The following is a 144,179-nucleotide window of genomic DNA, read 5'->3' as shown; positions in this document are numbered from 1 at the left end:
CTTTCACTGTTGTCAGAAACCTCTGGGCTTGTAGCAAGGGATTTCAAGGTGCTGAATTCCTTCTATGGAAATTCAAGCAAAGCTGAGGCATCACCCTGATCCATCCTTCTTGTGGGAATGAAAAACCCCCTTCCACTCTTCAGGGACAAGGAGATCAGATTTATGGGGTGCCCTGGTATCACAATCACATAGGCTTTGGGAAGCCCGTGAAGAATGTGGATTGGAAAGAGCACTGGATTTGAGGGGCAGGAAAGCTGAGTATCAGACTTGTGGCTCTTTCCCTTTTGAGCTCTCTCTCCTTGGCAATGGCATTGAGCCACAGTTTCTCTGTCTTTAAAAATGGGGACAATAGTTATACCTGTCTTACTTGGATTGCAAGCTTATTGTGAAGTTTAAAAAGAACAAGAGGGTATGATAGAGTCTCTGCAGATGTCCTTTATTGCTCTTAGTCTTGGGCAGGAATCTAGTCTACTTACACAAAACTAAGACAGCATAAGCAGGAGTCCTCAGAGAGAAGCAAGGAGAAGAATCTTAGTTCTGTGCACTGGAAACCACTTTCATTCTCCTGAAAGGGAGTAAACTTAACTTTATTTTGTAATATTCTCCTATTTCTTACTCTTGAGAATGGCATTATCCTAGCCAGACCTGTAGAAGCAAGTCTAGATACCCTCTAGCTCACTGTCCATACCAAATCATCAAGTCTAATGGAGTAAATAAGGATAATTAGTAATTATAGAGTATATGCAATGTACCAGGGATAGTTCTAAGTGCTTTACATGGATCATCTCATTTCATTCATAGAATAACTACTATCAGGTAGTTGCTTTTATTATCTCTCATTCACAGATGAAGAAAGTCAAGTGCAGAGAGGTTAATTAACTTGTTCAAGGTCACACAGCTGGTAAGGGATCCCAGTAGGCTTTGAACTCTGGAGGCTGACTTCAGAGCTTTTGCACATAACCACTACCCTGATCCTCTCCCACCATGCTGTCTCCAGCAGCTCTTGCTGACATTCCTATGGTATCTCCTAGCTGGCATAAGTGCCCTGGTCTTACTCTTCTATAAACCATTCCCTGCACAGCTACCAGAGAATTCTTCCTAAAAGACAACTCTGATCAAGTCACTCTCTGCTTGAAGATTTTCAAGGGCTCCCCATTTTCCACAGGATAAAGTCCAAGCTCCTCCAATCGGCTCATAAATCCCTGGGTGGTCTGGCCCCTGTAAGCCTCTCTCCAACCTGCTTCCCACTGCACTCTGTACATTTTATATTCAGGGACACTGGATTGTTCTATGCTCCTTCATTCTGCTATATTTTTGTGTCTTAATATTTAATTCCTTATCCCTCCTGATAGCCTCTTCATCAGCTGAAAACTCCTACTCATCCAAGTCAACTACAAACCCTTCCCTGCCCCACCCAGACCCTTCTCCTAGGTTCCTTAAGCATCCTGGGCTTACTCCCATTACAGTGTCTATCACTTTGGAATGCAACAATTTGTCTGCAGGTCTATCTGCCAATAGACCACAAGTTCCAGGAGGCAGAATCCTCTTTAGCTCTTGACACCTTCCATAAATCCAGTACTATAGGGCATTCATAAACACTGCCAAAAATACTTTTAGGTGTGGAAAATTATTCCTATTTGCATGATGGCACAGTACCAGGTAACAGTGCTCTTGGATCCCAACCTATCATCCTGGTTTCCTCACAAGAAGGAAGCCTCAGCAACTCTGCCTTGTCCCTGCTTTACCAAAACCCAGAAATGCACAGGTTTCAGCATCCGCACACCCTCTCCTCGCATCTCCCTCCATCATCTCTCTCTTCTCACTATCTCAGCTCCTGAGGGTCCTTTCCATCCATGCTAGAGTAGACTGCTCACTGCTTGCATCACTAGCCCAGACCATACAGGGTCTACTCCGGGTCCACTTTTCAGACCACCTACTTTCTCAGCTAGGTTTAGCTTAGACAAGGCACACATTTTTCAAGACAACATGGTGAAACTCCGTCTGTACTAAAAAATACAAAAATTAGCCTGGTGTGGGCCGGGCGCGGTGGCTCATGCCTGTAATCCCAGCACTTTGGGAGGCCAAGGCGGGCGGATCACGAGGTCAGGAGATCGAAACCATCCTGGCTAACATGGTGAAACCCTGTCTCTACTAAAAATACAAAAAAATTAGCCAGGCATGGTGGCGGGCGCCTGTAGTCCCAGCTACTCAGGAGGCTGAGGCAGGAGAATGGCGTGAACCCGGGAGGCGGAGCTTGCAATGAGCCGAGATGGTGCTACTGCACTCCAGCCTGGGCGACAGAGCAAGATTCCGTCTCAAAAAGAAAACAAAAGCAAAAACAAAAACAAAAACACAACCCCAAAATTAGCTAGGTGTGGTGGCAGGCACCTGTAAACCCAGCTACTTAGGAGGCCGAGGCAGGAGAATCACTTGTACCCGGGAGGCGGAGCTTGCAGTGAGCCGAGATGCTGCCACTGCACTCCAGCCTGGGCGACAGAGCAAGACTCCGTCTCAAAACAAACAAACAAAAACAAAAACAACCCCAAAAATTAGCTAGGTGTGGTGGCATGCACCTGTAAACCCAGCTACTTAGGAGGTTGAGGCAGGAGAATCACTTGTACCCGGGAGGCGGAGCTTGCAGTGAGCCGAGATCAGGCCACTGCACTCCGGCCTGGGCGAGAGGGAGAGACTCCGTCTCAATAAATAAATAAATAAATAAATAAATAAATAAATAAATAAATAAATAGGCACGTTTATTGAGTAACCAGGGGAAGCAACAAAGAAAGAGGTGGCTAATAAATGTTAATAAATGTGGGATTTTATGTATCCCAAGCTCCTACTTGTGTCTGCCTTTCACACTAGGCTGTGAGCCTCACAAGGGCATCTTAGGTGCAGCACAGTGCCTAGGCTGGGAGTGTCTGTGAAATGAATGAATGAATGAATGAGTGAGTGAATGAATGAATGGTGACATGACATGTCGGGAGATTATTTGGCTCAATTCTTTCAACAAGACACTGCTAAGAACACCCAGTAGGGTCACCTGTGTAAGGACTACTAGGAAACATACTTTGCACAACATTCCTGGTGGATGGTGTGAAAAAGCGTTGTTCTTTTGGGACTTCCCAGGTCACAGGATGCCTCAGGGCTGAACTCCAGTCAGGGGTAGGAGAAGCTGGAGAAGAAGCAACATTTCCCTGTGGCCCAGGACTGGAATTCCAATTCTCCACTTGAAAGGGACAACATCGTCTATCTTATCTTTGCTCCAGGATAGACCTGCAAGAGGCTGCCAGGGAATCTGCCAGGTGTTTTATTTTTCCGCATTGGTGTGTAAATGACAACTAGCTGCCTTTCCGGCCGGAGGGAGGTTTCTGTTTAATTCAGGCTCTGGAGAGATGTCGTGGCAACCCGCACCTCCAGCGGAGAGGTTTATCTAATTGCACATGCAGGCCCACCTCCCTGTTCTGCTTCAGGAGGCTTTGCTGTTTATTGCATGCCCTGCCGTGCATGAGCTGTCACCTCTTCTGTGAAGCCTTCCTAGCCACGTGGCTCACAATCCCCACCAGAGCCCCGTCTCTCCCAGACTGCATCACCCATATATAACCCAACCTGGCAGCAGTCTACTCATTTGCTTTTGCTACGTAACCACCATGCTACAACTTGTAGGCTTAAAACAATAAGCATTTACCAGCTCACAATTCAGTGGGTGGTTCTGCTGGTCTAGGCTGGGTTCCCTCTGGCAGCTTCAGTCACCTGTCAGTCAGCTAGGTTCTGCCAGCCTAGTGAGCTACACATCTCTTGTCTTCCAGGAGGTTAACCTGAGCTTGTATGCATGGCTGTGCAGGATTTCAAGGTGAGTACAGAAGCTGAGGGGGTCTCTTGAGGCCTAAACTCTGAATAGGCACAACATCCCATCTGCCCCAATCTATTGTTTAAAGCAAGTCACAAAGGCCAGCATTGATTTCAGCATCTGGAAAACAGGCTTCACTCTCCAAGGAAGGAGTTTGAACCCATGTTGCATAGAGGTATGCATGCAGGAAGAGAAAGAACTTGCAGCCATTTGACCATCTGCAGGTGGTCTGTTATACTGGTTTATTATTTAAACCTGGGCCTGATAAGGATTAGGTCTGAGGCTAAAATCCAGGAATATGAATTCCAAGTAACTGTCACAATAAAGTCTAGCATTTAGCCTATAGCTTGGGCTTTGAAGTCTACGGTCCTAGGTGTAAATTCTCTCTCTGCTGCTTATTCATTGTATGACCTTGGGTAAGTCACTTCCTTCTTTTGAGCTTCCATTTTCTCTTCTGAAAAATAGTAATATTAATAATATCAGCTTTGCAGGATATCTGTAAGGACCAAATGGCGTTTGAGCATAAAGCCCTTAGCACGGTGCTTGGCACAAGGTAAATGCTTAATTAAAGTGGCTTTTATTATTATGATTGTTCTTAAAAACAACGGATGTTTTCTCATCTACCATAAACTAAAACAATGGAATCCCCTCTCTCATATTCTTATACTGTGAGTTCCTCAAGGGCACAGTCTATATGTACAAACGTATTCACTATAGCTATGTTTATTATAGAAAAAAATTGAAAGAAGCATAAATATCCAACAGTAGGGGGTTGGTTAAATGAATTTTACTCTATCGACCCAAAGGATTGCAATGTAGTCATCAAGAATGATGTAGAGCTCTGTGTGCTGACATTGAAAGCCAAACATGATGTATTGTCAAGTGGAAAGGAAGGTTGCAAAATAGTACATACAGTACAAAGCCATCTGTGTAAAATATATTTACGTGTAGATGTACACATAGAGGTCTTGGTGGAAATATGTAAAAAATGTAAAGATGGGAAGCTGTCTAGCTTCATGTTGTAAGGTTATAGGATTCCCCCCCTTTTATCTTAGCTTTCCTAACTTCTCTTCAATGAAATGTATCAGTTAAGTAAATTTCTTTAAAAAGTTGCAATGGGAGAGCCACTTTGGGGCACCATAAAGGCAGGACTTCAGAACCACTGCTATGTGCCAGGCCTTGAAGGTGGCACTAGGAGTTTTTGAGCCTCTTAATGCCAGGCTGTGTGCTGGATGCCTCCTCCCCGAGGCTCTGGGGTGTGTTTTCACAGAAGCTACAACAGTTCACTCCTGACCCTCACTGTGGGATCGCTTTTCCCTGAGGGCACCAACAGCTGCTTCTTCCTTTCTTTGCTCTTGGAAACATTCCAATAGTTCCCAGGAAGCCAGTGTCGGAGGGAGAGGTAGGGTAACTTCTCAGGGGCTGTTCCATCCCCTTTCCAATCAGCTTGGGAGATGGAGGGACAAGGACCAGACCCAAGTGTCCAGGCTTGCAGCTCAGACCAGGGCAGTGGATGGGGGCTAGAAGACCAAGAACATTCAGGGTGTAGGACCGGGGACTCTACTACCCTCACTGGTGCAACCAGAAAGGAAGGTACAAGTCAATGGCAGCACCAGAGGTACAGAGACCTGACTTAGAGGGGCTGAGCTACTTAAAAATTAAGAATGTCCACTAGCCATGATGCAGACATCATCTCACCCAGGAGACCCCTCAGGCCCTCAGAGAAATAGATATCCCACCCCAGGCCACACTGTGTTTCCCCAACTCACCTAGATCCTCAGCTGAGTTCGCTCCGGAGACTGTGCACTTTCATGGGCCCTGAAGCATCTCTGTTAGGTACTTCCCTTACTGACTGACCTAGTTTCTCCTGTAGGAGCCTCTGGGTCAGTGTATCCTCTTAAGGGTTTGCGAAAAGCAAAATGACCAACCCCAGCCACTTAAACAAGAGGAGATTTGACGCTTCTTACCAAAAGGGCATTTGCCACATCAGGAACTAGCATATCCCAGTGAGAGTGGGTTGTGTTGATGATGCAGCTGTGGCCGGATTCTAGCAGCTGGGCAAGTTTGAGTGTGATTGTTGATACCGCACAGTGACTGGGGGCTTTTAGGGCATGGGAACCGGAAGATTAAGATAACTGACGAAAACGGTTTGGGGAACAACACAGTGATTTTTAAAATATTTGGCTGAGGCATTTCCCTAATAACACTTTGGATAGATCAATGAGGCCATCTCCCTGGTTAACCACAGAGAAGCATGGTGGATATGGCTTCCGCCCTTGTCATGCCAAAATGCAAACATTTGTGGGCGTGTGTGGATGTGATGTTGAGTCACAGTATTGTTAATTATGAGGAAGTTTAGAAATTGAGGCAAACTTTCTCCCACCCCCATTTGCCGACAAATTAAGGCAGGCTGGCTGTGAATTACCAGCCATCATTCCTCCCTTTTCCAACTCCCATAATTGGGTTAGAATACCTCTGTTAGACTATGTTGCCTCCAGAACTTGAGCTAAGTTAGAGCCTTTTATAAATTAGGCTATAAATGGGAATATGTTTTCCCATCTGGTATCTAAATTTAGAAAATCTGCCATTTTGCATGAGGCACTGAGATAAACAGCAAAGCCCAGGGTTCTGTGGTATTTGTGTGTGCTTGAGACGCAGCATGTATGCATAGTAGTGGTGGAATCCCTGGGCTTTATAGGAACTGCTGAGATGCCACTTCTGACTCTACTACTTATTACGCTGTGGCCTTGGACAAGTATCTTACTCTGTCTGTGTCTCAGTGTTTCCATCAGCAAAATGGGGAAATGAGAGCACCAGCCTCGTAAGGTTACCATGGAGTCTTTGTAAAGTGCTTAGAATGCCTTTACAAGGCACAGGCCCTGGAGCGAACTCAGCTGGGGATCTAGGTGAGTTGGGGAAACACAGTGTGGCCCAGGGTGGGATATCTATTTCTCTGAGGGCCTGAGAGGTCTCCTGGGTGAGATGAGTGTCTGCATCATGGCTAGTGGACATTCTTGATTTTTAAGTAGCTCAGCCCCTCTAAGTAGGGTCAGTCTCTATACCTCTGGTGCTGCCATTGACTCGTACCTTCCTTTCTTGCCACACCAATGAAGGTAGCACAGTCCCTGGTCCTACACCCTGAACGTTCTCAGTCCTTTAGCCCCTGTCCACTGCCCTGGCCTGAGCTGCAAGCCTGGACACCTGGGTCTAGTCCTTGTCCCTCCATCTCCCAAGCTGCTTAGAAAGGGGATGGAGCTGCCCCTGAGTTCCACATGAGAGGAACCAAGTAAACCTTAACAACCACTATTCCTAGGCTTAAACTGCACAAAATTCCAAGTGCACAAAGGCATCCTATTACAAGAGATCTTCTGGAGCGACACAAGGTGAATGTGGCATTGGTGCACTCTCTTTTCTGAGAAGGTGGCCTTCTCTGTCAGAGCTGTCTGCCTTAACCCAGCTGGAGTTACACCCAGCTCCCTGCCTGCCTTCATCCCTGCATCCTTACAGCCAGATGTGGCTGGAGGGAAACCTGTAAGGGCTCTCCTCTTCAGTGTACGTCCACCCAAGTCAAAGAGACCCTTAACACAATCTGAGAATTAGGCACTAGACCCTGACTCCTGCTCTCTCTCCATCTCCTGAATAATTATTTCACACCTCCTCTTCCTTCTCCTCCTCCTCACTCTTAGTACTAGCCTTCCTCTCTAGTTCCCTGAGAACATGGACAGGCTCAGAGGATAACTTTCACAGTTTTTCAGAGCCTCGGTATCTGCATCTTTGCCCATAGTGCTGCCTTCCCTCCTGTTGAGCTGTGCACGCTCCTGTTCTAAGCCACTCTCAACCTATGCACCGGATTTCATCCCTTCTTGTCTCAGAAGGACATCCATTGATCCTGACAATATCTCCTCTGTTTTCCTCATATCAATTCTCCTTTGTTGTGGCATCATTCCCATAATCATGCAAACATTGTTAAAACAACAACAGTCTTTATGACACCTCTCCTACCCCAGATCCTCCCAAATCTCTCCACACCTCCTTACAACACTGTTTTGGAAGCATTGCCCATATGTATGCTATCGACATCCTCTCCTCCCATTTCATCGAAGCTGTTCAACTCGCTTTTATTCCTACAGCTCTGCAAGGTCACTAGCAACTTTTTGTTGCCTAATCCAAGGTCAGCCCTCAGTGATTAACCTCCTCAGCCTCTCAGCAGCAGCTGACACAGCCACTTTCCCCCTCCTGCCTGAAACACTTTCTTCTCTTAGTTTCTTATCCACCTCTTGCCTTATAGGGCAATTTCAACCTACTTAGAGGTTGGTTCCCTCTTGTCTCTCTTGCCTTTCAATGTTGACATGCAGTTTCACTCAGTCTCAAACTTTTTCTCTTCTCTATCTGAACTAGGTTGTCCTATCTGGTCTCATGACTTTAAACTCCATGTTTAGGCAGAGGACACCCAGATGTGTAACTTCAACCCAGATATCTCCCCCGAATAGCCACATATCTGATTATTTATTGAACATCTCCACTTGAATAACTAATGGACATCTCTACCTAAAGTATCCAAAACTGAACTTCTCATAGCTATCACCACACTAGCTCCACTTGGAGTCTTTCCTATCTCAGAAAACGGCAATGTTATTCTTCCACTTGTTTAGGCCTCAAATCTTGGAATTATCTCAACTCCTCTCCTTCTTCCCCCATATCCAATCTGTCAGCAAATCCAGCTGGCTCTTCTTTCAAAATTAAGCCAGAATAAGGCTTCTTCTCACCACTGCTGATATTACCACCCTGGCCAAAGACATGATCATCTCTCACCTGGATTATTTCAGTCTTCTTCCAATTGGTTCTCCTGCACTCCTGCATCTATTCTCAGTGTAGCACCTGGGTGAGATTTTGATCCTTTAAAAATACACATCCTGTCATATCACCCCTCAGCAGCAAACCCTCCCTTAGTTTTCCTTTTCACCTCGAGAAAAAGCCAAAGGTCTTGCAGTGGTATACAAGGGCCAGAGGCCCCCACTGCCTTCTGGACCTCAGCTCCTGAGGCTCTTGCTGACACTGAACCTGCTCAAACCACACTGGCCTCCTTGTTTTTCTTTCAGTGTATCAAGCAAACACTGACCTCAGGCCATTTGTGTGGGTATTCTCTCTCTAGAAATCTCCCCTCCAGTGATCTGCATGATTCACCTAATTCAAACCTTGCTCAAGTGTCACCTCCTCAGAGAGAGCTCCAATCCCTTCACCTCTGTTGCTCTCAAACTCCTTCCTCTGCTTTATTTCCCTCCATATTTCTTCTCCAAAAGCAGAGCTCCTCATCTGTTTTGTTCACTGCTATAGGTCCAGAACTTAGCACAGTTAGTAGTTCTCAATGAACTTTTGCTTAATGAATGGATAAGCAAACCTACTCTCCCCAACTCCTTGTCATGTGAGTTGTCATGGGAATGTGGAAGGTATAGTGTTGGGATGACAGCATGATGGGGTCAGTGGGAAGGACCTGGGAGGTAGATAAAATTTCGTAACTTGTAAATTATTTAAAAGCCCTCTCTCACTGAGTAAGGTTTGGCCTGGGGCATGAAGGCAATTGGGTCTTCTAAGATTCTGCAATTCTGACATCTCTGTCTTAATTTACATAATTCCAAGGGCTACCACTGGTAAGGTACAAGGAGATCCATGAATGGTGTATGTACCATGCATTTGCCACAGATTTCCATGGGCATGTTATGTCTTCCTTAAAAACCTCTGGTGGGCAAGGAGGGGTGTTTGATGTTTTCTGTATCCTTTGGAAATCTCATGGTTGTAACATGAGTTACGTACTTACTAAAGGCTGATTGATAGATTGATTGCACAAAATGTAAGAGGAGCCATGAAGGCTGGGAGATGTTCTGCAATGAGGTTTACCATCTAACTCTGTAACTAGAGATTTAACTAATTGATTGCCCTTTGCAGTTACGGTGAGCTTGCCTACCTGTATTCTCTTCCCAGTAGAGCTATTAGACTGTTAGAGCTATTAGAGCTATTAGCTATTAGCTAGTAGAGTACAGGCAATAACCCCCAAATTCCAGCGGCTTAAAAAAATACAAGTTCATTTCTCACCCACGAAAAGCCCAGTCAGGTGTTTGGAGGGTGCTCTACCAGGAAGGAATTCTTGGGCCCAGGTTTAACCATTCTGTGGTTCCAGCACCCCTAAGGGTCTGGGAGTCCTCTGTTAGAACCCCTGCTAACAGATGTGGAAAGAGAGGAGATATCCTGAGTGGGAGGACTGTGTGGCAAACATGCCCACTCCCATTCCCTTGGTCAGAATTTAGTCACATGGTCACACCTAGCTTCAAGGGAGGTTGAGAGACATCATCTAGCCAGCCATGTGCCTGGGGGGAAAAAGAAATGGTTTTGATGGATAGCAATTGAGTCCCTACCATGACAGAGAAACTGAAGGTCAACATTAGCCTACCCCAGACCACATAATGACAAATTCTGTTTCTCAGGTAACCTTGGGTAAGTTAAAATCACCATGTCTCAGTTTTCTCTCTCCAAAAATCCTCTTCCTCAATCCCCTTTTCTCCTGATCCTATTAACTTTCTATGAGGGTGAAACATTTACGATTTATTTACCCGTGACTTAGCTACTTTTTCTAGGTTCTACTGACTGGTCTGTCTCGCAATTCATGCTGAGATCCAAGATCTACCACACTAGAAGCTTAGCGAAAGCTTCCATCTTTTTACACTGTTATTACTAGTTATTGAGAATGTCCCAGGAATAGCCAACAGCACATGCAAAGGTCTCAAGGCAGGAAGGAGTTCAAGGGGGCTGGGAAGCATCTATGGCCTGGAGGCTTGGCATGAGGTGCCTGGTATCAGGCATCTCCAATCTACACTGCCAATTGTGTGAGCTTAGACAAGTTATGTAATATCCAGGGCTGTATTCATTTCTGTTGACTAGGGATAATAGATGCATTGATCTTATAAGTATATTGTGACGATTGAATGAGATAACATATCTGGAATACTAACTATGCCTGACTTGTTAGCTGTTATTATTGTTACTATATCACCATAATTATGTTATAATGATCAGCCAACCTTTACCTGGGTCCTTGTTTCCAAAAACTTTTCCCTCTAGGCAGCCTCTGCCTTTCTAATCCAGCATCTACATGGAACAACCACGGCGTCCCAGGGCAGATCATGTGTTTGTTGTAGCTGCTATGGCCCCATTGAAATCCAGGTTCCGGCCCTGTGGCCCTGCTTCTCAGATGACTTGTGCCCTGAGCACATGAACCTCGATCAGCATCAGATCCATCTGTCCACTCTTGCCCTGCTTTTCTATAATTGCATTTGTTTTGTGCCACATAGGTCAGAGTTACATTCGTTGGATTGGTCATTCTGGAAATCCCTACTCTGCCAGGAGTTTCATATTTATCCATGCTGCAACTGTCTTTGAATTTTAGCTCAGATCCACAGCCAGAAGATTCTCTGACAACTGTCAGAATGAAACTCTTGTGAATGAGGAGACAGGTTGGCCTGGCTTTCTGACGCTCCCGGCTCCCTTTCGGACCCCTTCCCTCAGGCAGAGAGGGAGCCCTCCCTGCTCCTCAGGGTTTTGCTCCAGACATCCAGGGGTCAATGGGAGGTCCAGAAGCCTGCCAGGTGAGGCCTTCTGAAAACAAGAAATCCCTGTACAACCAAGGGAATCTCTAGTCCCTCATCTCATGGCCTTTCATTCCAAGCAACAGGCAGTGACAGGACAAAGCAACGCTGACAGCTTGGTGGAGCTCACTGTGGCGGAGGTGTGAGCTGAATGGAGCTGGCTTGCCGCTGATGTGCCCTGTGTGTTTACCTACACACCACAAAGGAAGCAGGTTTAACCCTTCACGGAGCCTGTCTCCAATCTAGCTCTGATTGTTCATTTATTCATTCGTTTGTTTAATCAAGTGCTCAAGAAGAATTTAAAAATACTTCTTATGTGGCAGGCACTAAGATTATACTGGGAACACCAGTATAAATAAGACTGCTTCTCTCCTTGAGAAACTCTTGTTCTAAATACACAACAGATTACAAAACAGGGTACAAAATGCTGCAGTAAAAGTGAGCGTTGGCCAGGCTCAGTGGTTCATACCTGTAATCCCAGCACTTTGGGAGGCCAAGGTGGGTGGATCACTTGAGCCCAGGAGTTTGAGACCAGCCCGGGCAATCCCATCTGTACAAAAAATACAAAAATTAGCTGGGCATGGTGGTGTGCACCTGTAGCCAGTCCCAGCTACCTGGGAGGCTGAGGTGGGAGGATCGCTCCAGCCCAGGAGGCAGAGGTTGCAATGAGCGAGATCGCGCCACTGCACTCCAGCCATGGCAACAGAATGAGACCTTGTCAAAAAAAAAAAAAAAAAAGAAGTGAGCATTAAGTATTATGAGAACACAGAGTAGGAAGGGGGCAATTTGCCTGATAGGGGATAGTAGGTCCGAGAAGGCTTCCCTAAAAAGGGAACATAACAACCTTGAAGAAATGGGCAGAGAATCTGGAGTGTGTTGAATAAAGTTGTTTTCGTTTCAGGTAACAGAAAGTGACTAATTGGTTAAAACAGAAGACAGTTATTGGGAGAGTCCTTGTTGTTTCAAGGAATCCAAGGAAGAGATGAGCAAGTACATCTCAAGAGCTGCAAGAAGCCAAACGCTCTATAGAGCTTGCATTGAGTTTGCATCTTCACTAACTCCTAGTCTCTGGGTCTTTTTTGGGTCCAAAATTCCAGATTTTTACAAGAACTTGATTGGCCCAGGTTGGTTCAGAGGTCCATTCTTGGCTTATTTATCTGGACCTGAAGGCACAATTCAGGTAGTTTAGACTCAACCACTGAATCCATGGCCTCTGGAGAAGAGGGCTTCAGAGAAGAGAGGTCACCATGGGCTTAGTGCTTACCCCAAGAGATGGCTTTTACAAGGAGACAAGGCATTCTGGTTGGAGAAAGTAGTGTGGGCAAACACATTGAGACATGAAGGCTGAAAGGTCCATGGTGTGATTGTGGCAATACAGCAAATTTGGGGTTACTTCCGTTGTGCAATCTCTGTAACATTGCATGTAAATGGAATATCCATTAATCATGTCATATTTTGTATGTAGCAAGGGAACCTGATATTTGCAGTCATTTTAGTGAAGCTTTCTTGACTAAATTAAGCCAAAAGGGCACTTATTGGAAACTTATGGGGGGTGGGCACAAAATTGCAAAGGAGTGAGAAAAATCATGTTTCTAATTGGCAGGATCTGGACATGTCCTGCAAATTGTGGTGGCAGACACCTCTCTGCCTTCCTCTGGTCACCACTGCTGGAATGAATAGAGTTGAGCTGTGTGCAGCAGGATGCCTCCAGAGACGTGCAAGCCAGACACGAGGTGAGGGCAGGATTCACTGGTTCTCAGGAAACTTGTCCCACAATTAAACAGCGAGAGTGCCAATAGGTGGGAGGATTCCGACTTCTTCAGGTGAACAGCTTGCCTCGTCTTGGCTTGGGCACACTTTAGAGGAACAATTGTTTTGTAGAGGGGTGGCCGTTCCGGAAACCAAGTCTAATGGCTGGTGTGGATGTGGAGAGTCAGGAATCGGCCATTGCTTCAGGGACTGTGGAAGAGGGTCCAAGATCTCTGTGGAGTCTGAAGAGTGTGCAGGTGAACTGCAGACAAGGCCAGAACTGTGCATCCCTCTTCCTTTCCTCCCCCTACATTTTACCTCCCTAGAGCATTTCCACACCTACTGATGCCTTGCACCATGGAGATTAAATCTACGGACACTGGAGTCAGACAGGCTGGGTGTGCCTTCAGCCACTGCCCCTTTCTAATTAAGTGAGCTTAGGTGAATTATCTCACCTCTCTGAACTTCAGTGTTGTCTTAAAAATCATGGATATAATTGTAATCATGTCATTGGGTGGGTGGTTGTGCAAATGAGATAATGAATATGAATCACCAAGCCTATAGTTGATGCTCAATAAATGGCAGTTGCTTTTATGGTTGTATTTTTAAATTGGTATTATTGTCATCACTCAGAAATGTACATGCTGGCTCTCAGCCTATGGGCCTAAAAACAAACACCCATAAAAGGATTTCTCTCTCTCTGTTCTTCTGGGAATCTTTCCAAGTTTTGTTTCCTAATTCTGCTGGCCCACCTTGCCTGTTCCTCATTTATGACTGATCATCATAGATTTGCATTTCTATGATCCATCAAGACGAGGAAGGAGATGGGACCAGATGGAACCAGGATTGAGCAGGAGGTTCTACTCTGGCACTGGACTCCCAGAAAGATTGCCATCCATCCTTTATGCCATGCTCATAGGGGCATGGAGAACTCAGACTGAACCCCTGTCATCTCCTGTATTGCTTAGGAAAGCATTTGGCTGCAAGTAACAGAAAACTTGGTTGAAAGTGGTTTAAACAAATAGGGGTTTATTTTTCTCACATCCGAGGTGCCTGGAGGCTGGAGGCTTCTGGAAATAGCTCAGCACCTGGATAATGTCAGGGGTGGCATCTCTGAGACTCTCCTGGCCTTTACATCTGCATTTTGCTTCATGACCGTGGTTGGTTGCTACAGCTCTGGACAGGGCACCTGTGTTCAAGGTAGGAAGAGGAGAAGGAGAAAAGAGAGAGAGACAGCTCCAGCTCTGCCTTTCACCCTTCATCATGGAGGTAGAAACCTTCCCAGAACCACTTAGAAGACTTCCAGATGCCGCTGGCAAAACAAACAAACAAACAAACAAAAAAAAAAAACAAAAAAAAACCAAGGTACAAAAGCCAACCCTACTTGCTGGGAGAGCAAAGCCTGGTCTTGTTATGTTCAGATTAGGGACAAATCTGGCTCATCTACAAGGACTGGACACATCATTGCTATGAACAAAATCAGGTTCAATGAGCAAGGAAGAAAGAGGGAATGGATATTGAGTGGGCAAGAAACAGAACCTGCATAGTTTCACCCCCAGAAATTTAATCTTTGGGAGTGTGAGACACAGCAGGAGAGCTATGGCCAATGAGGGGCTGCATCCAAAGTGGGTGTGTGAAGCACATGCCATTGGAACTCCTCCAGGGCATTGGTAGATGTGGAGATGCTCTAGGGAGGTAAAATGCAGAGAGACACAAGAAAGGGTGTGCACAGTCCTGGCCTTATCTAGAGTTCACCTGCACACTCTCCACGGAGACCTTGGACCCCCTTCCACAGGCCCTGAAGTGGTGGCTGATTTCTGATGCTCCACACCAGCATCAGTCATTCACTTTGGTTCTCAGGACAGCCACCTCGCTATAAAACAATTGTTCCTTCCAAAGTGTGCCTGAGCCAGGACTAGGCAAGCTGTTCACCTGAGGAAGGCAGGATTCTTCCACCCCACTGGCATTCTTGCTGATCCACTGTGAGGCAAGATTCCTGGGAACCAGTGAATCCTGCCTCCACCCCATGTCTGACTTGCACATCTCCGGAGGCCTCCTAATTAGATTGCTCCGAGTATCTGTTTGATCCATGTTGTAGATACTGTTTGGGCCTTTTCTAAGTCCCTTTACCTGTTCACACATTTCCCCCTGTGCTACTGTTGCTGCTGCTGCTGCTGCTGCAACTGCTGTGGCTGTTGGCCTATGACTAGTACCTCCTCTGAAAATTTGCCCTGGGAATGTAGGAAACTCCTGGCCTGGAGAAGTCTGGGAGGTTACACTTAATGGCCAGTTGGTAAGAGCAGATAAACACTTGGCCTTTTTGTCTCACCGAATCATCACGCTGTGGTGTAATTTACACTCCAAAGCATCCCCTTGGGTTGGGCAAAGCTAGACTGTCTGAGTCCATAGTCTTGCTTGGCTCTTTTTCCTTCTATTTCCTGCTTCCTTCTGCCCCTTACAGGTTTTCTTGAGGAGCTCTTCCTCAACAAATATTAAATACTTCAGGCTCTCTTTCTAAAGAATGAAACCTAAGGCAAACCCTGTGCCAACACTGTGCTTTGCAAGTGTCATCAAGCCTTGGGTACCATTCCAGGACTTTCACCTGAGATCCAGTTGACCCTAGTAGCAGGAATCCTCCAGCCTCACTCCCTTGTCATCTACCATTTTTTACCTTACATATGGAAGACCCTCCTTCACGCCCAGCTTCTATATTCTCCTGCCTTCTCATCCCCACACCGCTCTCTGCCCCCTCAGCTCTGATCCAGTCTAACACTCCCATCCCTCCAAGTCCTCTTCATCCTCTGACAAATGGACTTCCCTACAAGCTCAAACTCTTCCCAGAAAACTCCTTTCGCCTCCCACATTAACCAAGAATGAGATCTCCCCAGAGGACACCGCTGCCTCCCTGGTCTTCTCAAGCTGACGCTTCTCATTCTGCCGAGGTACAAAATCTCAGGTCAGCATTCTTCTTGCTCCTCATGACCACTTACAAGCCATTACGCCTCCGCCCTCATATTAAAACACATCTCGTTTGTTTCCCACGCCATCTGGCCATATCATTAAAATCAACCAATGGCATTTCCCTTCACACAGCAATTCCCCTTCATATAAAAATATTAGTGCAAACTGAAAGGATGTAGGTGAGAACATTTATGATAAAATTGCTTGTGACAGTAATAAAAAGAAATTGGAAATAATTAAATATCCATCAACAAGAAGTTGACAAAAAATTGTAGTGTAGCTGTACAGTGGAAGTGAAGTGGTAAGTTTTTTGTACTGACATAGGAGATGTGTGTGATACATAAAAGTGAATTGAGCAGCAAATTTGATTGTAGAGAAATGTGGTATAATCTCATTTTGTTAAAGGAAAAGAGAAAACATGTATATGTTTATAAGATTAGGAGGATTATCCCAGGCCTAGGCTGAATGTCCCTTGGTTAGCAATATCCCAGCAGATGCTGCTATAGTTTTGGCCAAGGAACTGCTCAGAAGCACCACACAATCTTCAGAGTGCATAAAATTAGAACAGAGATATCTATGTAGCTCTTGATACAGTGTACTGATGCTTGATTTGTCCTCCCGGCAGGAGTCTAATAGGTGGTACTAAGATTCAAAGGCTCTGAAAACCCCATTCATAGAGCTCTTTTAAATATACATCTCAAAATTGTGCATATGACAGAGTCCCCATCTCATCCCTCCAGATAGGAGAGATCCAAGCAGGAAGTCTGCCTGCAGTGCCAACAAGTTGTCATAAAATTCTAGCTTTATTGCCTTCTTTTCCCATATCAATCCCCCTTCCTCCTGCAAATAGCAATCAAGTCAATCTAGCATTGTCTCTTCCCTTCCTATGTCTTGTCGGCAAGGAAACTGACAAGTGTGGAAATGTGTGGGGCAGAGACATCCACAGGGCTAAATGTGAGGATAGGGATGGGGGAGGGGGGCTTTGACTTCGCATTGATTGCTTTTGTAATCTTTGAGTTTGATGCTAGAATCATACATTATCTTTGTAATTGCAAAGAAAGATTAAAAATGAATTTAAAAAAATACCACTTGACCCTTTATGACACAGTATACTTACCTGAGAAGAAAACCCTGATATAAAGGGTCCTATTGAATGTAGTGGTTAAGAACAGGAATCCTGGCCATATGTTACCTGGGTTCTAAGCCCACGTCTTATTAGCTTTGAGACATTGGTAAGTCACTTAACCTCTTTGCAGACTGACTGCACAGTTTGTGCTCTACACAACTCTAGGGGGCACCACTGACATAGACTACCCTTGGAGCTGTGTGGTGCAGTGGCACAGGGAAGCCCTGCCTCTCTGCTCTTTGTTTTCTTATTTGTAGAATCACTATAATAACAGTACCCACCTCCTAGGCCTATTCTGGGTATTCAGTAAATTAACACACATGAAATGCATAAAGCTGTACCTGGAACATAATAAGTATACAATGAATATTAGCTATCACCATTATTACTATCACCATCACTACCACCATAATCATTATCAGCAGCAGCAGCAGCATCAAGATAAGTCCAGGAAGAAGATCTGTGTCCTTAGGTCTCAATCCATCTGATCTCTTGAATACAAACTCCAAACTGATCTCCAATTCTATTCAGAGAAAAGATATTCACCTTTACTCAGAGATGAAGTTTCCATTATCTAATGAGGGTCTCCTAGAGAACTCTTCTCCAGAGATGCAGATGGCTTGAAGGCAGTGGTGCCTTCAGGAGATGGAGCAGATCTAGAAATCTCTCTGAAATTGCTATAAGCCAGGAAGGAACTCTCCATAGTCCTGGTCTTACAAAGTCCAAACTGACTTTGCACCATCTATTCTACATAGTTCTGATCATTGGCTTTGCCACAGGCAATCTCATCAAGAAGCTCCCTGTTAAGACTTTGCCTACACTCTGATAATGTTTTACCTTTCCTTGAAAGATTTACACATTAAAGGATTATGAATTCAAGTTAAGATTTTTAAAATCTCCAATAGTGGAATTTATCAGGCTGCGTCCACCCTACAAGTGCCTATCTCCAGCTAACCCTAAGGAGAATGCACCCCTGTTTTCTTGCAAAGGTCTTCATTATGGTCCCATAAATATGTTCCCTTAAGTCAAATATTTATATGCAGAGAGAATGGAGATGTGTCACTTGTAGCAGAACCTGTGCAAAGAAGCTGATGGTACCAGGGAATACTCCAGTGTATTCTGTCATTAGGGCAGGACTGGAGTGCTGTGTATGAGAGTGATAGTCAGGGTTCTAACCCTGCACCCAGGAATGATACAGAGGGCAGGAGTGGTAGGTTGTGGGAAGACTTGGAGTTGCCACACCCAAGGCTTATCTCTGGCACATTGACTTCTGGATCTGCTTGGTTGCAAAGGAAACTTAGGGGAAATACAAGAAGCCAAAGATGCGGGCAGTCCTTAGAACTGGATCTGAACTTTGGATAGTCTTGGACTTGGTTAGTGGTGGTGGAGGTATGGGACAGGGAAAGAGCTGTCCCACACTCAGACCCAGTTCTAGCCCTGTGACAGACTCAGGTGGCAGCCCTGTAGAGTCTGAGATTGACATCTCTGGGAAAAACCTCACAGGCTTCATCTCACCTTCCTCATTTCCCCATCCTCCTCCATTGCTTGTGAGTTCACTCAACACAATTCCTCTATCCCAAACTCCAGCTGTCTGACTCCTGACTCACCACCCACCCACCCGACATACATTCCCAGTACAGGCAGCAGCTAAATGGTTACATCCTGGTTGTGCTCTGGTGACTTCCCTATTATCTCCTATAACATCGCTGTGCCTAGAATAATCCCATGCCCTTTATAATCTGTCTCTAATCTTCACAACAAGTTGGTCAAACTTCTTGTTGTGCCCATTTTAAAGTGAAGGAAATTGAGGTTCAATTCCCTTCATTTATAACATGGGGGAGAATAAGACCTACCTTGTTCAACTACCTTGTTCCTCCGTGTTCAAAGCTTATCTTTGACATTTGAAGGTAATGTTTATGATAGGCACAGAAGCTTTGGAGTTAGGTCATGCCATTCTGATGGCTAATTCTGATCAAGATTAAGAGCAGAAATAATGTGTGTCACTTTGGGGAAAATGCAGTCTTCAGCTCTCAGATGACTGTCCTGTCCAGCTCTCTCCACTAATATGGGAAACCATGTGTTAAGATATCAGAGTCAAAGATGGAAGCCCACCAGACTTCTAAGGTGCTGATTAGAAGGGAACTGCCCTGGAGAGCCACTGAGCTTGCTGCAAACTTTGCATGGGTAATAAAAAAATCTTTACTGTGTTAGGCTACTGATATTTTGCGGGGTTATTTGTGTATTGAGGACAAGGCACTCAATACACATTATCATCGCTATTATATCCAACTCCATTGCTAAATGCTATGCTCCTCAAGGTCAGAAGCAATGCATTTCATAGTTTCAAACTCACACTATTTAAAGGAGGTTTTGCCCTGAAAGAGGGTTCTCTAACATGCTGATGATGTGGATCAACAATTCATAGAATAAGTATCTTTGGAGATACTTCTTTGTTATGGTCTGTGCCTTCAATGTGCTAACTTACTGGAGTAGCATAATCATAATAATAATGATCATTATTATTACTTATTAAGCATCAACTATAGGCCTGGGACTGGGCTGAGCATTATATAAGCATGGCGATATTTAATTTAAACAATGTTGGAGCCAGTCCAAGTTTCAAGTTGCAGAATTTGAAAAGGACGTTTTATCTCCATATCCCTAACCTCTTCCTTATACTCAGAGATGTATTGACCCCTACCTCCAGGCCCTATTACTCTTGAGGTACATGCCTGAAATATCCTTACCATCCTGGCTTTCTTAACAGCTTAATTGCTCAGCAACTCATTTGGAGCCTGCAGAAAACTCAGATCCCGAAGTACTTCTGTTTCCCCCTCCCTCTTCTCCTGGCATCTCAGCATTGAGATAGTAAAATACACTATCAAACCCTTGATTAGATATTGACTTCTAGAAATCTATAGTAATACTAATAGCAGCTACTGTTTATTGAGCTCTTACTAACCCATTAGCTTGTTTGACATCACAAACACCCTGAATCAGTGTTATTACAATTCCCATTTTACAGATGTGCAAATTGGAGGTTAAGTCATTTAACCAAAGTCACCCAAATAATCGTCAGAGTTGAGAGTTGAACTTATGTGAGCCTCACTTCAAAAACTAAGCTCTTAACTACCGTTAAGAGCTACTTAACGGTAGCTCAAGTTAACTACTTGAGCCATTCTACCTTTATGGTATGTCTCAACTGTGTTGTCCCAACAAGAGCAGAAATGTTTTCAGGACATGGGCTTTTCCAACGGAAGTGGTTTAACGTAGAGGAAAAGATGTGAAATTTTTAAAAAAATATACAGTCGGCCGGGCGCGGTGGCTCACGCCTGTAATCCCAGCACTTTGGGAGGCCGAGGCGGGCGGATCACAAGGTCAGGAGATCGAGACCATCCTGGCTAACACAGTGAAACCCCGTCTCTACTAAAAAATACAAAAAATTAGCCAGGCGTGGTGGCGGGCGCCTGTAGTCCCAGCTACGCGGGAGGCTGAGGCAGGAGAATGGCGTGAACCCGGGAGGCGGAGCTTGCAGTGAGCTGAGATCGTGCCACTGCACTCCAGCCTGGGCGACAGAGCGAGATTCCATCTCAAAAAAAAAAAAAAAAAAAAAAATATATATATATATATATATACAGTCATGAGCTTGAATCACAGCTTACCAGTTACTGGATGAGAAGTATGTCAGTGAGGACAGAGACATGGGCTATGAATTGATCACAGAAACAGGGATGAGAAATGAGAAGCTGGGCTATGATGAGTTGAAAGTTTGGGGCCTCCGATAAGAATGTCTGTAAAAAGGCAGAATAAATAAATAAATAAATAAACAAATAAATGTTCAGAGGCTGGACAAACCGTGATAAACATGGGTAGAACTCATAAATATCTAGTTCTTTTCTTCCTGGTCATGCCATGTGACTAATTCTGGTCAAGATTATGAGCAGAAATTATGTGTGTCACTTTTGGGAAAATGCAGTCATAAGCTCTCAGATGACTGACCTGCTCTCTCTGCTAACATGGGAAACCATGTGTTAAAATATCAGAGGCAAGGATGGAAGCCCGCCAGACCTCTAAGGTGCTTATTAGAAGGGAATTGCCCTGGAGAGCCACTGAGCTTGCTGTAAACTTTGCACGGGTAATAAAATTCTTTGCTGTGTTAAGCCACTGATACTTGGGGGAGGTTATTTGTTATTGCAGCATAACTTGTGTATCCTAACTAACGCCCTTGTATAACCTGTACACTTCACCCAGCCTGATGAATAAAGAGTTGGGGGGGTGGGGGAGAATGGCCAAGCGAAGGCTAATAACTGGCAATGGGCTAAACTGGAATGATGAAGTGTTGTCACATACCAAGAATGGAGACTGAACAGTCTCAGATGCCTCTTGAGCAAGTAGTGAACATTCAGGAGTGAATACTAAACGTGGGTGTCAGGTTTACCCAAAGGGCCAAAGCTAGAGGCAGATCACAAAGGAAAAGAGTTGATTTTGCATGCACCCTCACCACCCCCCAAAGACCTATACAAGCAGGTACAATTGTTGCAGCTTCTGGTCCCCCCATCGTTCCTGACACTGAATCTCCATGGAGTCAGATGTCATTTCAGGTGGCTAGCCCCTCCTCTAGCTTTATCCTCCATAGGGGTTTTCAAAATGCTGGGCACTGAGAAGATGCAGTAGGGCTGTCAAGGTTAGATGACATCTTCAAGACCCTACTCAAATGCTGCCTCTTTGGAGAAGTCTTCCTACATTGCACATGCCAGATTCATCTTGGCCTTCCCAATCTCTCCTAGCACTCAGACTATACTTATATGGTAACATCTACCCCTGCCTGCCTCAATCCAGAGTTCCATGTGCTTGGTTCTGTCTGTCCTCTAGGTAGTGAGCTCTTGGAAGAAAAACACCAAGTCTTGTCCAGATTGGAGGCTTACTTCCCCAGTACTTTACTCCCTTCTTTGTATACCTTCAGTTGAGTGGAACTGAAAAGAAAGCTTGCTGAGCTGACAAAGGGAAAGGTGAGGCTTGCTGCAACCAAGCCTTCTTTCCAACCTGAAATGTGAGGGTTGGTTGCAGCAAGCTTTTCCTGTGGCTCTCCACGTTGACCTAGACATTTCCATAGCACAAATTATATAACAATAAGGTTATTCGATTAATATCTGTCCACCCTACTCACACTTAACTTTGTGAAGGCAGGGTCTGTGTCCTTTTGGTTCATGATGAATATTTTTAGATCCTACCGTGGTGGAGTCTGGTCCATGGTAGATGTTCAATAAAGTTGTGGAATGAATGAATGAACTGATCTGTGAATTCAAGGTGAAATATCTCCTCTTCTTGCCAACGGACTCTGTCTCCTGAGACTTTCTTTTCCGGCTTTGTTCTTAGCCAACTTTTCAAAAGAGGTAATCAAATTCTGATGCTCTTTGTCCTCAGTCTGCTGGCCTCACTGATTTCCGAAGAGAGCTCTTCATTGGAAACTTCTTTGGCTTTTCAGGACAGGGACAGAGAGAAATGGGCCCTTCATTTAGCTGACTGAACCAACAAAAGAGAAGTTTGAGACAGAAAATGAATATAGATCCAGCTGCAGCAATTAGAGGGGAAATCGATAGAACATCATCAACAGCATCAGACCCGTGTAAGTCGGTGTCTCCAAGGATGGGTCGGCAGAGCAGTGTTCATTTCATTTTTGTTTTCCTAACTTAATCCCCAGCAAGTGAAGACGGATAGGTGTGGTGGGTGGGGAGGCGGTGATAGGAGAGTAGGGAGGAGGCAGAGGCAGGATGGGTTGGAAAGGGGAGCACAGGATCCTTTCCTACATCACCTCCCCTGCCCATGGTGGGCAAGGCCATGGAGGGGGCAAGTCACATCCCTCTCCCAGAACCAGTTTGAGAGTCACATGGGATTTGCTTGGGTTTGAATCTCTGGACCACTATGGACTAGTATGTGGTTATGGGAAGTTTACTGAGCCTCACTGAACCACACTTTTCTCATCTGTAAAATAGGGATTGTGAGGCCTGCTGCACTCACGAGGAAGAAATGAAAGAGCTTACACAAGCCTGGACAGCAGAATGCGGCTACAATACCACAGTCCCGGAGTCCAGGCTGACTTCTTTAATGCTCCCTTGCTCCGCATTTGACCCAGTGAAGGTTCTTTTCTACTTTTTAAGCTGCTTCTCTTTGTGTGAACGCTCTCAGCCTTTATTGGGTCACACATGTCTCTGAGATTTTAATAACAAAACTAGAGGTTCAAAGAATAGATGTGGGATTCACAAAGATCTGGGCTGAAATACTGGTTCTACTTTTTATTTTTATTTATTTATTTTTTATTTTGAGAAGGAGTCTCACTCTGTCGCCCAGGCTGGAGTGCAGTGGCACAATCTCAGCTCACTGCAAGCTCTGCCTCCCGGGTTCACTCCATTCTCCTGCCTCAGCCTCCAGAGTAGCTGGGACTACAGGTGCCTGCGACCATGCCTGGCTAATTTTTTCTGTATTTTTAGTAGAGACGGGGTTTCACCGTGTTAGCCAGGATGTCTCGATCTTTTGACCTCGTGATCCGCCTGCCTCAAAGTTACTGGCTGTGTGATCTTGGCCATATTACTCAATCTCCCTGTGCCTTACTTTCTTCAAGAATAAAGTGAGGATAACAATAGTCTCTATCTCATAGGGTGTGATGTGAATTAAATGAGTTACTATATGTAAATGCGTCAGTGCTTAGAGCAGTGCCTGGCACAGAGTAAGTTCTGAGTAAATGCTGTTATTAATAAAAGTGATGGAAATGCCTCTAGTAAAATGCACACAGGCACACACGTGCATACAACCTCATGAAATTGATCCCTAACTCTTGCTTAGTGATTCTTGCAGGGAAGAGTCCAGGCTCTGGCCTAGCATTTACTCCTGGGCACTGTCTGGCTCTCATCTACAGAATCAGATCTATAGGTTTATGGAGCCCCTACCTACCCTCCTGCAAAAGGCATCTCCCAACTCTCCCGCGTAACATCAATCCCACACATTTACCTCGGTCCACTTTAAGCCCAGATGAGGACTCTGTCAGGCAGTGATTTAGGGCAGAGACTCTACTTGGGCCTGAGAGATGGGCCAGCCAGCCAAACTAGGCTCAAGGAATCTTGCAAACTTCATTTGATCTGGGCGTGGGTTAACACCAAAAAAGTTGGCCTGGCGCAGGGAGGGGCATTCCTGGTTATATCAGGCTGCGAATGTATTTAATGGGCCTGAGGGACACAGACAATGGCTGAAAACAGGGAATCAGAGCCAGCCTGGAGAGAAGCATGGGGGATCTCAGGGAATGGGAGGCAAGGCCTCAGCCAAGAAAGCTGCAGTATTCAGGCCTTAGGAGGCCCTAGAAAACCAGGGGCTGGGTCAGAAGCCTGTCATTGGGGGCACAGCACACACGCAGGAGGGGGAGGCTGTGGCTTGGGACCTGTGGGGCTATCTCCAGCTCATGGGGCAAGCATGACTCCCTCTTTCACTAGAGGGATAGGATCCCCCACCATTGCCAGGCTGGTGTCCCGTGAGTCCTGGGACTGAGGCTGCAGTGGGAGAGTTTAACTTTGCCTCTCAGAGAAGGGAGTTGGCTGCCAGGAACTGACCCCAAAGGTCTGACTCTTCCTCTCCAAAAGTGCTGTAGATGCTGCTTCTCCTCTGAGCCAGAGAGAGTTGGGAAAGGATGTGATAGCTGGTAGGGTCAGAAGGACCTGCAGAACAGAGCTGGACTTTCAGATACATCCGTCTAAGTGGCTGATGTGTAGGGAAAGTCAGGCTCAGCCGATGGAGCTGCCATCCTCCACCACTGTGATGAGCAGGCCAACCAGCTGCTGGGATGGGTCTTCCATGGATTTCTTTAGCCTGGATTTGCTATGTTAAAAGAAGTGACGAAGAAGTGGGCAATTTTAATGTTGTCCTCCTCCAGAGGGGACCTCAGTGATGTAATTCCTGCACATGGCACAAGTCATGCACCTCATGAACCACAACTCTTAACCCCTTGCCATAGAGACAGTGGAGTAGAAAAAAAGAAAGGATTTGAGTATCAGTTAAGCCTAGGTTGGAATCCCGGCTTAGCTGTTTGTTAGCAGTATGACTTTGGACAAGCGACTTAACTTCTACGGGCCTCAGCTTTTACATCTGTAACATGGAGAAAAATCATACCAACTTTAACAAGGACCTCAGCTTGAGTCTAAATGAAATTCAGATATAAATGGAGTGGGCTCATCAGAAACTAGTTGGTATAAGAACTGATAAAGCATTTTATCCACACATCCACCCACCTATCCATTCAACAATCCAACTAACCGACCACTTGACATATATTTATTGAATACCTACTCTTAGCTAATTAGAAGAAATTCTCCCAAGGAATCAGATGTCAAGTTCTTGAGCCGGTAAAACAGCCTAGGACTGAATTTGAGTTGGGGGTGCGGGGTGCGAAAAGAGGGAAAGAGAAAAAGAAACGGGAGGACAGAGAGGTGTGATTCTTGAGTACAGCATGGTTTCTAACACTTGTGTTTGTCTCCCAGCCTAGTCCCCACTGGTGTCATGCCACTGTCCAGTGGTAAGTGTAGGGGGTAGGCGAGAGTGGGGGCATTGATGGAACCATTTCAGCAACTGCATAATACATCATGGCACAAACAGAACTGCATCAGGGCCTCACTAACAGATATGGCATAGAGTAGAGGGGGAAGAGACAGACTTCTTCCTCAAATTTTCTGCCATGCAGAATGGCAGAGTGGAGGCTCCAGTGCAGTGGCAGAGAATGCAGTGTCTGGTGGTTCCACTGTAGGAACATGGTTGCTGGTGAACAGCAACAGTAGAGACCATGGAACCTGGCAAAGCTGGGGGAAAAAGCAGGGAAAAAGCAAGGAAAAGCAACTATTAGCCAAGATGACAGGACCCCTGGGAACCCACAGAAATATTTGTAAGAGGCTAGAGATTATGCCCCAGCATTTGGGGACAACAAATCTGTGAAATCTGAGTAGTTATTAGTAATGTGGTTCCATTTGTACCTACAGGTAGGCAAAGCCTGTGGTGGTCCCTGTTACACTGCTTCGCAAGGTTATTGCACAGACATGTGGTGATATGTTTAAAGAGCTTGGTCCATTGTAGATCTTTAGAATAAGAGTTATAATAAGAATACTATTACTGTTGCTACTGAGGTAATTATCATGGCACAGATTTAGGCAGGTATGTTGATGGCCACCAGTTCTGGCTGGTTGAGCAAAAAGCATGCTGAGAGGAAGAGAGAGAAACCCAAATCCTAGTTTTCTAAGTTTGCATCAATTTCACACATTTCCAGCCCAATGCTCTGGAAGGAGGAGGGTGGTCTGGCCTGCTGACAGCTGCCCATAGCTGCAGCATGACAGGCCGGGGACTGGCAGGAAGGCAGCAAAGGAAATAGAGGGAGCTGAGGGATAAGCCACATGGACACAGAGCCCTGGCTAGGCCACATGAAGTCCTTGAGGGCTTCTGTGACAAGCTCATGCTGTGTTTTCTGTTGGAATGGGGTTGTGGAAGTAACATGTATCAATGCTGATTGTGTGCCAGGTGGTAGGACCTCGTACTGAAGAGGACATGGTCTGCTAGGGGCATCTGTTCCTTGTGCCACTCAGCATCCTCACTCCTCTTCTGGTTGCTTCTCTCTGGACAACCATCCCCTTAACTAGCCTAAACTTAAATCAATCACTGTGGCCTTCTACTGGCTGTGGTGGTTGAATCAGGGAGGAGCATAAAGTCTGATCAGAACCTGCAGGTACAATGAATCTTTCTTGGGGAATCTGAGATGTTTCCTTGGCTAGGCTAGAAGCAAAGAGGGTGTGACTGCTGGAACTGCTACAACCCTCTTCCTACCACAGGGGAAATTCCTGTCTGAGAAAGGAGCCAACCTTGAAGACAAAAGTACAGAGATAGAAAAAGAAACCAGGACATGCATGGTGAAATTCCTTGAGCCTCTGTACCAAACTGCACCTGAGGCAAGTCCTATTTCCTGGAACTTAAGAGTTACAAGAGCCATAGATTTCCTTCCACTTCATCCAGTTTGGACTGGGCTTTCTTTAACCTGCAATTGAAAGAAAACTGACTGAAACCAAATTACTACCTTCAGAGGGCTTTACTCTCTAGGTGGGGAGAGAAACAAGAAAAGAGGTAGTTTGCTAGACTTTCATAGCTTCTCCATGAGACAAACATGGGCTGTGGGAGCCACCAGGGCTATGTATGAGTGGGGTATCCCTCAGTCCTTAAGAAGAGGGTGGGCTGACATGTCGGAGTTGGGTGGTTGGTGTAATAACAGAGAATACCTTTGTTCTCACGAGTCAACATTCTCAGTCACTTCCAGCCCTTTCCTACTTCCAGTCTCTAGTGCCTTCTAGTACCTCTACCCCCTGCTTTTAGATAACTTACCTAATATCCACCCATCTATCCCTCTATCCATCCATCCACCCAAGCATAACTACGGTGTTGCCATCTCTTTCAGCAGGAAAGCTAAATCAGCATGGTCTATGTTTAAGGTCCTAGGAGTTCCATGCAGTTGTGCCTTGGGTGCAAGGTCAATTGAAAACATCATCATGTAGGGCAGCCAACTGTCTCTACCTTGAAGCTGACAGAAAGTTTTTGGAAGGGAAATTTAGCAAGATCCAGAGGGAGGGACAGACAGGAGGGAGAAAACCAAGGTGGAAGGTTGTCTTCGTAGGACCATAGCCTCTGCTCTGAGTCAGGTGTTCTTGATGACAAGAACATCCTGCTGACTCTTCTGGGAGCAAGGAATGGGGCTCTTCTTTTCCCGTGCAGTAAGTTTTGCATGAGAGATGTGAGGTTAAAAGGCAGACTTACTAATTATGCTGCTCATTCATACCTTCATTCAGCTCATTGCCAGTCCTGTGCTAGTCGCAGAGATGCCCCGGACTCATCCCTGCCCTCAAACAACAGATGGTCTCATACTAACAATTGCTTCATGCTGGGAGTCTTCTGTGGTACTCAGGTGAGTTCCTCTCTGGCTAACAGTCCTCAGCTCCAAACATGAGATGGATCCAAGTCTGGCTTCTCTCAGAGTTGAGGGTCCAATCCTGATGCAAATAATACTAATAATTTCATTATTTTTGCTAATTCTGCCAAATCCCATTATTTTGGCACTTTACTTTCTAAATACAAAGTAATTCTTGGTTAATTTAGAAAATTTGGACTGCACACAGGAAAATACAAAGGAAATAAAAATCAGTAACCCACTGCCAAGTGAAAAATCAAGTTAACATTTGGAAAATACATGTTTCTAGGTATATACACACACACACATTCATAGTGTTGTCTATATTGTTTTATGGCCTGCTTTTTTTCACTCAGCCATACATTATATTCTCTTATGTCAGTAAATATTCCTCTACAACTTTGTTTTAATTATTCCATAGTATCCCATATTATGGATATTTCATAATTTATTTAGCCAACTGCCTGTGGTTGGATATGCAGGTAATTTTTAGTTTTCATTAACATAAATAATGCTTTATTGAATATAATTATACATACATAATTGCACATATATCCCCCTTGATCATTAAGACAAATTCCTAAAATAAAATTGCTGAGTCAAGGCTATGGATGCACATTTTTAAGGCTTTTGATAGATATTGCCAAATTGCCCTCTAAAATGGTTACACTGATTTAAGCTCCCTCCAGCAGTGTACAAGAATGCCCAATTCCCTATACTTTTGTTGATTTAATTTGCATATCTTTGTTTCCAGTGAGATTAAATTTTTTCTTATATGTGTATTGTCTATCTGTAATTTTTCTTTCGTGAATTGCCTATTGATGTCAATTGCCTATTTTTTATGGGGGTGCTTATCTTTTCCTTTTTGACTTCTGAGAACTCTTCTTGTACATCAACCTTTTGTCTATAATATATGTTTATTATATTTTCCCCAGTGTCTCATTTGCCTTTTAATTTTGCTTTTGGTGTTTTTTAACCCGGCGAGGAATTTGTTTTTAACTAATCAAATTCATCAATCTTTTCCTTTATTGTTTTTGCTTAGAAATGCTTGAATGCTTAGTAATGTGTAGAAAGGCCTAACCACCCCAAGTTGATATAAACATTCTCCTAGAATGTTCTGCTCATTCTTTTATGGTTTAAATTCTTTTGTATTTAACCCTTTAACCACCTGAAATTATTATGTTGCTTGTTATGCAGTAAAGCTGTAATGGCTATAACTTTAATTATTTTCCCAAAGAGTTAAGAAACTTTCCCAATGCTGTATCACCCTTTCTCCCCTGTTTTGAAGCAAATCTATGGGTGTAAACAATACCTGCTAGCTCTAGAGATAACAGTGATTTATTTGAATGGAGTTGTAAACTGAAGATGGGGTGGGGACATCTTTGCCTCAGTTGGGTCCCTGGAGTCTATGGCTATTTATCCAACAATATTCACAAAGTGCCTACAATGTGCACTCTGGGAGGTGCTGGGAAAAGAGGGGAGTAAGAGAGCCTTTCTGCTCAGTCTTTCTGGTGTCTGTACCAGATATGTAGGAGACGCTGCAGTGTACCATGCAGAGCCCTCTACAGGACACAGCCAAGGCACTTATTTACCGAGTGGTCAAGAATGTTACCTGCTGACAGCTTACAGTTCCCTCCCTAGAATTTCCTTCCTTCCCCCAAAGGGTACTGCCTGGCCCTAGTTATGTACACTCCCTGGGGACAGCCCAAATCCTACAACTGGTCTATGAGTTGAATCAAAGGCCCAACCCCCTTACCTTAATTCAGGACAACTCTGAAGGGCCACCCAGCTCCAGCGCTCCCTGTGGGAACTGCTGAGGTCTCCATTACAACTACTACACCCCAACTCAACCTCTCTCTCGGCCCAGTCCTGTTTCCCTCATTTGTCCCCTTCCAGATGTTCTTGAAACCACTCCCTCCTCCCATACTCTGCACAATAAAGTCCCTGTATGCAAATTTCCATCTCAGAGTCTGTTTCCCTGAGAACCCCACCTGAGACAAGGTGCAAGCTTGTGGCTTTTGCAAAGCTGAAGAGGGGTGGATGAGAGGGTGACCCCTGGGCCATAGCAGGTTGGCCTGGGCAAGGCTCAACCCAGCAGGCTTGGCTCCATCATCTTCATCTTCACAAGAACTTTATACATCAGGCTCTATCTCTTGAATTATATAATGGCCTCTGAATAGAAGAAGGACAATTTAGCATGAAAATTATGAGTTTGAGTTTTAGCAACAGAATTATGGTTTCAGAAGTCCTCTCCTGGACAAACTTGAAACAATTAGGCCATGTGCTCAAGGACAAGATACTAATAAAATGTCACAATTTAACTGGCTTCTTCTCACCCAGTCCCACTGGGTGGTGCTTCATTTCCCTGACCTGAACAAAACTGGGCGCTTGTACTTTAAGCTTTAAACATAACTAGGCTCTTCTCTTAGGAATATTCACATAATTGCTTCCATTTCTTGGTGGCTGTTGACATGCATGTGTGTGTGTGTGTCCGTGAAGCATGTGTGTGTGTGTTTATAGGAGGCTAAAGCCTCAGACTGAGGACTAGACTCCTCTTTAGTTCAATCACCACAAAGGAGACAGAAACATCCCAGCTCCTCCTGAGATGTCTACATGTAATCACACACTTTGCTTTTTCCCTTTTGGCCGTAGCAAACCCAACTTTACAAGCCCAGACAATAAGATTTATTACCTCATATTACAATCAGGCCAGAGGCAGGCAAGCTCTGGGGTTGATTAATTTAAAAGCCCACAGATGGCATCGAGGAGGACCTAGGCTTTTTTTATATTTTCTCTCTGCCATCCAGGATATCTTGGCTTCATCTGAAGTTTGATTTTCCCCATAGCTCTACAGCCATTTCCAGCCATCATATCTAGACTTGTTGACACTGAGAAAAAGACAACACCTTCTATTCTCTGGGTGTGCTTTTAAGAGCGGGTAGATCTCTCCTAGAAGCAATCCTGCAGATGTTCCTCCCAGATTACTGCCCAGAGTTGATTCCCAATCGTTGATGATGGGGATGGGATTAGTTTAGACTCATCAGGATGCACCACTCAGGGTTGTGTCCACTTCCTCCAAGGCACATGGGCAAGTTGGGGAAGGTGGATATCCAACAAAATAGGGGTTCCACTGAAAAGGAGGGAAGCAAGGGTGGGAACAGATATTGAGGATTGGCAACCACCCTGTCTGCCACCCTTACCAGCTCACACGGGCAAAGGCAGAGCAAGAATGGTTTGCTTCAAGGCAGTGCAGGGGAGACCTGCAGGGAAGGATAGGAAGGTAAGAGGAAAGGAGGACTCTCACATTTCACAAGTGAATCCCCTTGTGTCCAGCTGCTCTCCCCTGCTGTCTTCCCCTCACCAGCTGGGATCCAAGCCCTGCTCTGTTTGTCATGAAATCTTGAGCACATCCCATTTTGCTCCATTCTTAAAGATCTGTAGTTGAGTGATCACAGGAGGAACGGCTGGCTGGGAGTAAGACAAAGAAATATCTGAAGAGCGCAGGTCTCTCTGAGCTGCCCATAGATCTTCTAAGGCTTTGAGGTGATTACAAACAGCCCCTAATATCTTTGGGCAGATCTTTAGCATAATCTTTAGACTGTGCTGGTTGGAATAAAGATTAGTAGGGATAAAAGACATCCAAAAGAGGAGAAGAGGGTGTCACAATCAAACACTGAGCTACCCTGTTTGTCCCTTGCCCATTGGCCCAGACAAGCCACATACTAGAGTAATTAAAACACTCGCAAAGGTGGTTACCAAGCCACAGTTTGTTGGTATTTAAGGAATCATGCAAGTCTGGAAGTGACTGGAAGTCTGGAAACAGGTAAATGTCATTCACATTTTCAGTCATCATAGGGGGCAAGTTCTATAAGCCATTGTCTCAACTCAGAAAAGGGTATCTGGTGTCTGTAGGGACTGGGCTGTGAGTGCCCAGACAAGGATGCGAGGCTCACTGCTGGTCTGCCTGGGTGCATTTAGAATAAGTCATGTCAGACTGACCTGATTTCCTTCTTTGCCAGGGCCACTTGAGTATTGAAAGCAGGGACATGTGGTAGACACAAGGTCAGTTCCTGCATGACCTAGCTCTACCCTGCTGCACACTACTGAAAGTCTCAAGTCTCTCAAGCCAGTCTTGCTCAATCTTGGCAGTGAATTCGGTGCTGCAGAGGTGTTAGTCTGGTCCACCAATTTTGCCTTCTGCTGGGATATGCCGGCACTATTCACCAAGGACCTGAAACCAAGACACTGGGCTTCTGAGCCCACGGTCATGCACTCACTCATTCACCTATTCAGTTTCTCATGCATCCATCTACTGCCAAGAATTTACAAGTGCTCCCTGTGTGATAGGAAGGAAGCTCAATTCTGAGGACACGGTGAGTAATGAAACAGACACCGTCCCTCCCTACATGGCTCATGCAGTCCAGTGGGGGCAGAAAGGGAAGGTCACCACATCCACTCCCCTGCGTTTGGACGACAAGAGCACTTTTCAAATTTTAGTGTACACAGAAATCGCCTGGGGCTCTTATTAAAATGCAGATTTTGATTAAGCAGACCTGGGACAGATCTGAGGTTCTGCATATTGGAGAAACTTCCAGAGGAAACTCATGTCCTTCATCCTTGGACCACACTTTGAGTAGCAGGAGACTAGAGCACCTTGTGGGGTGGAGGGTGCTAATTCTCTGTCCTAAGAAGGCAAAGCCCCAGCCATCTTGGCAACAGTCTGGTATCAGATATCTGCTCATGAGTGCCACCCTCCAATATGTCTAGAATATCTATCCATCATCAATCTCAGCAGGGAAATTACTTCACTCTGGCCAGGTTAGTACCGATTCTCTGGAGGCTCTTTTGCACATGTGTAGAATCTCTGAGCTCCAAGAATAATGTGGGGAAGATGGTACAGAGCTTGGCAATTCAACCAATTTACATCTTTCTTTGCCGTCTGTGTCTGCTCATCCTCCTCCTCATCAATCATCCTCATTGTAGCTAACACTTAACCTCACACTTCCCACAAGCCAAGCATGTTCTTATCGTATTACCATAGGCATTAACACATTTAAATCCCACAATCAAGCCTGTGAGGAAGTACTGCTAATAGGTAGGTATGTATTAGTACTCCCATTTTGTTAGTTGGGGAATCTAGGCACAGAGAGGTTAGATAACTTGCCCAAATTCACACAGCTGGCAAAAAATCTGGGCTTCCTGGCTCCAAAGGCCATGCTGTCAACCGTTAGCCTCTACATTTTATTGGAGACTATAAAAAGACTTTGCATTCTTCCATTGAGAATTCCAATGAAACAAGCCAAAGCTAAACAGGGGAGAACCTCTGATTCCTCTCTGACAGGTCTCTGCTGTGGCACAGCTTGGGAGGAGGAAGAAGAGGAGGCCATGGACAGGCAGAGAAAAGCAGAGTTGGGATGCATTGACTGGAATACTTTGGAATCTTGGTGAGATTAGATCTGCCTATTAAATTGTAACTTGTGAGTGGATTTGGGGAGCTAAGGGGAGGTGGAGGTGTGGAGGTGGAATGTGGTTGCTCTTGCATAAAGTATGGGCCACACAGGAGACAAATGCCCTGGCTCTCCTTGCAGAAGCTGGAAAGTGATACAGTCTAGGTGTGCAAGACGGTGGGCACCCAGTGGTCCTGAGTCCAAATGGGTAATTCTCTTTTTTACTCAGTGTGGGGACCACTGTAGGGGCCCCTGTGGGTAGATCTGACTGAAGAGGCACCCTGGGGAAGCCAGCCACAATATCACTTTCTTCTCCACTCTGGCCTCTGCTTCCCAAACATTTTCTCAGTGTGGGATTGATGCCCTGGAGGCAGAGGGGGAACAGGAAATGAAAACCCCATGAAAAATGCAATGACTTCATTTTAAATGTATTAAAGAGCCTGCTCATTTATATTACTGTTGTCCCCAAACAATTTTATAAGCTTAACCTGACTTAAGTTTTGCCTTGGGTTTCCCAAACCAACTTTGATTTGTGGGGATAATTCACAACTACATGGAAACAAACTTTGCTCTAAATGTGCTATCCCTAGCTGAATCCTCACAAAGATCAGGCTGATGAAAGGCCCATCAGATCACCCAGGCCTCAGAGGCTGGTACTGGGGCCAGGTGAGCGCAGTGGTGTGGGCCATCTGACCCTGGATGTTGCTGCTGTACATGACATGAAGTGAGCCCAAATGCAGCACAACCCCCCAGATTCCTCTGACATTAGCATCCAGCCCTTGCTTACCCTGTAGGTGCATGCAGCCCTTGCTTAACCTTACGCATCAGGGAAGAAGGTAATTTCAGGGATAAATGAGCCACAATTTTCCCCTTTCCTTCTAATGTTCCGTGTGACCCAAAGTTTCTAACTTTGTGTCTCTGGAACTCTATTTTCTGCTTCTGAAAAACGGAAGAAAACTTTTGCTTTTGAGTAGCATTTATCAAGAGACAGAGGCTCCCCTACATAAGCCTTTCTAATCTTTGGGAAGTTGGGCCACTCATGTCCCCTCTCTGGGCCCTAGAGTCCTAGTCTGTAAAACAAGAGGATTGGGCTAGATGGCTTTCAAAAACACTCACCTTCATTGAATTAGTGAGCATGTCAGTTAATGGGAACTTCAGGTGGGGGTGGCAGAAAATGGGGCTGGAGAGGCAGTGAGGGAGTAGAAGGTGCTGGAGTTTGGGCTGGTGGGGTGGGGACTGGTGCAGCGACATTGCAGAGAAGTATATGCCCTGTGAACCTGCAATCCCACATGGAAATTCTCACACCAATCCAAAGGGGACATGTACAATAATATGCATGGCATATGCGATTTGTCAGGGAGAGAGCTGGAGGTGAGTTTAGTGTCCGTGCAAGGCAGTGGAAGTGATGGAACTAAGTGTATGTGCACCAACATGAACAGAAGTTAACACAGTGAATGAAAAAATTAGAAACACGTCAAGGTCTTAACACAGTATTGCTTATGCAGATGAAAACAATTCTTGTTTTCCAAAGGTTCATGCAAGCTCAAGGATACCCATACAACATGTGTGTGTGGCTGCCTATAATAGGGAGAATAGTGACAAAAGAGAATACACATCAATCAGAAAGATCCTGACATTAGTTCCCCACAGACCAAGGATTATTTGACCCTGATTAACTTGACCTTTTGTACGCCAGGTCCACAAAAGAGCTCCAAACAAACAAAACAAAAATCCTACACTAACAACTAAAAGCATTCCTGTGTAGGTGATGGCAAACAAAAGAAAAATATTTTTGTTCTTAGTTTCTGTTTCTGTAAGCAGGAGAGTGATAAAATTTTACTTATGTTTTAGAAAGACTTCTCAGGTGCTTATGAAAAGAATGGACTCCGGAGAGGGAGGGTCTGGGGTTGGGGAGGCCTGTGAGGAGGCTGCAGCCAAGTCTAGGGGTCAGTGGTAAGGCCTGAATGAAGGTCATGGCCAGCTGGGGTTGGGATGGGGAGGGGCAGGTAAACCTCCACGATTAGGCCCTTTGAGAAGGGTACAGTCTTGTGAGCTTCTGGGTCACCTGGTGGGTCACAGAGGAGGCCAGTTCTGGTGTAAGGGACAAGATTATGGACCCAACCAGACTTCGGCAGGGGCAGTAAGGAAGTAGAACCTGGGTAGACTACTCTGCAGTAGCTCAGTCCCTTTGGGAGAACACACAAGACCCCAGGGCCAGGAGGGCATCCCCAGAGGCTGAGCTGAGAGGTGCCCACAGACAGGGCACCTGGGGCTAGGAAACAGGGTTAGGTGCTGCTTGCAGGTGCTGTGTGGACAGGGAAGAGGAACTGGATTGGATTATTTTGTCCTTCGCCTGATTCATATTCTCCTTCTGACTCAGCCCATTCATCAAGCCCTATGTGACAGGGGCTTTCCATCCATTACCACATGTAATCCTCATGCCATCCTTACAAGGTTAGAGCTACAGAGGTCAACCTTGACCCTGGGCTTTTAACCAGATTCGCACCCTGCACCACATAGGTGCCTTCCCCAGCTCCCGGCAAGCACTGCGGACCTTTCTATCTTGTCCACTCTGTCCTTATGCCTTGCCTGGCTCCACTCCTCTTACCTTGCTTGTTTCTTGAACTCCACCCTGGAAAACATTGCCTCCCCAGCTCCCCAAAGGCACATCTTATTCCTATCATCTGGCTCCTCCCTATCCTGTCCATTTATCTCTGACCATCAAGACCCTGAAGCTTTTCTAGCAATTGTTAGTCAGGCAGGTGAATTGGCTCCCGTAAGGCCACACAGCCAGGGCAAGTGGGTTGAATTCAGGGGCAGTGACTCCAGGTGCAGCACTCTGGACACTCTCTGGGCTATGAGGAAAGAGAGCCAGGGTGGCCCTGAGGTCAAGCTGCTGATCTCCAGAGACCCTGCTGTTTGCTCCCTGCCTGGATCCTGGGAGTCACTGGAAACAGAGCTCAGAGGAAATGTCTTTCCATGGCAGATGAGCCTCAAAGTCGATTTCCCAGGAGGAGCCCAACAAGGCCCTTGAAACGTGGACATCAAGGAGGAAAATCAATCGTCTTTTAAGTTTTCACCTTGATGATTGATCTGCTGCTTCCAGCCCCTTTTTTCTCTCTCTCAAGTCTTCAGACATGGCCTCTCTCCCTTCACATTTTTCCCCTCTCATCTTTAAAGTGTAGGGTTTCCTGATTCTGATCTGAAATCAAAATACACTGCCTCATGCAAACTGACCAGATATTGGTCACATGATTCCGAACTTTTTATTTTCTCTGAAGGAGGCCCTAGTTAGCCCATAGCAGGGACTCACATTTGTCTGGTCCCTGCTATGTGCCGGGTCTTTTTGCAAGCATAGCATCACCTCATAGTTAATTCTCCCCCAAAGCCTGTCCAGATGGATTTTATTGACTCCAGATCTCAGATAAGGACACCAGAATTCAGGGGAGAGAAGCAAACTGCCTGATACCATACACATGGTTTGCAGGTGGTAAGGCAGAACTGAACCAGAAACAGTGCTTGTCTGCCTCCTTTCTCAGAACCAGGACTGAGCACCCCAAGTGGAATGGGCACTTCAGCTGGGCAGTGTTAGAATCTCTCTTGACCTTGACCACAAAGAGGTTGAGTTATTTAGGAAACCAGCTCCTAAAAAATAGAGGGGCTGTGGGGTGCTGTTCATTCATTCAGTATATACTAAATACCACCTCTTTTCCCAGGCACTCTGCAGGGCACGGAGGGCAGATACATGAGCAATATAGAGATTCCTTTCTCTGCAGACATTATGGTCTAGTAGGAAAGCTGACTAAGAAAACATGACCAAGTGAGGTAAGAGCTGTTGTAGGGGAAGTACAAGGCATTTGGGAGCATACACCAAGGACTTCCAATCTCATCCAAGGAACAATTGGAAAAGGAGTCCCAAAGAAGAGGCTGATAATCTGAGATTACCACTTTGCTATAGAATGGGTAAGAGTTAATCTGGCCAAGTGGAGCAGTGGGACTGGGGCGGGTGTGCCCGTCGGAGTGGGCAACAACAATCACAGTGAAACTTCAATGTCTTCCACCATGAGCCAGGTAAGTCCCTTAGGACAGGGACTGTTCTAAGCACTTGACATGTGTTAAGTCATTTAAGTCTCACAGAAGCGCCATGATAGAAAGTCCAGAGGAAGAAAGAGGTTTAGTAGGTCTGAGGCAGATGCTTAGGGAGAGACGATGCTGCAGAAAAAAGCAGGGACATACAAAGTAAACAGGGTTGCCAATAAAATTCGAGATACTCAGTTTGAATTTCATATAAGCAACAAGTTTGTTTTTAATATAAGTATATCTCAAATATTGCATGAGATATACTTATGCTAAAAGAATTGATGTTTATCTGCAATTCAAATATAAATGGGTGTCCTAGATTTCTATTTGTTAAATATGGCAACCTTTGTTTGTGAGCCATGTTGAAGGGTTCAGCTGCTGGCCTCAGAGCAGTGAGGGCTCTTGGAAGGTTTTAAGGAGAGTGGCACGGCCAACTCTGTGCAGTAGAAAATCGCTTTGGCTGCATTATGGAGAGAAGCCCAGAGGCAGGGAGGCAGTTTAGAGAGCACAGTTCTAAGTCTATGGAAAGCACCTGTTCTCCAGGTCACAGCACACATCAGCCAAGCGTGCTGCTACCTTTCCCATGCCCATCTCAAGTAGCCCAGGTGCTCACTAAGTAAGCATTGAGCACCTGCAACATGGAGATCCCAGAACGGCTCTTGAACCTGGTTAGACCAGTGCCACGATAATGTGATGGGCCCCTGAAAAGCCCAGGTAATGGGCTTCTAAACCAGGCCTTGGGCAGTGAGCCACAGAGCAAACCAAAGAAGGCTTTAGGGAGGCTTGAGCTGGGTTCTGATGGATGCATTAGGAATTCAGCTCTCTCTGCTACAGCTGCTAAAGTATATCCTAACTAACACTCTCTTAGACTGTGCCTGCTTCTGTACCTCTGGCTCTATGAGTTGGTCTGTGTGTAGTTGTATCTTCTACTTCATATTAAAGGAACATGTTTCCTTTTCCTGTGGCTATTGGCATCTTTCCATCAATCATATCACTGTCACCTTCAGAGAGTCAAACCCCAGGGAATAAGGGAAGGGTGTCCAAGCCATGGAAATGGCATGTGCACCAGTGTGGAGACAGAGAGCAGCATAAATGCCTTCTGGAAAGTGTGAGGAGCTCTCCGGAATAGGAGGGGCCGGTGAATGAGGGGAACAGTAGTAAGAGCTGGCAAGACCAAGCTGGCAAGACCTAACAGTAGTAAGAGCTGGCAAGATCTGGAATTGGAGGGGCCGGTGGGTAAGGAGAACAGTAGTAAGAGCTGACAAGCCCTAGGTCATGAAGAGCCTTGTGCCTTAAGACATGGAAACTTTCACTAAATACTTGTGGAGAGACACTGAAGGATTGCAAGCATACGACTGGCATGATCAGACAGGATGGTCTCAGGAACCACTCTGAAGACAACTCTGGCTGCATTTTGGAGGGTGGTTTGAAAAGAATCTACTGCTGCTGAGAGAACATGAGAGCACTGGGTCTTGGAAGGAGACAGCAGCAAATCAGAGGAAAGAGACTCTTCTCTGGGTGGGTTTTGGAGCCACCCCCTTTTCGCATTCAGGAAAGAGAGAAACCAAGAGACAGAGAATGCCAGAGAAAGGGTGGGGCCTGTTCTGTCTGTATTTACAAGTCTGAATTCACATCCAGTGGATTTTGAAGGTCTCTTTCCACCCAAGGACTTGAGAGCTGCTATAAGGCATAAGAGAGACTTCTTACTGTATTGGCTAAGCTTTTCCTGAAATCATGCTACGTCCAAACCCCCACAAATGTAGTAGCTGAAAACAGGAGTCACTGATTGGTAGAACTAGTGGAACTAGAGCTGTTGTAAGGGAGGAGTATATATTTATTACTTTTATTTTGAGTTGCACCTATTTTCAAGCTGCCGGTCTGTAGGTTAGCTAGAGTGCCCTTGCTTCAGACCCTAGGTCTGTAGGTCAACTGAAGAAATTCTGCCCCATGCATCTTATTCTGGAGCTCAGAATGTTCTTATCATGTAAGTTGAATGCTCCCAGAGGGCCAAGCAGAAAAGTATTAAGGTATCTCATCTTAACACTTGGACCTCGCTCCTAGCTACCCAGATTCTGTTGGTCAAACAAGTCCCATCGCCAAGCTTCACATCAAGGGGGTGGGAGGCTATATTCCTCTCACAAAGGTGGAGGAGAAATTACATGTCGAGCAAATATCTAACTATCACAGTTACTACAGAGGGGCACTTACTAACCCAAGGTCAAACCTGCCTGATCACAACAGAAGAAAGTGCCACACATGTGGTCATACCCTTCATTATGACGTGAGTGCTCTGTGCCTTGGGATTCCAGCTGAAGACCAGTATGCCTGCAAGAAGTCTAACCCTCTCCTGGTCTTTCCAAGAAAGGCATCTTGAATGAAGGCCAGAAATTAGGTAGGATCTGCATGTACTTTACAGGGGAAAGAGTATAGCAAAACGTGCTGCTTTATCATGAAGAGTATTCACCCCAAAATTAAATCATAGCCAAATGAATACTGAGGCTGGTCCACTAGAGATCTATTTTGATGGGAGGCAGAGGAGCCTATTGGGAAGTGAGTCACCCCAAGGAAAGAATGGGTGAGATGCATAAAGTGGTGAGTGGTCCATGGGGCGATATGAGAAGGGGGAGCTCCTAGAAGCGTGACTCATCTATTGCTCAGTGCCACTCAATTTCATGAACCCTTGTCTGGGTACAGGGTGAAAGGACATTCATGGAGAGTGAACAACTTCACAGTGCTTTTGCTATATGGTTTCTAGATGCTTTGGAACCAGGACTTTTTACAGCAACAAGTGTGTATCAGTGTAAGTTTCAACTACATATAAAGACCCAAAATGAAAGCAGCTTAAACAAACTTGTGTGGTGGTTCCTTGGTGTCATTATGGAGCAAGACCGTGTCATTCTCAGTAGGTGACTTCCATTCTCAAGGCCAGCTCATGGTCTAGGAGGGCTGCTGGAGCTCCAACCATCACACCTGCATTCCAGATAAAGTAAGGAGGAAGGGAAAAGGAAGTGAAAGGGTATACCTTCATTGTTTTAAGATGTCTTTGAAGTCTCACGTTGCATTTCTGCTTCAATTCTATTGGTCAGAACTTACTTTCACAGCTGCTTGTAGCAGCAAGGACTACTGGGAAGTAGGATCTTTTCACTGGATGGCAATATGTCTAGCTAAAAATTTAAGATTTTCAATAAGAAAAAAATGATAGTGGAAGACCACAGCATTCTCTCCCACAAGCAGAAAACACCAATGTAGATATCCTTGATGTTGGGTGGCATTAACTTGATCTAAAGTTGGCAGTTCCTCTGCTTGAAGCACTGGTATCTTCCGTATTGCTGCAAGAACTGATCAGTTTGCTACTGTGAATATCAGAAGTCATCCCATAGTGACCTAGAGTGGAGAGGAGAAACAGGATGCGCATTGATGGTTGCCAAGAAAAATAATATGTAGGCACAATCGGACCCTAGCAGGAGGCTCCCAGAGAGCCCCACAGAGTCTGTTAGGATTAAACTAGAGAAATACTTTATGTGCCTGAAATTGTGAGTTCCTTCCTATTCCAGATGGGATAATCCAGGAGCCAAAAGTTATGAGCCTTAGTCTAGACCCATTGCTGTGTTTCCTTGGTCACACAGCATCCCACACCCTCCACCTCCCTGTGCCCTTGTCCCATAATTCTGCCCCAGATTCTTCACTGTCTGTGTTACTGAGCTATGGAAATTGTGTTCTGATCCACAGGGACTTCTTAAAGCTAAGAGCTTCTTGTGGGACCTGAAATTGTTCTCACAGTGATTTCATTCAAAGTAATAACAGCATCAGATGCTATAGAAATCTCATCCTCATGATCATAAGCATTTATAATAGCCCATCATTGAGCAAGTGCTTACATTGGAGAGGAATTTCCATGGAGAAAGTCGATCTTTCCAAAAATGTTAATTTTTTGTGTGAGGAAATTAAATGAGATGCCAAATTGTCTCTGTCATTATGTTGCCCTTCCCTCCTGAGCATTTACTGCTCTGATCAGTATGACATTTTCACATGCAGCAATGCAGATGGGGAAATTTGCCTCCTGATGGAGACCCCTCATTTGCCCATTAGCCAGCTCTGCATAAGCAATCAATAGCCTGCTCCAATTTTAGGGCAGTCAGAGCATCAGAGCAGAGTTAGAGATCTCCAGACCCTGAAGATTTGGCCACCTTTTGAGAGGTGAACAAGGGAAACTCTCCCCGTAACAACAAATAAAATCAAGCCTCTGGGAGACAACAGTCTTGGAATATGTGCATGAGGAATTTGGGGACACCCAAGTCCTGACTTGTCTTGTTCCTTCATGAAAGACCAATCCCGGGTGATGTCCCTTAGTCTCCTTAGCTATGTCTGGCTTCTCTTTACGATCCATTCCAGTTTCACAACCTGCTCTGCTGCCTCAAGCTACCTTGGGAAACACCCACCTTGGGGACCCTGGTGAGCCAGCCCTGAGCACACCCCAGCTCTCTCACCCACTCACCTCAAGAGTAAACCCAGGCATCCAGCAAGGGGTCGTGTACACAGGGTTATTGCACCCCTTGGGTACTCTAGTCATCTCCTCTAGGGATTACAAGCTTCTCAAAGCCCTAAGAAAAATATGAGGCATGAAAAAGGAAACTATTGACTTCAAAATGAAAAAAGAGAGCAGCAAAATCAAAATTAATGTGTTTATGTAAATGCCTATGAAGTATAGCATTATGTCACCTTCATTAATTGTTAAATTTAATATTCATAAAAATGTCATTACACTTAAAAGCTATTTGCAGATTAAATAGTTACTCAGAGCCAAATTATTTTAAAAGCAAAATCATAAAAATCCCCTCAATTTTTACAGGAAAAATTTATATTTGATGTGGGATGTGGGTATATTTAAATATATTTGAGGTGGTGTGGGGTAGAACCTCCAGAAATGCGCACTTAGGACCTTTGAAAGTCATAAAATGCCTGTGAGTATGTGGTTTTGAAAGAATGTAATTAAATATTAAAGAATCTGTTAGATTGTACACCAAGCCATCTAAATGCCACTATGGCAGTGGTTACACAAATTATAGCAAACAATGGATTAGCATGCAACCATTAAAAAGAATGAAGTGAACTTATGTGTGCTAATAGAAGATATTCAAGATACAGTGTTACATGGACAAAGAAAGTTGCAGAATGACATCTACAGAGTGATTTATTCTGTGTCAAAATACTTTCTGTGTGTGAGTACACAAATAATTATGTAAATGTATGCTGTTATATAGGTGAAAAAAGTGTCAAAGGATCCACAGGAAGAGCAGTAATTTACCTCTGAAGATCAGAAATGAGGGGTTAGGAGATGGGGGACATCTATTTTCATGTTTATAATACTCTATAATATTCATCTAAATTGCAAGAAAAAAAATGATAGGTGCATATATTACTTCTATAATTTTCAAACAACAGCAACAAAATTGCAGAAGGGAGTGATATGCAGGAAGATCTGAAAGGGAGAAGTTTGCAAACGAGGAACTGGCACTGTTGATCTAGCACTGTCCATGGGCTACACCTCTGAGCATGGCTGACGTGGCTACAGAGGTGAGCAGAAGGGGCGTCCATGGATGGTTCAGCTGACTCAGCAGAGCCTGGAGGACACAACCCTGCAGATTTTTGTCCTTCCTTTGCTCAGATTCCACATGCATTAAGCAATCTTCTGATTCAATGTAGTTTCATGATGCAACCAACATTTATTGAGCATTAATTGTATTAGTTTTCTGCAGCTTCTTTAACAAATAGACACGCATTTAGTGTATTTTCTTACAGTTCTGGAGGTCGGAAGTTCTAAATGAGTTTCACTCATTTAGGTCGGAAGTTCTAAATGAGCTAAAATTAAGGGGCTAGCAGGGCTGCATTTCTTTCTGGAGGGTATAAAGGAGAATCCATTTTCTTGTCTTTTGCAGCTTCTAGAGGCTGTATTCCTTGGCTGGTGGCTTGTTTCCATCTTCAAAGCCGGCAGCACTGCATCTTCAAATTTCTCTCTGACTCTGATCTTCCGCCTCCCTCTTCTATGTATAAGGACCCTAGTGATTGCATTGGGCCCCCCTGAAAAAAATCCGGATGCTCTCCCCTTCTCAAGGTCAGAGGATTAGCAACTTTAATTCCACCTGCAAATTTAATTCCCCTTTGCCATGTCACTTAACATATTCACAGCTTCCGGGTACTAGGACATTTTGTGGGCCATTATGCTGCAACCACACCAATTAAATGCTAAGTGCAGCTCAAGAATCTAAGAATACAGCAGTGAGCCAGATACAGTCCTTGCCCTCAGGACCTCTTACTCTAGAGAGGAGGCAGGCAGTATGCTGGATCCTCCAGGTAGACCTGCAGGTAGGAAGGGGTGGCCAAAACCAGTTTTGAGCTTTTTAGCTCACCCTCCATCTCACAGGTATAATGGGTCACATTTGAATGTCGGAGGATGAGAGGTGGGGTGATTTATTAAAGAGAGCTGTCTGTGAACTGTGTGCCCACCACCACCCCACAGGGAAGGGAGGTACAATCCCCCTCACCTTAAGCCAAGTGGAGAAGGAGGCTTTGAGGGGACCTCTTGGAAAGCTTGATATGTGTGCCTTGGAAATAGAGGGAGACAATGTTCTGGTTTCTGACACTCATTTAAAGCAAAAGCTCAAGGCTCAGCTGATGGGGTGAAGGAGGCTGCGCTGGGGATACCAACAGAGCAGAGTGACGTGGAGGCCAGGTTGCCCAGGAGTCAAGTGGACTCACAGAGACAACTAGTCTGGAGACATCGTCAAAAGGAATTTTCCCAAGAAGGGTCCTTGAGTTAGCATTGTACATTACTCAAGCCCAGAGAGAATCCATGCCAATCACTGCCAGTCCAGTAAGGGCTGACCTTTCTCTCTCTCCCTCTTCCTGCTTATCCCTGAGGAGTCACTGACAGCCTGGGGAGGGGTAAAGGTGGAGGGAGGGATGGGCAAACAGAGGAATGGAAAAGCATCCTCGCACCCTCCTGCCTCTGCCCCCACTCCCCCAAAGCAGGCTCAAGCTCAGGAGAGGGAAGAACTGTCACTTTAAATACAGCTTTGAGATTTAACTACTACACTGCACTGGATATGGTAACTACTGAAACCAGATAATTTGGTGCCCCAAGGTGACCACAAGACTTTATTATAAAGGTGTGACCAGCCCCCATTAGGAGATCGGCTGAAGATTTCACCCAAGAGGTAGGGAAGTGGAATTTAAAAGGATAAGTTTAAGCAAAGGGTGTTTTTTGCTTTCACCCCAGCATCCCGCTCATTCAGTGGAAGCATCGCAGGTGATTTGCTTCTCCTCTGAGGCCAAAGTCCACGCTGAACTCCAGGCCACTTGGCTGGGGCCCTGGCATCCAGTTCCCTTCTTGCCAAAGCCTCCCTCTAGAGTTGCCGATCCCCATCCTAGATTTTCTACTTCTTGATTGGTGCTCACCCATTGACTGGCTCCTAATGGCCCAAATCCATCCTGCCCTCAGGTTTCCAGATTTCCTTCAGTAGCCAGGTTCTAACCCCACCCAATTTCTCCCCTCTCACCCCACCATGCTCCAGGCTGTCCTTCAGATGCACCAGAGTCTGTCTGGTTTGGACAAATAAATCTGTGCTTTCTCTCTCGGGCCCTCGTGACCAATGAGGGAGCATTTGTAGTTGCTCCAGTGGTCTCTGGAGTACAGACTGAGCCTGCTGAATGGTTAGAGTAGGGAGAAGCTGGGCTCCTGCTCTGAGGGGCTTCCTTCCAGGTGTCCAGGACATGGGCACTTGTAAGCCTCCTCTTAATTGCACCTCTGGCCTGCTTGTGAAAATACATCCAGGGGAGAGAAGGCTTGAAATTCTCAATGGATTCACAGTTTCACTGTCTAACGCTGGTTTGCCTTTGCGGTCTTACATCTGACCACACATACACCTGCAGCCTCACTGAGTCCACACTGGGCAACTGTCCAAAGACAATGTCGATGACAACAACAGTAGCTAATACATCTATAGAGCTTACTGTGTGCCAGACACTCTTCTGAGCTGTTTATGTGTATTAACTTCTAAAATCTCCACTCCTATCCTATCCAATCGGTACTATTATTATTGTTTTGTTTATAGGTGAAGAAACTGTGGCACAGAGATGTTAACATGCCCAGAGTCGCACAGCTAGTAAGGGGCAGAGTCTGGTTCCAGCCTTCACACTTTGGCTCAAGTTCTTCTGCTTAACCGCCATGCTCTGCTATTTGCCTTTGCTCATACTGTTCCCTGTGCCTAAGGTGATCTTTCCCTTCTTGTTCTCTCCTTAAAGTCCTACTCATCCTTCAAGGTCCAGCTCAGAGGTGTTCTTCTGTCTTCAATTCCCTGGTCCCCGCCCCCATCCCCTGAGGAAGACTCCTCTGCCTGTCTGGGCTGTCAGTGCACTTGCTACCCACTTCAGTTAGAGGAGTGCATTGCACTGCCTGCATTGTTGGTTCCCAGGTCTGTCTTCTCATGTGGATGGTAGCTCCGAGGCAGACACAGTTTCTTTGTGGCCTCGGAACTTATTGCAGACGTGCTGATGAACTGAAGTGAATTTTCCCTGGGTCTCACACCTATGATTGTATCCCATCCCCCTGATTCATGCAAGGTGATTGTGAAGATGTGGGCTGTTGGGCTCTTTGACATGGCTGGGGCACCTTGAGAAGAGCTCAGAGTCTGGATCAAGAGCTGAGGCCAGTGCAGTGTTTAATGCTGAAGGGCTACATGGAGCCTGATGGACTCCTTTCATCTCCTCCCCCGGGGACCTGTGTGCTTCTTTGTTCTCACAACCTCAGCGAAAGCCTGGCTAGCCCGGCAGGCTCAGGGGACTGTTAGGCACTAACATGTCTGTGTATATTGAAAGTGTCAACTGGAGCCAGGTGCGGTGGCTCACGCCTATAATCCCAGCACTTTGGGAGGCCAAGGTGGGTGGATCACTAGAGGTCAGGAGTTCGAGACCAGCTTGGCCAACATGGTGAAATCCCATCTCTACTAAAAATACAAAAATTAGCCTACAGGCGTGTGCCTGTAGTCCCAGCTACTCGGGAGGCTGAGGCATGAGAATCACTTGAACCTGGGAGGCGGAGGTTGCAGTGAGCCGAGATTACACCACTGCACTCCAGCCTGAGTGACAGAGTGAGATTCTTTCTCAGGATAGTTAGTTAGATAGATAGATAGATAGATAGATAGATAGATAGATAGATAGATAGATAGATAGATAGTAGATAGATAGATAGAAAATGTCAACTGGGCCCTTTGCCCCTGCCCAAACTGCTGCCTCCATTACTCAGAATCCTTGGGAATGAGGCCATTGTCCGAAAGGCCAACTCTTGGCCAAGTATCCAACTAGAGAAAAATCCCTAGTCCAGGCTGACTAGGAAAAAGGGATGGGGCTGAGGCTGAAAGCTATTGCATAAGTTGGCAGTAGGGGAAGCTCCAGTATGTTCTTTTCCAGGGCCCTCTACAGGCATCCCTGGACACCTCAGGCTTCTCACTTGCATGCTAAAAGCAGAATCACTTACTATTGCCACTCATGTATTTCATAGAGCCTCAGAACCAGAATCAGACTGCAGGCAAGGCAGTGTCCAGCTGCCAACTCCTCATTCATACTAGATGTTCAAAGCATGAGGCATCTGTGGGAGAGTCAGGTAAATCAACACTGTGAGCAGCTGCATACAGGGGTCTGGGCCAAGGCCAGGGAAGAAGTGGGACCCTTCAGCTGTACACTATCCACAGGATGCACTGCTAGCTTATCCATGGACCCTGGAGTCTAGCAGAAGGGTAGAACATGCACATAGATTGCACATACACACATGTTCCCATACACATGCACACATCACTGGAAGAACTGTCTGGTGGCACAGCCTGGGAGCTCTGAGAAGGAGGCAATAGTATGTGCTGGGAAGGCCAGGGAAGATTCCTGGAATAGTGGGCTTGGTGGGTAGGTGGAGCCAGGCTAAGGAGAATAAAGAAGCTGAGTGCCATTTAGAGTGGCTGCCTCTGCTGCCCATTCATGTTTCAGCTCAACTGTCACCTGGTATGGCCTTCCACTGCCTCCCTAGAAAACAAACCCCCCTGTCACTTCCCATCCCATTACTCTGTTTTATTCTCTTCTGAGGACTTACCCTATTTGAAATTATCTATTTTTATTTGCTTGTTGACTTTTTTGTTTATAAGTTTACATGTTTATTGCAAATCTAATTCCATCAGGGTGTAAACCTCCATTCAGGCAGGGACTTTACTGTTTCGTTCATCCCTGTATTCCCACTGCCTGGTACATTTCAAGCGTTCAATAGTTTTTGAGTGAATAAATGAATGCATGAGCTCATGAGTGGAAAGATCAAATAGAAACATGCACAACTATACTGCCAGCAGGAGACTTTTCTGTGCTCCCTTTGCTTTATTTGTGAGAGAGGCAGCCTTTAATTTTGCTGATCTGAACCCCCACCCCTTGAGATTTATGAAGGTGTACCCGCTGCCTGTGGGCCATGGCCTTAGGAATAGCTGTGACAGATCCACCTGTGGTCATCACTGTGGCTGCATGCCCCAAACCAGCCAGCCTAGACAGACACCCTAACATCCACTTCTACTTTTAGGTCGCTCTATAGCCCAAATCACCTGCTGCAATAACCTGATCAGGAACTTGGGGGTTCTTATTTCCTATTAGTGAAAATATTCATTTGTGGAAATTCTGGAGACAATGCCATGCATTTGTCACTTTTGTCCTGGCTGGAGTGGAGCTGGAGGCATTCAGACATATCAATATGCAACCATGAATATCAGGACATATATCTTTCGCTGGGAAAATGCACAGGGGCTTCAGCCTCAAAATAAAACCCTTAGCCAGAGGGAGGACTTAGTGATCTGAGGAATGTCTTTTAAGCCCGAGTCTCTCTGGACCAAAGGGTGGAATTATTACAAGGTAAATAAATCAGTCCTGTTCCTCTTCTAGGATCAGGTAGCTTTGAGAACTTTAGTGACCCCAGAAACCTTGGATAAACCATTAGAGCTTGACCGTAAATCTGAAAGCAATCCTTCTTCTCTTTTAAAAAGAAAACCTTTGAAAATGACATCAATTATCCCTCCCTTAAAATAAAATTTTATTTTATTCTATAAGTGCATGTTCATTGAAGAAAATTTGAGGACAAGGGATGACAAAAAGAAGGAAATTATCATCATTCTATAACCTAAATAGAGAAAACCATGTTAGCAGCTTTCTTTCTTGCTCTCTCTCTTTCTCTGCTTCTTTCTTTATCCCTTTGTCCTTTTTCTCCTAGGGAGATACACATATATTATATATGCTTTTCTCCAAAATCATATGGCCATATGTTTAGTACCGTGTTCACACACAGACTTACAAATGTACTGTGAACATTTAGTGATGTCTGTCTGCATTCTTTGAGAAATATGGTTTTAAATGGCTTTACTACATTCATATTATTTTTGTTCCATGATATGTATAATCATCCTCTTTTGCTGGGCATTTGAGTTGTTTGAATCCCCTATCTTCTCATCTGTAAAACAGAGATAATAATGGGATGTACCTCACATGGCTGTTTGAGGATAAAATGAGATAATGCATGTGGAAGGCTTGGCAGAGTGCCTGACCATTTTACATGCTCAATAAATAAATATTAGATTTGCCTCTTATCATCCATTTTGACCCACCTTAAAAATGCTGTAAAGATCACTCTTGTAGCTAAATTTTAATGTAAATTTCTGAATGTTCCCTTAGAATACATTCCTAGGGAGAGAATATCTACACCCAAGGTTATAAATATTTTTAAGGGTTTTGATATAGGAGTACCTGTTTCTTGTACCCTCTCCAGCACTCAGTAATATATGTACTTTAATCTTTTTCAATTTGATAGACATGTTATTTGAATTTGAATATCTTTGTCTACTAGTGAAGTGGAATTTTTTTCATATGTTGCTTTGCCACTTGTGTTTCTTTATTTGTAATTCATCAGTTTGTGTGTTTTGTCAAGTTTTTTCCTGCTGAGTGCTTACTTTTGTCGTAATTGATATTAATTTCTATATAGTCAGGACATTAACCTGTGTGTGTGTGCATGCATGTGTGTTTGATATCATTTTCCAGTCTTGTTTGTTCTCCTTTAAACTTGATTTATGAACTTCTTGGCAAAGAGAACTTGTTGTCTAATGTTTATGTAGTCAAGTGCTACATTTTCTTGAATTGCATTTTTTTTCTTCCTTTGCTTTTTGGTTTAGAAATCCCCTCTTCACCCAAAGATCAAGCAAATATTTATCCTGGTTTTACCACTGTTTTATCTCAGTTACTTTGTACTTTTATCTTTTACATTTAACATTTGAACTTCATCTAGGTAGTGGTTATGATGTAGTGATCAATTTTATTAATTTCCAATAATTAGCAATTTACTTCAGCATGATGATCATCTATTCTTTACCCAGTGTCATGAAATACTACCTTACTTATGTAGGTCTATTCTGAGGGTTTCTAGTATGTTGCAGTGATATTTTCATTCTTTCACCTATACCATACTCTCCTAATTAATGCACCTTTAAAATATTTTTAATATCAAAAAATAAGTGCCTCCTTTATTCTACTGCTTCAATTTTTATTTGGATTTTTCCCATATTTATTTTTTCAGAATAACTTAAAATTCATTTTGCCATGGTTTAAAAGATTCTATTTGAATGTTTATTAGAATTTTGTTTTATTTATGAATTAATTAAAAATAAATCAAATCTTTAAAAAGCTGAGACTTCTTATCAAGGAACATGGTATATTTTGACATTAATTCACTTCCTTTCATGACCTAGAGCAGAGTTTTAACTTTTCTGTGATATAAACTTGGACGGACTTCAATTTGTCATTTAATTGGGAGACTTTTAATTTTAACAAGAGAGCTTAGCTCATTTATATCTGTTGTCACAATAAAAAAAGGTGTCTTTGTTATTTTAAGCTTTTGTTTTTATGCTTGCTTACTATTTTTTTTCATTTTTTTTGTGGCTGCTCTATGGAAATACATTTTCTGTGCATTTGCCTTTCCTTTTGCCTCAGGAATTTGGAGTTTATATCCTGGTTTTGTCCTAAAAAGTTGTTTTTAAATTTAAAAGTGACTATTCTCTCTACTTCATGTCAGAAACCTTTATCAATACTTAAGAAAGAGAAGAAATCTAGGAAACTTCTGCTTCCCTCCTATTACTCCCGTTTCTCATTTAAAAGAAAAAAGAAATATAGGTTATTAGAGCTGGGTTAGCATTAACTTATTTTATGGTTTTTAAACAAAATATTGCAAATTATGAAACTCCATTAAAGATCATCATTTTGCCTTGACTCCATTGCATAGTTTATTCTACGGTTCTTTAAATTATGGCTTCCGCAGTATTAAATTCTATCCATAATTCATTTCTTAAGCATTAAGCCATATCTTCAAGTGATTCTTTTTATTGCAGCCCCATGGGACGTGTACTCTGAGCCCTTTCATGTATGAGAAAACCTCCCCGCTGCCCTCACAGGAATGATAATCTGGAATGACAATCAGAATTCTCCTTCACACTTTTCCTCTCGTATTGCTGCTTCTTGTCTGGTGTTTGCTTTTGTGGAGAGATCCAAAGCTGGTCTGATTTTCTTCCTTTGTAATAAACTTCCTTTATTTTCTTTTACGTTTGGCAAATCATTTTCCTTCTCTCTGAAATTCAATCTTTTCCCTGAGATGTTTTTAGTTGTCAGTCTGTTTTCCTTTCCTGTGGTGTAGTAAGTCCTTTCAACCTGCAGAAACAGCAGACAATGTGTTCCGATTGTTTTTCTAAAAAAGATTAATTAATTCCCCTTCATTTGCTCCAGCTTCACCTACTCAACTTCCTATATCTGTCTTGAATTTACTGGCCCTGTGATTGATGCCTCTTTTTTTCAAACCTCAATATTTTCACCTTTCATTTCTTTTCTTTTGAAATGAGGGAGAATTTCCCCCTTCTTGCCTCCCACTTTGCTGTTGGTTTCCTCAAGAATCTAACTTGCTGTTCTTTGCCTTCATTGTAATCACTAAATTAAGCAGTTGTGTTCCATTTTCATGAACTTTCTCAAAAAGAATAACGTGCATTGGGTGCTTCTTGTGTGCCTGACATTGTGCCAAGTGCTGTTCACATTGTTATCTTGCTTAAGCTTTGCAATGCTCCATGAAGAAGGTGCTATTTTAAATCCCCTATTTATGGGAGATTGATGGGCTCTAGAACTTGTCCAAGACCACAGAGCTCAACAAGTGTGGAGCAAAAATTCAGCCCAGCCTCCTCCCCCTCACCCTGTGTCATCTCCTAGTCTAGTCTGTCCTAATTTGTCCTCTCTTCATACCTTTGTGGATGAGTTTCTGCTTTAGATTCATAGATGCAAAGACATTTGGAATCTCTTTGAGAGGACAATTAAAATTTGTCTAAAATTATCTCTTGCTTCTTTCAGTAACTTTACTATTTAGGGAGACATGTTATCCAATGTCTCAGATGGTCCTCTTCTTTTGTACTTCAGTTTCCTTCCTCACGTCTGGTTATTTTCCGTCCCTTCACCCTGCCATGGGAAAGTTCTGGCTGAGACTGTCAGGGTGGTCTTTGTTAAAATATGTCAGGTTCAGACACAAGGGAGAAGAGAGAAGATTAGGTTCACTGAAAAAGTACTGGATGGTCCATACTCAGACTCAGCAGTTTGGGGTAGGAAGGAGGGAGATAGGGGAGTCAGATGCTGTGAGGTCCTTTGCCTAAGAGAGGTGGCCTGGCTGTTTCTGGTGAGGCAGGAGGCAGTGGTTCTTTCTTCCCCTATCCCTGTCAGGAACTGGGGTCACTACAGCTCCCAGCCCAGTGAGTCCCTGTGCCCTGGGGCACTTCCCTAAGCCCTGGCTGGATCCATCCATGCCCCTGGACATGCCCACACCATCTTTGCCTCTGGGATTTCCCTCTGAGATGTTGGGGGGCAGGGGTGATAATAGTGGAGTTCTGCCAGGATCTCTTTCTTTAACTGCATGGGAGCCCCCCAATCCATTTTCTATAGACTGGGCACATGTCAGGCCACCCCCATCTCAGAACCTCTCTGGAATATTCTTCCCCTTGCCCTTCTCAGGACTGACTCCTTCCTGACATGCAGGTATTAGCTCAAAACTCACCACACTTGGAGAGCTTTCCAAACCAGCCTGGAGTAGCCTGCCTACCCATGTGCGTTTCCCATCACAACTCACAGCACTGCTCATTCTGAACTATCTTGTTTGTGTACTTGTGTATTAGTTTTCTGCCTGTCTCTCCAAACTAGAATAAAATCTTCACGAGAACAGGGATCTTGTCCTTCCTATTCTCTTCTGCGGATCCCCAGTACTGAGAGCAGTGCTTGGCACATAGGCAGTGTTCAGTAAAGAGTGGCTGGATGAGCAAATAAATGTACCCCATTCTCTTGCAAACAGTCTGCCCTCATTCCCTCTGAACTCGTCTGCCTCCATCTTTCAAAAATCCCCTAACATTCCTATCGGCTTTGCCCATGTTACAGCACCAGTGTACACCCTCCCCTGCTCTTATATTCCACCGGTAGTTTTAACCTGACCAGGGTGGAGGGCTGGAGGTGAGGCAGGTGGAATCTGTGATGAGAGCTCTGGCTTTCCTGGAAGTTCAAACTGAATTTAAATCAAACCCCTCCTCTCTGTGCCTGGCCTCAGGTCATGTTCAAGAAGTCAGTGAGATCACTGGGGAGATGGATGAAGCACAGTTCTGCCTGGAGTGACATCTGATGGGCCAGGTGACTTCTAGGAAGGCCCTCCACACTCAGGCTCCCTGTTACTACTCTCCAGTCGGGAGGGTCCCAGCAGCTTTGAGGAAACCATCACCACAGTGTGACATCTCATCAGAAGTACCCAGTATGTGGGTCACCCATGAGAAGCTGATGATCCCCTCTGCTCTGCACCCTTCCCAAGTTAGAACCTGCCCTCCATTCCCTGAAGTCACCTGAGTTAGGGTCCTTTGAGCAAATATCCCAGGGAGGCTCAAGCTTAGATGCAGGGTGTCTGCTCCACCTGGCATGTACAGAGTGGAGCTGGGCACACATCTGTGTAGCCCGAATAACAAATTCACAGATTAGCAAACTCTGAGCTGAAGGGACCTTGCCCATCTTGCCCAGGCTCCTCACTTTATAGATGAGGCAGCTCCAGCCAAGAGAGGTAAAGAGACTTCCCCTAAGGTCATATGATGAGCAAATGGCAGAACCTCCACTACATCTTTAGAGTCCAGATTCCAGTCTAGGACATTCTCGCTCAATTGCGCCTCAGTTTTCCCAAGGATGTAGGATTCTAAGCTAGGTAGAATGGAAAGCAGTAATTGTTATCTCCCCCCCTCCAGCCTTGCTACCCAGAAAATTCATTCCCCAGGAAGCAAGTGGGTCATATTAACCCTATGTTGCTCTGTTCCAAGAAGACAGAATCCCTTGCAAGGAGGGGGAGAAGCCTGCCCTGACACTACGGGATGCTGTCGGGGAAGGGACGTTGGTTATCACTTAAAGCCTGCTGTTCCGGAGTGGCCTCTCCTGTGAGGGGCTGACTCACCAATGCGGGGAGGTTTGGACTCGGTCTGGGCAAAGCGTGATTAGCTCAGTGTTCTGACTCACGCAGTGATGTCAGGACCACTGCAGGGCACATAATCAGGCACTCCAGAGAAGAAAAATGGCCAGGATTACCAGTTGGAGAGGAATATTTCAAACACCTTAAGTCAATAAGGCTTAAAACTGGGGGCTGTTTCTCCTCCTTTCTCAAGGCAGAAACTGTCATGGAAAACCCCAGTGCTATAAAGTGCATCCTCTTACAGAAGCAAGTCCAGTAGGATCTCAGGAGATGAACCCTGGGAGGAGCCCCCGGTTAGGAAGCTTTGCATTTTAAGCAGGGCCTGACTTCACGGCCCACGGCTGGCGAGGCCCATCTGAGGAGAGCAAGCTACCCATTAGTCTCTATCACAACATTTCATTTGAGGGTGTGCTAAGGAAAACCACCTGATTGGCAAATAGTAAACTCACTTAATAGCCTCTCTCCCTGCCAGACATAGATTAAAAGTGAGATTTTTTTGCCTAAATTACATTTTATTTTCTCACCAGCTGCTAACTCTCTGAGACAGATTGGGAGATAAATTATCACAGCAGTGAATGAATCTAATTTTTCAATATAATTCACAGTAATTCTATATTTTCCACACAAGATGGAAATAGCACTGGCTCTTTGCCAAGAGTCAAACTTTCAAAAAAATACAATATCCTGGACTCCCAGAAGTCTATGAGTTTGGAAGGTACAGAATGAGGAGCTGACGGAGAGAAATCTCGTTGGCTTGAGCAAGGGACAGGGGACAGGGATGAGGAAAGGGGTTAGAGGGAGGAGGAGGGAAGATGGCAGAAGGAGCAGGGCCGGGAGACAGAATGTACTCAGATGCCACCACCCCTTCCTTGGCTCACAGCAATTCAGCTCCATGGGCTTCTCTGCGCCTCCAACATTCCTGGTTTGTCTCTTCTTTCTGGAATGTTCTTCCCCTGGCTCGTCACATAGTTCATTCCTGTTCTTCATTCAAATTATGACTCAGATGTTCCCTCCTGAGAGGTCAACCTTGACCACTCAGTAGGAAATAGCTCCCTCGCAGTCAGGTCCTCTTCTGTGACCCCATTTTGTGTCCACTGTCTGAGATGCTGAGTTTATTTTTCTTTGCTTGGGTATGGGCCCCTCCATAGAAAGTCAGCCTCACACGAGGAGGGGGCCTTCTTGGTCTTGTTCAGTGTCTGGCACAAAGCAGGTACTCCATAAATATTTGTGGACTCTGTGAAATATGAACAGGAAAGGAAAGGAAAGGAGTCCAATTTATTGCAAACACCTCTTCAGGTGCTTAGGCCCAATAGAATGTAAGGGTGTCAGGTAGCAATTTGTTATTGTTAGCGGGTTATTGATGGGAATTTGGGCAGGGGAATGGATAGAGCAGCCCGTGATAAGGCAACCTGGCTTGGCCGTGAGCGTGACTGCGCCTTGTGTCAGTGAATAATCTCTCAAGGCTCATTTTTCTTCCCCAGGGCCTTCCCCTGTCAATATTTCAGGAGAAATTAAAAACGGTAACTACGAGGAAGGTTGTTTTCTAAAGAGTGTTTCCCAGTTGGAATCAGATCAAACACAGCTGGGGCTGCTTGCCTGGTGCTGCCTGACCTGCCTTCCAGTTGCCCCCAGTGACCCCAGGAATGGGCCTGCACAGAGTGCTGGGGCTTTGCAGCCCGGGCCCCAGCAAGCCATCCAAATGAGCTTAAATAATTGAAAGAAGTGGCATCTGCCATACGGGAAGAATGCGGCCGCGCTGTTTGCTTTAAAGAGGCTGAGACCAGATCTGGCTTGGATCTGCAGGGAATATAAATGATGCAATTAATTCCCTATAATTTACAAGTCGTCATTTGCACGGAGCTCTGCGAGAAAGGATTTGGAAACAGTATATTGAATGCTGTGGGCTCATGTGAGAGAATCATCATTCTCTCCACCTATGGAAAACCAGCTCAGTGTGGAGGGCTCAGCCTGAGTGCTGCCTTGCAAAGCTTTCCTTGAATGACCCGCCTGCACCCCGGTTTATTTTGTCTCTTCAGGTTACTTTACCTGCATTTAGTCCTCACTTAATTTCTGCTTTGAATTTTGGTTGTTTCCACCTCTTTCAAATATTGAGAACTCACTGAGGGGTGAAACCATGTGTAAAACCTCTGGATATCCTCCTCCTTCCCCTCCAGCACCACTGTTGTTTCTTGCCCATTGTGTATAATCAATAAATATGTACCATATGGCATTGCATTGATGACAAGGCCGGCTACCCATTCTCTGCCAATGCCAGCCAAGGACCATACATATAAGAAAAAGAGTCCTAGATGGATTTAGTGAGCCTGATTAGGTGGAGAGAAAGAGGGAAGGTTTTTTTTGTTTTTGTTTTTGTTTTTGTTTTTTGTTGTGGTGGTGGTTGTTGTTTAGATGGAGTCTTGCTCTGTCTTGCCCAGGCTGGAGTGCGGTGGCGTGATCTCAGCTCACTGAAGCCTCTGCCTCCCGGGTTCAAGCAATTCTCCTGTGTCAGCCTCCTGAGTAGCTGGGACTATAAACTTGTGCCACCATGCCCGGTGAATTTTTGTAATTTTAGTAGAGACGGGATTTCACCATGTTGGCCAGGCTGGTCTCAAACTCCTGACTTCAGGTGATCCACCCACCTCGGCCTCCCAAAGTGCTGGGATTACAGGCATGAGCCACCATGCCTGGCCGAGAAGGTTTATTTGCTTTCTTTGTGATAGAAGTTTTGCATTTTTGCCCCACTTAGATAATAATATCTCAATGTTCAGCTGAGGCTCCCCCACTTCTCCTCTCTCAGTCCATCTGTTTCAGATGAGGCTGACTCTACCCCCCAGTCCTAAGGGCAGAATACATGACTAGATGAGTCAATCGATGTAGTCAAGGAAATGTTCAACCGCACTTATAACCAAAGAATAAAAAATTAAAACAATGAGATAACATTGTTTCGCTATCAGCCTAGCAAAGATTAAACACAAAGATAATACTCTGTGGTGAGTAGATAGTTATTAATATGGGTGCTGTGGGGTATTCATAAACTGCTGGTAGGAAGATAATTTGAAGAATGATTAATAAACGCATATTAAAATCCTTAAGAACATGCAAACCTTTCATATGCTTCTAGGAAACTGTTCTTAACAAATTGCATGGATGACAAGGCCGGCTATAAACAGTCTTATTTATTTAAGTGAGACTGTGTATATCTAGCTAATAGAATAAACATTGCAGTAAGTGTTCATAAAACAATGAAAAATTGAAAATAGCTTCAATGTCCAGTAGAAGAGAATGGGTTAAGTAAATTTTGGTGTAGCCCATAATCAGATATTATGTATTTATTAAAATTGCTTTAGAATAAAATTTATCTAAATAGAAAAATGTTTATAATAAGTGATAAAGCAGGCTAGCAAATAAAATATTTTATATATATTAAAATTGAGAAATATGTACAACTGGTAATAAGAGTTTTCATTCTGAATGAAGAGATTATAGTATGTTGAAATTTTCTTCTTTTGTATTTTGCTCAATTGACTCATCTTTCTAAATTGTCATATATCTGATGCTACTCCCCACCCCTCATGGCTACCAGCTTGGTTTTAGCTGCCACATACCCAGGAACACCAACCAGAATAAATACCAAAAAAAATACACCTAGGCATATTATATTTAAACTCAGAAAACCAAAGACATAGAGAAAATCTTGAAAGAAGCTGGGGGAAGAGAGTGTGAGGGGAAGAACATCTTTCCTATAGAGGAAAAAGGATAAGAAACACATAGGACTTCTTTTCAAAAACCATGCAAGTAAGAAGTGCATGGAGTGAAATATTTAAAGCGTTAAAAAAATAAGAAGAAATCCACCAACCTAGAATTCTGTATCCAGCAAAAATATCCTTCAAAAGTGAAGGAGAAATAGACTTTCTCAGACAAACATAAACTGAAATAATTTGTTGCCAATAAACTTGCATTGCAAGAAATGTTAGAAGTTCTTCAGAAAGGAGGAAAATTATATAGGTTGGAAACTCATAGCTACATAAAGAAAAGAGTGTTGCAGAAGGAAAAAATGAAGGCAACGTAAAATCTGTTATTTTCCCTATTCTTAACTGATCTAATAACTCTTTGCTCAAAACAATGATTGCAACAATGTGTTGGGTGATTATTATAGCTTGTGAATTAGTAAAAGAATTACAACAATGTTATAAGGGACAGGAAGGAGGAATCAGGAATAATCTTTTATAAGGTACCTGTACTACCCATAAAGTGGTATAGTGTTATTTGAAAGTTGACTTAGATATACTGCAACTCTAGGACAATCACTAGATAAATTTTAAAAAGAAGCATTATTGATATGGTAAAAGAGGAGAGAAAATGGAATCATATAAAATCCCCAATTACAACCAGAATATTGAGCTGGTCATAAAAAAAGAGAGACAGATTTTTTTAAAGAAACAAAGAACAAGTACAATGAATAGAAAACAGAAACAAATATGGTTGTTATTGATTAAACTGTCCCAATAATCTTGTTGTCTTTTTAAAAACTTACTTTAAATATAAAGACACAGATAGATTAAAAGTAAAGGGATAGACTTCTGATTTCCAGTCCAGCATGTAAGGAGCTTGGAAGTCACCACTCCCATCCTCACAACAAGATAAAAGCTGAACAAACAGAAAATCAAAAACTCTTCATAGATCTGTCAGAGAATTTAGGTCACAGAGAAAACTGTTGCCCCCAAAATTGGAGATGCAGGCAAATACAAAAAATCACAGCTTACTGGAGCAGAAGTTCAGGAACAGAAGCCTGCTGCTGGACCAGAAGTAGGGTAGGAGAACTTATGCTGTAACTGATGAATTACTGAAGCCTCAGTGTGGACATGCTTGAGAGAAAAAAACTCCAGGGAGGCCAGTCTTAGGGAGGCTCCCACAACTACATGAGTTTTATCTCCAGCAGTCCCAACGGATAGATTCTCAGGGAGTTAACCTGAGATAAATCTCATGCTTATGACAAGAGCACGGGGAAAGTAATCATCTGAAAAATGCCCAGAGCATTCATTCTTCTTTAATGAAAGTCATCATCAAAGGAAACTATTTTACTAGAGCCTCACTGACCTGGGGAAGGGAAACCCCCGACTCCAACTCCCTATAGCATTCCCGTCTTTCCTCTAAGGGGTTGGGGTGGGGAGAAGTAAGAAGTACTTGTGAAGGTCCCAGCCCAAGGCACAGGTTCTCTAAAAGACTGACACCTGCCAGGTACGGTGGCTCACGCCTGTAATCCCAGCACTTTGGGAGGCCGAGGTGGGCGGATCACGAGGCCAGGAGATGGAGACCATCCTGGCTATCACGGTGCAACCCCATCTCTACTGAAAGTACAAAAAATTAGCCGGGCGTGATGGCGGGCGCCTGTAGTCCCAGCTACTCGGGAGGCTGAGGCAGGAGAACGGAGTGAACCCGGGAGGCGGCGCTTGCAGTGAGCCGAGATCGCGACAGAGCGAGACTCCGTATCAAAAAAAAAAAAAAAAAAAAAAAAAAAGACTGACACCTAATCATAGGACTATTGAATACTTCCCCTACCCCTACCCCTTATCATGACATCAGTAGGGCCTCAATATACTCCCAGCGGATTGCAATAGGAAGAACTACATTGTCTCAGTTCTTATAAAGAAAAAGGCTCCAGGGAAAGCCCAAGATAACAAGAGAGACCAAGTACTAGAGGAAATTTTAGCCTCTGACACCTATAGCTACAGCAAAGAATGAACAGCCTAACTCTTGCCCAGATAAACACAAAACCTCACACCAAAGGCCTATTTGCCTCATTTCCCTTTTATGTAGTACATCACGTCTGCTTTCAACAAAAAATTACAAGGCATACTAAGAAGCAAAAATCAAAGTTTGAAAAGACAGAGCAAGTGTCAAAGCCAGACTCAAATAGGGCAGAGATTTTGGAATTATCAGACCAGTAATTTAAAATAACGAAAATAAATATGCTAAAGGCTCTCATGGAAAAAGTGGACATCTCACAAGAACAGATGAGTAATATAAGCAAAGAAATGGCAATTCTAAGAAAGAATCCACAGGAAATGCCAAATATATATTTAAAAAACACTAACAAAAATGAAGGACTTCCATGGGCTCATCAATAGCTGGACACAGCTGAAAAAAATGAATGAGCTTGAAGAAAGGTCAGTAGAAACTACTACTCATACAAATATGCAAAGAGAAAAAAAAGAATTAAACAAATGGAACAGCACACCCCAAGAACTGTGAAACAATTGCCAAAGATGTAAAATACATGCAATGGGAATATGAGGAGGAGAAGAAAGGGGAAAAGGAACAGAAAAAATATTTGAAGTAATAATTACTGAAAATTTTTAAAAATGAATGACAGATATTGACAGATCCATAGAATGACAACCACCAGAGACACAAGGAGCACAGAGAAGAGCAAACAGGATAAATACTCCCCAAAATCTGTACCTAGGCATATCATGTTCAAACTGCAAAACATCAAAGACAAAGAAAATATCGAAAGAAGCCAAAGAAAAAAAAACAAAAAAAAAGGTTAATAAAAATAGAAACTATACTAACACAAATCAAAAGAAAGCTGGGGTAGCTATATTAATTTCAGACAAAGCTGACTTCAGAAGGAAAATTGTCAAAGGCATTACTTAATGAGAAGAGCTCTATCCTCCAGGAAGACATAACAATCCTTAATGTGTATGTGCCTAACAAGAGAGCGTCAAAATACAGAGACAAAAACTAGTAGAAATGCAAGGAGAAATAGACAATGCCATTATTATAGTTGGAGACTTCAGCACACCTTTATCAATAATTGACAGATCTTGCAGGCAGAAAATCAGTAAAAATAGTTTAACTGAACAGAACCATCAGTAAACTGATTTAATTGATGTTTACAGAATACTTCATCAAACAACAGCAGAATATGCATTATTCTTAAGCTCATATGGAACAGTCACCACGACAGACAACATGCTGGACTATTAAACATACCTCAACAAATTTAAAGGACTAAAATTGACACAAAATATGCCCGAGGACACAGTGAAATTAAACTAGAAATCAATACCAAGAAGACAGCTGGAAAATCCCAATGTATTTGAGATTGAACAACATAATTCTAAATAACACATGGCTCAAAGAGGAAAACTTAAAGATATTGTGAAGTGTGCTGTGCACAGTGGCTCATGCCTGTAATCTCAGCACACTGTGGGGCTGAGACAGGAGGATCACTTGAGCCCAGGGGTTTGAGACCAAGCCAGGCCATATAGTGAGACCCTGTCTCTACAAAGAAATAAAAATTAGCTGGGCATGGCAGTGTGTGCCTGTAGTCCCAGCTACTTGGCCATTCTGAGATGGGAGGATTGCTTGAGCCTGGGACGCTGCAGTGAGCCATGATTACACCACCGCACTCCAGTCTGGATGACAGAGTGAAACTCTGTCTAAAAAAAAAAAAAAAGATAAAAAAGAAAAAAAGATATTGCAAACTAAATTAAACTAAAAATATAGCTTATCAAAATTTGTGACTTATAGTGAAAACCATGCTTAAAGGAAAATGTATTACATCACATGCATATATTAGAAAAGAAGGAATATCTAAAATCAGTAATCTAAGCTTCCAGCTTCCACCTTAGGAAATTAGAGAAAGAAAAGCAATATAAAGCTAAAGCAAGCAGAAGACAAATAATAAAAATTAAAGCAGATACCAATGAAATTGAAAACAGAATGCACTCTATTTTGTGGAAAGAGAAAATCAACAAGACCAAAAGCTGGTTTATTGAAAATTAATAAACCTCTACCCAAGCTTACTAAGGATAAAAAAGAGAAAAGACACAAATTACTGATATTAGAAATGAAAGAGGGGCCATCAGTACTGATGCAATGGACATTAAAATGGTAATAAACGAATACTAGAAACAACTCTATGCTCACAAATTTGATAACTTAGATAAAATGGAACAATTCTTTGAAAGACTCAATTTACTAAAACTCACACAAGAATAAATAAATAATCTTGATAGTCTTAACAGATGTATTGAATAAATTTAACCAATAATTAATAACCTTCAGAAAAGAAAACACCAGGCCCAGATGGTTTCACTGGTGAATTTTACCAAATATTTAAGGAAGAACTGCTATCAATCCCTACAACCTCTTCTAGAAAATACAAGCAGAGGGTATACTTCCTGACTTGTTTTATGAGGATAATATTATCCTAATACCAAAACCAGATGGAGACATTACAAGAAAGAAAAAACATAGATCAATGTCTCTCATGAACATAGATGCAAAAATCCTTAACCAAATATTAGCAAATCAAATCCAACAATGTATCAAAAGAACTGCATATCAGAACCAAATGGGATTTATCTCAGATGTGCAAGACTTGTTCAAAACATAATAAATGTAAATCATCACATCAATGGGTTAAACAAGAAAAATCATATGATCAAATAAATAAATGCCAAAAAGTATTTGACAAAATCCAACGCTCATTCATGATAAAAACTCAGCAACCTAGGAATAAGAAGAAACTTCAGTTTGATAAAGAACATCGGCAAAAAACCTAGAGTTAACGACGTACTTAATGGTGAGAAACTAAATGCTTTGCCTTTAAGATAAAAAATAAGAATTTCCTCTCTTACCACCCTGATTCAACGCCATACTGAAAGTCCTAGCTAATGAAATAAGACAATAAAATGAAAAACATGCTTACAGATTGGGAAGGAAGAAAGAAAACTGCCTTTGTTCACAGAGAGCATGATTATGTAGACAATCCCAAAGAATCAACAACAACAACAAAAACTCTTGGAACTAATAAGCAATTATAGCAAGCTTTCGTAAAAGGTTCATATACAATGTCAAATTAATATATGCTAGCAAAAAGCAATTGGAATTTGAAATGTAAAACAATATTATTTACAGTAGCCCCTCCACACATTAAATACTTAATAAATCTAACAAAATAGGTACAAGATCTATATGAGCAAAACTATAAAATTCTGATAACTGTTGAATTCTATTTGCTAATATTTTATTAAAGACTTTTGTGTCTATATTCATGAGGGATATTGTTCTGTGGTTTTCTTTTTTTAATTTTTTTTTCTAGAGACAGGGTCCCCCTATGTTGCCCCAGCTGGAGTGCCATGGTGCAATCTTGACCTTACTGCAGCCTCAAACCCCTGGACTCAATCCTCCCACCTTAGCCTCCCTAAAAAATCTGGCTATTTATTATTATTATTATTTATAGAGACAGACTCTTACTATGTTGTCCAGGATGGTCTCAAGTTCCCATGCTGGTCTCTCAAAGTGCTGGGATTGCAGGAATGAGCCTCCACCCCCAACGCAGTTTTCTTTTTTATGTTTTTCTCTAGTTTTGGTATCAAGGTAACACCAGCTTCATGAAATGAATTGAAAAGTGTTATCTCTTGTTTTCTGCAAGAAATTGTGTAGAATTTATTTTGAATTATTAAAGAATTATTAAAATAATGAAAGAATTACAATTATAATATAAATATTAACATAATTATAATATAATATATTATAATAATTATAATTATAATGTAATATATTATAATAATTATAATTATAATATAATATACTATAATAATTATAATTATAATATATTATATTATAATAATTATAATTATAATATATTATATTATAATAATTATAATTATAATGTAATATATTATAATATAATTGTTATAATTATTATAATATAAATAATTAAAGAATTATAATTATAATGTAAAAATAATTAAAGAATTATTCTTTGAATATTTGGCAAAATTTCCAATGAAATTATCTAGGCCTAGAAATATTTTTTGGCAGCTTTAGAATTAATTATTTAGCTACAGGCCTATTCAAGTTATCCATCTCACCTTGAGTGAGTTACGGTAGTTTATGTTTTTCAAGAAATTGGTCCATTTTATCTAAATTGTCAAATGTTTATGAATAATATTCACAGTACTGTTCACAGTGTTTTTATTTTTCTTTTGATGTCTGCGGAGTCTATAGTGACATTCCCTCTCTTATTCCTGATATTAGTACTCTGTCTTGGCTTCCTTTCTTTATTAGTTTTGTTAGTGGTCTGTCAATTTTATTGATATTTTCCAAAAAAGCCTTTTCTTCCATGGATTTTCTGTATTCTTTTTTTCTTTTTGACTTTATTAATTTCTGTTCTTTATTATGTTCTTCCTTCTTGCTTTGGGTTCATTTTGCATATTCTCCCCTGGGTTGTTGAAGAAAGAACTTAGATTACTGATTTAAAACTTTCCCTCTTTTCTAATGTGTACATTTAGTGCTATAAATCTTCCTCTCATCACTGCTTTATCTGTGACCCACAAATTTTTATATGCTGTATTTTCATTTCTGTTTAGTTTAATGTTTTCAATTTTTTTTCCTTGAGATTTCCTTTTTGACCTATGAATTATTAGTAGTATATTGTTTGGCTTCCAATGTTTGGATATTTTTCTGTTGTCTTTCTGTTAATGATTTACAGCTTGAGTCTATTATGGTTGGAAAACACACTGTATGGTTTCAATTGTTTTAAATTTGTTGAAGCTTGTTTTATGACCCAGGATATGGTGTATCTTGTTATCTGTGGACATTTTAAAAGAATGTGTATTGGGCTGTTGTTGGATGGAGTGTTCTATCAATAATTAGATTCTATTGTTTGATAATACTATTGAGTTCTTCTATATTCTTGTTGATTTTCTGTCTAGTTGTCCTATCAACAGAAGGGTGTTGAAGGTCCAGCCATAATTATCAATTTGTCTATTTTCCATTTCAGTTACATTAGCTTTTCCTTCACATATCTTTATAGTTCTCTTGTTTTGTGCCTATGTATTTATGATTTGTTATGTCTCCTTAGTGGATTGACTCTTTTATCATTATATAATGTCCATTATCAGCTCTGGTAATTTTATTTGCTCTGAATCTACTCTATATGATATTAATATAACCACTCCTGCTTTGCTTTAACGTTTGCATAATATATCATTTTCTATTTCTTTTCCCTTCAACCTGCCTATATTGTCATATTTGAAATGAGTTTCTTGTAGACATCATATAGTTAGATCATACTTTTTAATCCACTCTGCCAGTTTTCTCCTTTAATTGGTAAATTTAGACCATTTACATTTAATATAATTATTGATATGTCAGGGCCTAGGTCTGCGATTTTATTTTTTGTTTAGTGCTGTTCTATTTTTTGTTCTTTTCCTTTTTTCCACCTTCCAATTGGCTACTTGAATATTTTTAGAATTATATTTTTATTTTTATGTCGTTTTTGTTTATTTATGTGTCACTCTTTGTATAGGTTTTTAAATTGTCACTCTAGGTATTACATCGTGTATACATATCTCACCATATTCTACTGGTGTCATCATTTCATCAGTTTAAGTGAAATATAGGAGGCTTACTTCCCTTTATGGCCCTTGACCCTCTCTCATTTGTAATATACATTGTCTTAAATATTTCTTCTATATACATTTAAAGCCACATCAGACACTGTTATAATTTTTTGCTTCAACTGTCAAATGTAATTTTAGAAACTCAAGAAGAGAAGAAAAATCTATTGAACTTGCCCATTTTTTTGTACTACATTCTTGCTTCCTTCCGGATGTTCCAAATTTCCTCTTTTATCAGTCCCTTTCCGTTTAGAGAACCTCCTGGAGCAATTATTTTAAGACATGTCTGCTGGTGACATATTGTCATAGTTTTCTTCATCTAAATATTTCTTAATTTCTCTTCAATTCCTAAAAAACAGTTTCACTGTCTGTTCCGGGTTGACAGTTCTCTTCCTTCAGCACTTGAAAAATGCTATCCCACTTTCTTCTGGCCTCCCTTGTTTCTGCTGAGAAACCTGTAGTCATTTGAATTTTTTTCTCTTACAGATAAGGTATCATTTCTCTTCAATGCCTTCAATATTTTTCTTTTAGTTTTTAGAACTTTGACTATGATGTCTTAGTGTGAAATTCTCTGGGTTTATTTTGTTTGGGGTTTGTGCAACTTCTTGACTCTGATGTTTTTGGTTTCTGCCAGATTTGGGGAGTTTTCAACCATTATTTCTTTTAGTACTTTTTCACTCCCACCTTCTCTCACCTCTCCTTCCAATATTCCTGCAACGTGAATATTATAGTTGCCCAGGTCCCTGAGGCTCTGCTTATTTATTTGTAATCTGCTTTCTCTCTGTTGTTCAGATTGGGTAATTTTTGTTGTCATCTTTCAGGTCACTGATTTCTTCCTTTTTCTCCACTTCATTCTGTTGTTGAGCCCATTAATAAGTTTTAGTTTTAGTTATTCTGTGTTTTAGTACAATTTGGTTCTACTTTATATCTTCCATTTCTTAGTTGAGAATTTCTATTTTCCACTTGCTTGAAGTGCATACATGATCACTCTTTGGAGAATTTTTTAGGATGGCTGCTTTAACATTTTTGTCAGATGATTCTAACCTCTCTTGTCATTTCAGTATTAGCATGTATTGATTGTCGTTTTTTATTCAGTTTGAACTTTTCCTGGTTTGGAGTATGACAAGTAATTTTCTCTTGAAACATTCTGGGTATTATACTATGAATCTTATTTAAATCTCTTTTAACTGGCTTCTTCTGACACTTGGCTGCCAGGAAAAAGGGGTTGGGGCCACCTTGTTACTGCCAGGAGGGGATAGAAGTTCAGGTTCCCAATCCAGCCTCCATGAGGGTGTGTCCCTTATTACTACTGAAAGATTGGGAGTCCTGGCTCCCCACTAGGTCTTCACTCATACCTTCCTGGCTCAGAAGGGTAGGGGTGCCTTGTTACTGTCCCCCAAGTGACCTCCACTGACACCAAAGAGGAAGTGGTGGCCTTCTTACTTCTGGGCAGTGGTGAAAGTCCTGTATCTCCACTAGGCTTCATCTGAACCACTTCAATGGGAAAGGGGAAAGGCATCTAGTTAGTGCCAGGTGGCGGTGGATGTACAGGTTATCCAGCTGGTTTCCATTCAACTTCAGGGGGTCAAGGGCTTGTTACCATCTGTCATGATGAAAGTCCCAGCTCCCTACCTGGCTTTCTCTGACACTTCCCCCACAAGGGTGTTGTGGTCTTCATTATAGACAGTAAAGGATAAAAGTCTAGGCTCCCTACTTAGCTTTTGCTGGCATGGGTGTGGGTGACCCACAGCTTTTTTGTCGTGTTTGGCTAGAGTAGAGCAGTTATTGTCTAAACATTTTTTGTCATGCTAGCCGGCCTCTTTCCTGGTCCTTTGCCTAGAGAGTAAGTTTTTGTTTGGGCTTTTTGTTTGTTTGTGGCTTTTTTTTTTTTTTTTCATCAGTGCCATTTTCTGAGTTGCTGGCTTCTTCAGCTCCAAGTCTGGGATATATAGGCAAAAATTTAAAATTTACAGAAACAATAAGAAACTCAGCATTGGTGAGATCCTAAGGTCCTGAGGTCCCCATCCAGCCTGCTTCTTTCTCTCTACCTTTAGGAGTGTTCTTACATTTGTTTTATGTATAACATCCAGGGTTATTAGTTGTACTTAGTGGCAGGAATAGGGAAAAGTACTTTTATTCCATCTGCCCAGAATGTAAGTCCTCAAGTTATCTTTTCAATATATAAAACAAATCACATTACTTCCCTGCTTAAAATGCTCCAGTGGGTTCCCATCAAACCTAAAAATCACATCCCTTCCTCTGCTCTACACGTTCATGAACTGCCCTGTACTCACCTCTCCGGCCTCATCTCTTACTTCACTTTCTCTCGCCCACTCAACTCTAGCCACAGCGACCTTCCTTGTCTTTCTCAATATCCACACTTGTTCTACATTAGGACCTTCACACTAGTGCCCCTGCTGCCTGGAGTGATTTCTTCCATATTTTCAGATTGCATTGTAAATATGGCCACTGCACATACACCTTCCTGAAAACCCTATCCCTATCATATTCCACGTACACTTGTTTTTCTGGGTAGCTCTTATTTCTATACATTGCACACTAATTTGCTTGCTTACTTCCTCATTAGAATATCAACTCCATAGAAACAGGGGTTTTGTCTGTCTTGTTAACTTCTGTATCCCATCCTCAGACCCTAGAGCAGTACCAGTGTGCTGTAAGCCTTGCACAAATAATTGTTAAAAGCAATGAATGAACAAATCTGCCCGTGTCAAGCACTTATGTTCTGCCTATGCCTAGAAAAGACAGATCAGAACCAGTAAAGAGAGTAGATGCAGAAGAGCCAATAACCAGGGTTGTGACCCAATCTTCCCTCAAGTCTAGTGGTCAGGTAAAAAAAAATGATCGATTAGTAACATAAGTTAAAATAGATAAAACATGTTTAAAGCTTGTAAATTAAAAAAAAAAATCCTCTGCAGAATTACATTTGGGCCAAATAATAGCAAATGCGGAAATCAATGAAAACAAAAACACTGTACATGAAAACCTCTGTTTTACAGCAAAGTCAGACTCAGAAATTAATTGTTCATTTTTTAGTCTCATATAATTTCATTTATCTGATTACAAAATAATGCGCTCTCATTGTTTGCAGAAAACAGAGAAGCACAAACAAAATAAAAACTGTGAATAAGCACTGGTAAGACTTTGGTCTATTTTCTTCCTATCTTTTTTTCTCTATGGAGACATAGATATATATTCACAGAAATATGGATTTTTTTTTACCTAATTTGTATTTGTAATTCAGAGAAAGAATGAGATGAGAATCTGGTAACTTATCTACTTGGGAAACCATTAAGACAACCATTGAGAATAAATTGTGTCCTGGTGTTGGGTGCTAAGAATAGGTAAAAAATGGACGAAGCAAAGATTGTTAAAGAATCAGAGGGTCTGCATGATTTGAGTAATTAATGAGAGAAATAATAAATTGTCATCCACTTCAGCTTCTTAGTTACTTTAAATTATTCAATTATTTAAAAATCAAGTAAATGAAGTGAGCATTAAGTTTAAAAACATAAGAAAATATCTTAAGACATGCTTGATAGCATTAAACAGGAACTCTAGCCCAAGGGTAAGATAAGAGTTATATAAAAATAGAAAGGGATCCTCATGGCAGTACGTGGTAGGGAAGCATAGTCAGACCTCATGGAAACCAGAGGGATAAAACCCGGCTCGACTGTCCACCTTCATCTCCCCAGGATTACATGGCTCTTGGTTCATGCTTTTCTCCACACACGTGTCTTTCTTTCTACCAGTTTTCACACCTCAAGCTGATATCCTTCTTTCCCTTGATTTCAGCTTGCATGGGGCTTTGCTGGTGGCAATATTGGTCCATATACACTCTGACTTTGCTTATTGGCTCCCTACAGTTAACATCACAGTCTTTGGGGTTCTTTTTATTATTATTATTATTTATTTATTTATTTTTGAGACAGAGTCTCGCTCTGTCATCCAGGCTGGAGTGCAGTGGCGCGATCTCAGCTCACTGCAAGCCCCGCCTCCCAGGTTCACGCCATTCCCCTGCCTCAGCCTCCCGAGTAGCTGGGACTACAGGCGCCTGCCACCACGCCCGGCTAATTTTTTGTATTTTTAGTAGAGACGGGGTTTCACCGTGTTAGCCAGGATGGTCTTGATCTCCTGACCTCGTGAACCACCCTCCTTGGCCTCCCAAAGTGCTGGGATTACAGGTGTGAGCCACCACGCCCGGCCGTCTTTGGGGTTCTTAATTGCACTTCGAGTGAGTAAGACTCTAATAATGAACCCTACCTTTTGGAAGACCTTTGCCTGCGTCAGCCAATTATCTCTGACTAGGAAAGGGGCCAGAGTTACACGGACAAGGGATACTATTGGCAAGGATAACAGCAATAGAAACCCTAAGTAACTAAGAAAGAAAAATATAAGTGACAAAATAAGAAAACCTAAACTAGTAAAGCCAATCAAAAACAAATTCAAATTAACAAAATTAAAATCAGAAAGCTAATATAACAACTGACATAAAATAATTTTAAAAATTATAAAAGAGTATTATCCAGAATTGTCAGATAATTTGAAACCTCAATAAGGTAGAAAAAAAATGTCCTTAAAGACATGGCATTCTAAACCTGATGCAAGAAAAAAATGGAAAACAGTGTTAGATTTAACCTGAAGATTATTTACAAAGGCCATAAAAATGTGCTGCTAATTATTCCTCATACGAATGATTTTTGTGTGCTATAAACTGTTCCAAAGCAAGAAAAATTTTTAGGGTGACTATATTAGTCTATGAGGTCAGTATGATACAGAGTCTGAAATCTGATAAAGATATAGCCACAAAGCAAAATCTATGCCAATGTAATATTTGAATACAAATAGAAAATGTTGAAATAAAATATCAATAAGTAAAATCAGCCTTACGTTAAAGGAATAATGTACCAGGAACATATATGATTTATTCCTGCAAAATAAAGGTGGTTTATAGTGAAGAAATCTATTCACATCAGCCATACTTGGTAATAACATATGCTGTTCTAAAAGCTCTTAACAGTTATTAATATTGCCTGTTCTACTTATTTATGCACACATTACTTGTAAACACAATTAACTATCATATTCCTACCGGATAAAACACTTAATGAGTTCGGAAAAAAATTTTGAGTCATGCAGTGTTGTCTGTGACTAAATACTCGTTTCCAAGGATACGAGTAGATCTGTCAAATGTCTGCTCATGTAACAGTCACAGAATCATATACAAGAAATCCTTTTAAGTTCAAAATAGGTAAGTTATTTAACATTACACATTGTAGAAATGCTAAGATTAATTTTCAAATATTAAGCAAATACTCAAGTGCATTAAATTATTTTAACTAATACTTGTTGCTAGCCATCTATTATTGTCAGTTTAGAAGTTAATAGAAGTAGTTTTCACTTCATCACTTGGTTCTTGTCCATTCACTGGCTGGAGTACTCACATAACCTCCAGGCCCAGATAAACCTTGTCTAAATTTTCCTGCTGGGATGGTCAATTTGATGTGTCAACTTGACTGAACTAACGGATATCCAGATAGCTGGTAAAACATTATTTCTGCGTGTGTCTGTGAGGCTGTTTCTGGAAGATATTCACATTTGAATAAAGAAGATCACCCTCATCAATGTGGTGGGCATCATCCAATCCACTGAGAGCCCAAATAGAGCAAAAAGGCAGAGGAAGGGAAAATGTGCTCTCTGCCTGAGCTCTGTTATCCACCTTCTCCTCCTTTGTTCTCGATAGTTCTCAGGCCTTTGAGCTTGGACTGGAACTATACCACTGGCCTTCCAGACTGCAAATAGCGGATTGTGGTATTTACTGGCCTCCAAAATTACATAAGCCAATTCTTATGTTAAATGGGCCTGTTGTGGGGTGGGGGGAGGGGGGAGGGATAACATTAGGAGATACACCTAATGTAAATGACAAGTTAATGGGTGCAGCACACCAACATGGCACATGTATACATATGTAACAAACCTGCACGTTGTGCACATGTACCATAGAACCTAAAGTATAATAAAAATACATATATATAAAAAATAAAAATAAAATAAATCTCCTCTTATATACCCTATTTGTTCTCTTTCTATGGAGAACTCTAAGATACCTACCATTTACCTTATGTGTAGAGATTACAGACAGAGCAGGAAAAGGACAACAAGAACAAAGATCCGAAGGAAATCAAAAGAAATGATTAGATAATGCACACATCATTTCAATAGTTAAGCAAGAAACAACATAATCATTTCAATGGGTGACACAAAGCATTTAATACAATCTAACATCTATTCCTTATGTCAAGAATTTTAAAAAAGGGACAGAAATGTCCACTTTTGTATAAAAAATAATACCCATTGTACACAAAAACCCAATTAATGACAATTATAAAAACGTATCAACTTTAAAATAAGCAACAGAACAAATATGCCAGATAAGCTTTTAATAATTTATTATTGTGGGAATTTTAGATAAAGCAATAAGACACGAAATTTATTCAAAGGATTGATTCTCAGACTTTGGCAATGACCCAGTGTATCGGAGAGGAATAAAAATAAGGATGATGACAATGACAACGACACATGTAGGACTTAACTTATTTAATTCTCATGACAAATCTATGGTTTAGGAATTACTATCATCCCCATTTTATAGCTGAGGAAACTGGCACACAGAGGGTAAGTAACTTCCGAAATATAGCTAGATAGAGGTGAAGCCGGAATTCCAAGCCAGGAAGTCTATGTCCAAAAACCATGCTCTCTACCAATCCTGTAGTACGTTAGGTACTGAGCTAAGCGCCACATACCTTTATAATCCCCTTAACAACTCAGAGAAGTAGATAATTATTCTCTCCATTATGAACTCTGCCAACTGCAGAGTAAAATATAATACATAAATTCAATAGGCTTTTATGGAACTCTTAAAATTATAATTACAAAGGTGTAACTTCATGGAAAGAATTCAGCAATAAAATTTGAAATAAAAAGGTATGTTTGGTATAATTACAAATAAGGAAAAATATATTCATTTGAACAAAAACTAAAAGGGATTCTGCTAAAATGAAGATAGTTGTTGAGGCAGGGTGATGAGAGTATGGGTACTTTTGTCTTTACCAAATGCCCAAAGTGAACATTTAATAAATAATCTGAGTTTGCAAAAATGACATATAAATGATGAATAATGGAAAATACAGCAAGGATTTGTGTTGAAACAATTCTTAAAGCATTAAACCAGAGTAAGAAGATTTTTAGGTATAAATCAGTATACACTTAAGGTGGATGTTGGAGAGGATGGGAAGAGAGACAGAAATAATTACCCATGCAAGCAACTGCATCCTCTGCCACTCTGGGGGCTTCTTGCCTTTGCTCAAAGCAATCTCATTAAATCATGGTGTCCAGCTCCCTAACCTAAGGCAAGACTGCACCTGAAGCAAACCAGATGGATTGGGAGCTCTCTGGCCTCCAACATTCAGAGTCCCCTTCTTTCCTGGCAGCCAAGCTGTTGACCACCAGTGTTTATACTGAATTGCTTCATACACATGCTAAACCTAGGTGAATCCAATTATATCCAAGAGACAAGAAGAAAAAGTTGAGGGAGAGTAGAAAGAAATAAGCATGTCTTAAAACATATTTTTAATAGAATAAGGTCCTTAACGGCAATCCTCAACAAGAGCATGACCAAAGAAACAGACATCTTTCAAAGCTAGAGAAAATGCTGGCTGCACTGGATTTATTGAGAGTCCATAAGAATATTTTTAATATTAACGGTTCTTACCTTATGCACCCTAACTATAGAAACAAACCCCAATTTAAGATGCAATTCCACTGCATAGTCAAAAGTGAAGTAGAGATGGGGGTGGATGATCCAGTTTGTAATCCATCTGGTCAAAAAAAAGAAAAAAAAAAACAAGGCATATGCCCAAAATGATGTCATCCTTTCTGCACATATAAAGCCTGGGTAATTGCTCTCTTGATGCTTCGTAGAATGCAGTTACATTAATTAGGGTAAAACTACTCAACTGCTGTAACAAAAATACCCTACAACAGAGTGGCTTACATAAAGTAGAAGTTTATTTCCCACTGGTGTAACAATCCAGACAGCCTAGATGATGGGCAGCTTCGCTTCATGAAGTCAGTCAGAAACCTCAGTTTCAGGAAGGGTAAAATAGAGCCACATCCAGGAAAGTTGGCTTGTCTTCTGTTGGAAACGACCCTGAAGTTATACATATCACTTCTGCTCACATTTTATTGCCCTATGCCTAGTCATGTGATCACAACTACCTGCAACTTGGCAAACTGAGTTTTCATTTAAGCAACTTTCTAAGCAGAGATGGGATATTTTTCAGGCCCATAAAACTGACATTGCCAGGAAAGTGGCCACTGAAGCCTCCTCATTCATGCACAGCCCTACTCCTGTCTCCAAGCTTCATAAATAGATCAAAGATTACAGTGGCCTCTAGGCTTGAGACCTTTGGGCTAATCCAGCCATCCTAAAGGGACTTATACAGCAGTCTAGTAGTCACCTGTGTGCATGTATAAGCACACACGCACACACACACACACACACAGGCATACTCAGGAACGTGCTGGTAGCAACTCATCACAGTTTCCTTGCAGACACCCTCTGACGGTTGCCTCTGATAGGACAGGTGGCAAGCCAGAAGATTATCATCAGCAGATGGAGGAAGAAATGTTTGCAGAGGAATTGGAACTGGGGAAGAATTGCCCAATTCTCTGCAGTCACTAAATGCAGAATACAGGTATCTCTGGCATTGAGGTGGTGGGATTCACTATGGACACAGGGTATTGACAGGAGGGAGGAAAAGAACTATGGTTGTGTGCTATGAAGGGAAGGATTGGCTGGAACTCTCTTTACAATTATTTTCTGAGGAAATTGCCATAGAAGAAGCAGAAACTTTGAGATCACATGGACTTGCGTTACAAACCCTTGCTCCATGACATACTAGCTTTGGAGTCTTGGAAAAATCACTTAGCCTTACTTGATTTGTTCATCAATAAAAATGAGATGACCATGCCTAGCTGTACAGTTCAACTGATCCCTTGCATGGAGCCTAGAATCAAAAACATGTCTCAATAATAAGTATTTATGATTGTTGATATTATTATTACCTCCTTGGGTTTCTGTGAGGCTCAAATGAGATACCATGTGAAGGCACCTTGGGCAGTGCCTAACATAAGAATGTGATTTTCTTTTGTTGGAGCTTCTAAGGGATCTCCTAGATGTTCTAATATTAAAACCTGTATTAGGAGATTTCCTCTTTACTAGGACCTTCAGGGTGGCCTGAGGGGTCAGCACTTGGGATTGATTGAACAGGGAGGAAAAGAGAAGGCGCTAAACCTTTGTTAAATGCCCATGCCATGGTCTGAATGTTTATATTTCTCCCCATATATATATATGGAAATCCTAACCCCCAAGATGATGGTGGTATTAGGAGATGGGGCCTTTGGAAGGTGATTAGGTCTCATAGATGGGACTAGTGTCCTTATAAATGAGGCCCCAGTGAGCTTCCTTATTCCCATGTAAGGAGGGCACAGCACTATCTATGAGAAAGTGAATCCTCACCAGACACAGAGGCACCTTGCTGCTGGCACCTTGATCTTGGACTTCCCAGCCTCTAGTATTATGAGAAATACATTTCTGTTTATTATAAGCCACTCAGTTTATGGTATTGTTAGTGTAGCCCAAACAGACAAAGACAGCCAACTTGTCAGTCATGGTACTGGGCATGTGGACACACCAGAGACCAGCTTTGCCTTCTGAATTTTTGCTCTGAGTTGGCCTTGCTTCTTGTATGTTTCCTCTTGCTGCTGTAACAAATTACCACAAACTTGAAACAACATACATTTAATATCTTATGCTTCTGGAGATCAAGAGCACAAAGTGGGTTAACAGGCTGCATTCATTCTAAAACCTCTAAGGGGACAATCTATTTCCTTACCTTTTCCAGCTTCTGGAGAGCCTTCTGCATCCCTTGGCTCGTGTGCCCCTTTTCATTTCACTCTGATCTCTGCTGCCTTCATCACATTGACTTCTCTGACTCTGACCCCTCTGCCTCTCTCTTATAAGGACCTTGTGATTACATTGGGCCCAGGGTAATCCAGGATAATGTTCCCATCTCAAGATCCTTAATTTAGTCACATCTACAAAGTCCCTTTGCCATGGAATTTAATGTATTCCTAGGTTCCAGAGATTAGGAGTGGATATCTTTGGGAAGGCCATTATTCTTTCTATTGTACTTATTCACATAGTATTTGCACACAAAGATCCAAAAAGTCTCAGGAGTGACTGAGATGGATGAGGGCCAAGAACAATATTTGTGTCCTCTAACACATCTTTACAACATATATAGCATAAGTAAATTTCAGGTGACCTTCGAGACCAATTTGGCAACAGCTAGTAGGATGTGAAAGTGCACACACACTACAACTCAACATTCACTTCTAGGTGAATGCAATAGAAGCTTGTGTACATGCGCTCTAGGACACAGGCTCATGAATCTCCACAGAGGCATCTTTTTACTTGTGGAAAAATTGGGCTGAGCTTCACCATGAGGATGGATATCTAAATTCACACAAGGAAACATCACATAGACCAGAAGAACCCAAAGCTACCTAAAGCAGTCTGGGGGATTCTAAGACACATTACAAAGAAAACAAGTCATGAGAATACATACCACATGATATCATTTATATAAGTGTATATAAAAGATTCAAAGAAATATAGTATTTAGGAATACATGAAGAGAAGATACTATACAAAAAATAAGCATGAGAAGATAAGCACCAAATTTAGGAAACTGTTTTCTCTTGAGGAGGGAGAGGAAAGTGCTATTAGGAAAAGGGATGTATTTCTTAAGCTGGATGGTGAGCACTTATTCTGTAGGTCTGAAATAGTTCATACTAAAATTTTTAAATTGTGATCTTGAAGTTTTTGGGCAAAATTGTAAATGCTTTCATCCAAGTATCTTTAAGACTTGAGAAGATGGGATTTTTTATGGGGATTCCTGGAGTGGAGGACACTATTTCTAAAAAGTGTCTACCAAGGAGGCAGAAAGAGTGACTATGTCAAGAAGGGTGATTCCTGGGAGGGGCCTGCAGGCCTTAGGTGAGGCTCTGAGGAGGGAACTTGGGAATGAGAAGGTGTCCTGTTTTAGGAACTGTCAGTCAGGATTCTTTCAACTGCAAATCATAGGAAAACCAACTGCATATTAAAACAAATAAAATAAACACATTGGCTCATATGATTGAAAAGTCCAGATACAGTTTTGGTGTCAGAGCATGGTTTTTTAACCTCATTGCTACTGACATTTTGGGCTGGATGGTTCTTTGTTTTGGGAGCTGTCCTGTGTACTGTAGGATATTTGCCAGCATCCCTGATCTCTACCCACTAGCTGTCAGTAGCACCTCCCCCACCTCCCAAGTTATGACAATCAAAAATGCCTCCAGATATTGTTAAATGTCCTCTTGGGGAGAAGGAGCAAAATCACCCCCAGTTGAAAACTAGCTTTAGGAAACCTGACCTGGTGACTCAATTGATGTCACCAGGACCTGATTTCTCATGATCAAGGCACAGATAAGCCAAGACCACAGAAGGCTGTGGTCTTGGCTCATCTTCAGGGTACACATGGTGGACCCTGGTAGCTCCACACTCTCCCCTTGTGTCAGTAAAATGGCCATCAAAATTGCAGACCTCACAGTCTCCCCTAGACCTGACTGTCTAGGGGAAGAGAAGTGGTCTTTTTTTGGTCATTCCCACAGAACAGAGACTGCATCTTCCCATGCAAAATCCTCAGCATGTTTCCTCGCCTCTCTCTGTGCTGATTGTTTGGGTGCTGTCCTAGTCCACTTTGTGCTGCCATAACATAATACCTGAGATTGGGTAATTTATAATGAATAGAAATTTATTGGCTCATGGTTCTGGAGCCTGGGAAGTCCAAAAGTGAGGGGTCAGCATCTGGCAAGGGCCTTGCTGCTGCATCCTCCATGGCAGAAGGGCAAAGAGAGAACAAGAGAGAACAAGAGAGTGAACTTGCAGCCTTAACCTCTTTTATAATTCATAACTAGCATTAATCTATTTATGAATGTGGAGCCCTCATGACCTAAACACCTCCCATTAGGCCCCACCTCCCAATACTGTTACATTGAGGATTAAGTTTCCAACATATGCTTTTGGGGGATACACTCAAACCATATTTCACATCTGGCCCCCAAGATTTATGTCCTTCTTACATATAAAATATATTCATTCCATCTCATAGCCCCAGAAGTCTTAACTCATTCCAACATCAACTCAAAAGTCCAAAGTCAGAGTCTTACCTAAATCAGATACAGGTAAGACTCAAGGCAGGATTCATACTAAGGCAAATTTCCTTCCAACTGTGAGCCTGTGAAACCAAGAGAGTTACCTACTTCCAAAATAATGGTGAGACAAGCATAGAATAGACATTCCCACTCCAAAAGGGGGAAATAGGCAAGAAGACAAGGACAACTAGTCCCAAGTAAGTCCAAAACCCAAAAAGACAAATAACATTAAATCTTGGGGCTCCAGAATAATCTTCCTTGATTCCATGTTCCACCTCTGGGCACACTGACATGGGGGTTGAGTCCACAAGGACTCCAATAGCCCTGCCCCTATAGCTTTACCAAGCTCAGCCCATATAGCAGCTCTTACTGGCTAAAGTCAGGTATCTGCCACTCTCCCAGGCTGGTGTTGCATGCTGGTAGCTCTACAGTTCTGGAGTTTTGGGGGTGATCCCATCCTCATGACGCCACTAAGCATTGCCCTCATGGGACTCCCTGCAGTGACTCCACCCCTGGGACGAGTCTCTGCCTGAGCACCCAGGCTGCCTGAGATATCCTTTGAAACCTATGTGGAAGAAACTGTGCTCCACAGCTTTTGCATTTGCACACCTGCAGACTTAACACCACATGGATGCTACCCAAGATTTGCTGTTTGCTTCATCTGAAACTGTGACCTGAGCCACACCTGACCCCCCTTGAGCCACACCTGGAGTGACCTAGGAGCATTTTGCCAAAATTTCAGGAGCAGAGACTTGAGGCAGCTCTGGACAGTGAGCCTCAAGGTCCCCAGGGTGCCCTAGGCCTCTTTTTTGGCATACAGTCATACATCACTTAATTCAGGGCTAAGTTCTGAGAAATATTTTATTAGGCAATTTTGTCATTGTGTGAACATCATAGAGTGTACTTGCACAGACCGAGATGGTCCAGTTACTACACACCTAGGCTATAAGGTATAGCTTATTTCTCTGCTACGACCAGAAGTCATTTGACTTTGGCATTCTGGGCCTCTGGTAGGAAGAACAGCACTAGTAATCTACAAAGTACCTTATGGTTTGTTCTTCCATTGTCTTGAAGAATAGCCTCTGGCTTCATTTTATGCATACTAATCTTGTTATCAGTCAGTGGCTTGGCCACAGCGTTGGTTTGCTCTCCTGAAAATGCTCTTTCATTCTCTATCACATGACCAAACTGAGCATCCTTCAAATCCCTAAGTTCTGTTTCCTTTTAATTATAAATTCTCTCTTTAAATCATCTCTCTCATTTTACTGCATGCAGTTAAAAGAAGCCATGCAGCTTCTTAAATATTTTGCTTAGAAATTTTTTCCACCAGATACTCTAGTTCATCGCTCTTAAATTCTGCCCTCCATAAAGCCCTACGGCATAGACGCAATTCAACCAAGTTCTTTGCCACTTCATAACAAGGATGGCCTTTACTCCAGTTTCCAATATGATATTCCTCTTTTCCATCTGAGACCTCATCGGAATGGCCTTTGCTGTTCATATTTCTACCAACATTCTGATCATAGCCACTTAAGTAATCTCTAAGAAGTTCCAGATTTTTCTTACAGTTCTTCTTTTTTCTGAGTCATTACCAGAATCCCCTTTAATGCTCCATTCACTGCAATACAGGGTTTTTCTAGCCTGCTCCTCCAAACTCTCCCAGCCTCTGCCCGTTACCCAGCTCCAAAGCCATGTTCACATTTTCAGGTATTTATCATAGCAACACTAACTTCTCCAGTACCAATTTTTTGCCTAGATCCACCTTGTGCTGCTATAACATAATACCTGAGGCTAGATAATTTATAATGAATAGAAATGTATTGTCTCATGATTCTAGGGACTGGGAAGTCCAAGACTGAGGGGCCAGCATCTGGCAAAGGCCTTGCTGCTACATCATCCTATGGTAGAAAAGCAAAGAGAGGTCAAGAGAGAACAAGAGATTGAACTCTCAATCTCAAGCCCTTTTATAGTTTGTAATCAGCATTAATCCATTCATGAGAGTAGAGCCCTTATTACCTTAATACCTCCCATTAGGCCTTACCTCCCAACACTGTTGCAATGGGGGAGTAAATTTCCAACACATGCTTCTGAGGGAACACATTCAAGCCATAGGAGGTGCCCATGGCTGAGTCAATCCCTGTGGTTAGAGGAAGAGAATATGCTGATTGGCCTACACCCATCAGGACCCACTGCTGGAGCTGGGATGGGGCCATCTCTCTGTCAAGCCACATGGCTGAGGAGGGAGGTAGAGCAGCTTCTCAAACCTGTCCAAGCACTGTTCCCAGAAGGAGAGAGTGCAGCCACTGGGCATCCAATGAGTGTCATTACAGGATGTTAAAAAGGCAACTTCAACATAATTGATGCTGCCTACCAAAGTGAAGAGGCTGAGAACAAATTTCACAATCCTTAGACCTCTCAGCAGGACCTCTGATCAAGATTAAAATATGCAAGAGAGAGTTAAAGAGTGACTAGAGTTGAAAAACAAAAAGCCGGTGATGGTGGTCTATATTACCTCCTTCACCTGCAGCTATAGAAGGACCCTTAATGGGACCCATAGAGGCCCCACAATGTAGCCCCTGGAGTTTTGGGAACACTTAAACTGATGTCTGACCCCCACACAAACTAGTGTGGAATCTCAAGTGAGAAGCAGTGCTTGTCAGCCTGAGAAAGCAAAACAGACAGAACTGTGTAGGCAGAGATGGGAAGTCCCTACCTCAGCAGGACAAACTGAGCCCCACTTTCTCAGCAAGGACAGTGCACTGTCCTGCAGCCACCCAGATTTTCTAAGAAACAATCTGAACCTGGGCAAAGATATTCCAGTGAGTTGATTCTGCTGTGTGGCAGATAGTGCTGCAAAACTGGAGGTTGAGGGGTCTTCATGAGGCTGGAAGAAGGTGTCCAGAAAGGAAGCCTCAGCCTACAGACCTATGTCTGCTTCCTGGAGACACTCCCTCTTCCTCCTACCCCACCTTCCACCAGTCAAACCCTGAAAGGGTCAGAAACCTCGGAAACTCCCAGGTCAGCTGGCAGAGAAGGAGAAACCCTGGGCTGGGAAGCCAAAGACCCTGCTGCTTCTCCACTGTAAAGGACCCCTTTAGCTGGCATTAAAGCAAGTCCAGAATTTTTATTATCTAGGAATAGACCATTTTAATTACTGAATTGAGACAGTATTTGTGGTGTAAAGTGACCAGAGATCTTTTTATTACCTTAAAGCCAGGAGAAAATTATGGGGCCTGCCTGACACAGACATTTCATCCTCAGGCAAGGGAAAAAATGGTCCTCACTGAATAAATTTTAAAAGAAGAATGGGAGCAAAAATAAAACTGTTCTTCGGTCGTATCTTCAGGTTGCGCTCACTCAATGAGCAGGCTCCATGTCCTTTAATGGAGCCCACGGAAGAGACTCCAGCAGGACTGTGTGCACAGATGACAGACTGGGGGGCAACCCCACTGCCTCCCACCCAGGGAGGCTGAGTCTGATTCAAGGGCTGCAGAAACTCCTGCAGTGGCAATCAGAGCAGGATTGGGGTTAAGGGAACAACCCCCAGTGCAAGGTCAGGTAAGAGCAGGGGTAGAGGCCCAGCAGGCAGCAGCGATTGCCGTCAAATGTCCCCTAGCAGAGAATAGTGCCCCTGCAGAATAATTTAAAGACCTCCCTGGGACATGCCTAGGGAACTCTAATTTCCCATCTCCCCACAGGGCCTCATCTAGATTACCAGGTTAACACTGTGATTGTTTACTTTCTGCCCTGATTTTCTTGGCCTCTATCCCAAAGCACTGCAATCCAGGAAGCAAAAGTTACAAAAAGTGCTGGTAGACTAGAGGTTGAAGGATCCTTGCTGAGGCCCTCATTTCCCCTTTCTCCAAACAAAATCACGCGCAGGTACCTGATTCCTCTCTCACCTCCATGAAGACCCTTAAGGGCCATGGCATGCTGCTCCTAAACGCTCTCCACTGCCTTCCTGTTTATTGTTCTGCTTTGGCCATTAATGGGGCAAACAGCAAATGAAACTGTAATAATCAGTCCAGTCTTAATAAAACTAAGGCAATAAAGGGTTCACAGAGCCATCTCCCATTCTGACAAGTGTATGCTAATTGCATTCTGTCTCCTTGCAAATTACAGCTGTTCCTCGGGTTTTTAAAAATTTGACATTTCATTTTGATTGCAGTGGCTTTATGTTTTCTCTAGCACTGGGAAAGGGGAGAGGGCTGGTAGGGCTGAGCACAGACGCTGACCTCATAAGGGGAGTGCAGATGCTGCTACAGGCTCAAGGCCTTCGGGAAGAGTTATATTTTTGAACTTACAGCAACAAGTTTGAACCTAGATGATACACGGGGCATTTCTGCTTCTGGCAGATTTAGACGAAGTGGATCCAAATCCTCAAATTTCATACCTCACGTGGATCCAGGGCCCTTTCTGTGATTTCCCCAAATTCCTGACTGTACTTCTCTCTGGAGCCCTCTAGTTTTGTGCCTCTGGCTGAGTGAATCATTCTGACTTGTTTGCACATTAACTGGTACACATAGCTCAAGAAATCCAATCGCGGTTGTGATCACATGAGGTCACCGCCTTGTCTGAGGTCTTGAAGAGTTACAGCAGGATTTCCATCAGGTGTAACATTCTGCCACGTCTGTAGTTCAGAGGTTCTCACAGGGTGGGCCAGGGAGTACACAGGTGTCTGAGAGATCTAAACTGTTTTCATAACCACGCCAAATGTGGTTTGCATTTTCCACTCTCATGCTCTGTCAAGTGCACAGAGAAGTTCTCCAGCATCTACCTGATGCCTGATGATGTCACTGATTGGAGGGCCAATGAAATGTGTGCTTGTGCATTCTGGTATCTTAAAATGTCCTCAGTTTGAATTACCAATATATTTTTTTAAAACCAATGGGTTTAAAAAAACATAAAAGTTTTTGGAGTCTTCCACAATTTTTTTTTTGAGACGGAGTCTTGCTCTATTGCCAGGCTGGAGTGCAGTGGTGCAATCTCGGCTCACTGCAACCTCCGCCTCCCAGGTTCAAGCAATTCTCCTGCCTCAGCCTCCCAAGTAGCTGGGACTATAGGCGCTTGCTGCCATGCCCAGCTAATTTTTGTATTTTTAGTAGAGACAGGGTTTCATCATGTTGGCCAGGATGATCTCGATCTCTTGACCTCGTGATCCGCCCGCCTTGGCCTCCCAAAGTGCTGAGATTACAGGTATGAGCCACTGCACCTGGCCAGGGTCTTCCATAATTTTTAAGGGACCAAAGACTGCATACTGCTGTTCTAGTGCACTCCCTCAAGCCCTGCTTTCATTCAAACCTGCTGCTCCTGCCAAGAGACCTTGACCTAAACATGCAGCCCCACTGGGAGGGATGGTCCAGTTAGCCCTGTTCCAATTGCCTCTCGAATCAAGAGCCCCGTGAGGCTGCTCTGCCTTCCACAGCCTTCCTGGAAGTCTGGCAAATTAACTATTTCTCCATCTCAGTATTAAGCTGTCCCAAATCTTGCAAAACAACTCACCAAGACTCGTGACATTCTTGGGGAAGGAATGCACCACATTCTTGAGATCATGCCTAAATCCTTCTTCATGGCAAAGTTTAGCGTGAAGGGCAAGTTTGTTACTGCCCATTTTACAGGGGCAAAATTGAGACTCTGAAGACAGATGGTAGAGATTCTTTTAGAACCCTCTACTCTGTGATTTCTTAACATCCACACCACAAAGCCTCTTGAAGTCAGCTTTGAAATATTCTCTCTCCCTTCCCCCATGCTTTTGCTTTTTTCCCATCTCCTCTTCTCTCTTCTCCTTCCTTTCTTCTTGCCCCCTCGCCTTCTTCCCTTTTGTTCTCTTTCCCTCATGACCTTCCTCTAAACTGGTTAAGGTGCTACCATTTGTATCTTTGTCATGCTTTCCCTGGAAATAAGAGTGAAATTCAATAAATGCAAATGGCAGAGAAATCCGGACAATGATGCTTAGACAGAATCAGGGGGCCGGCCCTGTCAACATCATTGCATAGCTGACTCTGGGAAGAACCATAGCCCTGATATGAATTCCTCAGCTCCATAAGTCCCCAGCTCTCAGTGGAAATGCAAACTGCCACTCTCCAATCTCCACTCAGCCAGCAGCCATGAGGTTTATCTGCCCCCCTCAAATCCCCTTAATTTTTCCCACTGGCCCTATTTCCACCTCGTGCCTGAGCACAGGTTTCCCACTAATGTTGCAGATAACTCACCCTTTCATTGAGTCCTCTGAGTTGGGATCTGAGGAGAGAAAGGTAAGTAAGATCCAATCTCTGCCTGAAATGAGTGAACAGGCCAGTGAAGAGACAGAGGCACCATCAGATATAGATGGTGCGGTGGGATCCATGAGGGAATAGAAGCCTGGATCGATGGTCACAGGAAAGTGGACTTGGCTCTTCAGTTTTTTTTTTTTAATTCTATGTCTGCTGGAGGACTGATGGAGGGGGCGAGAGAGTAAGACAGGCAAATAGAAGATTAGGAATTAACTGAGGAATTAACCGGGTTACTTGAGAGGACTCAGGAGCCCAAACTGCAAAGTTAAGGTTACCACAGACTCCAAACTATAGTAATATCTCAGGTGCCTGAAAGTTTGTGTGTGTGTGTGTGTGTGTGTGTGTGTGTGTGTGTGTGTGTGTGTGTAGGAGGGGCAGGTGGCAGAGTGAAATAGAGACAGGACTATCTAGGCTGTTTTGTGGAGGCTATATGGGGTCATGGCTAAGGACATTGGCCATGGAGTTAGAAGAACCCGGATTTATAAACCAGCTCTGTCACTTACCAATCTGTATGACTTTGGACAAGTCTTTTAAGCTCAATTGTACAATGGGAACAAGGATAGTACCTACTCATAGAGTTATGATGGTTATGTAAATTAATATATATGAAGTTCTTAGGAAAGTGGCTAAAATGTAAGAGGCAGTAAATATATAAATGTTAGCTGAAATGATTCATGTACAGCATTTAGCATAGTGCCTAAAGCATGGTGGCTCACCCATTGCAGGAAAGGAGCTTCAGCTCAATCCAGGGACTCAGGTCCTCAGGGACAACAGACACCAGGTGTGATAGGACCAAGTTTCCAGACCCCCTTCATCCCACTCACCAAGCAGAAAGGGGCTCTAAATACACCAACAGGCAGGACTGTAGGATTTGGGGATGGCGTTTGGAGGTGCATGTTAGGTGGTGACAGCTGAGGTAGGCTGCAAGTGGCTAAGTCTGTCTCTGGACATCCGTCATCAGTGGTCACCCTGTGATGAGGCCCATAACCAGGCCTGGGCACATTAGGGCAGCCTTCACCAAGGACGCAACATTTCGGTTACATGTGAGAAGATAAGTAGGCGTTTTCCAAGATTATGTATGAAACAAGTCACATAAATGTCATTCCTACCACACTTCTTGAAATAGCTTCGCATAACTTTCTAAAATACTGATTCATGCTTTTTAAGGTTGAGCTTTATTATTACGTTGTTGAAATCCAGTTTATTAACAAAGCTAAAGCTGATTGGTAATAAGTGAGGAACACTAGTCTTATAAGTGAAGACATTTAGACCTGGAGACAGATACGTATAAATTATTTTATAGTCTCTATCAGAAACTCTGATACATATGTATAGCTGTAGTTTATAAGTCATTTCTAGCTCATTTAATCCTCAAAAACACCCTCTGAAGTGGGTATCAGTACCCTCATGTTACACCTGTGGCAACAGGGAGCTCAGTTCTTTGCAGCTTCTGCCTGGGGCCATGAAATTCTTCTATGGACTTTTGGGCAAATGAGTAACAAGCCACCCATGCTCCCTCAGTTGGCTCCTTGCTACTTTAGGTAGTGACTGACAACCAGCCAGCTGGAGCTTGCTACGCTATTGTGGCCAACATCAAGGCACAGCCAAAGAGCCCCTCTAATAAGTCTTGTTCTAAATTATCAGGGTCTCCGTTATATGGAGAATGGACAAAGCCCTTTGGAGTGGTCATTTTATGTGTCAACTTGGCTAGGCTGCAGTCCCCAGTTACTCCGTCAAGCACAAATCTAGGTGGATATTTTGTAGATGTGTAGTCCATAATCAGTGGACTCAGAGTAAGGTAAATCACCCTAGATATTGGTGTAGGTCTGATTTGATCAGTTGAAAGGCCTTGAGAACAGAGCTGAGGCTTCCCTGAGGAAGACAAATGTCTATCTGTGGGCAGCAGCTCCACCCCACACCTAGGAGTTCCAGCCTGTCCTTTCCAGTGGTCTTCCCTGCAGGTTTTGGGCTTACCTAGCCAGCCCCCGACAGTCATGTCGGCAAATTCTTTGCAATAAATCTCTTACATACATCTTCTACCAATTCTGTTTTTCTCTTCAAGACCTGACCGATGCACACCTTTTCCCAAGCACCATCTCTGACTTGGATTTTGCGTAGTCTTCTAACTGGGCCCCTTGCTTTCAACCCTGCTCCTCCAAACCATCCTTCAACCCTGCTCCTCCAAATCATCCTGATTAGGTACTACCCTTGTTCCCATTGTACAACTGAGCTTAAAGGACTTGTCCAAAGTCATACAGATTGGTAAGTGACAGAGCTGGTTTATAAATCCAGGTTCATCTATTTGGGTTCATTCTATTTGGGTTTTTTGTTTGTTTGTTGTTTATTTGTTTTGTTTTAATGTTTTTGCTTTTTTGACGGGGACAGGGTCTCATTCTATTGCCCAGGATGGAGTGCAGTGGTATGATCTCAGCTTGTTGTAGCCCTGATCTCCTGGGCTCAAGGGATCCTCCCACCTCAGCCTCCCAAGTAGGTGGGACCACAGGCATACATCATTACACCCAGCTAATTTTTGTAGTTTTTGTAGAGATGGAGTCTTGCCATGTTGCCCAGGCTGGTCTCAAACTCTTGGGCTCTAGTGATCTGCCCATCTTGGCCTTATAAAGTGCCGAATTACAGGCCACCACATCCAGCCAGATTTGTGTTCCAAAACACAAATCTGATGTTTTCTGTTTCCTGTCCTGGGAGTCTCTTGACTCTTACCCTAATCATGGTCAGAGATTACAAGGCCAATATAGGGAAGACAGAAACCCTATGGCTTGCAGGCCTTGAGAACTTGTTAATGCTACATGCTGGTAGTTAAAAGTGCTGATTACTAACCCTTCCTCCTTCTGAAAAGGGACACAAATTGCCAAATGGGGAGCCAATTATTGGCTTCATTGTGGGCTCTCTAGTAGTAGCTACATTGAAGAAGATGGCTTGGACCCAAGACCAAAATGAAATGTCTTACTCCCTATCCTGTGAATTGAAGATAGCCAGGTTCACATCACAGGACCAGCTCCAGAAGGGAAGACGGCATTCTTTGAGGTCAAGATCTGCCCTGGTGAGCTAACAGCATGGAGGAAGAAGAGAGGGGGCCTGGCTCTTCTCATCTCTCTTTGAGATAGGCTGTGTCTGTGTGAGAGATCGCGGCATGAAAGAGAGACCAGCACTGCCGTGTGATCCTGCTCCCTAGAATCCTGGCCAACAGTGTCAAGCTCACCAACAGAAAGAATACAGGTACCAGAGGAAGTGAGCACAGTGATGTAGGCAAGAGGGAGGTTAACAGTGTTTTCTCCAACATGTGTCCCTCTTGGGAACCAGAACTGAAGTCTTCTTTCATCTGTACAAGCAGGAGAGAGAGTGCTAAGGGTTCTCCCCAGTGGGGGCACCGTCTGTGAAAACTCCTCTGTAGCAGTGCAATGTTTCAAACATGGTTCCAAGGACTCAACTTTGACAAAGGTATTTTAGACTAAGCCCTTCCCACATTGCAACTCCTTCCACAGCTCCCTCCCTGCCCAGCTTCCTCTCTTTATGTTGACGAGGGAATTATCTAGAGAGATGGGAGATGGGAACTTGAAAACGCAGCTGTACACCCTCTTCAGAGACATTTGTCCTCAGAAGTCTCATCACAAAATCATATTGCCCTCCTTCGGTCTTGTGGCAACTTGTGATGTACAGCCTTAATGAGGGCTCTAAGAACGACCTCTGATACATCCGGGAGCTGCCAAGCTCTCAGCGCCAATGATATCATTTATATATGTTGTCTCCACAGTCCAACAAAAAACATGATTTCATTCACCCAAACTGCCCCAGTCACAACAGCAGGTTTCTAAAATCTTTAAAATAAGAGCAAGTGCTGGATATTGCAGAGTTATAAAAAGCATTATCCAGGGAAACAAAGACAATGAAGGCTGAGGCCAGCTGACTGCAGGCCTCTGCTTGGGAAGCTGAGTGCCCGATATAGCTCTCCCCAAATCCTCCCGGGCATTTCCTTTTAAGCATCCCCAGCACTGTGCTGCTCAGAGACGTCTGCTGCCTGCACATTGCTGGAGGATAAACTCCAAATCGCCAAGTAAGGCTCACAAGAAGCTTTACACTGAGGCTACCCCTCGCCTCTCTCCCTCCACCACCAACCGCCCTTAGGCTTCCTGGAACACACCTTACATGTTTTATGTCTCCATGGAGCCTTTGACCCTGGAAGGTCCTTCCCTTCTCTGCCTCATTGCCTACTTCTTCATTAAACCCCATCCCAAAATTCTTCTCCTCTGGGAAGAATCTCCGAAGTTCTGTGGCATCCCTGAGTGCTGCTCACCAGATTTTTCATTTTCCCCATGTGCTGGGCACACTATAGGATTGCATGTTCAAGCCCTGATGTAAGTCATAGGTGAGAGTGACAGTTGTCAGTTCTGGGCCTGAGCATTTGCTCGCCCATATAAGGCCCTCTAGAATTCTCTTTCCCCCTGGCATGGTGACTAGCAACAGCCAAATGCCAGCTTCTCTTTTAACCTGGGTCCCAGAGTAAGAATGATAGTGTGGGACAGAGTCCCCTGCTAACCCACAATGGAGAAGGAAACCTTGGTTTTCTTTTCTTTTTTTTTGAGATGCAGTCTCGCTCTGTCACCCAGGCTGGAGTGCAGTGGCACAATCTCGGCTCACTGCAAGCTCCACCTCCTGTGTTCACGCCATTCTCCTGTCTCAGCCTCCCGAGTAGCTGGGACTACAGGCGCCCGCCACCACACCCAGCTAATTTTTTGTATTTTTACTAGAGGTGGGGTTTCACTGTGTTAGCCAGGATGGTCTCAATCTCCTGACCTCATGATCCGCCCACCTCTGCCTCCCAAAGTGCTGGGATTACAGGCATGAGCCACCGTGCCCAGCCAAAACCTTGGTTTTAAACCTTAAAAGTTGAGGTGGTTTGTTGCTGCAGCAGAACCTAGCCCATGCTAGGACTCCCTGTGTGGACTTCCCGCCCAAGCTGCCTGGTCTTGCCTTCTCTAGGTTCAAACAGCACTCTGTCTTTCATCCCATCTCAGCGTGCTGTGTTTATGTATCTATATGTGTGTCCCCTGTCCTCAACCAGACTAGCACCAGTTCCAGGACATGCATTTGTGCATCCCATTGTTCAGCCCAGGGTCTGCTACATAGCAGGCATCGATACACAATCATTGTGTTGTTATTGGTTTGGTTTTTTCTCCTCTTCCCTGTTGTGCAGGTGAGAAATGGCCTTGATGGTTTCCCGTTACTCTTGCCTGCTTTCTCCAGCTGCTCAGGTTACCAGAATTGATTTCACTTTTCCTGTTGCCAGTTCAATGGGGGGTCAAGGAGTCAAACTTGTTCTGGTTCATACATTCTCATCACCCATAAAACTCCCAAAGATCTGGCTCCTGAACAGTTGTTGTAAGTGAGGGATAGGGCCACTGGGACTACCCATAACTCTGCAGTGGCATTGGCAGGCAGCAGGGGCAGCCCAGATGGTTCCCACTCTCCAAGAAGGAGGGAGGAAGGGAAAGAAGTAGAGGAAGCTCTCGCCTGGATGTCCAGACTTCTGTAGTACCTACCTGCCTCAGCCTCATTGAAGTACAATGATAAAATACACACACACACACACACACACACACACACACACGTGCACATGCACACACACACACATATACACACACATGCGTGAAGGCTCCATCCCATGGCCCTGGGCCAATTGAACTTGGACTTGAAGCTGACTCCTCCCAGCTTCATCAGCTGGATTCTAACCCCTGGCTCCACTTCATGCCAGTCCTTTCTTCCTCCTAGAGGGTGGTGCGGTGTTGCCACGCAAGGCTAATAAGGTGTGGCCCTGTCGCACACAGCCTGAGCTGTGGGTCTTGGAGAAGAGGCTGACAGAGTGCAGCCTTGTACACTGTAGACTCTGTCTTTAGAAAAGCAGCCAACAGTGTAACCTGCTGCAGCCTAAGCTCTCAAAAGGTCTGTCAAACTCTTAGGTTTCCATGTATTTTGAAGTCCGCTGGTTCAGGTCAGTAACTCATATATGGGGTCTGATAAGATGTCATGTAATAATCCCAAAGGCAGAGGGAGTTCACTCTAAGCTCTTATCACAGCAGCACATATATCATTCATGTAGCAAACCATATAAGTGTTTGGAATCGTTCTGAAGCTACACACCACAGCTTTGGAAAGCGTGTGCACGATTAGGCCTGTCGTCTTGCACTTTGCCACTCCCGTGAGAATAGCAGGCCTCGGCTGGCCCATTAGTCCCAAGAGGAAAACGAGAGATGTGTGAAGCTGAGTTGCCACCAACAGAGTCCAACCTAGATCAGACAGTCCCCAGCCAGCCAGATGCAAGAGTGAGCCTTGATGAAACCAACAGAACCAACTGGCTAAGCCCATCCGTATCAGCCAATTCCAGTTAGCCAATAGGTGCACAGGCTACATAAATACTTGTCATATGACACTGAGATTGTCTGGGTGTTTGTTATGCAGTATTTTTGTGACATTGGTAAGCTGATACTACTGTCAAGCAGTGATTCTCCCCATTTCTGTTTGTTTTCAAGTTCCTCGTGACCTTTCCATTTCTACTTTGCTTTGCTCTTCCGCTTCATCCTTGTCTCTAAACATCAGCTTCTTTGCTTTCTCTTCCATTTACACATTGCCTCATGGATGCTATATGTAAATTGATTCTTAGGACTCCACTGTTAGCCCAAGAGTGTCTCCCAGCATCAGACCAGTTTATTTGTCAAATTCCAGAACACAGAGGACTTCTTCTGCCTCTCTCTTCCACAGTGGAGTAGCCAGTCATAAAGAAACCAAATCTTAGACACACGAAGGAGAATTTTCCCCTTCCCAACATAGGGTGGAAGGTGAGGGAGCACCATTTCTTTCTGATCAATCCCCCCAAGGAAATTTAGGGAAATGTCTTTCTACAATAGTGAAAAGCCAAAAATAAGTTCTCTGCAGTTTACTCTGCTAGTTATGCAAATGGTCATCCATCCTAGGGAGGAGAGCATTCTGAGATTCCCACCTAGGTCGGATGGCGTGTATGAGGCAGGGAGGAGGAATAAGTAGCTGAGATTGAGAGGACTGGGAAAACTGAGGCCCTGAAGGGCTGGCACTGGAGATGAGAAAGAAGCACAGCTATCTTTGGAGTCAATTAAGCAAGGTCTGGGAGGAATATTGATACAGTGGGCACATCCTCAGACACAAGAACACCAAATCACACAACTAATTCTGAGTTCTACCTGATGCTGACAGTGGCTCTGATTAAACAGGGCAAGACAAGTCAAGACAGACAGAGAAAGAGGGAGATTCACACATGCCACAGGGCAGGGCACAGAAGGTGTGTGAATAGTTCTCAATGCCAGCAGCTAAGGAGGAGCTGTTACCCTGGGGTAGGTGATGGGCTTGGCCCTGTGGTCTTGTAACTCCCCTCCTTTGGGTACCAATCAATCTCACAATTAGAGAAGTAGCTGAAACTACTTCACAGGTGTTGTGAGCTCAACCTGTTGTGAGCTCAACATGTGAGCTCTACATGTTGGAAGAAAAATGGAGAGATGGGAACTTTTGCTACTAACAAAATAAGTGTCCAGAGCCATTCTGAAAATGTTGTGGAAATATTTAGTGAAACTAAGTTTGTATAAAGTCTATGACCCAAAAATATTCTCCTGGGAAAAGAGTCCAGAGCCATTTCGGGAACAGATTCATAAGGGACATGTTTCAGAATGATCACCCAAGCACTGTTCCTGTTTGGCTGAAGCCTGGAAGAATGGAAAGGAAAGAGATGGGGGAAGTGGTTGAAGCTATGGACTAGCAGTGTAAAGAGCAACAGGGATAAATCTTAAAAACCTAGTGCAGAGTAGGAAAAAAAAAGTAAGAACAGAACAAGATTTATAGCACAGCACCATTAGTGTAAATTAAAAACACATACACACCACAAAACAACATTAGATTTTAACAAGGATCCATGAGTATGTAGGACCATATATGAAATACCCTATGGTGAGTACCTAGGGGAGGAAAGGGAATTGGAGTGAGGGCTGTGGATAAAGTGGGAAAGGAACCCATAAAACAATGGAAGGCTTTGCACAGACTTTTTATGATAATGAGCTACGAGACAAGGAGTATGGTTAACATAATTTCTGTATCAGAGATTTTTTTCTAAATCTCATTGAGGCTAGCTCTGGGGTTGATTTGGGGATGGGAGCATCCCACTCTGACTGATGAGGTCACGAGGGGACGTAGTGCAACAAAGATCCCTGATGGAGCAGTCCACGTGCAGTCAGGTGCTGGGAGACAGGAAGTGGAGGGATCCTCAGCACAGGCTTTAAAATCACACAGACCTGGCTTTGCATCTTGACTTTGCCACATACTAGTCATATAACCTTGGGCAAGTTGTGTGACTGTGGACACGTCACTTAACTCTCTGTGCTTCCATCACCTCATCTGTAAAACAGAGAGAGTAATATTCAGGGGATTGTGGAGATCAAATGAGATGATGCATGCAATTCTCTTTGCACAGTGCCTGGCTTCATAAATAACAACTCCAATTATCCTGGGTTTTTTTTTCTCCCAGGATTCCAAAACCTCTCTAATTCTCAGAGTCTAAAATGTAACTTCATTTCCATGTTTCTTGGTCAGCTGCTTTCTGCTGGGAGAGGTGCTAGATCAGCAGCTGGGGTTGGGAGAGAGGGTTCGTGGGACAGGAAGGGAGTGCCTGTGACCAGGTTGGGAGGCCTGTAACAGCACCTCAGGAGCTAGGCAGACCTGGCGGCTGCAGTCCAGGGACAGGCAAGTCAGGCCAGCCTGGGGTGGGACATGGGGAAAGAGACAGAGCAGCCATCAATCCAGAGCATTAGGTGAGGGAGGTGGAGGAGAAGGGAGATGGGCAGGTGTTGTGAGCTCAAAAGACCAGAAGCAAATCATGTGGGATGGAGACCCAGAGCTCCTTTTACCTAACGCATGCCACGGTCCCCTCCAATCCCCACCCGCCCATGCAGCATTCCCTCGTTTCACCCCAGTCTTAAAGGTAGGTCCTGGATTGGGATTTCTGTCTTTTAATCTTGCTTCCTCCAAGTAATGTCATAATTTGTGGCTGCTCCATGTTGGTGGAAACCTGACTACAGCTTTCTTTGAAGAACAACAAGCCCCTCGCCTTCTGGGCGTTTGGCTCCACACTGTGTAAATGCCATGAGCATTTTACATCAAAGCCCAAAACATGTCTGTACATGCTTTATGTAGGGGGCCCCCTCCTTGGCATAAGCTCCCCTGGGAGGTGTGATGTGTCCCCTCTGGGAATCCCCTGGGCTAGAGGCCTGCCTGAAACCCCTGAAGCTATGGACTAGCAGTGTCTCCCCACACCCCTTCAATCATATGGTCTTGTTGATCCCACTACATAAGTATCTCCCCAGCCCATTCTCTTCTCTCCACTTCCTATGCCCTGATCATAGTCTAAAATATCTTCTTTACCTTGGACCATAACACAGGCCTCCTCACCTGTCTCCCTGTCCCCAGGTGCCCTCTCCCATCAATTCTACTTATAGCCACAAGAGTGATGTTTCTATAATACAAATATGACCATGTCAGTCTCTTCCATAAAGGTTTTCAGTGGCTTCCCATTCCCCTGAGGATAGAATCCAAGTCCCTTAACATGCAGCGTGGGGTACCATTAAGCCCTATTTCCACCCTGTATCACTCCTACTGCCAATCAATGCCAGATTGCAGGTTACCTTTCTCATCTGAAATGCTCCAAGCCCTCTCTTGCGCCTGGACTTATCACATTTTTCCCTCTTCTTTCTTTACCTGGCTAACTCCTATTCCCTCTCAAAGGTTAATTTTACTTCCTCCAGGTAGCCTGCCCTGATGATCCAAGTCCAGGTTAAGGACCCTATTGTAGGTTGAATTGTAAACCCCCAAAAGATATGTTCAAGTCCCCAAATCCCAACTACCTGTGAATGTGACCTCATCTGGAAATTGGGTCTTTGCAAATGTAATCAAGTTAAAATGAAGTCATCCTGGATTGGTGTGGGCCCTAATCTCATGACTGGTGTCCTTCTAAGAAGAGGGAAATTTGGACACAGACACACAGGGAGAATGCCATGTGCCTCTGAAGACAGAGATGCGGCTGCCAGCCAAGGAATGCCAACGGTCATCAGCACCCACCAGAAGCGAGGAAGACACAAGAAGTGCCCTCCCCTGGAGCCTCTCCAGGGAGCAGGGCCCGACCAACACCTTGATTTTGGATTTCCTGTCTGCAGGACTATGAGACAATACACTTCTGTTGTTTTAAACCAAAATTGTGTTAATTTGCTACAGCAGCCTTAGGAAATGAATGCAGGCCCCAACTCGGTGTTCCCATAGCACCCCTTGCTTCCATATATGAGTTAGAGTATAGAGTATATGCCCTTTATGTTTTTATTGTTGCTTTACTCATCATTGACTGTTTCAGTTAGTCAATGAGCTATGCAAGGGCAGGGGTCTTATTTGTTCCTTCTTGCAGCTCCAGCACATTGTTAGAATCTGTGTGCTGTATTTGTTGAGTGAATGAATAATGAATGAACTGGCGGGAGGGAGCTAAGGCTCGAGCAACATACATAGGAATATGGTGGGAAACACAGAGTGGGAGACAAATCAGGAAGTCCTCATAGATCCCCAGGGAATTCTGGACCCATCTGGGACCTGCAGGAGGCCAGCAAGGTCTTTATGCTTCCTGCAGACAAGAGGGCAGGGCCAGATGCTATGGCATCTCAGGCTGTTACACACTCTAGGCCCATCACATGGTCCCTGATGCAGGAGAAAAACCTTCTCCCACAGGACCTGCAGGGATGTCTCCCTCTGGTGCCCTTCGGAGGCAAAAGCTTAAGGCAAGGGAGGATGAGACAGGGCCACATTTCAGCCTTTAACAGGGGTTTGCAAGAGAAAAGGAAATGAGGCCCTCTTGGAGTGAAGGAGCTCAGCCGTTGCACTGGGGACTCTGTGCCCTAGCACAGCTGCTGGCTTGAGAAAGCTCTTAGCAGGCAGACCACAGCAAGCCCTGCTCCAGGGGAGGCAAAGAAAGGCGGCCTTGCTTGAGATGAGGCAGCTGCTCTCAACCTCTGCCTGATCTGGTTTCCTCCCTGCTGCATCTACCCACAGGGCTGCTGCTCAACAAACCCAGACTGAGAGTTCATTTAGTGTCTTCCCTTCCCCAGCCCCAAGTCCTTCCACCCTTATCTGTATGACTCCTGCCGGGGCCAAGGGAAAACTTCCCTCTCGCCCTCTGAAGTTTCATTGAAAAATCAGCTCACAAAAGGCAGATTAATTGGAGAAAAGGCACATAAATGTTTTAACGAGCACCTCTCCAGTGGTGTGCAGAACCTTATATACCATTTTGAGACTACAGAAAGAACATGGGTCAGAGCCTGGCCCAAACCAGGTTATGGTGGTGATCAGGTTATTGGAGGGAAGAGAAGAGGAGGCCTGGCTAGCAAAGGTGGTCTTGCTCTGTAGATGGAACCTCAAAGGTAGCAACCCTCAGAGAGAATAGACGGTAAATGTTTCTTTCAGACCTTTAAAGATGTCAGATTCTCAGTTAATCTTTCCTAGATCTGGACAAGGGAAGACCTGGCTGCATCAATGCACATTCTGTACAGATGTAAATCCCCCCGACAAAAGACAGCTTTGCAGGGCTACTTCTGCTGGCTGGCTCTTTGAGCAGCCACTTCAAAATATATCAAATAAATACATTTTAGGATGAAATATGTTGATGTTTTCACCTCATTTCCTGGCTTGTCCCCTCCCCAGCATTATAAAGTGAAAGTTCTCAAAGGGAAGTGCAGGGGACATTGAGGCAAATGGAAAAGGAGACTTCCGAGGTTTGCTGCTCCTTCCTAACAGGCACCCAGGACCCGACCCTGGATGCAAGCAGGTGGGAATTGGTGGAGGGTCATGGGATCGGACTGAGGAGCTAAATGGGGTCCCACGACAGCTGCTCAGGGCTCAGGGAAACCTTTCGAGTCAGGACTGGGTGTTCTAGAGTGGTAGAAATGTCTGTGATTTTTCTAATCAAGTTTTCAGGGACATGAAGCAAGCCCAAACTCAGCTTCGACTTTTAAGGATTTTGGTCCAAAGGGGATGGGATGAGGAGGGGTGAGTGGCGGCCCCCAGAGTTTCAAGCAGTGTTTGGGATCATCCTAGCATAGGAGATTATTAGAGCCTGAATTGTGTCTCCCCAAAATTCCTATGTTGAAGCCCCAACCCCAATATGACTGTATTTGGAGCTAGAGCCTTTATGGGGGTAATTAAGGTTACATATGGTCATGAAGGTGGGGCCTTCTAATAGGACCCCCAGTCCAATAGGACTCCCATCCAATAAGACCCCCATCTGATAAGACAGAGGTCCTTATTAGAAGTAGAAAAGACACCAGAGCATGCTCTCTCTCTCTCCCCACATGCACTCACAGAGAAAAGGCCACATAAGGTCACAGATAGAAGGTCTGCAAGTTAGAAAGAGAGACTTCACCAGTAACCAATCCTGCCCTTGATCTCAGACTTCTGGCCTCCAGAACAGTGAGGACATACATTTCTATTGTTTAAGCCACCCGGTCTGTGGCATTTTGTTACAACAGCCTGATCAGACCATTCTAGACACTAACTTCACTCTACTAAGTGTGTCCTGGTGGGTAAAGGAAGGGCCCTAAAACAGAGTCCGGCTCCAGAAAAGGGGGCCACTAGGATCTGGAGGAAGACCAGCATCCCAGTCTTCTTTGGGTAAGGGACGGCAGAAGGGAGGTGCAGAGACCCATTCTTTTGGGGAAGGGGGTTCATCAGAAGGGCTGACAGGCAGATGGGCCAGTGGTTTATCAGCTGATGGGTTCATTCACAGGTACTTGGGTGCTCCAAAGCCTGCTTCCTAGAGGGGAGGAAGCTTCAACTATTTCCTCAGGTGGGCTGGACAGGGCTGTCTGTTTATGGCAAGCAGCAGGGGCTGTGCAGCAGATGTAGACATCTACAGCCACCCAGACTTGGGGGCAGCGTCAGTCCAAACCCTCCTTTCCCCACTTGCCAGCCTAACATTGCTGCTCCTACCTGGCCTGCCTCAATCTCCCACTCTCACCCCCCATGGGAAGAGGAAGCTTGGTCAGTTACTGCTGATGTGAGCTAGATTTAACATCTCAGCAAGTAAAAGCTGTTCCAGGTTCCAGTGGAAGGAGCCCTGGAGGTTATTCTGAAAGGCACTGAGAGAATCTTGAGTTTGAGAGATGATTTCCAAACTCGGGTCTTAAAATGGGAGCATGGGGAAGGGGGACAGTTATGGCAAAAGCAATCATTTCCAGTGCCAGGGTGGAGGAACCTCCCCTAGTAAGAAGTTTTGGGGAATCCATCACATCTTCAGTATCTAGGGATGGGCGTGTGTCATTTAAGAGCTGCCTCAGTCTGTGCAGCTCAACCCCAGCCCCAGGCAGAACCAGGAGAAACAGGAAAAGGTGCATTGGATGCATCCGGTGTGTGTTTATTTATCCCACTAGAGCCTCAAGTCCATTTTCATCAGGAAGCTAACTGAATTCTGCATAATTCTTGCCTAGGGCCAGAGAACAGACAGCGTAGGGATGAGATTTTGGTTAAGTTCCTGACACAGGAAGCAGCATCAAAGGTTTACTGTTGGTCAATTCTGGTACATCATAGGTGCTCAGTAAATATCAGTGAAATGTGCTGCTCTCTTTCTGAAGACATTTACCAGCTCTGACATCTTGGCCTTGAATAGACTCATATGGGTAATGGGTATTGAAATAAATGTTTGGAAAGGGGTAGAGTTATTTTTATATTTAGCAAACTGTCCAATCCCAAGACTGCCCTAATCTGCTCTGCTATGCTTACCCCCTTGTTAGACGTCCATGTGGTTGATAATTGTCAGTGACTTGCAAATAACAGATAGGAAGCAGCTCTCACAAGACAGCTGAGAACACAGAGCAGGGGAGCTGGGAGCTGGGACAGAAACCTGTGAGTTTCCTCCAGAGCTGGGGCAGGAGGACCTGCACTCTCAATTAATTCCTTCTTCTCTTCCTCAAAATTGGAGTATGTTAAAACTAGAAGCTTAATTTAAAACACAAAGAAACACTCTTTTCCCAAATTTTTAGAACTACCTATGACCTGATTCTGCTTAATTTTGACCATGAGTTTGTGATTCTAGGAAGATGCCCCCAAAGAAGGAGAATTTAGAGGAGATACGGGATTTCCTTTCCTTTTTTCTCCCAGTGGCCTTGTATTGTTGGCACACTTGTCCCAGAAAGTCACCCCAAGCCTCACTCTAACCATGCCTTCCCTGCCTGACCTACATACCCTCCCTGGGGCAGTGCAGAGCGGTGGATGGCTCCTGGGTTTGGTTGTTCAAAAGAGTTGGAAGCAGGGCTACACCATTTCCTGGTTGTGTTCAATGTGAGTAGGGCCTGAATCCTGGGGGAGCACAGTGAGATCCCAGCTAAGCCTACATCTGAGTCTCTGAGCTTCAGTTTCCTTATCTGTCAAGTGGGCACAATAATACTGACCCTTCAGGATTCCTGTGAGCAATAAATGAAGAAAAAGCAAAGTATATGGTGGAGCACAGTGGCTCATGCCTGTAATCCCAGCTACTCAGAAGGCTGAGGCACAGGAATTGTTTGAACCCGGGAGGCAAAGATTGCAGTGAGCCAGGATCTCGCCACTGCACTTTATCCAGCCTGGGCAACAGAGTGAGACTCTGTCTAAAAAAAAAAGAAAAGAAAAGAAAAGTACATAATGCACCTGGCACAGTACCTGGCCTATAATAGGTCCTACTATCATCACTTTCTTCTAGACAGGAAGCCAAACTTTAACGAATGACTTCCTCCTATCCCAGAACCTTTGCAATCACTGGTGACAAGAACAAATTAAAACTAGCTTTAGCAAAATAGATAATTTGTTGGCTGTAACTGGAATTCTGCAGACTCCAGGCCTCAACCAATGACATCGTCGTTACGATTGTTGCTGTCTTCCTCATCATACCATTCTCTCAACCTCTCTCCCTCCCTTCCTGTCTCCCCACTCTTTTCTGAACATTTGCAGGACTGTTTCATAAAGCAGATGAGCTTTTGTGATAGGTGGCTTAGAGGAGCTCTCTGGCTACAGACATCTTCAGGCTTATGTCATCCCAGCCACCTAGCCCCCAAATAAAGAGGGAAGCATGTCTCTCCTTTTGCCCATATATTAGATCTCAAGGAGGGAGTCTTGATGACTCAACTTTGGTCATGGTGCCTATCCGTGGGCCAACTGCCAAGATGGGGCTTGTAGGGGAGAGAGTCATGAGAGGGAACTTTGATTGTCTAGGTGTGGACCAATTGCCCATCTCTGTGAACAGGGGTCTAGCGCTCTGACTGGCAGTTTTCCGAAGTTTGTTATGGTAGACTAAAAAGCCTAAACTTTTTTGGCATCCTTGCATAGAGAGGTGGAATATGTTCCTCCCCCTCTTGATTCTGGGCTAGTTTGTGACTTGTTTTGGCTGGTAGAATGTAGTAGATGTGGTGCTATTTTATCACCAAAGCTGGACTTAAGAAATCTGCAACTTGCTTTCACTCACCTGGAATGCTCCCTCCTCCAACCCAACCACCACGCTGTGAGAAGCCTAAGCCACATAGAGTGGCCATATGGAAAGGAACTGAGGTGCTCAGGTCAGTAGCCACAGCTGACTTCCAACTGACAGCCAGTCCCAGCTACTATCATATGAGGAACCACCTTGGACATTCAGCCTAGCCAAACCACAGATAACTGCAGCCCAGCTGATACCAGGAGGAGTAGAAGAACCACCAAGCTTAGCCCAGTAAATCCACAGAATCATAAAGGATAAAATGGTGTTTCAAGCCACTAAATGTATTTCATTTATGTGTTCATCATCGAAACAGAAGATGTGGCTGTACAAGAAGGGAAAAGGAAAGTTGAATAGACAAAAACAAGAGATGTCTGTTACAAATGGTAAAGAAAACTGAGGATCTACCCTTCCTAGCCCCATGACTCACCAGAATTAATAGTAAAACTGTTGGTCATCTGTTTAGGCACAAAATTTCTCAGTACCCACAGCACACATGATACTGTGGCAGGTACTCAAGGCAATAAAGTGGTGTAGCCAGGCTTTAAAGTCAGATTTATTAAACTCCTGAGCTGGAGCTCTCTCTGCCTCTATAGCAGCCCAGAAAAGCCGTATACGGAGATAACTATGAGGTTCACTGGCAGCTCTGTTTTGGGAAGCGTCCAAGCAGCTCTTATCTCGCAGTGAACGCAAGAAAATGATGGAGTTTCTTCCCTGATATTCCATAGAACATCAAAACCAAAAGAATGTACAATGAGAACAAAGAAAAGCTGAATTCTGAAACACAGAGAGAGATGGGAGGAGCCACCAAACTGCAGGGCCCAGAGCAGGTATGAGTGCAGGGGGCAGGAGACCAGAATCTGTGATGGAGAGGATGAAAGCCCAGGGGAATGGGTTCAGGCGGCCCAGTGTCCAGTGGCTCTCCGACGTCTCTAGCATGTGGATAGCATCTTCTCGTCACTGTGCTGACACAGCATCCTCCCTATGTTTGTATCTTCTGCTGGACACACCAGTGGGAAGGTCACGCAGGAGTTACATGCATGCATACAAGCGGAGCATTCAACCCAGAAGACACAGCTTGCTTTCAAATCAACTGCTTATGAGACCTCATGAGTTATAAACATGCAGCCCTTGCATCAAGCTAGTGATTGTCATATTGAGTTAAATTTGATCACATAGTAAGAGGATTTGTATTTTTGTACTAGAAAATGGACACCTCCAGAATCAGGAAACAAAAGGATGATTGGAGAAAAATTCAACTAACACAGTCTGTTCTAAGCAGGAAGAAGTCTGGGATGACTCCTCCATGCCTTGAGGATATGACACGAGGTAAGTGTTGGCAGACACTGAGATGGGAGGAGTTGCTGACACTGGCTGAAGTCCTGATTGTGATCCCCAGGGTCACGCTTGTATGATCAGTAGGCAGAGTGTGCTATCTGTCCCCTCCCCTGCCTGCCACCTTCATGGTTATCTTTAGATTCAGATGACTACCTGTCTGGAGGTCCTACCCACATAAACTCTGAGCTCATCCTGCCCTATCCCAGCCTGGATGAGAACCCTACAAGCAGATATATCCAGGCCTAGCCATGCTGCCAGCAGTCCAGGATCCTGTACGCTTAGGGTGGATTTCGAAGCCCAGAGCCCCTGCTTCCTGGTTGGAATGTGATGATCAACCCTATGTTCGGGCTTGACATGGGTGAAGAGGAGTCACCTGATAATGCATCTCCCTTCATCACCTCCCACCAAAAAAACTACTTGTGCTGGGCACCGTTCTATAAACACATTGAGCCATGCAAACAATACTACCAAGACTCAAGGCAGAGGCCAGTTGTGTAAGCTGGGCACACAGGAGGAGGGTCAGGGGAGGGTGCAGTTCCATGCGCACATGCGCACATGCTACATTCCAGAACCAGGAAGACACAGTCCAGGTCCAAGCCTTGTGGCTGGTGGAACTCACACAGGACCTAGATGGGCCAGCTTGGACTCAGTCTATTGGGGAGAGGTCAACAGAACTTGCCAATGGTCAGAAAAGGGAGGGGCAGGGACTGACAAGAAGTTCTGGTCCTGGATGGATGACTCACTGGTTCCCAGAGGAGACTTCAGCAGTTTCAGCAACTCCTCTCTTCCAGGTGTTTGCTGACGCCCTGTGCTGTGTCATAGCCAAGACGCCTTTCCTTCTGATTGGATTGATTAGGTTTTTTATCCAGTAATCCTCTCATGTGTTCTTTCCAATATTGTTTATTGTGTAGCACAAAGATGGAAATCTATTTACTAATCTGTTCAATTTTAACTCAATGCTGCAATCATCCCAGGAGGATGTGGGAAGGCTGGGGCCGATGTGAATCCTGGGGGAGCACAATGGGTTCCCAGCTGAGTCTACATCTAAAGACACTTCAACACAATAGGTTTTGGTTGTTGTTGTTGTTGTTGTTGTTTTAAAGTAACTGAAGTAGAGAATGTAGGATTTTAAAAGAAGGTGCCACTTGCATCTTCCCTATCTCAATGGCCACTTTGTGGGGACTTTTGCCTGAATAATCTGGGTAATTGCTTCAGTCCTCTGCTTTGCTCAGGCTAAGTAAGGAGGGGGCCTCCTGCTGAGTCCCTAGGGGACCAAAGGAGAACATTCTTAACTTGTCAGGACTCCAATCAGTAGACAAATGATAAGTCTCCCAACAGCTACCCACTTACAAGTCTCTTGCAGTAGACCTTCCCGAGCCCGTCAGCTATGTGGGTGTCTGTCGGAACATACTGCCTGGCCCCAGCCGGCAAGAGACGTCAGGTCATCTGCGTTCCCGCGTTGGCAGCCTGTGACTAGAAGGTGAGAGATCTCCGGAGGTGGACCCCCACCCCAGGAGCTGGAGCATGCTGAGTGCTGTCCAGGCCCAGAGAGGACCCCTGAGCTTCCTGAGGTCGCCCAGGTCTTCACCAGGGCCCTCAGTCTACCATGGGCATGGTGACCTGCCTTTGCCCCCCTGCTGCCACCTCGGCCAGAGCCACCTGGGTAGCCTCACCTCCAGGATGAATCCTGATCACCATCAGAAGGCCCAGGAGTTCAGGGGTCTCCACCTCCAGCCTGCGTGGCCAACATGGCCACTCTGACCCATGTCCAGGCTAGTGGCTGAACATTTGCTCTTCTTACTGTCCAGGGCAGGCAGGATCTAGGACTGAGCAGAGCCCCTGGTACCTTGCCTGTTCTTCCTTATTTCAGCTTCTTACCTCTGCTCCTGACACCACCTCCAGCTTGCTTGCTTGATGGCTCTTTTTGGACACTTGTTGCTAGTTTTGGCCCCTCCTCCTGGCAACATGATTCTGGCACCTGATCCCAGGTGCTGCAGGTGTGCATGAGAAACACTCCTCCTTCCAGTCCGCTTGAAGGACTGCATGGCTGCACCTCTTTTCTCTCTCCTTCCCCGTTGGAAAGAGGGAACTACCTTCTTTCCAAATAAATGGCCCCTCAGCCCCTCCTGGTTGACCAGCAGCAGCACCACAGTTTCTTGCATCAAGACAATAAAGTCCACTGCCTTGACTGGGAGTTCCACTGATGACATCACCATCATTCTCATGGACACCTGAAAAAATTACCAAGAGAGTGTCCTAACCACCCTACTCCTTGCTGTTTGAAGGTACTGAGTTTCCCACTCACTGAGAAGATAAGGCTGTCATCCTAAGTGTGGCAGAGGCAGCAGAGATGAGGAGGTGCTTGACTCCTCTAGCTTTCTGAAACAACTTCTGTGTTTCCACAAGCCTCCTGCTGGCCTTACAGGAGAGGCAGGAGGGGCCTGCTTGATACTGGAAGTGCAATGTGGTTGGCACTGAGATATACAAAATCCACAGGTGTGTGTGTGCTGGGCCATCCATATATAAAGCATTCAGATGCCCTGTGTAGAATTGTTCCTTATTTCAATCACAGATCGCATCCACATCAGATAAAACGGGCTTGCTAAATTGGGTTCCCTGCACCATCCTGATGTGTGCCCTGGCATATAAAACCAATTGCTTAAAGGCAAATCAATGAGCCAAATGAAGTCTACAGTCTCAGGAATTAGGCTCACTGCCTGTGCCTTAATTTTTCAGATTCCAATTCAACTAACATTTATTGAGCAACTATATTTGCCAGGCAATGAGCTCAGTGCTTTCACATATGCTGTTTTATGAACAGTTGCAAAAACGCTGCCAGGGGGTAATATTATGGCCACAGTAAACATGAGGAGGGTAAGTGAAGGCCTCAGGGTCACCCAGCTCTCAGTGGCAGAGCTGTGGGTAGAGCCAGAACTTTTCCATCATTTTGTTCCTACTCGATACCAGTTTAAAGGATGGAGTACAGGCTTCTCATCGAAGTCTGGGGTTTCTGCTGATACAACAGCTCTGGAGTGAAAATTGCATAGACAAATTCAGCTCCTAAGGCCAACCTGTCCACACCCACTAGGGTGTGGACAGATGTTCAGATGACATCTGTCAGCGTTCAGATGACAGATGCATGACCATCAGGGGGGCCCCGGCTCCATGGGAAGAACGAAACTTTGGAGGCAGACCAGGGCACTAAACTACAGCTTCTGGTGGTGACTTAACCTCTCTGTTTCAGTTTTCTCACACTGAGAATGGAGGTTTCATAGGTACCTCACCAGGGTTGTTGGAGGATCAAACTGAAAACCTGCCAAGCCCAATATAATGTGAGCTTCATGAGAACAGAGAATCTTCTTTCTGTTATGTTCATTGCTATAGCCTTAGAACAGAGGCTGGCACATAGTAGATGCCCAGTAAATATTTGTGGCGTGAATGAACACAGTAATGCTGGTTGCCTTCCATTCTCCTCCACATTGTGAATAGGTATGCTCTACAACCCTTTGGAATGTCCCCAGTGCCCAAGACACAAGAGGCTTGGGCCAAGGCTCTGTGAGATTTTTAAATTCACTACTGAGAACAGCTACTGCCCACAGCAGCCCATGCCACCTCATCTCCTTTCCTTGATCATTACCCTTCATGCAAAACCACAGAAGCCCAGAGCTGTTCACCTTCCAAATCAGAGCTTAAATATAGGGAAGCTTATGAACTTTTTTTTACTTTGCAAAAATTTCTTTTTCTTTTGGACAGGGCTTCCCTCCATTGCCCAGGCTGGGGTGCTGTGGCGTGATCATAGCTCACTGCAGCTTCAAACTCCTGGGCTCAAGGTGATCGTCCTGCCTCAGCCTCCCAACTGGCTGAGACTACAGGTCCATGCCACCCACACCTGGCTAATTTATTTATTCATTCGTTTGTTTGTTTGTTTGTAGAGATGGAGTCTCCCCATGTTGCCCAAGCTGGTCTCAAACTCCTAGGCTTATACGACCCTCCCACCTCGGCCTCCCAAAGTTCTGGGATTATAAGTGTGAGCCACCACATTCAGCTCTAGGATATTTTTTTAAAACCTACTATTGCTGTTATTTCACGAAAAAAAGGACATTTTAATAGCAGAAACCAAGAGGGCATACCATCAGAATAAAGGACAATCCTTTCCAAAAACAAACAGCTGGTAAACTTAGATGAACATATCCATCCCCCAACAAGAAACGATGGTCTTTAAACTTTCTTTGAATGCAGAAAAATGACAATGTAGAATTTTATTTTATGATATTACATGGTGGGTTTTTTCCTGATATAAATTTGTCACCTTGGAGATCTATATTCAAAACATAGTGATAATAATAATGATAGAAAAGACTCAGTGAGTACTCACTGTGGGACTTGTGCTCAGCAACTTGCAAACCTTACCTGGGAGGTGGAAACATGGCCCCAAGAGGCTCCTGCCTTCTCCCTGATGGGGGCTGCGGGGGTGTGTGGGCCAATGAGGGTTGTCCCACCCAGTGAATCCTGGAGTCTGGATCAGCCTCCTGGATCAGCCAACCCACAGCAGTCAGGAACATATCAGGGAAAAACACCGCTGCCGGGTGAGGCTGCATCACAGCCCAACAAAAGTCCACAGACAGGACTTGGAACCTTCTGCTCTAAGTAACCATCCACCAACAAAGCAAGGAAGGCAACAGCATTTTCCAGGGCCCCCAGACAAGGTGCATCAAGACCCAAGTACCCTGAGGCCTCCAAATATCATTCTGAGGTATTCTGAGGTAAACGCTAATATTTATTACAGAAAATCTGATCTAATCTCAAGTGAAGGTATCACAATAAACATATTGATTTTTTTTAAAAGAAAAGTTACCCATTTGGTGTGGGGGAGGGAGACAAAAAAAAAGAATAGTTACATTTTAAAAAGAAAAATACCAATTTCACAAGCAACCTCCAGCCAGATTCCAGGCCCTTAGGATAGCTCACAGCAATTCCGATATATTAAAAAAAAAAAAAAAAAAAGAAGAAGAAGAAGAAAGAAAGAAAAATCTTGAAAAAGGGAGGTTTTCATATAGAGACATCCAGGAAAGTAAATAAAATCAATTGAAAATACTAACAGAGAGCCATTCATTTTAAGCGTTATGAAAAATGCCAAAAAGTGCATCCTTATTTTCAGGTTTTAGGGCTCAGGACATTCCTTTTTCTGAAAACTGACATCTATAAAGAGGAAAATATGAATAAGCAGAAAAATAATCAATGCCATTTTTTTTGAAGGCCCTGAACCGTCATGGAATGAAAAAGATGTAACCTTATTAACTATGCAATTTTCATTCCATCTCAGGTGCTGGGGCACAGCGGGTGTGACCTCTTTGCAGAGAATCTTTTGGAAGAAAGAGGATCCTCACTGGGATTCAAGGCTGAGTCCTGTAACTAAGATCCTCAATCAGTCAAAGGTCCTGGGCTCTGTGTACCAGTCAGGGTCCCAGCAGAAAATACATGGCACCTTCAACTACAGGCCCATGCCACCCACTTCTGGCTGATTAATTTAATTTTTTTGGTAGAGATGGAGTATCACCATATTCCATACATAGTGATAATAAAAATGATAGAAAACATTCAATGAATACTCACTGTGGGCCTCGTGCTCAGCAACTTGCAAACCTTACCTCCTTAAGATATAATCTGGGAGGTGGAAACATGGCCCCAAGAGGCTCCTGCTTTCTTCCTGATGGAGGTTGCCTGGGCATGTGGCCCAATGAGGGTTGCAGGAAGAGGCCCTCCAGTGCTTGAAAATATTTTGCAAGCCCCTTTCCCACCCATGATATAGAGATTGGAATCACTCTTAATGTCTTAATCCTGAGGCATAAAGATTCTGGGAGACTCCTGCCTCACTAAGTCAGATCCTCACCTAGGGTCAGTGAGGAGCATTTATAGAGGCACCATTCGTAACGGAGAGGGCAGGGCATAGGGAAGCCCCAGGAGGTGGTGCAGAACCCTAGGAACAAGAAATCTGGAGACAGAAAGAGCTCTGGTTTTCCATCAAGGGTGTCAGCCAGCTTACAATGATCCCATAAGCAGAGAAGCAGGGGAAGATGTACCCGCCCTCACTCACCTCCTTCCTGGGATCATCTGCTGGTGTCCCCTATTGGCCAAACCCAGTAAGAAGTGAGAAGGCAGAAATCCAGGCACAGAGCTGGGCATCTTGAAACCAAATATTTCTATTCACTGAGGCTGATCTATACAAGAGTTCAATGATCCAGATATTGACTTGACCTGGAAATAAATATTTCCAAATGGATGTGTAGTTTTTATTTAAGTATGAAGTCATTTCAAATTTAGCTGTTTCTGGTTAAACTTGAAGAGGAGGGTCATAGGGCACTTTGGGTTCTAGTGTAGCACCACACAGACTGCCCTGAAGCCCAGCCCTGCATGGATTTTCCCAAGTTCCTAAAGAAAAGGGACAATCTGGATGTGCAAGTTCAAGTCCATTTGAAGTGTTTGAACATAAGGGGACCCTGAGAAGCTGAGAGTTGTGAGAGCCACTCCCCGGCACTAAGAGCAAGATGGGCATTTCTCCAGCAGATAGAAGGGATGAGCAGAGGAGCCTGATGGCTGGGTCAAGGTCATGATGGGTCCAGTATCAGTTAAATCCAAAGGGTGCAGTGGGACCAGCTCTATAGCCATTGAGCAGAATGTGTGGGCCACCAGGGATTCTGTGGGGGACATAAGAAACATGGATGACCCTGAAGCATGAGGGATCTGTGAGCGACTTTAAAACACTCTTCCATTCACTAACTATAGGGAAGTCTAACTGCAGTCACAGAGCTTTGAAAAAACATTTGTCTTAATTTCACAGGCCCTTCTCCTACTCCTCAAATCCATCCAACCCCAGCTGACCCTGAACTCCCATGGTGACTTCCAACATAAACTGACAACCTTGTCCAGCCATCCCCCAAACAACCAAACACACACACCGTGTGCCAGATACTTCCATACATTCATACCACAAAATGCTCTCAGTGGGTTGATCTTTCCATGTTGAAGACAAGAAAACTAAGGCTCGGAGCAATTAAGCAAACCTGATCCAATTCTAATTCCCTCTTTACTATTTTGCAGTTCCTGTTAAAATCAGAGGAGGAAGACTGACTCTAGATCCTTTAGGCTTGTCATTTTGAGCTCCCAGTCAAATTAGAGAGACGGCACACCATTCCCAAATTACTGAATGGCCGAGCAAACCTTTTGCACCCTCATCTTCACACATCTTTCACGGACCACCTCAATCAGATGTGAACTGATATTCCTAAGAGACAAGTGAGGAAGGGGATGCTTCTGCATCTGTCTTTTGAGGAGCAAAGCAGCAGATCTCTCTGACAGCATAATGTTCTGTCATTCCTTTCAACTCAGGAACTGAGCTGACAGCTCCCCCAGAAACTGTGCCTCCTCCATCTTTTCTCATCCCCAGAAAGCGCTCCTGGAAACAAAGAGGACAACTATAATGGGTGTGACCCAAGAAGTCCTAATGGGCAGGCCAAATGAAGGGCAGGCCAAATGAAGAGCAGACGGATGGGGCTGAATCAGATCTGAGACAAGGATTTGAGTGCAAGTAGTTTATAGGAGAGCTGATTCCAGGTAAGAGAGTGCAGAGTAAAATACAGGGCAGGGAAGGAAGCCAGTTGCAGGTTTTCAATATGGGCAACTGGGACTCAGCCCCACAGGGAACCTCTGGGAGACTGTGTGGAACATGCTCACATTTGTCATGCCCAAGGGCAAAGAAGCTGGGTATTTATGTTCTATTCTTTCCCTGGTTGAGAGCTGTTCTCAGGGGTGCTAACTCCCTGGCAGTACTACCCTCTGGTTGAGCACGCTTCAAGTAGAGAAGACCACCAGGCAGAGGGATCAGGTGCTTGCAGAAGAAAACCATTAGCTGGGAAGGGAATGGTGAGTGCAGAGAGGATAAGTTTAGAGACACCAACTGTGTCTGCCACCTCCAGGTGATTCCATTCCATCATCATTTGATCCCAGGTCTGAGGAAGTAAAAGAGAAGCACGAAGAGAGAGGAAGGAGAGAGAGACAGAGGAGAGGGTAGAGGGCACCATTAGGAACATGGTGGGCTGTCTATTCATGGGCAGTCACTTTGAAATTATCTTCTTTGCCATCTATGCAACCTGTTTTCTCATCTGTTGAATGAGAATAATAGAATTCTGTATCCCGTGAGATGGGATTACATGACTTAATGTGTGTGAAGCACTTAGAACAGTGTCTGGCACAAGTACATTCTCAATTATTGACTCAGCTTTGCCTGGTTCATAGGCTTGAGAATATATTGGAAACCCCTTTCCCACCCATGATGTAGAGATTGAAATCACTCTTAATGTCTCAATCTGAGGCACAAAGATTTTGGGAGACTCCTGCCATACTAAGTCAGATCCTCAAGCTCTTGGATGGGCCTCACCTCCTAGACAATTCCTTTCCCATGATTACCATCCTGTTGAGCAGTCTATACGACGAGCCTCTGCTTTGGAGTCCTGCCCAGTGTTCATGACCCAACCAAGGGTGGAGCCTTGCCCTGCACCCCTGTCCCAGTTGGCAAGAACCCTGGACTCTACTAGTCCCTCCACTAGGGATGAACATTAATCCACACCCCAGGTTGTGCCGTGGTCTTGCCCTAAGGAGATAGCCCTACGTCCCTTCTAGGGTCAACTACTACTGAATTACTCATCTGTTCCTACCACTACACCACAGTCCCTCTTGCATGGGACACAAAAGGTGTGGGACAACAGAGGGACTGAATTTAGTGCAAGGAGAATTAACAAGGATCCACAATAGCTCCTACCCTCGAGCCCCAAACTGAGTGCACACAAACAGGATGGGAGAAAGATCAGCAATGGCCCAAGGCTTGGCGAAGACAAGGTGGGATGGTATGGTGAGCCCATGGTGAGGAAACTGGCAGACACAGTACCATGTGGACCCCACCCAATTGAGCTCGGCCCACCTCACACAGAGCCAAGAAGAGTAGGAGAAACTGCCAGGCTTATTCTGTCCAGACCTCTCTGGAAACCAGAACTGGTCTGGGAAGCTACCCTCAGCTACCCTTTGCAGAAGTGAGACGGCAAGGGATCAAGCGTCCTGAAGCACTGGGTGACAGGGCTGGGATGCACCTTCCTGAACCACTGGAAAGGGGGTAAGAGAGGGGACCTAGCATGAGCATCTGAACACCTTCAGACTCGTCCTCAGATCTCACTGCTAAAGTCCCCAGTCGTCAACTACACGGAAGCCACCTGGGCTCTGTTGGCTTTTTTTCCTTTTCTTTTCTTTTCCTTTTCCTTTTCCTTCTTTAAATTTTTTTTGGGGGGATGGAATCCCACTCTGTCACCCAGGCTGGAGTGCAGTGGTATGATCTTGGCTCACTGCTACCTCCACTTCCTGGGTTCAAGCGATTCTCCTGCCTCCCGACTTGCTGGGATTACAGGTGTACAGGTGCACACCACCACGCCTAGCTAATTTTTGTATTTAGTAAAGACGGGGATTCACCATGTTGGCCAGGCTGGTGTTGGTTTGTGATGCTCATGTCCTGCAAGCCCTTTCATAGCCCTGGACTGTGCCTCCCTCAGACACTCCTGACAAAGCCCTCTCTGTTTCTGGTGCGCTGGCCACCTCTGCTTTGCTTCCCAAGTGTCCCTATCCTTGGAGTTGCCTGGAATTGGGCTTCTCTGGGGTTGTTCCTCTCCTTTGGGCTTGGTGGCCACTATTACAGGTTTTCCCAGGATGGGGATGGCAGGAAGGCAAGGAGACAACCTGGGGCACTGCTGCAGAGTACTGCTTCCATTTCTATTGCCCCTTTCCTGCTCAGATTTTAGAATAAATGTTTGCTGATGCTAGCCTTTTTTGAAAATCCATCCACATTTGCTGGGACATCATAATGGACTGAAATTAGCTGCAAAGTTGATGGTTGGGGAAATCTAAAGCATGATGAATTCTCTTAGGGGCACAAGGCCAGCAAGAGGCAGTACCCACACCCACGGCATTTAGCATCTTTATTAAGGATTTGGTTGAAGGAACATGAACAGTGTGCCTCATCATTTTTCTAACTTTAAAACATGTTTTTACAAATAATACATGTTTATTATAGATAAAAGCAGATAGGCCAAAGGAAAATTAAGAAAAATCACTCTTTATCCCACTACTCTGAAATAGCCACCTCTTTTTAACATTTTTGTGCAAATTTTCCATACCTAAATACATATATAAATTAATGTCTAGCGGAAATTCTAGACCTAATGTGTTTTGGGTTTTTTTTTCTTAACCTTGATGGTTAAAGCTTTGATATAAACAGTTTTTGTCCTGAAAGGACTGACTTTGATCTTAGGAGTAGACTATTTATTTTGGGAAAACCCTTTAAATGGGCTTTTGGTTACAAAACGTTAAGCAAATAACTCCCTCCCACAGCCCTGGAGGAAGGAACTGATATTGAGCTACTGTACTCAATGCCATTGACTGCTTAGAGGCCATTAGACAGGCCTGCCCAGTTCGCTGAAGGAGTAATGAGCATTTGTAGCATCAGCAACTGCCAGAGAAGAAAAAATCCCAGGAAAGCAAGCCAGGCCTGGGCAGGTGAGCCTTAGAGGAGGCACTAAGGAATGCTTGCCTTTCTCTTCCAGGTCCCAGGGCTATTGGGCCTGACCTTGGGAGCAGAGATGTCTCAGAACACTCCTTGTGCTGGGGGGTGGGGGGTGGCTTCCTACTCAGTAGGACAACGTGAGCAGGCAGTGCTCTGGAGCACCCTCAGAAATGACCAGATGACCCTTTGAGGGAGGCTCTGTTCCTGCAGCCAAGCAGCACTGGGGGCCTTTGTAATTTAGGTTATTAGTTGAAAGACATTCCCACAGGCTGATGAAGTCTGAGACATCCTAGTTACAAACAGATATTTGACAAAAGTGGAACGAGATTCTCCCTGCTTCTTAGATATCTCCTTCCCCACTAGCACCTCATCAATGTATCCTATGCATCTTTCCATCTCAGTAGCCATAGCCATTGTCACTTTAATAGATGAATAATATTTCTCTTTACACATACATAACCACAATTTATTTAAACAGTCACTTTTGTTGGGGCAACCTCAAAGCATAGTAGTTTTGAGATAAGCAAGGCAGGGATGAGAAGAAAGGCGAGCGTTGGCCTTTAAGTGTAGTAACTTGTGACCTTGGGGAAACAGCCCATTTGGCTTGGTCTCAGAGTCATACCCATGTACTCACTCAGGTGCTCACTCTCAGCCATGCCCTTCCCTTGTTCTGATCCTGACCCTGCTGGTCTATGGCTCAGCCATGTGACACTCTGCTAGGCTTCTTCTTACAAGACAGGTAACGCAAGTCAGCTGCAAGTGATTGCCCTGTGTGCATGGCAAATCCTCTCACTCCAGGCAGTTAGGCACTCAATTTTAAGTATATCATCTCTTCTGCTCATGGAATATCCCACACTTCCCTCAAGGCGAGCTGCAGGCCACCTGTTCTGGTTCTCTCTGTCTCTGTCTCTTTCTCTCAGTATGTGTGTATCTCTCTCTGTTTCCCCCCAAGACACACACACACACACACACACACACACACACACACACAAACATACACACCCCTTTTTCCACGTCTCCTTGTTGTTTTGATCATAAAGAAGCGGTGTGGCACAGTGTCTACACCAACATCATGCTTGCTGAATTCTTTCAGTTATGGACGGTAGAATGGTCACATATGTTGATTTTCTCTACTTCCCCAGACACCACAAAAATGATAGCAATGAATTTTTTTAGAGGACAAAAAGTATAGGGAGAGAAAACACAAGTGAAAGGTTGCAACAGTTTTTTAAAATGCAAAGCAAATGGAGGTGTAGTAACTTTTATCAGGGAGACGGAAGCTGCACTGGAAACTCCTTCCAGAGGCAAATACGCATGAGAGTAAAGAAAAGAGCTGATTTGCCCTACGCGAGGGTCCTTGGAGATGTCATGACTTGAAGGCCCTAGACAGGGTGGAGGGCAGTGGGGGAAACTCAGGGCTACAAAACAGATTAGTTGAAAGTCTCTACATTTAGTGGCCAAACTCTCCTGTGGATTGTATAGATGGTTCACTGAAATTTCCATTTCACTCACTTCCTCCTTCCTAGCAGATCCCTGCTTTTGTTAGACTATCAATCCCTCTTCCATGAAGCATATGCTTCAAGGGAAGATGCGATCCTCAGATCTAAGGGATGGAGTTTGATTGTCTAAGTCAGTAAGCACATGACAGTTCAAATGGGCTCCGATGGGGTAGGGTGAGGGAGGATCATATCCCAGGTTAGTCCAATCACATAGAAAATATGTACTAGGAGAGAGATTTTTCTCTAGCTATCTTCAGTTGAATGCAAACATGAAAGTATATAGCCCAGTGCTTCTCAAACTTTCGTGTGCATTTGAATCACCTGATTATCTCATTAAAATGCAGGTTATTCTCAGTATGCCTGGGACAGGGATTGAGATTCTGCATATATGACAAACTTTTGGGTGATGCCAATGCTGCTGGTTCAAGGACGACACTTGAATGACAGAGACATAGCTCAAGTCCTAGTGGCACAATTTTATGGTTGTGAAAGGAATCAGCTCATCTGAATCAGATGCTAAGGAGAGCAAAGCAAAGAGCGTGAAAAACTGCTAGTGCTAGATGCCATCACTGAGCCACTCATCCACATCACACCGGGAGCACTTCCTATCTTTGAACTTCCGATTATGTGAGACAATATTTTTGCTGAAGCCAGTAAAAGTTAGGCCTCTGTCAATTACAGCTAGACTCTTGGTAAAGAGGGAGTTATTCTCTGGAGAGGGAAAGCAGAAGAGGACCAGGATTCAGAGACATCAGGTATAGGGAAGCTGGGAGCCAAGTACAAGACTGAAAACAGGAATCAATTAAAAGTCTGCACACAGGCTGGGTGCAGTGGCTCACACCTGTAATCCCAGCACTTTGGGAGGCTGAGGCAGGAGGATCACGAGGTCAGGAGTTCGAGACCAGCCTGACCAACATGGTGAAACCACATCTCTACTAAAATACAAAAATTAGCCAGGCGTGGTGTCGCATGCCTGTAATCCCAGCTACTCAGGAGGCTGAGGCAGGAGAATTGCTTGAACCTGGGAGGCGGAGGCTGCTGTGAGCTGAGATTGCACCCCTGCACTCCAGCCTGGGCAACAGAGCGATACTCCATCTAAAAAAATTGATAAATTAGTAAATAAAATAAAGTCTGCACACAAATGAGGCATCAAGGAATTTTCAGGGTGGTTGAAATATAAACATTTATCTAATGTACAATGAATATTTTTTCATTTACATTTACTATACATAAATTATACCCAAATAAAAAATGTTTTAACAGCCAACACATGGAAAGGTGATATACCTGGGTGGGCCCATCCCTTGCCCCATGTCTAATTCTTTAGAATCTAAAACTCTACCAGCTAGGCAAAAGATAAAAGGATTCTTTTTCCAGTTAAATGAAATGGGTCCAAAGAAAAGACTTTACATGTTGTCATTTGAGAATTTCCAAATGAAGCATCAGCATGGTGTCTGATCATCTTAAAGTGAATCCCACTAGCTGATAATCTTCCCCTCAGTCCCATACACAGAGATTTCAATCATCTATTTAGTGCCTATTACATTAATGGACAATGAAGGACACTTAAGAAAAGACTAAAACAAAAAATAGAATAAAATAAACAAAATAACACCGATATCAAAACAGGAAAAAAAGAGCTGAAGAAAATAGAGATAATATAGGACTCAGAAAAAAACCTTAAAGATAATATAGAATTAGTATACTCAGAGTCATAGGAGAAAATATTGATGCATTAAAGAATAGGGTTTATAAAAGAAGCAACAGTAAGGAGACAGGAAAGTACTATTAGAAATTAAGAACAGGAGAAAAAACAAAACACTTCAATAAAAGGTATAGATAGTAAAGATAATAAAATGTATTAGAAAGCAGAAGAAAAAGATAGTGATGGAAAATATTAAAGAATACATAAGACCTTTTAGATAACCAATCCAGCAATTCAATATCTGACTAATGGGAGAAATATAAAATGAGAACAGAGAAAAAGGGAGAGGAAGAAATTGCCAAAAATTTGATTTGATATGAATAATATTTCCTGGAACTAGGCTGCATCTTCTACTTTAGGGCTTAAATAAAATTTCAGAACACCAGGAAGAAAGAATAGATCCCAAAAGATTCCAAAGAGAAAAAAAACTATACGCAAAATAATAATCAGAATAGCATTTAACTTCCCAAGAACAAAACTGGAAGCCAGATGCCATCACATTTTTAAATAAAATATTATTTTCAGCCTTAAATTTTACATTCAGCCACATTAGAAATTGTGTGAGGATAAAATAATATTTGAAGACATAAAAGACTCAGAAAAAAAATAACTTTTATACACGCTTTCTTTATAAACTGCTGAAGGATGTGCTCCAGCAAAGTTAGGGAGGAATCTAAGAAGGAGGAAGACAAAGGATCAAGAAATGGTGGATCCAATCCAGGATAAGGGCAAAGGAAGTCCATGGAGGATAACTGTGCAGAAGGCCTATAGATTAACTGGTTCAACCGAAAATAAGAGGAAGAAATTCTTTACAATGAAAATCTCCAGCAATTTTGTACATGGGGGAATGATAAAATATGTGATATGATGGAATTTTTGTAAAAAATAATAATAGGTAGATTATAACCTGATTAATTTTGAAAACTTTAAAGACATATATGTGGAAAAAAATAAGCAAGTGAAATAGGCAACGATTAACTCTAAAGAAAATCAAAATCTGTTCAAGAAAGGAAATAGAGTAAACACTAATCACTTATTTTAGTAAAAACCATAATAGGACTATATTAGGATGCTGGGGTTGGGGTGAAGTAGGGTGTGGGGGGACAGTGAAATTCTCCCTCCCATAAATCAAGAAATAGAAGTCCTGTATAGGCATAAACCTAGAGATACAGAATTAAAATTAATGCCAGGAAAAACACCCTAAAAGAGTTTAAAATGATTAGGCCAGGGACTGCTCTTTTTCATTATAAACTTTTTTGTATTATTTGACTTGTTTTTAACCATGTACATTGTTTTAAAACACTTATAAAAGTCAAGATTTCTAAAATATTTTTTAAAGTTGCTGAATAAATAAATACATGAGAATATCATCAGGCCATGAGCCGAAGATCTGGGGTGTCTTCTGGTCTCCCCACTCATGAGCTGAGTGGCTGTCAACAGGGCATTGAATCTCTCTAGGTTTCTGTCCAAGACCGAAGCTCTCCATCCTCTCTGACTTTCCTTGTTTCTCAATCACCTGAAGACCCACAGGAGTCAGACAAGCCTGAACTCCAGATATGGTCCCATTACTGTGTCACCTTGAACAAATTACCCCTTTCCCCTCTCTCAGCCTCTGTTTCTGTAAAACGAGGGTAATGATACCACCTTCAAAGAGGGCATTAGGGGGATGACATGAGGCTGTGCCCACCATGGGGCCTTTTAGATGCTCAGTGGATATCAATAACTTGAACCACAAGGGCTGGAGGGAAAATCAGATCAAAACAGCAAGACTGGGTCAAGCTTCAGGAAGCCGGGATGGCAGGGGAGGGGCCTGACGGCACCGCATCCCCTTAGGCGGGACATACCTAAGTCCTTCTCCTCTGCTGTACAGGCCCCTGCACCACTGAAACTGAAATGAAATTTCCTCCCCACCCTCCTTCATTTTCATATTCAGTTATTTGCTTAACAAGGAGAGAAGGATTTTTCTTCCCGAAAGTTCAGTCCGTGATTTCTGTGCCCCCAGGGCCTCTGGAATCCCGTTCTGCTCAGGCGAGAGTGCTCTTTTCAAGCTGTCAGTAGGGGAAAGATGACAAGGCTTTAATGAAGTCAAGTCATCATTTTTTCATGGCGCACAAGACTGCAGGCCGGCGGCTCCGCTGGGGAGGGAAGATGGAGGTGGTTTCTTTTGCCTCGGTCTCCTCCCTGATGCCCCTACATCCTGTCCCCAACCCTCAGAGCTGCTTCACGTAAACAAGCCCAATGCTGCGGGGGTTCCCTAAGGCCACTGGCTGGACCGCTAAAGAGGGTACCGAAGTCTAATGCCATTAATCAGCCAGACGCAGCACTGGCAGATTCTCGGCTCAGCTGGGAGCTCCCTCTCCTCCCTGCCCCCAAGAGAATGAATCTGTCGATTTTCTCCCTATGATTCAACCAGCAGCTAATATTAACATGGCTTAAATCATAGAGACTCCCAGAAGTCAGGTTTTTGCTGGTTTTCCTACAAATGAGCCACCAAATTTAGCCAGAAATGCTTTCTATTTAAATAAAGACTATGCATCCATTTGGAAAAAATATATTTCAAGGTCTAGTTAATATATCTGATTCCCTGAACTCCTGCCATGGTCCTGTATAATTCAGAAGCCCCAGTGAAAGGAGATACTCATCTGCTGATAGAAATTCACATCCCTGAAAGCAGAAAAATAAAAAGCCTCCTTTTGTGCACAAGATTGCATTGGATACAGCTGTGAACATCTTTGGAAAATCTGCCACTGGCGTGGCATGGGTGGGGAGGAAGAAAAGACAAAGGATTAGTCCATGACCCCAGTCTTCCCAGGCAACCCCATGATCTCCTAGGTGAGGGTCTAGGTTCTTAAACTTCATCAGGTAGCAGAATCACCTAGAGGGCTTATTAAAACACAAATGGATGGACCTCCGTCTGAGTTTCTGATTCAGTGCGTGTGGAGTGGGGCCCAGGAATTTGCATTTGTGACGAATTCCCAAGTAATGCTGATGCTGCTGGTCTGGGACCGTACTTTGAGAACCAGTGCCCCAGATCTTCCTGAATGGTCATGCCTGGGGGAGTTCCATCTGAGGGGACTCTGCCGCCAGCCTGCCTTCTCCTCCCCACCCTCCTGCACCACTCAATTGCAGCATCCTCCTCTGAGTTGGTGCTGAGCACAGCTGGGAACCCATGAGGAAGCCCAGCCCCAGCCCCTCACTTGCAGGCCGAGCTTGCCGCTGAGTTTAGCCCAGCACAGGAGGAGTCTGGAGGCCTGGGACAGGGCCTAGCCATCTGCATGCCCAGTGAAGCACACATTTTCCCACCTCTGTAGAGTAGGTTCAACCCAAGTAACTGAGTTCTGCCTTGGTTTCCTGAACCAGCACCTGTCTTCTTGGGACCAGAGCCCTGTCCCCAAACCCATAACACTTAAAGGAGGCCCTAACACCCCACTGGCCCTTGTCAGCTCTACCCCATACCAAGGTCTTAGACCTGGTGTTCTGCCTCATTCACCCCTCAGGCAGCAACTGGGCAATACCCTCTCTGGATGGGAAGCACTGTGCCCATCTGACTTGAGGGGCTGCAGTCACACACAACCCCCAGCCCCTCCTAGCATGGGTTCTCTGGGAAATAACACCTTTAACACTGGCTGAGTCATACAGAGGTGCCCACAGAGATTCTGATGCTTACCACCAATTTCTGGATCGGCACCTCCACCCTTGTTCTCATCCTTCTTGGTACCTCAATTACCTCTATTTCCCCATGGTTGAGCTCCCACCATGTCTATCCCAGAACCTAACTTCCATGCACTTCCCCTCCCTGCAACATCTTGATTGTGACACCTGTAGCTGTGTCTCCTCCTTCTCTTCAGGGGGCTTCTCTCATGACAGTGTCTGTACCCGAGGATACTCCATGAAGTAGTCTCAATTTTGACTCCATGATTTCTTAGCCCAATCTTGCAGAGGCTGCCCAATTTCTTTGCCGTCTTCATCATGGCCAATACTGAGTTGTGGTTGCAAGGCATATAGCCTTATGGTGAAGGACATGAGATCCAGAGAAAGGCAGACCCGAGTTTGATTTTCTGCTCTTCCACTAGCTAGCACTGTTGACCTTAAGCAGCCGCTTGGCCCCTCTGAACCACAGTTTCTTCATGTGTACATGGAAATTATAATAGTGACTAGTTCACAGGATGGATGAGGAGTCAATGAGCCAAGGTATGTATGTGTTTGGTTTCCTATTGCTGCTGTTGCTAATTACCCCAAACTTAGTAGCTTAAAGCAACAGAAATTTATTCCCTTGCAGTCTGGGAGGCCAGAAGTCTGAAATGAGTCTTGCAGGGCTAAGATCAAGGTGTCAGCAGGCTGGTTCCTTCTGGAAGCTTCAGGGAAGAATCCACTCCTTTCCTCTTCCAGTTACTGGTGGCTGTGGCATTCCTTGACAGTTAGCTACATCCCTCCACTCTCTGCTTCCATTGTCATATTTCCTTTTCCCATCTATGCTAAAACTCCCTTTGCCTTCCTCTAATATGGACACTTGTGATTTCTTTTAGGGCCCACCCAGATAATCTAGGAAAATCTCCTCCTTTCAAAATCCTTAACCTAATCGCATCTGCAAAGTCCCTTTTGCCACATAGGGTAACATTCACAGGTTCATATTTTAGGGGGAGTATTATTCAGCCCACTGCAGGTGCTAAGCAGAGTGCCTACCATATAGAAGCTCCATAAATTACTGCCACTATTCTTATTACAGTTATTATGATTACAATGGTTAGCCCCTAATTCTGCACTAACATTATTCCTTTGATTGCCACACAGTCAACAAAGGGTTGGGTTTCTATAGGTCCAAAGAGCACAATTACGTGAGGCTTGAATAACTAACACTTACACATTTAGCCATTTATACCATCTATAAAATTCTTCCTTCCCAATATGCACTCCTAGCAGGAGGTAGGAATTCTCAGTGGGGTGCAATAAAAGCCCCTCCAGGTGAACTTTTAACTAACAGCTTATCAGAGCAAGATGATGCTCTAATGAGTCCTCTAAACTCTCCAGATGCATCCCTGCGCACGGCTTCCTCTGACCATTACATCTGCTATTCCTTTCAAGGATGTGGCTGGGCTCTGCTCTCTTCCCAGCTGGCAAGAGCTGAGCAAAGCCCCTGAGGCTCTTACTCCAGGGGACAAATATGCATCAACAGTCACTACCCTCACATCTGTCCACAGCTGTCCAGAGAGAAATTCCACAGGATTATTGGATGGAACTTTGCCCCAGCCCCTCTTAGAGCTCCCACAGCTGGTTGTCTCCTCTGAGCACTGAACACTGATGGGAGGAAGTTCCAATGGCAATGACTGTGCTGAGTCGCAGCATAGGTGGGTCAGGCCCTGGCCTAGAAGTGGCCAATTCTGAACCAGGTTGAGTTTATGATTCCAGAAAGTCATGGAGCTACCAAGGCCAAGGAGATGAGCCACCAGAGATAGAGACCAAAGGGTGCACCAGTCAAGTCCAAGAGCCAGGAATCTGCCCCTGAAGAAAGAGCCAAGACAGAAAGAGACTGGGGTGAGACCTGGGCGAGGGAGTCTGTGATCATCTGACTAATTCTGAATCTTTCTTACTACACCCTCTTCTGAAGAGTCAGCTCCTACCCAGAAGAGTTTAAAGACCATGAATACTTTAGACTCGGCTTGCACAAGCATGCAGAGTGTCTAAATGCCCAGGACTCTTCTCATTAGGAAGCCTATGTCCGGGTGGCTCCCTGAGGCTGGAGGAGACCAGTGGTTAAATGTGCCAAGGCAAATACCCTCTCTCTGCCACCATCCATATTGCCCTCCGGGACACATTCTTGGGGGTCTCTCTCCTGAGTTAATACCCTCTTAAACCTCACAGGGTCTCTTCTCTGTGCAAAGCCCCTTTTGTCCATCGGATGCTCTCAAAGCTAACACGGGGTCCCCATGACACCAATCAGCTCCTAGAGTCTGAGATCTAGGACTGCCTGGGCTGCATTCCCAATCACCTAGCTCAGGCCCAGGGGCATCAACTCTGCTGAGCTCTCTGCTGAGGACTTTGAAGGAAACTTCAAGCTGAAACAATCACGGCAGCTTCAACTGGGTCTGCCTCACAGCCCACCTTTTGTTTTGTCCCTTGCCCCTGCTCACACTGCGTAGAGAGGGTTCTCCCTATCCCCTCTACTCTCCAGAAGTCTGCTACCTCCATTTCCCACTAACCTACATCCCTCCACCCCACATCCATCTCCAGTAGATCCTCTTACCTCCATATTCATGGAAGCATCAAGGCCACTGGATGGGTACACGCCACCTCTGCTCCCATCTTTACACCACGCTCTCTTTTTAAAAGAAGAGGTCAGTGAAGCATGGATTAAGTGATGGGATCTAAAGTCAGTCCATCAGAGTCAAGAGCAAAGTCTGCCTCTTACTAGCTGTGTGACCTTAGGCAAGTTACATCATGTGTAAAATAGGGACAGCAGTGGTGTCTTCCACCTCATAGAGCTGCTGAGGAGTAAATGAGTTAGCACACATAAAACACAGTGTCTAGCACAGGGTATGAGGTGAATAATGTGAGCAATGATTATTGTTTTTTGCAAGAAGCTTAACACTTAAACAAATATAAAACAGTGGGAATGTGAGCTCTGACGTCCTGGCTGTGTCATTTTTAACTCTGGAACCTTGAGGAAGTCACTTAACCTCCTTGGCCTTCGGGTTTTTCATCTGGAAAATGAGGACATGACAGTGCCCATCTGAGGCATGAAAAGACATGATCCATGTGAAGTTCTCAGCATGGTGTCTGCAGTGCAGTAAGCCTTCCATAAATATGGCTTCTTGGCTGGGTGTGGTGACTCACGCCTGTAATCCCAGCACTCTGGGAGGCTGAGGTGGGCAGATCACAAGGTCAGGAGATCAAGACAATCCTGGCTAACATGGTGAAACCCCATCTCTAATAAAAATACAAAAAATTAACCGGGCATGGTGGCACACGCCTGTAATCCCAGCAACTCGGGAGGCTGAGGCAGGAGAATCGCTTGAACCTGGTAGGTGGAGGTTGCAGTGAGTCAAGATTGCACCACTGCACTCCAGGATGGGCAACAGAGCGAGACTCTGTCTCAAAACAATAAAATAAAATAAAGAAATTAAATTAAATTAATTACATAAATATGGCTTCTTATTAGACTGGTGGCCTTTTTCCCCTTCCCCTCTCCAGAGATGACCTCTAGAACATGCACCCTGGGTCCTATTTCCCATCCATCGATCACACACACACACACACACACGCACACTCATGCACACACACATGCACACACTCGTGTATCTTCTACTTCTCCCTTTCCTCCACATCCTTCTCCTCAATCTCCAGGCAGGCTCAAGTCTCCCCACACAAAGAAAATCCTCCTTCAAGTATTTTTCAACTACCACCCTATTCTCCTCATCTTTCCTCTAGGGAACTTCTAGAAAGGGTGGTCTACCCTCAACTGCAAGTTTCATTTGCTGACAATGGAGCCATTGTTGGCTTTTACTGTTTTCTACCAGATGTCTGGTATCTCTTAGGGACATCTCTGGATAATGAAGTCCTCTCGTGTTTGTGAGTTCTCTGTTGAGATGTTCGTTTTCTGTCTGCTGAGTTTATTTGGGTGGTCTAACATCCTGCACCTTCTGTGTAAATGGAGGTAGCAATCTACCACTGGCAGTTAAGACGGCAGTTTGCTTGGGGACTGGAATCAGCCCCAAGATAGAGTTAACTCTCCAAGCCTCTCCAAGGAGCCCTCTGAAGATAGACTGGCCTGTTAAAAGAATTAAGGGGTGGAGGTGGCACAGGGGTGACAGAAGTGGGCTGACTCAAGAGGGCAGAAAAAATAGCCAGGGAAAGGTAAACGCTGAGAAGCCATCTGACTTAAATCATGAACAAAATGGAGAGGCAAGAAGTCATCATAGTTTTTCCATGAAACTCTGAGAGAAAAAAAAGGGCCTCTAATGCCGGAAGCTTCAAAAAAGAAGCTGAGGAGCAAATAAAAGAAAGCCCCTTTCAAAGTGTTTTTCTAGAAGGGTGAGTGCAGGGATTGCCGAGCAGGCAGAGAAATGTTTGTGTCCCTTGGAAGAAAACCTTGGAGGGGAAATCAGCCCCATCCTGTAAGGGCAAAGGCTCCCACACCGGAGATCCACCGACCTGGAAGGCTCCAGTCTACACAAGCCCACTTGTGGCACCAACGTCTGGGTGAGACTGTCCCCCGGGCCCTTGCCAGTCAATGATGCCCCATTGCTTGAGGCACCATAACATGTTGAGATCATGACTTCTGGAGCCCTGGGGATGGGGCTTCATAAGTCCACAGCTGAGAGGAGCTTCCCTGTCCAGCCTGATCCCTCGTCACAAGACCTAGGGATCTCTTTACCTTCTAGACTGCCTTAAGAACAGAGTGGAACTGACACCTCCCAACCCACCCCCATGCAGCATCTCTATGTGCAACCCTCCAGCTGGGGCTGTGCCATCCTCATTCCTCCTATCCCCTTCTCTTCACTCATCTATGCCCACACTCGCTCTTTGGCATGGGGTGAGCCTGGGTCTGCTTCCCTTCATGCTGGAGCTCCAGAGCCTATCTCACGCATCTTTGACTGCTCTATAGGACTTGACATATGGTAGGTTCTTAATAACTATATCTTGCATAGATGAATAAACAGCTCTTTGATCACAATCAGCATGCATACCAGAATACCTCACATTTATAGAGTGCTTATTATGCATAGTCTCTCAAAAGCCCTAAGAGCAGTTACCATTATTACCCCCATTTTACAAATGGAGAGGTCAATCCCCAGAGAGGTTCATTAGCTTGCCTTTGGCTATATAACTAGAAAGTGGCAGAGCCAGGATTTGAACCCCAGCAGTCTGACACCAGAAATGGGGCAGTTAACTGACACATGAACTGCTTCTTAAATATTTAAAGTATTTTTTTTCTCATTGGGATTGCCAAAAGCACCTGTGAGCAGATTAGCAAGAATACATTCGATGTTGGGAAGACTGGATTTTTGTTTGAAATGGCTTACTGTGCCCAGGAGGCACAGGGGTCTGCTTGGAAGCTGCAGTGAGAAGGAGAGAATTTGAGGAGATCATTTACAGTGTCAGATTGATAGAAGGTCAGGGTAGTAGGCAAAGGACTTGGCCCAGAGTTAGTAGAAAGGGGAAAGAAGACACCCATCAAATCTTCCTTGGCCCAGAGGGAGAAACATGAAGGAGACTAAAGATGAGAAACCGGGATAGTTTGACCTGCGTAAGCTCTATAACCAGAGAGGTTTATGTGTCAGTAGGCCACTGAGAAAAGAAAAGTTGAATCCATTGACTATATCTTGGGTGCCTAACTTGGCAGAAAAAGAGTGACCACGTCCCAGTGCTGAGGTATGAAGAAATACAGCAGCTCTAGCCTAGAGGTGTTTATGGGTCCAATGTGTACATGGAGGTAAGTGGCAGGAGCCTGGGGGCATTGCGATTCTGATGGTCCCACCAGGAACCTGCTGGGATTACAGAGGCAGGGTTCAGCCCCTAAGATAAAGAGCTGAAAAGATCCAGGTAAAGCTGGGCATGGTGGCTAATGCCTGTAGTCCCAGCATTTTGGGAGGTCAAGGTGGGTGGATCACTTGAGGCTAGGCCAACATGGTGAAAACCCCCATCTCTACCAAAAATGCAAAAATTAGCCAGGCATGGTGTCACATGCCTGTGGTCCTAGCTACTCGGGAGGCTGAGGCAGGAGAATCTCTTGAACCCGGGAGGCGGAGGTTGCAGTGAGCCAAGATCGTGCCACTACACTACAGCCTGGGCAACAGAGCACTCTGTCTCAAAAAAAAAAAAAAAAAAAAAAAAAAAGGATCCAGGTAGGCTGGTAGGGTTCTAGAAAAGCAGGTGACTTTAAGGCAAGCTCTTAGTCCCTGCAGGGGACTAGTGAGCAATTGGGAAACTGAGGTGGCATGCAATCATACTGAGATGGTTAAGCTTGGAGAAGGTGGTTCAGTGGATAATGAGGAGAGCAGCGCTTGGGGCTCATGGGGACTCAGGACCAGGCACTCCCTCTGCCTCCAGATACCACACTGAGAGCCACAGAACTAACCCCAGATCCCACTGCTGGTGTGGCTGCACTCCTCACAGGCAGCCAAACTGTCATGATATTGAATCTGCATGTTGGAGGTTGTTAGTGTCTGCAGCTGAGCAGCCCCAGGGGCAGCAGGGATTGGCAAGAGGGCACGGAGTATCTCTTTCATTCATTCACTCTCCCATCCATCCATCCATCCAACATTTACTGAAATCTAAGTGTCAGGCACTCTGCTGCATACTGCAGAAATTAAGATTTTTAAGATCCATTCAGTGCTTTCATAGAGCCCCCGAGTAGCAGACTTCTGACGTTCAGTTAAATTGGCAACGCTCAGTAAGCTCGAGGACATACATTGATAAGTGATGGAGAGAGCTAGAAGGCGGCTGTCATGATGGTGTGTGTAGCCAATAAAAGACAGTTTAGCACTCCATCTGCATGGGTATTCAATATGAGTTGTACAAAGATTAGGCTGATGGCTGCTTTCTAAAATAAGCTACATGGCAGGCCCCTCACCTGCTCACCCTGTGAATGAGTTCAGTGAAGCAGCTCAATAAGCCATTTCTCTTTATACAATGAATATCAGATGATCTTCACCCAGACTGAGCCATATTGCCATGACCAGGGCTGCAATTTACCAAAGGACAAAGTATCTCTTAGTCTGGAGGGAACCCAGTGGCTCTCTGACAAAGGATGGAGTTGTGTTGGGATGGGGGCTGATAACTGCTGACCCCAAGACTGGGCTTGCCCCGGGTGCTGTCCATCAACCTCACCTGCGAGAGTCCAAGAGCAGTTGAAGATCACACTGACTACTCCTCCACAGAGGATCCTCCCAAAACCCTGACCTCACTCTGAGTCAAGTTCTCCCTCATTGTAAATCACAACGAAACAATCGATCAAAATTCATGTGCATTTTAAACATATGCGAGTTATTGTCTCCTCCTCTTGAATTTCAGTTTCCTAAGAGCAGCCATCTGCACTGCCTTGTTCATTGATGCATCATTAGGACCTAGAAAAGTGCCAGTAATATAGAAGATGTTTAAGAAATTTTTGTCAAACACATTCATTATGTATATACAAATGAATGAATGAGTATTTTAAGACTATAACTGGCTTGGGTTCCAGTCCCAGCTCAGCTACCTCTTAACTCTGCATTATGTTACCTTGAGTGAAATACCTAACCTCAGTCTCCTCATTCATAAAATGAGGGAAATAGTAGTACCTTCCTTAAAGAGCAACTGGGAGAATTCCGTAAGATAATGCGTATTAAGCACTCAGCATGGTGCCTGGCTTATAGTAAGGAGTCAATAGAGGGAACTTGATCATGATCCCTTTTGTTGAAGTTACCTAGGTGCCTCCCTCCTGGATCCTCATATGACAGGACACACACACACACATGCACACACACACCAAGCAGGCCAGACAAGCAGCCTCAAGCAGTGGTTCTTAAAGTGTGGTCCCTGGACCAGCAGCATCAGCATCACCTGGGAACTTGTCAGAAATACAAATAAATTATCAGGCCCACACTAGACGTACTGACTCAGAAACTCTAGAAGTGGGGCCCACTAATCTGTGTTCTAATGAGCCTTCTAGGTAATTCAAATACATGCAAGTTTGAGAATTATGGGCCTAGAGCAAGGGGCAGATGAAGAAAACCAGATTCCTGGTCAGAATTCCAGTGGCTCTCTCCAATGCATAGAGAAAAGGCAGAGAAGGATCTGGATAGCTCCAGGTTCAAGGTCAGTGAACTTCACCATTTTGCAGCCATCAGCCTGGCCTTGCTTCTCTGTTGCTGGCAGAAGTGTTTGGCCTCCATCCATCACAAAGAAAGTGCCTTTGGCTATGGGATGAAGAGCATGTGCCGAGCCACTGTCACTGGGGCCAGTTCTCCACTCGGTGTCCTGTGCACCTGCTCTGCCAGGGGCCAGCCAAGCAGAGATGCAACAGGAAGCTAGACTGAAAGCAAGAGGAAAAATACCATGTCGACCTAAGCATCCATACGTGTTGGGGATCCAAGGCAGGAGTGAGGGACTTCTGTTTGAAGAGTGGTGAGACAGCCCCCATGGTCCACCAGAAGAGTTAGAAGAGTTAGAAGAGTCAGAAGAGCAGCAGCCAAAGGCAGTTGCCTACTTAGTGCACAGCCCTCAGCTGCTACCAGAATCCCCAGAATGTCCATAGGAGAGAAATTTGGAGCTACAGCTGGAAGCAAGTGACGTCTGAGGGTGGTCTGTGACAGATGTGTTAGGGCCCCGATCACCAACACTCTTTTGCTCCTCATGGAGTGTTGGGGAGCGGGGAAGCTGCCTGTTAGAATCACCTGGGGAGCTTTAAAATTGACCACTGCCCAGGCCCTGACCCAGTAGATTCTGAATCAGTTTGTCTGGAGTAGGACCCAGACATTAGTACCTATTTGTAACTCTTCCCAGGTGATTCTAACACCCAGCCAGACTCATGAACTGCTCTTCTAACCACCCTCCCTCCACTCAGGAGAGCAAATGTACCATCTCATCTATGTTTCTCTGCTGTGTCTTTGAACATCTGTCCGTGTTTCTGTTTTCCCTCTAAGTGGGAATATTTGGTGTTGGAACTGGGGAATTGCAAGTTTGACACCAACTGAGAAATAAGGCCGCAGAGACAGAGGTGAAGATCAGAATGTCAGCTCTATTACTGGGTACAGTCAAGTAAAGAATGTGGCTTTGGATATGTAGCCAAATGGGTCTGCAAATTCTTTACCAATGAATTAGATAGACGTGTCCATCGGCACTGGTCACACCAGGCAACTCCCCAGAGGGGCCAAGCCGACCCTGAGAGGCCACCCAGTACCAGAGGACTGATGAGAATGTTGCTTCCCCTCTGCAGGCAGGCAGGGTAAAAGACAGAGAAGCCCTAGGGGAGACTAGACTAAGCATGCTCTGTTCCTCCCCCAAACTCACCATCTCTCCTCTGGGGAGAAATGGGTGAGGGGATGGACAAGGGCAAGAAGTGTTCCTTCCATACTTTTCCCTCCTGCATGGTGCAATGGAAAAGTCTTCCCCTCCCTGGAAACATGAGTTGTGGGGTTTTAATGTTCCTCCCTACCATCTGGGCATTTATCTGAGCATTTGTGTCTTTCACACTGAATATCTGAGTGTGTCATTCTGTAGGTGTGTCTATGAGTGTGGCCATGTGTCTGGGAGTATATGGGTATTAATGCAGGTGCCTGTGTGTCTCCATGTATCTGTTGATTCTTTGAGTGTCTGTGTGGTGAAGCTTGAATCTGCTCCCATTGTGCTTCTCACCACCACAGATATCAGGGGCTGTGGAACCTGCCTCTCTGCATGCTCCCTGTGTCTGTTGCCCATACACCCTGAGGAATCTTGTAGATGTTCCCATCAGTTACTGTGCTAAGAGGACATGATGTTTCTGATGGTGCTGACTGCCCTGCGATCAGCTAAGTTGATTCATCATTGCTGTCTATAGCATGATAGGATAGCAACGAAAATGGCCTTTGCTCAGATGAGACTCCTCTGAATGGGGCTTATCTCAGGCTCCTAGTTCATGAGCTCCCAGAGGGAATGAGAGAAAGAGTCTCAGTCTGTTTTGTGTTGCTATAACACAATATCAGAGGCGTGGTAACTTATAAGGCATTTGTTTATCACAGTTCTGGAGGCTGCGAAGTCCAACATAGTCTAATATGAAGGTGCCACCAATCATGGGATGATTCCTACATCATCCCATGGCTCACGGTGGAAGGGCAAGACAGCATTGTGAGAGAGCAAGAGAATGAACTCACATGCTCAAGCCCTTTTATAATCGGCATTAATCCATTCATGAGGATAGAGCCCTCACGCCCTAAACACCTCCCATTAGGCCCTACTTCCCAACACTGTTGCATTGGGGATTAAGTTTCCAACACATGCTTTTTGGGGGACACATTGAAACTATAGCAGAGGGCGAGGAGAGACCAGAACTCCATTTCTCAGTCCACAGCATCTTACAAACTCTAGAAACAGACTCAGCCATGCGTTGGTTCTCCCATGTGCTGGAAGGCCTAGCCCCTAGCGAAGTTTGGGTGCAGGAGCTAGTCCTCCTACCCATGTAGACTCCCTGAAGAGCTGGCCATGGCTCTCCCCAGCCCTAGGCCTGGCCCTCTACAGCCTCAAGGGGTCATTCACCTATCTAAGGCAGCCCATGGAAATCTGCCCTCTGTTTTTCTACAAATCCTGCTTAGGCACCTCAAGGAGCTGAGTCTTCCAAATAGTGATGCTTTGAGAGCACTGACTTTGAAGTCAGATAGAACAAAGGCAGAGCCCCTACTCTACTGCATATTAACTGTCGAACTCTGGGAAGTCACTCTGAGCCTCATTTGTCTCATCTGTGAAACTGAGATATTAATAATAAAGACAGTCAATATCTATTGAAGGTTTACTATCCACTGGGTGGTATCTTAAGAATTGTTAATGTATTGTCTTCTTTGTCTATCGCTGTCTAACAAATTACCCTAAAACTTAGTGGCTTAACCCCACAAGAATTTATTCAATATTATCTCAAAGCGTCTGTGGGTCAGGAATATGGGCTTGGCTTAGCTGGGCCCCCTGTTTCAGAGTCTCACACAGACCACAGCTAAGGTGTCAGGTGGGGGCAGCAGTCATTTCAAGGCTCTACTGGGGAAAGATCTGCTTCTAAGCTCACGTGTGTGGTTTTTGGCAGGATTCAGTTCCTCATGGGCTGTTGGATGAAGGCCTTATTCCTAGCTGGCTATTGACCAGAGGAGGCCATCCACAGTTTCTTGTAGTGTGGGTTTCTCCACTGGGCAGCTCATAACAGGCTGTTGGCTTCCACTGGAGTAAGAAAGAGAGTAAGAGAAAGTAAGCAAGAGGGAGTTCACAGTCTCTTGTAGCCTGATCCCGGAAGAGACAGCCTATCAACTTTGCCATATTCTCTTCCTTAGAAGCAACGGCATGGGTACCTGGAGACAGGGATCACTGGGAGCCATCCCCACAGCTGCCCATCACATCTATTAAATCATTTTATCCTCCCAGCACCACTATGTGGTAGTTACTCTTAATATCGTCCTCTACCAAAATTCTACAGATGAGTGAACTGAGGCACAGAGACTTGCCCAAGGTCACACAACTGTATGTGAACAAGCCTGAAAGATGTGCTCTTAACCACTAACTTCCAGAGCCTAGAGATGGGGTCGTTGGGAGGATCAGGTGTGACACTGTAAATAATGACACCACAGGCCTCCTTGAATACAAGCTCGCTTTCCCCAGCGTCCCCCTCCAGCACCCTCTCACTCAGTGTGTTGCCCTTGAGGAAAGAGTGTAAGCCATCCACCGGGTTTGCAGCTTTTCATAAGCTCTGAAAAGTGACTCTCAGCCCAACCACACCCTCTCTCATCTCTGATTGGTCACCATGCTTTATTTCTAACTTCTGCAGAATTGACTGCAGAACAAATTGGCCTCTGAGAGGAGAGAGAAAAGTGTGGGAGAGAATCTGGTTCTACACAGTGAGTTCAAGTGTTCTGACCTGTGGGGACTCCATCCCAGGAGATGGCAAGAACACGCAGGTGAACTCACGACACTCAGGTGGCTTGGTTCAGTCGGAAATGAGTGAAGACGGGTTGGGACTGGGGATAAAGTGGAGTGGAGTTAGGTGTTCTGCATCTGGACTTGCAGACAAGAACAAGTTGCTCCAGGGCACACTAGGAGTGGCCTGATGGCCCATTTCTAGCAAGTGCATAAAGAAGCCCACACCCGCTGACTCAGTGATGGCAGCCGTCTAAATAGCATGAGTCCCGTTTTCTAGATCACCGGGGTCATTCTTCCTTCCTCCCCACCTCATGCTGGTCCCTGCAACAGACAGCTTCCATCCCGGATGAGATGGGGAGGACAGAGTTCCATCTTTCCTTTCACACTTAGCTCTTCTCTCCTTCATTTGTGTGTAGGAGAAATTGGCATAATTGTTGAGGTGGCAAGAGGCTGACACCCACTGGTCTATGTTTCTCATGTGTAAACATCCCTCTCAGGTGTGGCCTCTCTCCTGGCCACAATTTTTCATGCATCCGGTTAAAAGTCCACCATGAAGACCCAACTACCCTCAGGTGGACTACAGGATCCAGATGAAAAGTATCGAGGAAACCACTTCAGCTTCAGGTCCAAGCTGTTCTCAAATTCATTTTTACTTATAAAGTCCATATTTTCATCCCCATCAAATTCCCATGTATAATTTTTAGTTGGTTCAGAACTTTGAGGAGAGGGAAGTGTGATTATTTGTGACTCTTACAAATTCCAAAACTGGGAGGCAATCAAGGGCTGGCTAGGGGCACCCTCCTTGCAGAACTAGGATGCATGACTCCCTGGGCTGCCTATGCACTTCACATGTTACTACTTTTCTTCCTTCAGTGCTACTGTGGGTGGTGAACAGAAGGCATCACAGAAGTCACAGAGGTGTTTGAGGAAACTTTTATTTTTTAAGGCTCAGCTCCAATGTTATCACCTCTGACAGACACAGAGACACAATTCCTAAGAGCACAGAGATACCCCACCAAGCGTGTAAATCAGGCTCATGACTACAAATGCTCTATGGTACATCATGGTGCTCATTACATATTGACTCCCTCCCCTTCAAAATGCATTTCTCCACTCCACAGATCTCGGGCTTGGTAATGAAATTGACTTTGGCCAACAGGACATGGGTGGCAGTAACAGCGTATGAGTCAAAGCCCAAGTCTTAAGAGGCATCTGTCCTGAAGATCAGGCCCATGGTGGCCTCCTGACACCTGAAGAATGAGAGACACGTGAGGCCAACCTAGACCAAATCTAACCTAGAGCAAAACCCAGCTTAGATCAGCCACACCCCACCTGGTCTGTAGACATGAAAACAAAAAATAAATGTTCATTGTTATTGGCCATTGAGTTTTTGGTTTTGTTATGCAGCATGATTGTGATTATAGCTTATGGATACACTCACTAAGATGATCAGAGAAGAGAAAAACTGATGATGCCTAGGTTGTCAAGGAAGACTTCAGAGAGAAATGACTGCAGTGAGCCCGAAAGGGTGGGTTGGACTCAGAGTTAGGGGTCTTAGAAGTGGACCTCTATGGGTCACACTCTGGATGTGTCAGTGGGACAGGCACCAACATGCATGCACTAAAGCGAACCACATACATTTTCACATGCCACTGTTGAGGACAGAGTGTGATCCAGAAGAAATCCCCTTCCACACATTCTAAATGTTGACTTCTCTTTAAGCCAAGACCAATTTTCTTCTATTTTCCCCAATGAATTAGTCTTCTATATTATTATGATGTTGGGTTTATCTTGAGTGAAACGTGGATGTGAATTTTATCTATGGCTTAAGACATAATTGCAGGATGGAAAATTCAACACCCAAGGAAAACGTTGCTATCAGCATCGCCTTGCTGGGAGGTGAAGTGGTACCTACATGCAGGACACATGACACTTCCTCCAGCATCTTCTCCTCCTGTGAGTTTATCACCTCAGCCATTCAGATGAGTTATTTGCCCGGTTTAGGAAATCATTACAAATAGGCTAAGTGGGGCTTTTCTGTCACTAAGCTTTTACAGCACACTCACTCAGCCACGGGGCGAGAAGGAACACAGAGGATGTATTCCAGGCCAAACTTCCACAGAAGATTCCCCATGTGTTCAGTACAACATTACCGCCTCAGAGTGTTAAAAAGTGTCACTTAAAAAACAAACAAACAAACAAAAAGCCTGCTCACTAGTCAAATAAACATGGGCAACACTGGATTCAAGAAAGTCAAACAAGCATTCTTTTCCCGGGACTCCTTGGAATAGTTAACAAGTTAGGGTGCATTGTGAATCTTCAACAGAGACTATTGGATGCAGCTTTCCAAACTATTTACTTAGGCCGGGCGCCGTGGCGCACACCTGTAATCCCAGCACTTTGGGAGGCCAAGGCGGGTGGATCACCTGAGGTCAGGAGTTCGAGACCAGCCTGATCAACATGCAGAAACCCTATCTCTACTAAAAATACAAAATTAGCCAGGCGTGGTGGCGCATGTCTATAATCCCAGCAGCTACTCTGGAGGCTGGGGCAGGAGAATCGCTTGAATCCGGGAGGCGGAGGTTGTGGTGAGCCAAGATTGTGCCATTGCACTCCAGCCTGGGCAACAACAGCAAAACTCTGTCTCAACAACAACAACAACAACAAAAATTCAGAATCCCCCCCCCACCCCCATAATATGTTTTGGGGGGATATAAAGGCTCTACAGCTCACTAGCACACATTTTTGTGTTGAAAGTTATTCAGTAATTTCCCTGGATTCCATGGGAACCTGCTTTCACTGTTGGAGAGTTGTCACAGTGAGTTCATGTCCACCTGCTCACGGCTCCTCCCTCGCCCGGAGCTCTGCTACAAGACTGTTCTTTCTACCCATGACTGACTTTCAGGCATTCAAACGCAGGGGCTCTGCCCTCTCAAGTCAGGCTTCTACTATTTTAATTCCTAGTCTACAATTTAAGTACTGTCATTAGTGGAGTAAATGAGGGAAATGGAAAAGAAATGCATTCATTTGACTCCAACACATATTGAGTTGTTTGATCTTTAGCAAGTTGCTTAACTTGTCTAAGCCTTAGTTTCTGTAAAGTGGGGACAAGAGGTAATGCATGTTATGGGCCTAGCTTAGAGGCTGGCACATGGAGGCTCTCATGAAATAGTAACTACTGTGGTTATCACTCTGGAATCTCTGCCTTCCAGTCCCAGTCCTTAACCCTCAATTTAGCCCACAGTGGTTTCCAAGAAGTATCCCCTCTTCTCAGGGCTGCAGATCCTTGCAAAATTCAATCCACATCAACATTTACTAACACTGACTAGATGTCAGGCTCCATCCAAGACACTGGGAGCACAGCAACAAATAAGATAGGATAATTATCCTCAAAGTCCTCACAGCCAGGTAGGGGACACAGCAAGGAACCTTCAGCTCAAAGTTCTTGGGAAAACTAGTGTCTCATGTTAAGAGAAGCAGAGGGTCTGTCTGAGCTTGACTGAACCATTGAAGAACACAGACACTTGTGCAGACAGGGCTTCAGCCACCAGAAGATGCTTTTGGTATCCCTCTGCAGCCACGTTTTGTCTGGAAGTAATGTACCTCAAACACCACCACCATTCCCAGCATACTGTGTACTGTGTCCCTGGAGGCTGGGTACAGAATCAGAAATCTGCACTTCAACCACTTCGAGAAGGGACGTAGAAGCCAAGGCCTCGGTATGGAGATCCTCTCATTTCTTCCTCCAGCCATTGACCCTGGATGAAAAAGAATAAAATTTTGAAAGCACAATGTCTTGTTCAAGAGCAAGAGGACACCTTCCTGCTGGATGGAAACGTTGCCCTTTACACATAAATGAGCAACATTTGTTTTACCCAGATTGCACTTACTTGACTGTAAAGGTCTGCCTCCCTAAACCATAATCACCATATTTTTTTAAAGTCCTATTTCTTCCTTGACCTGGCCCCAAAGATGGAGGTCAACGTGGCCTTCTCCATTCGGCAGGTTATTTTTCAGAGGACATTGAGAGTCTGCTCCCAATCGCTCATCTTCCCCAGGGAATTCAAGTCACACAACAGCAACAGAGTTCAGTGTTCGATATCAGAAAAAGCCTTGCCAATGTCAAGGGTGTGAAAAACATTGATGTGCACCCAGCTGAGGTCATTTATTTATTCAGTAAATGTTTGTGGAGTGTCTACTGGGTGCCTGGCACTGGGCTGGGTACTAGGGATACAATGACAACAGCAACACAACAACAGCAACAACAATAGAAGGCGCCAACTCTGATTGAATGCTCAGCACCTGCCTGGCGCTCATTTAATCCTTTAATATTTACAACAACTCTGTGAGATAGACACTATTATTTTGCACTTTTTATGCATGAAGAAACTGAGGCATAGCAAGTGGCCAGCTGTCATCATAATATCTGGTGGCAAAAAAAAAAAAAAAAAAAAGATTTGCTGCCCCCAACCGTGGAACCCTCCATCACCTACTGTTAGAAATGGGATCTTGTTGGAGATGCAAATCAACCCCAGACCTACTGAATCAGAATCACTGCAAGATTCCCAAGTGACTGTGTGGACGTAGTGAAATTTGGAGAAGCACCTTCAAAGGAAGGTTGGGACACATAGACCAGCTCTCACACAGCTGGTAAGTGGCAGAGCAAGGACTGGGGCCTGGCTGTCTCACTTCACCACGACACTTTGCCATCTCTCCACAGTGACTGAGACAGATGTTGCCCTCGAGTTGCCCACAGGCCGGTAAGAGAGACAGACAAGTAAATGGGCTGTGACACGAGAGTGGGGCAAATGCCGCCGAGTGGGTGCTATGGGGGGTTTGTAGCAGCGTGGCATTTCATAGAGAGTGCTGGAAACGCATGTCCAATCCAACTTGTCCAACAAGACCCCATTTCTAACAGTCAGTGATGGAGGACTCCAGGGCAGCAGGAGGAAAACCTTTATTGCTACTAGACATCGTGATGAGGACAGCTGGCCACTCCCTTTCTGATGCAGAGCCCAGATAACCTCTTAGTTAATGATGTCACGGCTGCTGTCACACCTACCGAATCTCCTAGGAGACTAAGCATGATGTTAGATTACTAACCTAGCTAACCTCAGACAGGGCTTACTATAAGCCAGCCACTATTCTAAGTGTTTCACAGACATTTAGCCCTCACAAGGATCCAAGGAGGAAGTTTCGGTAGTCATCAGCTCCATTTTGCAGATGAAGAAACTGAGGCCCAGAGGTTGTAACTTAGTGACTTGCCCAAGGACATACCACCACTAGGTGGCAGAATGGGGCTCTGAACTTCTGCCAGCTTTGAACGTGACTGCCCAGGGCCCTTCTGCCAACTTGCCTCCTGGCTCTTACTTAACCCTCCACATTCCTAATAAAGGGGCCCAGGGTCAGAGAAGTTAAGTTATCTGTGCAAGGTCACGCAGCTAATGACGGGCAGAGCCAGGATGCAGACAGAGGTGGGCCTGAGCCCAGGCTCCTTCTTTTTAATGGTTCTACTGAAAAGCAAGAATTTGAGTTTCTGCTCAGATCCCCAAGTGGTTGGTTCTCCAGCTGTAACAAGACTTAGAACCTTTTTGTGGCTACCAAAAAGAAAAAAGAAAAGAAAAGCGAATGGAGCCACGGAGGACTGGGCCATAATCTAGGCTCCAAGCTCCCAAATGGAAGCGTGCTCTTTTCACCCTGGAGCTCTTCCATTTCTGATGCCTTCACAGGATTTTGTGGTCTCTGATCAAAATGTGTCCATTCGCCTTCATCCTTCCTAGGCAGAAGGAACAAGGAATCATTCTAGAAATATCACCCTGCTGAAGACTTTGGAGGAAACTGAGTCCCCATTAAGGCCATGACTGCCAGAGACTCAGGGGGCTGGGACAGGGTTCGGGGAAAACGGGCTGTGGATGCTAAGGCAGCCCGTCTAGCCCCACCCTGCCTGCCTAGGGCCCTGCAGAGCTTCCTGACCTGGCAGCCCCACAGGATCTGCTCCCTTCAGCCTGTTAGAATAACAGTCCTCCTCCTCCTCCTTTCAGCCAACTCTCTGCCTGAGAGCCAACCACTTCGATTCACCACCGAGTCTCTTGCTGTCAGCACTCCTGTCAGAGCACTGATTGCTAATAAAAGCAGTACAATTGTTGATTGAGAATAAGAAATAAAAATAAAGCACTCGAGCTGACCAGTCACTGTGCCAGGCCCTGTTTCAAGCTTGTCGGTCTTAAAGCCAGGGAAACAGCAAAATTGCTGCAGCTTACACCAGCTCCCACGCGGCCCAACCCAGCTCCTCGAACCAGCATCCATAACCTCCTTTCAAAGTGTTTCTCCCTCCTGTACCAGCCCATGTTCTTGCCTGGGGATACCTGAACACACCCCTATCTCAGTGTGTCCTCGGCAGGTTATACCTGTCACCATCACCCACCACCGTGGGGATACATGCTCATTTATCTATAGTGAGATATTGCAGGGCCAGAGGTGGGGCAGGGGAGTCCAGGACCACAGGTGTGAGAAATATAGAAACACTGGGTGGTAGCGGTTCAGAGATGGAGGAGGGTAGAAAATACAGCAACATAGGGCATAGTAGTGTCCAGTCCTGGTTCAAGCCTCAGGGTTGTCCCAGGAACAGTGGGCAAGGTTTGCTGATATCCAAGCAGGCATCCCCCATCAGCAGGGAGGTCAGTCCATATGCAGCAGGTGCCTGGTACAGTTCAGGGTTAGGGTCTGAGGCAAGGCCCAGCCTGAGTCCCCTCAGGCTCTGGGGAACTGGGAAAATCCCTGGGAATTTATTTCAAGAGGGCTGAAAGCTAAAGGTCAGTTGTACATTGTGGTGGTGGTGTCAGGGACCTTGGGGTCTCGAGAGGAAATAAACTGTGACTCTGGTAACATTTTGAGGGCTCTGGGTCAGCTCTGGGTCCCTGAGTCACACTGGAAGGTGATCTGAGAGTGATAAGAGTGATCATTACTCCCCACCCCTAACCCCTCACACCTGGGAGTGAAGAGGAGCTGAGGCTTCTTAAATAGTTCTTGCATTCAGCTCCGGCTGGCCTGGGATCTTTGGGAGAGATGGGACTGCACATTTAGGTTGGCTCAGCTGTAAGGAGGGTGAGAGGGCAGAGGCAGAGACATAGAGGGATGAGGGGAAAGACCCTTTCTATGTCATTCCTTCCTATCCAACTTGTAGGACACATATTATTTCCTCATGGTTTTGTGATCTCCCATTCGGGTAAAAATGGTGTCACAAATGTTTTCCAGATCTTTCTTTCGGAGTTTTTATTATATACCTAGTGATATATAATATTCAAAGCTATTAAAAATAGGAGCTTTTGAACAAAGTCCTGGGACTTTTCCTCTAACTGGACCAATTTGGGTCACATGGACATCCCTGAGAACTGTGGCTGGAAGAATGTGATGTGCAGGTGCGACAGATCATGTCATTAGTGTTCAGCCAATCAGGGCCCACCCCTGAGCTGGAAGTGGTTAAATCCAACCTACATGGACAAATGGGAGATTTGGGATCCCTTTGTAAAGAAGCAAGGGGGAAATAGATGCTACGGAGGCAGGCAGCCATGGACTACTAAAGCTGCCAGAGATTGAGGACCTGCTATGTGTCAAGGACTGTGTGCTTTATACAAACTCTCTCATTGAGTTATTAGATTTTAAATGGACTTTAGAGATGTTTTGGCCCAGTGATTATCACCAAGTTAGTATTCCACTTTGGGGGGAGATACCAGAATCTCTGGGGGGGGGAAGTGTGAGATTTCCACATCTAACCAAAAGGGCAGTGGGTTTTTGAAGACTGGGAAACACTGCCCAATTACTTCATGAGTAACCTTACAAAACTCTGACACAGCAGTCTAGCATAGCGTTAAAGTGTTTAAGTCTCTGAGGTTAGGCAGACTTGAGTTTGAAGAATCCTACTTGTGTTACTTACCAGCTTTCTGCCCTTGGACTCTAGTTTACCAGCCTCGGGCTTCTCATCTGTAGAATAGAAATGATAGCAGAACTCTCAGAAGCTTTCTGTAACCATTGAATGAGATCAGGAGCAACGTGTACTCAGCACATGTGTTGAACAAAGGAGGTTCCCAGCAATTGGTAGCCTCTGGCACCATGTAAGTGTGGAGAACTGGCATCTCATGTGCCACTGAGAACATAGCGTGGGAAATGACAACCCAGCCCGGTACCCTCCTTTTGTAGATAAGAAAACTGAAGCCCAAATTGGAGAATATTGTGCCTAGGGCTCCACAATGAGAGGGTAGTTGATGCAGAAAAAGAGCTTGTTCCAATTCAAGGGAAGGCATGACTCTTGATCTTTGGTTCAGGGCCTCCTATCAGGCTGCATCTTGTCCTTCGATCCCACCTGCTCCTGTTCTCCCCACCACAGAATCCAGCACATGTCTGGCACAAACAGAAGTCCACAGCCTTCTTGAGTATCTGCATGGCTGGAGGCAGGGAAGTGAGCTTGTGTCTTACCAAATAACTTTCCAGGAAATGGACTTCAAAGAATTCAGCATCAACATCTGACCACCTTCTGTCCATGCTCCTCAGCTAGGTTCTGTTCCCAATTATCATTATTGATCTGGGAGGGAGGAAAACTGCTGAAGTATCACTCAGCTTCTTAAAGCAGCTGCTGCTGCAGCAACAGCAGATAAGGACTGGTTCTCTCTGTGCTGGCTAACTGGCTTCAATTGGGTGATCTCGTTACTAGGAGATGGGGTTCCCTTAATGAACATCCCTCTGTGGGTATCTTTCTGATGGTGCTATCAGACACATGGCAAGTACACCTTTGAAGGCCTCTGCATCTGCCATTGCCTCTCCACACAAATACACATACGCAACACAAAGCATGCAGACACACAAATACACACACACACACACACACACACACACATGCCCCACAGCTTCCTTGCATGTTTCCTTTCAAGGAGATTTACATAGCCTAATAGGTATACAATGACTCCCTGCTGTACCCCCACCAGGTCTAGATGGTGCTCAGTTAACACAAGTCCCTGCCAAGCTGATCTTACAGACACCTCTGTGCTCTACTTCAGATCCTCCTGGCCTTGTCTGTCTCCAATCATGGCCTCTGCTGCTGTGACCAGGTAGACATAGGCTTTGGCCAGCTTTATGCAGGTACACATTGACAGTTCCTGGCTCAAGCCCCACTGTGCACCTCTTGGCTATCTCCCTTGAGCGTCTCTCTAATGCCTTGGTGTGTGATACCATGGGAAACTTTCCCAGCACCCCACACATGCACAACCAGGAGGTGCAGGGGAATCAATATCCTTGAGGCAATGCTGTGACCCATGGGTGACAGCAATCAGTAGATAAATGTCCCTCTTCTGCCTCTAAGTGTGTTGGCTGAGACACATTTCAGAGGACTTTTCAGATGGTCTTGTGGGACTGAGCGACCAGTTGCTTATGACCATAGCCAGGTTAATGCATCTTTGCACTGGCTTGCTCTCCTGCCTGGTTCCACTCGCTTGTCCTTCACTTCTGCTCCCTGGGATCATAGTCCCAAAAAAGTGCTTGTATATAAGCCTTTGTCTCAGGCTCTGCTTTCAAGGGTGCCAGCCTAAGATGGTTGTTTCCCACAGTGGCCTGGAACTCAGCCCCTCAGGATGGGATCTTAGGGCTTGATCACTCGCCAGTCAATGGCAATAAGGACCAGTGGGAAGTAGAGGGGCAATGACCCCCTGACACCCAGTGGCATTCTGATAACTAAGACTTCTGCCTGAGGCTGACGGAGATGAAGAGCTAGTTGGAAGGTGAGGTGTGGATTATGGTGGTTACGGTAATTGAATGTGCAGAGACAATAATAATTACACAGATTAGAGTGGGGTGGCCTTTTGTTAACTGCACTAAACACCTTGAAATGAGAGAACAAAAGGCACAAGATCTCCAACTGTATATTCAGGCTATGCTGTGAAAACCAGAAGGCCTTTATGGAAGCTTTGAAGTGACTTTGATTTCCTGTAGCCATGAGAGAGACTGGGCCAAAACCTGGCCAGGATCTCATTGAAAGGGTGACAAGTGTTACAAAGGAAATAGAATGTACAGCTTCAATAGGTCTTCTGCATCAAAATCAAGGCCTGATGGAAAAGGCGTGAAATCTTGCAATGTGGGGTGGGAGCTTTTGAATGGAAAAACGTGGAACTCTTAAACCTCCAGATTTGCCTTAACTCTCTAGGCTGGCAGAGGTCTCCCTCTTCCCTTGTCTCAGGAGAACAGGTCCTGCAATAGCCTCCCCTGAGGCAGGTGCTTGCAAAACACGGCTTGTCCTTCTAAATATCTGTCCCTTACACCCCTCATTAGCTTCAGACCAATAACGAGGGTCAGGTCTCAGCACAGCCTCTGTAAGTGCAGACCCTGCTCCTGGAGAAAATATCAAGGGGCCGGGCACGGTGGCTCACACCTGTAATCCCAGCACTTTAGGAGGCCAGGGCAGGTGGATCACCTGAGGTCAGGAGTTCGAGACCAACCTGGCCAACATGGTGAAATCCCGTCTCTACTAAAAATACAAAAATTAGCTGGGCATGCTGGCATACACCTGTAGTCCCAACTACTCAGGAGGCTGAAGCAGGAGAATCACTTGAACCTGGGAGGCAGAGGTTGCAGTGAGCCGAGATTGCGCCATTGCACTCCAGCCTGAGTGACGAGAGCAAAAAACTCCATCTCAAAAAAAAAAAAAAGAAAGAAAGAGAAAAAGAAAAGAAAATATCAGGGCCCAGATTACATGTGTAAGCAGGAATTTGGGGGACATGTGTGGAATTGGATCTCAAAGGTATTAGACTGTAGGGGGTATTAGAATATAAGGTGGAATAGCAGAGAATTTGTTGACATGGGGGAACTTAGCTATAACTTGGAGTTCAATATTCTGAAAGGACTGGTGGAGCCCCTCCTAACAACCTACTGGAATGACTACTTGGGGCTTGGACATCACCATAGCCTGTAATAAATGAGATGAAAATTCTGGGATTGCCTTGGCATAGTATCAAGGAAGGGGTCAGAAGGCTCAGGGACATTTTTCCTCTATAACCTATAAACTGTCATTACTGTAATAAGGATGAAGTGGAAGCCCCTAAATTTATACAAATGAAGCCACACTTGGTTATCTCTCTATCTATCTCGCCCATAAAAAAACCTTGATATATAACTCCAGTATCCCAATACAGTAGTAAATCAGATGCTCTTCTGCACCCTTGGAGGAATTGCAGAGATCAATGCCACCACAAAAATGTAAAGACGTCCTCCCTTGCAATTCTACTTTCTCAAGAAAATGGATCATGGCAGATCAACGTGAGCAGCCTTATACTTAACAAGCTGGGAGTCCCAATCCCAGCTGCCATGCAGTATCTTTACTGAGCAGATCAATATATTATCTAGTATTTGTATGTGATTATTAATTTGTCAAATACATTATTCTGGATATTTATCAGTTAGGATGATCAAAAGCAGTTTATCTTTACATGGGAAGGACAACAGCATGCCTTTGCTTGTGCTGGGACCATGCTGACCCTCCAGTTGTCTGTCACAGGGTAGTCCACAGACGAGATTTCATTTATCTCAACATCCCACAGAACCCCACTCAGCTTTACACAGAGAAACTTAAGAGCGCCTTACGCTAAGCCTATGCCATGCACTTTTTGCCTCCCATCCTGAGGTTCTCTGTTGATGCTGCAGTGTGGGCTACTGTGGAAATGCACTCAGTACCTAGGCAGGTGTAACCTAGAAGTGTGGCAGAGTTAATAATGTCCCGTGAGGCCAACTTTTGAGCAACGAATAACAAGAAGATAATGTATAAATACTTCCTTCTTTCTATCTCTAGTCAGATGGTCTTAATCACATTTCACATGGCTTGGTGATGGTCTTGGGGGATCAACCAACTAGTCAACCATAGTAGTGGTCAGCCTAATAACGTATCTTTATATTGACTCTCTTTTCCCTGCCGCCTTTCCCCTATCTTTTTCTTCTCTGGCATCATATCCCTCACTAAAATACTCATATACATATGCCATGTCTCAAGCTCTGCTTTTGGGAAAACCCAGACTGGGACAGACTTCCCTGGAACCGAGAATGAGAAGGGAGACAGTCTTCTCTGTTCTTTGACCTTGGTTCTCTTATTTTGGGATGAAAGCAAGGGAATCCTGAAGTTAGGAGATCCAGTGCCATGAAACGATTCAAAAAGTGACCAGCTCACTTTGTCAGAGAGAAAGGATGTAAAGCTACCTCTGTTTAGGAGGGAGGAAGCAATGTTTACTTTGAAGGCTCTGTGAGAGGCAGGGCTAGTTACAAATGAAAAGGAGTAGACTCCTTGGGAGGTTGATACACAGATTTGTTTGATCTACAAATGATCATCTCTATCGTATAATTTTTAGGGAGCAGAAAGCTCCCTTTCCATAAAATATTTTCTCTTCAGGTGCTTGAAATACCCACTTAGTAGTTTTCTTTCTTGTATTAAGCATTGCCACTTTTAAAATGCACACCCTCAGAAAGCAGACATCACTAGCTAAAATGCCTGATCAGGCCAGGCAAGTAACTCAAATGAAGAGTACTGGGTTGCAGGGAGGCATGCATGTCCAGCTAGAAGGGGCAGCAGATCACCAACTGCAGCTGATGCTGCCATATAGAAATATGAACCCGGTGTTTCCTGCTCCTCTGATTTTTTTAAAGAAGCTGGAAATTCAGATATTAATATGAAACTTTCTAAATTTTTAGTGTTGGCAGCTAATTAAAAAGTTTTGAGAACAACATGAAGGCAAAGAAAAAGTGTCCACGGGTCTGGTAGAACAACTCTGTATTTTGAAAATTTGATCTCGGAAATTCCCAACCTCTCTTTACTTCCTCAACGTCCAGCCAGTCTTGTCAAATTCTGCATTGTTCATTCAGAGGCATTGACAAAGTACCTACCATGAATCAGAAACAAAAATCAGGCACTAACTAGCTCTCTGCTTCTGGTGTACAGAGTAGCAGGCAGACAAGTAAAGAAACAGTTACAAAACAGTGTGATGAAAGCGACACTATAAAAAACACAGGTGCTGTTGGAGCCCAAAGGAGAGGAACCCACGCCAGCCTAGGAAATCAGGGAAGGCTTCCTGGTGTAGATGACAAGACACAAGATGTAACAGATGAATAGAATGTGACTTAGGCAGGTGCAGCAGATGGAGAGTTGTTCCTAATTGGCTTCTTCTTCCTTCCCACTTTCTCAACCTTAATTCAGACCTTCATCACATGGCACCAGTTATCAAAACACCCTTTTCATTGGTTTTCTTGATTCCAATCATTCTCCACACTGTTGCAAAACTCACCTCTCTAAGACAAAAGTATGTCCTCTCACTCCCATATGTTAATTTCCTTTAGGGTGACCCCATTGAGGACAGGAGAAGTTTCCCAGTGTCATGATCAACATCTCATCCATCAAAACTTTTTGAGAATGCAACTTCAACATAAACATGTCTGCTTATTTATTTATTTATAAATTAGATA

This window comes from Gorilla gorilla, chromosome 1, assembly GCF_029281585.2.
Source record: "Gorilla gorilla gorilla isolate KB3781 chromosome 1, NHGRI_mGorGor1-v2.1_pri, whole genome shotgun sequence".
Taxonomy (NCBI): Eukaryota; Metazoa; Chordata; class Mammalia; order Primates; family Hominidae; genus Gorilla; species Gorilla gorilla.
Note: the sequence above shows the minus strand (reverse complement) of the source record.